Below are 144179 nucleotides of genomic sequence, written 5' to 3'. Positions count from 1 at the left end.
CTGCTATCCTTCAGAAAAATCCTTCAGGTCTCACAAATTCTTTTTGTTTTCCAGCATTTTTGTGTTTTTGAACCCTTTCCAACAATGACTGTATGATTTTGAGATCCATCTTTTCACACTGAGGACAACTGAGGGACTCGTATGCAACTATTACAGAAGGTTCAAACACTCACTGATGCTCCAGAAGGAAAAACCATGCATTAAGCGCCGGGGGTGAAAACTTTTGAACAGAATGAAGATGTGTACATTTGTCTTATTTTGCCTAAATATCATATTTTTTTAATTTATTACTGCCCTTCAGAAGTTACAGAAGATACTTACATGTTTCCCAGAAGACAAAATAAGTTAAATTTACCCTGATCTTCAAATTCAAAAAGTTTTCACCCCCAGACTCTTAATGCATCAACTATTAATTTATTTATATTCTGAGAATAGCACTAACTGACATTAACTGATTTTCTTTGCTGTCACATCTTTCACTTGCATCATGGGAACAAGCAAGCATGTTCAAAGTTCCTCATTCTTGTTAATTGGGAAATAACCTTTTGTTGATCTAAGTTCACTTTCAAGTCAGATTTGACAAGGAAATACAAAAAAAAAAAAAAAAAGAGAGGGGGATAAATGTATTAACATTTTGATAACACTTTACAATAACAATTTAATTTGTTAACATAACTTCGAGCATTACCATGAACCAACAATGAACACAATATATTTGCAGCATTTAAGTCAAAAATTTACATACACCTTGCAGAATCTACAAAATGTTAATTATTTTACCAAAATAAGATCGATCATACAAAATGCATGTTATTGTTTATTTAGTACAGACCTGAATAAGATATTTCACATAAAAGATGTTTACATATAGTCCACAAGAGAAAAAAATAAGCAATGTTTCTTTCAAGTGTGGTGATGTGTCATTATCAGAGCTGTCAAAACTAAAATAGTGCAAATAGCATCCTGCATAATGCTTAGCATTCTTTAAAGGTGATTTTCCTTATCTAATACACTGTTAACAGCTTCATGGCATGCATAGTTTTAATTTCACAAACAAGGATGGCTCTTGAATGATTTAGTTACAGCTTGCTATGCATTCCGGTCCTGATAGCCCAAAGGGCACATACTTTATCTGTTAGCTAACTTTCAGCATACTAGCACAAGCAGGTAATACAATGAGGTGTGATGGGGACTGAACCTGAACCTTTGTGCTCTGTGCTTTGTGGTAGTGATTTTAATGTAAGACATAAGCCTACCCACAATTCCACAAAACCTCTGTTTTGTCTCACTGCAATCTCTGGTAAGAGGTGAAAGAAAATAACAAAAGGCCAGGAGCTATGAACTACCTAGCAGACATTTTCAGCACCTCTGGCTTCTAAACTTCAAAGCTGGCCGGTAGATCTGTATAAAGCTCCAGATTCAGAGCAGGTCATTACATTTAGGAAACTCTAGAATGTTTTTACTGCACCACAAGGGCACCGTAGAAGGGTACAAGACATTAAAGTTGTTGGGATTAGTGTATGTGCGAGTGTGTATGTGTCTGTGTTTTATGAGGCCATTTTGGATCTTATTAGAGCCTCGGTCTTGTGTTTCTTCCCATGAGAACAAGGTCTTTCCCTTAAACACTAATATGTTGCTGTGTAAACTGTGGCGTTGTCAGTGTGGATGAATGCCGAGCATTCCCCTGCACTCTTTATTAAAACATACTAATGCCTTGAATTAGAGCTAACTCACTGAAACATTTGCTACTAGTCTGGCTATCAACATGCACACACACTTTCTTTCTTGACATTTACTGCTAACTTGGCTTCTCACCTTTCCTTTTATTGACTAAAACCAGGCGTGCATATCAAACCTGAGTGTGTGTGTGTGTGTGTGTGTGTGTGTGTGTTGTTGTTGAAAAGGGTGCAGATCAAGAGCAGATAGGATGTGTGTTTGTTAGCCAGTGCATGACCTTCAAACTCTTCTCGCTCCGTGTACCTGTTAATTAGGTTTTGTACAAGAAAACAGATTAAAACACACAACACACTAATGAGAAGACACACCTCCTGCCCCAGGAATGCAAGTGTGTGTGTGTGTGTGTAGCAGAGAGCTTAGATTGTTTTGGGATAAATCAAGAATTCTTGTACTGCTGATTTTATATTTCCAAAACCTAATATGTATATCCAACTGTATTTCTTTTTTCTAAGTTAATCAGAATACATACAGGTATGCATTAAAAATTAATACAGTTGCTGACCTAGCAACATGCTCATCTTAAAAAAAAAAAAAAAAAAAAACACATCCCTATTCTCTCATCCTTACAGTGTACACTTCCTAGCATGGCGAATGAGGCAAAAATATTCCAATTAATTAATTATTGAAATATTTTAGAATAAATTTAGTGATTAATACATCATTTAAAACATTATCTGATGCAAACAAACGAAAGTGTTACAGAAAACACAAACATGTAAAAGCATTTGTTGTTGTTCTGGTATCAACACACATATACATATACAGAGGTGACTTGACATTTTAATTTGTGGCTATTACTCCTGTAATAATATCAGCAATGACAGATTTGTGTAAGGTAGTGTTGGGCCTGTCAGTCTTATTATTAATAATAGAAAATGTGCTGACAGGATAGTCTCTGCAGTAACCAGTGCGTTTGCAGGTGCTTTAATAAAGGCCAGGGCAGCGCTTGACCTCAAATAGTATTACGTTTAGATCTTTAAGCAGATTGGAATCGTATAAAATAATCAACGTTTATTAATTTTTGTATCTGTGCGCACTAAGCTCACAATGTAGTGTGAAGAGAGAAAAACTGTCATTGATTGTAGACATGATTTTTGTTTAGGCGTACATAAAGAAAGTTCAGTGTTGAGAGGAAGCGAGTAGTTGTTTGTTTTCTGAAATCATGAGGTTTCTTTATTTTTCTAGAAGGGAAAATAGGCTTTACTTATCAGATTTGTCCCTCCCTGATTTCATCAGAAGGTGTTTATTACAGGAAGAGTAATCTTTGCTTCCGTGTGATTTTCACTGGAGTTTGTAAAGCACCGCAGAGGTACCAGCTTAAAAATGAAGGACAGAACAAAGCTGGAGCAAAGATACATATACACACACACACACACACACACATATATATATATGATGACTGAAATCATATAAGCAGAAGTAAAGTGGTAATCCCTTTAACAGAATGGCAAGATCTTAAAATAGGACAAGAAAAAAAGCAGTGATAAGGTTCACACTAAGACACACATACATATGTAGCTGCTAAAAGTCAAGGTTGACTAAGGACAGAGAGACAGAAAGCTATCTGATTTTACGCTGATGTGTCTTGTCTTTTGATACGGTTCTTCTGAAATGTTTGTAAACGCGAGCGAATGGAGAGGTGCGATAAAGTGTAAATGAAAAGCAGAAACAGTCCTGGCAAATAAACCAGATTAATCTTGAAATCAGAGGCTCATATGTCCCAGCTGACTCATCCTCTGAAAATGTCTCTCTGTCTCATACCACTCATGTTCACACACACACACACACACATACAAAACACTCACCCTCGTACACTCAAAAAGAATACTAAATGCCCTCCAATGCTAACATGTAAACATGATTATATTCGGCAAAAAGGACAACTGAGTAAGTTTCATATACCTATATGTACGATGTAGACAACAGGACAGTGATATTTAGGTGTGAGATGAAGAGCAGCTGTGACAATGTGATCTCATAAAGAGTGAATTTATGATTTTATCTCTCAGACCAGACAGGGCTAAAGGGGTGAGCTTACAGCCTCTTGGTTAGATTGACTTGATATACGGTAGAGTCCAAAAGACTGGAAATCAGGGATTCAAAATCTAATTAAAAAAAATAAATAAATAAAAACTTCTAAAAATGACAAAAACAAAACAAACAAACAAACAAAAAAATGTTGACGTAAAATGAAGAAGAAAGATGTCATATTTAAAAAAGAAACATTTTCCTTTCAAACTATTATGCTGGTACTGTAATTTCATTTATAATAATAACAAAATCAGGAAATGCAAAATAGATCAAATCCAAATAGACAGGTGACAGTAAAGACATTTCTAATGTCTGACAAAAGATTTATATTCCAAATAAATGCTCTTATATTGAATTTCTATTCAACAAAGAATCCTGAAATTATTTCCACAAAAATATTAAGCCGCACAACTGTTTCTAACATCAGCAGAATGATTTCTGAATGAGTATTTAACTAACTTTACCATCGCAAGAATGAATCACAATTTAAACTATATTCAAATTTTCATATTGTATTCTTACTGCCTTGGAGAGCATAAGAGACTTCTTTCAACAACATACCACAAACTTTTGAATCGTAGTTTGTGTATATATTTAATAATGTAAAGAGTAACCATTGCAGTTGTTAGACCCAATAATATTTGTTATTACACATGCCTAAAGACACGCAGTTTAGTCCTAGTAAAATGTATGGCACTTATAGATCAAAAACAAACAAATCTAATGTAAAAACTTCCTGCTCATCTCATAAAACATTCAAATATTAAATTCAGTGTTAGAAACAGGCAGGCTCTTCATAATAATACCTTAATGAATGTTGATACATTATGAACAAGATTTGCTGGCCGATTGGTAAAAACATAAAGACAGTCCCACTGCTTTCTGTATTCTCCCCACATTTGACTGCAGGCGAAACTTCCATTGAGAATCATCAAACAAAAGCGCAAATATGCAGCTTTGTGTGATGCAGATGAGAATGCTGTTTGAAATAAGCTCAAACACAAAAGAGAAGGTAAGGAAACCTCAGAGGAAGAGAAAGAGACAACACCCTCCCTGACTAATGGAACAGTCACTGGAGCATGAAGGTAAAGGCAAAGCACATTTTGTATAAGACTGATAGAATTATCCTGCCACAACAAAACACTATGTGAGAATGAACTCGAAAATACACGACTGGCGGAGGAAACAGACAGATGTTAAAAATAAGAAAAGGTCAGGTTTTTCCCTCAGCGAGAAAGAGACGGAGAGAATAAAAATGGAGCGGAAACATCTCGTGTGTGTTAGCACATGATGTTTCACAGGGTCATGAACAGGTATTTCTGGTGAGATATAATGTAGCAGACGTCTTTTTCTTTGGCATGTGAAACAGTTATATAATCAAGTGGTCAAGGTTTATGACTGCAAAAAGAATATTTCTCCATTGATGGCCGTCAAAAATTAGCTGTGTATTATTTTGCAAGCAACATACAGTAGGCTTATATCATTCTACTTAAAAAACATGAAATATTCTGAAACCCTTCACTAGCAACTCACAAACTGTGATGTGAAATGTGAAAGATATAAAATATATCATCTTACTCTGGAAATAAACACATTTTACAATTTCTGATGTAAAATGAAAAAGAAATATTGGTACCACGCAGATTACTAGCATGTTGGCTGTTTATTAGCACTTATAAAGCACATATTAATGGCTTATTCTGGGATATTTTAGATCCCTTAATCCTACCCCATACCCATAGATTTTTGGACCTCGCTGTATACATTTTTAATTCTAAATGATCTTTTGAAATAAATAAATATGTTTATTCCCCAAGAACACATTAGATTGATTAAAAGTGGCAATGTCTAATATTACAAAAGATTTCTTGTCTAAATGAATGCACGTTGCCATCATGCATTGTCAGCTTCAAAGAGATTAGTCAAGTCTTTTACAGCACATGTTCAAAAGTCAAGCAAAGATGAATCCTCAATCTTGTATTTCTAGTAGTTTCTGAGCCAGCATGACACTTTTTATGAACCTTTTTGAGCTATAAAAATTTCAACCCACTGAAATTGAAAACTTGATTTTAATTGCTGCCTTAAATTTTCAAATAAAACCAGTTACATCCTGCAGTGAAAGTTCATTGCAGTTTTATGACCACTTTGAATTTAATTACTGATTAATAAAATCAAGCTGAAACTGAAAAACTCCTGACAAGTTAAATAGCCTCAGACCAGAGCTAAAAGTTATTATTTATTTAATTCTACATAAATTTTACAAGAGGAGTAAAATAAAATTATAATAATGTGTGTGTGTGTATATATATATATATATATATATATATGTGTGTGTGTGTATGTATATGTATATATATATTAAAAACAGTTCAGTGCAGCTCTTTCTTGCCCTTAAATTTTGGAAAGATTTCGACAACAAGTGTGTTTATATGTGTGTTTATCATATAATTACCTTCACCCCACAAAAACCATCAGTAACTCCATGCAAAAATGTTTCATAACTGCATGAATTGTCAGCACTAATGTAGTGTGATGCTATCGGCTGATATCAGCTGTTGTTCTCGCTGTTGAAATAAGCCACAGCATGGAGAGCTGCCAAACACACAGCACAAATATTGCGTTCTAATCTCAGGTGTACTTTACCGTTGCAATCGACACACACCATCCATTACCAGTCACAGCAAGTGCGTCCACCTAAATCCAACCTTCAGAGTCCTCGCTTTGTGCTGGGACTCATAATTGTCCCCATCCCGTTTGTGTGTGTATGTGTGTGTGTGTGTGATTGACAGTCCTCTGACTAAACGGCCCTGTGCCACCCTGTGCTCCCCGCGGGCTGCGATTCACTCATTAAGCGCGTGTGTGTGACAGGCTGGCGGTGATCTACTGCTCTGGGCTGCCTGGCCCATGGCGCCTGGAGATTTATAGAGTCATAAAAGGACCCTCCGCTCCCCCCGCTACCTGAGGAGAGAAATGGAGGAGACAGAGAGAGAAATGAGGGATGTCAATGACAAGAAGTTCTAGAAAGGAAGTTAGGGAAACCTTAAAAAGGAACAAATCAGTGCTCAAATTTATAGTTTATTTTCAAGTGCATATGACACATCAAGCTGACAGAGTACTGAACTCAAAACGCCCTCAGAAAACAACACACGAGTGCTCCTTCATTAGCGCTGTTGTGTGAGAGTGAGTGCAGTGGTGGAGGTGACCGTGAGGCTGCCACGGGCCCCTCTAATTGCACAGGACACTTTCTCCTTCTCTCATCTTTTCTTCATGAAAGCTAAGGTCCAAATAGACAGGTGTGATGCTGCATGCCGTGATTGATGGACAAAGGAACATCGTTATAGCAAGAGAGGAGGAGAGGTGATCAGACACGCAAACGCATGCATGCTCTTTTCACCCATGAGCCATAATGATGAAACAAAGGAAGTACAACAGACAGAGAGTAGTCATTTTCTACACTGGGTTTCAGCTGTCACCACTTAGTGAAATTGTTTGCATGTTCACTCAACCATGGAATTACACCATTGATGGTTGTCGGGTCACTGAGGTAATAATTCATAACAATCCTGTTTTAGAGGAGTCATGTTACATGACTTTGATTTGGCGAAAAAAGGTTTTTCAAAAATTAGTGAAGCAGTTTTGTTAAATGTATTTATTCCGAAAATGAACAATGAAGGATCATGGCAAACTGTTTTCTATAATTATTTGGAGCTGATATCCTTGCGAGCAGATCTCTGATACGTTTATATTTATGCATATAGCAGATGCTTTCATCCAAAGCGAATTACAAAAGAGGAACAGAGCGATTCATCAAAGAGCCAACAATATTTGTAAAACAAAATGCCATGTTTATTAGTCTACTAGATTTGGAAGCAAGCAATAGAAGAGGAGATACGCAGAAAGGATTTTTCTATTCATTTAATATTTTTTGGGAGAATAAGTGTATTGGTTTAAAGGTTTGAGGTGGTTAAGTACATACGGAAGAGGTTTTTCTTCAGCTGCCTTTTGAAAGATGTTCAGGTGGAGTTGGCAGCTCATTCCACCGGAGAGGAACAGAGAGGGTAAAGGTTTTGGAGAGTGACTTTTGCCTCGTTGTGAAGGAACAACAACGCGTCATTTATTCCATGGCCTAAGCTGGTGGGATGGACTGTAAACTTCTAGGAGTGAATTGGGGTAGGGAGGCACTTCTTCAGTAGCAGTCCTGAAACCAGCATCAAAACCTCAAATTTGATTCTGGCCACAACTGGGAGCCAGTGTAGTGAGATCAGAAGGGGTGTGACACAGGTTCTCTTTGGCTGATTGAAGAGCAGATGTGCTGCTGCGTTCTGGATCATCTGCAAAGGCTTAGTCGAGCTGGTTCAAAGGCCCACCAGTAGAGCGTTGCAATAGTCCAATCTTTAAATTACACATTGCATGGCTGCGGTTCAGCCGACCTGAGTTGGAGTCCTGATTTGTTGTCCTTTCCAATTCTGTCCATCTCTCCTTCCACTTCATTTCCTTTTATTTTTTATTGTATGCACCCATCATGTCCTTCAAATACTAATACGCATCAGAAAATCCAACATGTTAGTGACCAACAAGTCAATAAAACAATCATAGCAGTATTTTTCATTAGCAATTGATTTGAATCACAAACAGATTCTGAATAAACACACCAATTGAAACCCCTGAGCTAAATGCTACACGTGGCTTATCATGATGTAAAATCAACAGCATTCATTGTCAGCATTTCCTACTAGAATTTTAATGATCAGTAACACCAGACGTATTGCCAAATGATTCGGCACCACGCTGGTGGAAAACTCCCTAGTAGCCAAGTGTGTGCAGCAAACCCTCAAGAACAAAGATAAAAGTCAGTATAGCAGATAAAAGTGTGTCGAGTGAGTGTTTTCCAAAGTTTCCCTCTTAAAGTGTTTTTGTTTCACAAGCAATGACTCATGCAATAAAATAATGTTATTGAGCCTCCAACACCTCTGAGCTCTTTCCACAGTAAAACACACACACACATACATGACAGATGGCAGGCACTTGACAAAGACTTCTGTTTTGTAGCCACTTGCTTTAATTAATACTTGCACTAGACTCTGAACGTTGGCATTAGGGTTTAGAATTTGACGGATGTTAACAAAGTGTCGTGTTATCATGTTGACATTTCACATTTTTCCTTTTCTTTGTCCTCTGAAGGAGGCTGTTAATAATCCTCTCCTTTTCTAAAGATGAAAAACGTCAAATTCATTTTTTTAGTCCTCCCTCATTTTGTTCCTTAAAGAGCTGATATTTCCATATTAAAAATGGCCCTAAGCATTTTTAATTCAGCCTTGCTCAAGGGTCTCACCTCAGTTGTGGTATTGAGGGTGGAGAGAGCACTGGTTATTCACTCCCCCCACCTACAATCCCTGCTGGACCTGAGATTCGAACCTGCAACCTTTGTGTTACAAGTCCAACTCCCTATCCAGTAGACCAAAGTTTTTTAGACCATGAGTTTGTTTCTTCATTGGAACAGAACTAAATTTAGCATTAAATAATTTGCTCCTATAGTACTATTCCGTTAATAACGAGTGCTGTGATGCTTATTACGTAACCTTAAACTTTCAGGTCTTTGTTTATTTAAAGTTTACAACACTAACATTGACCAGATGCTGTATTTGAATCACTGTGACTGAGTTTTCAGATTTTCTGATGCTTTTACATGAATGTATGAAGGTATTTGTGAGAGTTGTGATGTTTATGTAACTTTAAATTAAACACACTTTAAGCAGGGTGACATTAAAGTATGATATTTATACATTCAAGGACAGGCCTTTATTTATTTAAAGCTTACACTACTAACATTGACCAGATGCTGTATTTGGATCACTGTGTTTATTTTCAGTTGATGCTGCACCAGTTCCGTCTATCATTCCTCCAGCGTTGTACATTCTGGCTGTTTGTGATCACTCTGTGTGACTCCTCAGGGATGTATTAGAAGTAACTCACTTATCTCAGCAGTTTACCCAAATGTACAACTTCAGAATGCTAGCGGGGAAGCCCGAGGCTACACTTCTTAGAAATGTATTTCTCTGTATTGCATTATATGTATATGTATGTATGTATGTGTGTGTGTGTGTGTGTGTGTGTGTGAGTGTGTAAGTAAGTATGCATGTATGTATGTATCTACTGTGCCCTCTGCTAATATTGGCACCCTTTATAAATATGAGCAAAGGCGGCTGTGAAAATAAATCTGCATTGTTTATCCTTTTGATCTTTCACTCAAAAAATTCTGTCTATATCGTGTCTATATCGTCCTAATGCACAGTGAGAAGGAGAGTTTGAGTGGCTAAAGCCTCTCCAAGGACCACAGCTGGAGAATTGCAGAAAATAGTTGAGTCTCGGGGTCAGAAAACCTTAAAAAAAATCATCAAACAGCACCTACATCACCACATGTTGTTCGGGAGGGTTTCAAGAAAAATTCTCCTTGCTCATCCAAAACCAAACTCCAGCATATTCAGTTATCAGACACGACTGGAACTTCAAATGGGACTGGCTTCTATGGTCAGATGAAACTAAAAAATGAGCTTTTTAGTAGCAAACACTCAAGATTGGTTTGGTGCACACAGGGATAAAAAGTGCCCAATGAAATATACTGCTGTATTTTTTATGTTGTGGGCCTATATTTCTGCTGGACGTCCTTGGGCCCGTTTCAGTAAGGAGGTTCAACCAACTCGGAGTTTAAACTTGAACTCTGAGCTGACTTACTCTGAGATGGGAAACTCTGAGTTTTCAGAACAGCTGAACTGAGTTAGTTCAATCAACTCTAAGTAGGTTGACCAAGTGCGTGCACCACGACTATGAAAAGTCAAGATCAGCGGAGCACCGAAATTACGATTCACCATGGCAACAGCTCCCGCCAAAAAGACGTCCGCACGCATACTTCCGTCAATGCCTAACTTTAATTCTTAATAACTGTCAATAACTTAATAACTGTTATAATATCAGAGGTGAAAACTGTAAATTATTGAACTAATATTAATTTTAATGGTATACCATGGCCAAAAAAGAAAAAAGAAAAAATACAGAAAAAAGAAACAAGAACGTGGCAGCAGCTAAAAATGAAGTATAAAAACACAATTCAATCAAGGTAAATCTTTAAGCATGAAAGGTTCATGGGTGTGGGCTAAATGACTTTACAAACATTTGACATTAAATATTATCCAGTGTCTATTTCAATGCGCTGCAGCTTTATCCACATAGTCTAAAACACTCTTTTCACATAGGCTAATTAAATATTCTCTAATCCAACCATTCTTAATTAGAGTAATGAAATTAACTACTGACTTGTACTCAGTAGACAGCAAGAAGGCAGAGGCTCCCAAAATGGGAGGAGAACCTGCACCAGCACCACTGACAGATGAAGAGGAGATGGTCAAGTATTGGAAGAATTTTAAAATCCAAAAGGAAAAATAGTAACTGTTGCTTTTGTATTTGTACAGACACTCTCAGAAATAAAGGTACAAAAGCTGTCACTGGGGCAGTACCTTTTCAAAAGGTACATTTTTGTACCTATTAGGTTCAAATATGTACACTTTAAGTAATATGTACCTCTAAGGTAACAAAATGGACCCTTTAGGTACAAACATGTACCTTTTGAAAAGGTACCGCCCCAGTAACAAATTGTGTACCTTTATTTCTGAGAGTGTAGGGAATAAAGATGACCAAATAAATTGTGAATAATTTGTGTTTATTTAACAGCTGTGGTGGTGGTTACGGCATATATCTCGTACTACCCTTGCATCTGGCATCCTTCCATTCCATGCAGTAGGCTAATCTGATTCATTTTCAGAAGGTGTGATGATGGGAATATGTGTGTCATCAATGCATCCAACCACACTGGAAATCCTGAAGGAAATTCTAATTATTGGGTTACTTTCAGAGGTTGCAGCAAGATGTTATCAAATGAACGTCATTTATCAGATTAGCCTCATTTAAACCGATTTTTACACCACTGATTTACAGTCCTGTGAAACTCCTCTTTGACGGATTTGTGCCCAGGAAAAAAATTCCCAGAATGAGTGTGAGAGGAATGCACACTTTCCTTAAAATCTGCATACAGCGGACTCATAATGTGTTCTTCATCTCTGATGTTTTAAAGTGCATTTTTCTTATTTTGCAAATTATCTGCCAATGGGGTAAGAAATTAAAAATATTCTTGTTTCCGTTTGCATTAAGATTATTTTTCTTACCCTATGGAGGACAATTTTACTTGTTTTACGAAAAATGCACTTAAAAGGAAAATCCCCCAGGAAACAAGACTAAATATAGACCTTTTTCATCTATAAAATGCATATTAAGAATTTTTAGATATTTGTACTTGAAATAAGACAAAAATAGTAAGTAAAGCAATTTTGCAGCGTGAATGAATGAATAAGGTATTTAAATTTCGCTAACACTATAAGAAGGGGGAGGAGACCGAAAGAAACTCTGGGTTTACCGAAGAAAACCTGCTCCCGATCAGGTTAGGTTCACAGAGTAAGCAGAGGTGGGTAGAGTACCCAAAAACTGTACTCAAGTAAAAGTAAAAGTACTTGAAGAAATATTTACTCAAGTAAAAGTAAAAGTAATAGTCTGAATAGACAATAGAGTAAAAAAGTATCGGATAAAAAAACTACTCAAGTAGTTAGTTACTAGTTACTTTGGATCATATACTGAATATAATCTATTTTTATTTAGATATATAGATATTTAGATACATTTTTATACACACGCACACACACACACACACACACACACACACACTGCCGTTCAAAATACCTTTAATTTTTTTTTAATGTAATTTATTTCAGTGATGCAAATCAGAATTTTTATCAGCCTGATTTATTATCAATGCTGTTCTTTTTTAGCTTTCTAATCATAAAAGAATCCTGAACAAACTGTCACAGGTTCCAAAAAATATTAAGCAGCAAAACTGTTTCCTGTTGAAAAAAACAGCATATGCTGGTTAGGTATGTTTTGAAGCATGGGATGCTGGTTTGAACTGATTTAAGCTGGTCCAACCAGCTCAAGACCAGCACATGACCAGCACAAACCAGCATCCCAGCTTCAAAACATACCTAACCAGCATATGCTGTTTTTTTGTTTTTGTTTTTTTTCAACAACACTGGTAATAAAACAATATATTTGAATGATTTCTGAAGGATCATATTACACCGAAAACTGGAGTAACGTTAACAGCTGATACAAATTCTGATTTGCATCACTGAGTTAAATTAAATTATATTTTAAAGTTTAATTATGTATTATAAATGTATATAACCTCTGACACGGAGAAGAGTAAAATCTCCTCACATGACCGCTACAGAACATCTGAACATAACGAAACAAATGCACATTGACGGATCTTCTTCCGTCTGTTCCGCAAAATGTAAACAAATGTAGCCTTTATTTCTGCAAGCGTAAATATTGTGAAAATTTCCATATTAATTGTGTCTAGGCAAGGCATTCCTCCTGGAACTAACGCGGGTTTGGCGGGTGTTTATTTCATACTCCGTCACAGCTTATTTAATGAATCAAATATACATTGTATTTAATGTGTAAGGTACATGTACAACAAACTGTAATGTCATAGTGGTATCGTGAACTGTAATCGAATCTATACCTGTGGAACCGTCAGCACACGCGGTGTTCTTCTAATAAAGATCTTCATAGCTAGTAAACCATAGCCTTTGCAGATTTGCTTTCAACTGACTGTTGATCCAGAGCCACGTCTTCAGCGCTCTTGATGTTACAACTCTGAGTGAGAACCGCCTCAGACGACTCAGCGCGCGCGGCAGGGAACTGAACGAATCATTCAAACTGATTCGCGAACCGATTCATTGGTCTGCCAACTGGTTTGATCAAGCCTTCGAATAGAATTGACTCAAAAGAATGAATCATTCGCGAACGGGCAACGCTCATTGCCCAGAAAAAAAAGTAGATGGCGCGCTTGGAATAAACTGAAGGATTTTTAACTTGTACTGCATTAAGATAAAGTAACGAGAGGAGCGTCGCCCACAGTAACGAAGTAAAAGTAGCGTTTTTTCACTAAAAATGTACTTGAGTAAGAGTAAAAGTACCCATTTTTAAATATACTCTAAAAGTATTAGTTACCCAAAAAATGTACTCAAGTAAATGTAACGAAGTAAATGTAACTCGTTACTACCCACCTCTGAGAGTAAGTAAAAAACAACACAAAAATGGGTCACTGAGCACAAAACCAAGCTTCTGCTATGGCCATTCCAGTCTTCTGACGTGAACCCTGTAGAAAATGAGTGGGGTGAACTGAGGAGAAGAAGCACCAACATGGAGCTGTGAATCTGACGGATCTGGAGGGATTCTGTATGAAGAAAATGGTCTCTGATCTCTTATCAGGTGTTCTCCAAACTCTTCAGGCATTACAGTAGAAAACTCAGAGCTGTTATCCTGGAAAAAGGACATTGCAATAATTGGGTGCCAATAATTGTGGCCAACCTGAACTAGAGAAAGCGTGTATTTCACAATGAGATTTCCTTTCAATTGTTTTACTTCAATGATAGGTTGGAATTTAGTGATTTTTTTTTTAAATGAAAGATTAAAAGGATAAACAATGCAGATTTATTTTCACAGCCACCTTTGCTCATATTTACCAAGGGTGCCAATATTAGTGGAGAGCACTGTATATAGATAGTGTTGTTGCCAGTTACGAACAAAGAGGGTGGTATTTGGGTTCAACTTCTGTTTGAGTTACGATATAGAATTACTGCATTCTCCTTCTTCAAATGAAGATAAATCCTTTGCAGTTTGAACTATGTTACTGGGCCTTGGGTTGTTGTAAAGAAATCAATGAAATTACTATTCTGCATCTTTTGCTTGCATTCTCCTCACCTACTTATGTGTGTGGGAGAAAAAGACAGACTTCAGTAGATATTGCTGAACCGGCTACTGCATTGGCAATACAAATGTACCATCTTTTTCCATGCCAATAATTCATGCTGAATGTGAAAATAAGAGGAAGAGAAATGGATGTATTATAACATATTGATTTGCGTAGCTGATTAATGGTACCTCATGGGTTGTTCATTAGTCAAGGCTAGATGGGAATTAATGTGAATTATGTTACATGCCCTTCATGCATTTATTTGATATTAATCTATAAGCTTTAGAATACAGATGATGCAATACAAACTGTTTGTGAGTGCATATGTGTGCACATATATAGTGTGCGCTCTTTTGCCATTTTAAAATTTAAATTTATGTGAAGACTGTTACCACTTGCAAAAACATCAAAAACATCACATCAACAACAACGTTTCAGCATGCAAATTGTTTTGTATGCATGTAATCTTAGGTCACAGTGCTTGTGTATGTGTTCAGTGTCTTACAAGCAGACTTAATTTACCACTTTCCATTAAGAAGCCTCCAGACCTGCTGTGCTCAGCATGATCTTGAAACAAGCCTGGCCTGCATATCTGATCATGCTGAGTTAGTTATCTAAAGTACTCCAAACCACCTTATAGTGGTTTGTCCAGGACTGTACCAGCCTTGACCAACAGTGGGCTTGAATTTAGAGCACTGGAATAGTGTTTAAGCTGGCATGTGAAAGACCAGAACTTGTCCAATTTAAACAGATTCTGTTACGCCCTCATAACCACCAAAGGAGGAACAAAGGGTCTGTATTTGTTTTTTGCACATATTTTGCAGAGTGAAGGCCTATTCACAAAATGTTTGGCACAAAAACATGCATACGATTTAAAAAGTGAAAAAAGGCATCTCTGAAGTCTCACTCTGAAAAGATTTGCCTTTTTTTTCATTTAACTAATGCCAATTGAGAGAAAAAAAATTTTTTTCAGAGTATACAAAATGTTTAATGATGCACCAACACACCTACAATATATATTTTGCATATCAAAACACATTTAAGTGAACACACATCTAAAACACATATACAGTAAGTGAACATGTAAGCTATATCGCAAAATTGTTCTGAAAATCAGATGATATTTTGACCAACAGCATCATTGCGATGTCCATTGATTGTTGCATAAAAAGCAAAAGTTCAATACACAAGACTCTTTACATACAATAGATTTGTGAGTTACTTTAAAACTATTGCTTTAACTATTTTCATTGGTGGAGCAAAACAAAGTAAAAGCAGAATCAAATGTCTCCAAGCAACACACAGTAGGGATGAATAAATCAGTATTTTTGGCCAAATCAGTTGACTGAATGATTTACAGTAATGACTCGCTCACAGACAGCCACTTGTTTTGTTCCTGAATAAATCAGTGGTTTGAATGAATCATTTGAGTGAATGATTTAATACCTCACTCATTAAGACAGTTGTACTTATTTCACTCCTGAATGAATCAATATCTTAGAATAAATCGTTTGAATGAATGATTTAATGACTTGCTTATAAAGACTGTCACTTGTCGCCACCTACTGGCGTAATAATGTAACCTGCAGAAAGAGTCACTGAAAGATCCCCACCAATAACGCACAGCCATCTTTAACAAACACAGACAAGTAGAACTATTTAAATAGAGGAAAGTCTGAGTCCTGTGTGTACTGTAAGCACTCATTGTAACAGCATTCAGCCAATCAGATTGGAGGTTCAGAATTGTTGTATAAAATATAATTATATTAAATGTAATTGTAAGATTAATCTCTTTTAATGATTTAATCAGCAAGTATCAGTATGTAAAATGTATATAAAATTGAAAATGTCACTGTCAGCAGCAATTACCTTGTCATCATTATGCAGTCTCATCATCCAGAGAATTTATTAACAGCCAGCTGCAGTTCCTGGATTACACACGGCTGTGATGTGGTATGTGGGTTAGCTGGGGAGCTGTTATGTTTTATTACAGCTGCAATCTTTGTGGATCGCTGAGTTCATGAGAGATATTAAGCATTTGCTTGGAGGTCACACACAGCGGGGTGTTAACGACTGATACTTAGTTTAAAAGCTGCTAGTCCTTCTGATTCCTGACAATAATGACAGATTGTGTGTATCCACAAAGTCACTTTCTAAAGTGATGAGTTGGTTTAGCTAAATTATATATAATCACATACTCTGCACTGTTTTGGCCCTTTCTTTGGTTGGTAGTTGTAGTTGTTTTTAATTCTTGACGCGCATAGCAATAGTTTTTCTACACAATGAGAGGTCTGTGTGTGCTTTTTGTTCATGCTATGCAGCTGTGGTCATCCTCTGATGAGTTATGAGGAGTTAATGGTTCAAGAATCAAAACGAGACACTTTTATGCAACAGAAATATTAGTTAAGTGTCCACTTCTGTATGTTAATGCTTAATGATTTTTGGGGGGATATTTCTGCTCTTTAGTTGCACACACATACAGTTAGACATTCGTTACAATGCCCACAATCTAATCCAATCATAATACAATAAATAAAATTACCATTATACATATGTGACCCTGGACCACAAAACCAGTCATAAGTAGTACATATTTGGATCAAAATTATCGATTTTTCTTTTATACTAAAAATCATTAGGATATTAAGTAAAGATCATGTTCCATGAAGATATTTTGTAAATTTCCTACCATAAATACAGTGCCCTCCAAAAGTATTGGAACAGTAAAGACAAAATTGCTCTGTTGGCTGTGGAGTCAAGACATTTACAAACATGATTAAAAGATGAATATGAGACAAAACTACAGAATGTCACATTTTATTATTGGGTGATTCAACACATAGATGTTTTACCAGCTAAGAAGTTCAGCACTTTTAGAGTTTCATCCCCCTATCTGATGTGAGCATAAGTATTGGAACAGTTGCCTCACAGGTCTTTCTAAGTAATCAGCTGTGTCCTGTTGCATTAATTCTTCAGATATTAAAAGCAGGGAATGTGTCGTATCAGTTATATCCATTACTTCTTCATTCTGAATCTTGCATTTGATGATGACACACACAAACCAGGATGAAGATGAGGGAGCTGACTTTGAGAGAAAAGCAAGCAATTTGGATGCTAAAAGAAAAGAGGAAGTCAATATGTAGAGCTCTAGCAAAAACAAAGGGCATTAAGAAATCAAGAGTTTGGAAAGCACCAGTGACACCAGCAACCAACAACTACCTGATCGGCTGAGAAAACAACAGTAGTTGACAGACAAATCATAAAAGCTGTGAAAATTAACCCTAAAAGGACATGTCTGTAAAATCACCAACAACTTCCAGAAAGCTGGGGTGATGCTCTGACAATCTGCTGTCCTCAGGAGACTTTGACACAGAATTACAGATGCTACACAGCAAGATACAAACCTCTGACCAGCTCCAAAAACAGAAAGGCAAGATTAGATTTTGCAAAAAAGCACAAAGGTGAGCCAGAAGAGTTTTGGAACTGTGTTTATGGACCGATGAGACAAAGATGAACCTTTATCGAAGTGATGGGAAAGCAAAAATGTGGAGAAAAAAAGGGAACTGCAATGATCCCAAGCATACAGCCTCATCTGTAAAGCATAGTGGAGGTGGTGTCATGGCATGGGCATGCATGGCTGCCTCTGGAACAGGCCCTCTCAACTTTACTGATGACTTCATGTATGATGACAGTAGCAGAATGAATTTGGAAGGGTACAAAACCATCTTGCCTACCAATATTCAAGAAAATGCCACCAGATTCATTGGGAAGTGCTTCATATTGCATCAGGAAAACGACCCAAAACACCCTGCCAGTTCAGTCAAGGAGTTTATAAGGGCAAATAAATGGAAAGTCTTAGATTGCCCAAGTAAATCTCCAGATTTAAATCCGATTGACCATGAATTTCACCAGCTGAAGAGGAGAGTAAAGGCAGAAACTCCCCAAAACAAGCAACAATTGGAACTGGCTGCATTAAAGGCTGGGGAAAGTATTTCAAAGAATGAGACCAAGAGTCTGGTGATGTCTATGGGTCACAGATTCACAAATAGTTGTATCTCAGCCAAATATTGTCCTATCCTAACAAACCATACATAAATGGAAAGCTTATTTATCCGGCTTTCAAAAAAACTTGACCCTTATGACTGGTTTTGTGGTCCACGGTCATATAGTGTCATATTTATGTAGTGTCCTAGTCCTAGTTTTTTTTTACTGGGGGAAAATAAAAATAAAGCATACACCATTCATAATTTTTGAAAAAGTCTCTTATGCTCTCCAAGGCTGCAGTGATTTAATCAAAAATACATGAATGGTAGTATATATTTGTGAAGATGAAAACTAAATCTTGTTGGATGTTTACTGGGTATTCCTACTCTAATCGTGGTTGTTTGTCTGCAGTTGTAGTACACTCCAAAAAGCATGCTAGATAGATTCAGGCATACTTGGGATTATAAAACGTTTCATTGTTTTTTTGTTTTTGTTTTTTCAGAAAAGTCTCTGACTGAGCCAAAAGAAGACTAGTGCATACACTGCAGAGTGAGGACACGGTGGTAAAGTATGAAATGTGGCATCATTACTACTTTGGATGTATGGGGATATCTTTATGAGGACACAGGGCCGAGAGGGGCGCTGGTCCTAATGAAGACAGATGGAGATGTGTACTTTCTAATAAGCTGGGATGGGTTCTGATGACAGGCCAATAAGGACAGCTATTAGATGCTGCCCTTGTGACTGTCTGAATAAAATAAGAACCTTTCATTATAAGACAAAGCACAAGCCACATGCACATTCTTACGAGACACTCTTTCACAATAGACGTGATATAGGATGGGTGTCAACACGCAGAGACACACAGAGGGGTAATTTCAGGGAACAAAGCCGCCTCCAGAAGCTCACCGCTGAGAGAGCAGGTGGGTCGACTGGGATGGTAATAACTGTAGTCAGCTGAACTGCAGAATGAACCTTCATTTTCTATCACGCAGACTTCATAATACTGCCCTGCTGCTCCATGCACACACACGCACACACACACACATACATTATTAAAACATCCTTTCAACAAGGCTCTCTCTAACACACACAAACACATCTACCCCTACCCCTACAGGCAGACTTTGTGAAGGACCCACCACCCACACAGACACATTCTCAACTCCACACTTTACTGAGGTCGCACTGCTCCTGTAGATTAACACACACATGCACTCATACAGAGCCGATATAACTCCTCTGTGCTTTTATCTCCCTTGGGAACAGCTGAGTCTGGCTGTACTGAGCCATTGAAAAAGCATCATTAGTAACACACAAAGTGACGACAGGTGTGCGTGTGTTTGTTATTGTCCAGAGTGGTGACATGTTGAAAGGTTGAATATGTGTGTGTGTGTATTCACCCACACAAGCCACAAAGGCCAAACGATATCAATTACAGACACTGTGTGTGGAGCACGTCTTGTGAAGGGCAGAATTAAAACTGCCGTATGACCTCACAAATCTATCTATCTATCTATCTATCTATCTATCTATCTATCTATCTATCCATCTATCTATCTGTCTGTCTATCTATTTTTAACTATGTGCATTGTGGTGTGGTGGAAATGACAAAGCCATATTTATTTAGAAATTTGCCAAAATCATTTTTCACAATAAATATGAAAATGGTTATGTATATTTTATTTTTTGTTTAGATTATCAAATTTTAAATGTAAAAATGTATATTATTAATGGATATCCACATTGTAAGATTGAAAGTACAGAAAACAAATCTATAGAGGACAGTTGAAAGGTAGAAAATATAAATCAGGAAGGCACATTGAACTGTTTCCATAACAGTTTTAATGTGACCATTATATAACAAACAGTTCTGTTAGTACAGTATATATATTGTTCAAAAGTTTGGGATCAGTAAGAAATTAATACTTTTATTGAGCAAATATGCATTAAATTGTTCAAAATTGACAGTAAAGGCATATATAATCTTACAAAGGATTTTTTTTGTTTGTTTGTTTAAAATGAATATTAAAATGAAAAATATTAAGCAAGACAACTTTTTTTTTTTTTGCATCGATAATATAAAAAAAAAAAAAGATTCTTGAGCACCAAATTAGAATATTAGAATGATTTCTGAAGGATCATGTGACAGACTGGAGTAATGGCTGCTGAAAATTCAGCTTTTCCATCACAGGAATAAACTACATTTTAAAATATATCCAAATGTTTATTTTAAATCATAATATTTCACACTATTACTGTTTTTCTGTATTTTTTTGATCAAAGAGACTTTTTTTTTTTTTTTTTTAAACATTTAAAAAGTCTACCAACCCCAAACTTTTGAACTGTAGTGTATCTTTCCATCCATCTCATACACACTGGCACACTGTAAACCCTTCCTACTACTGAGTCAAATAAACCCTCCTCACCTAGATTATGTTTTTAAATTACATTTATTGTTCCTGTACCTGTTTTCCATTTGTACGGTAAATGTTCTGCTGATCTATTAAAGCAACATTCTGGGAGAATCCCTTTGTTAAGCTGGCAGAGAAAGACTGTAATTCAGAGACGCTTCAAAGTGCTGCACACACCCTGCAACACTAAAGACTCATTTAAAAGTTCTTATCTGACAGGTACACAGCCCCATTTCTCTCTTTCTTTCTCTCCCTCTAATCTCTTTCTGACATTCCCTGGTATTTCTTTGACTGACATCCCATCAAAACGATATTAATACATGGAATGTTTTTGAAGAAAAGTACATGCACTTCAGTTTGTGTGTGTGTGTGTGTGTGTGTGTGTGTGTATTTGTGCTGACAGCTCTAGAATAGAGGCTTCTCTTTGACTAAAGGCTGTGTGTATTTGTGGACCGTCACTGTTACAGTTTTGATGGATACAGGCCTTCAGATTGATACAGTGAATAAGTGTCTTGTTGACTCAGAGGCTTTAGGGATTGGAGGATTTAACGTGAGTGACACTCTTTTGAGATATCTACTTCAGCGTGTCGTACTTCAGATGAAGATCTGCGTTTGTGCATAAGTGCTCCGCTGACCCATGGCAAAACCCACTCCCTAAGCACCTTTCACAGCGTCACTGTACTAGCCTACTGTACAAAACACCATTCACACGCCACTACAAAGACATAATGACGTGTTTTGACACCAGAAGCAGAATTACTGAGACTTTTCATGGTTCACATGGGACAAAAGACTTTGAATGTTGCTCTATCAGCCACACGCAGACTAACGTAACTGGCCTTCAGTCAAACCTGAATCCACTAATTACCAGAGCTCATGAGGCGATAACATATGTGCTTGTGTATGTGTGTGTGTTCGTAAGGGCTTAAAGAAGGACAAATTGGGAAGTACTTGTCTTATTCTGTCAGGTGATGAAAGACAGCATTGGCGCTCCCTGAGGAAGAGGGAATGGAGAAACGGAGGGATTAGTAAGAAATGAAAGAGTGCGAGAGCACTAAACACTTGATTGTGCATGATGGCGGCGGGCCTCTGCTCGGCATCAAAGCTCAGTAATGTGCCTATGTAATTACTGTGTGTTTAGTAAACAGGGATGCAGCTTTCCTTTGTAGCTGAAGGGAGTGGTGTGTGCTGATGTGTGTTAGTGTGTGATTCATTGATGCCCATGCAGGTTACCAGAAGTTACAAGACAAAAAAAATGTATACATATCTATTTCTCCAACCCTTTCTGAACCCACCACAAAGATTTGATGAGAAAACACACTAGAAAAGGACACCCACAAAGAATAAATCTTTTTTTTTTTTTTTTCTCAATTGAGCAATATTTCACAAGCAATACTTTTTGATTATCTATCTGTGTACTGGTATTCACAGCCATATTGGTATTACTGTTGTATAAAAGCAATATCAAACCTGCAATCGTGATGGCTGCACAATTGCAAGTGTGATATTGCTTTTATACAATAACTCAACAAGTTTGTATTGAGCAACTCGCATTATTTTAGACACATTAATGTTGCCAGATAGTCAGGTACGTCATGCTTTCAAGCCAGAAACAAACAATAAAAATAATTATATTTTGAACAATAAACCCAAATAACAACATCTGAATATTCAGTTCTGTCACTTATTTATACATGGTCACACCTAAAAATATTTTGCTACATAAAGCAAACCATGAAAGTTGAGTTTTTACTTTACGTAATTTGCTAATAAATTGCTTTCCCCTCACTGATCTCTATATTATAAACTATAGATATATTATGTGTTATTTATATTATAGGTCAGTGTTTCAGCCATGTTTCAAAGCGACGTCGCAACTCATGTAACTTCTAGAATTCAGTTCCCCACATGTAAATACAATTTTGCTAGTTCACCAATTATGATATTTATCACTCCACTTGAAGGGCACACAATAAACACACCAGCGGAGGGACACAAGCAGTGAAAAGTCCCAGTGCTCTTAAATATCAGCGCTTGGAACACCACAGTCAAATTCAAGGGCCATTTAAAAAAGATGCATTTTTAAGTTAACATAGTGTCCTAAAAACACAGCGCTCATGCACAAGACACCACAATCAATGGGAAAAAAAACAAACAAAAAAACACCGAAACATTCAATGAAATATTTACATAGAAAAACAAAGCATCACAAAAAATGAGTGCAGTAAAATGTGGGGGTGAGGACTTGATGGGGTTTAAGGGAATAAAGAGAAAGCATGCTGTATTTTGAAGAGACTTTAATTTTCTGTAATTTACAGATTTCAATTTTATTTTAATACAATATTAATGGATAAAACGTGTAAAATATATATATTTTTAAATGATTTGGGGCCCCTTATGCCTGTCATACCCTGTCCTCCCATAACGACCTAGTAGCCATTTTTTATGTTGATTACTTTTGTGTCCCCTTGTGTCTCAAGATTAACACACTCGTCAAAGTAATATGTAGAATATGCACAGGAAAGGGGTTACTTCTTTAAAAGTGCCATAGGTGGGATACTAGTTAATGACTGTTATTTATTTGCTGGGATGACAGGTTTACAGTGGAAGTCATTACGGTGCCACGGGGAGGTGTTTTGTACTGTTGGTTACTGTCCCCACCCACTGATGCATTACTCAGCAGTGCTATATATATTGACTTTGTTAGCTGCTAAATGTGTGTGCAAATAACTTTTAGAGGTCCCTAAATAACAGGGGAAAGGATAAAGAGAAATGGAGCTTTTGCTGAATATGTATCAGAGATTTTACCAGAATAATAATGTATACAGTGGTATCTGCAGTAAGGCTTTCCCCCTGTTATCTACAGACAATACGTCTGCTTTAAAAAGTTAGCTTTTTTAGCTGAGAATGTTGAAATTTACAAAGGTAAAAACAAACACATTTGCATAGCTTTTCTGAAAAGCAACATGCTTTTCTTGTACCGATAACTATTTTACAGACTACTGAAAGACTGTACTATGTAGAGTATTAATTAATTAGTTCTTAAGTTTTGAATCAGCAAAATGATCATACTATTCACACTACTCGTGCAGCTTACTCGTTAGCACCTGTACAGTTCTGTAATTCATTTGTTACATTTGTATGACAGAAGCTGTCACTGTGTAAAGGGTAACTTGACTAAGACTAAATCTCCAATTGAATTATCAACATGAAATCAAAATTGCCTGCAATCAAAATGCATAGATACCAAATGTACAGATAAAGATTTTAAAGCTGTCTAGCAGTTATGTACATAAGCATATAAATTGTAAATATTAAATATCATAATGCTAATATAATGGATGAAAACAAGAAGAAAAAAACCACAAAAGCTGATGTATGAACATTTACTACATATATACCTTATACACCTGTCTACATACAACAATTATACAAAACATGCTCTATGTACATAAAATGATTCCTTATAAAATAAATAAGGTTTATGCATTGGAAGAAACAAAACACAAAGTATAGTAAGTGTTCTCAAGCGCAGTGAAACGTGTTTTTCAATAGAATGATAAGCCATTAAAAAAGCAAATACACACTGAATTCTTGTCACTTTAACTCAAGTACAAACAGTATTCACACCTAGTACTGGTGTACAGTCAACAATTATGGCTTGAATTTTAATTGGGACTTTTTTGTTTGTGAATAAAATAACAGCAAGCCTGAATTTATGCTCATTTATGTTACTGACAATATGCAAAATGCATGAACAAAGCCTTTAGGCTGATACGGCAACATAACGACCTAAAAGTATCAAGAAATATATTTGAATGCCAGTTTGTATACCCAATGCTGATGAGACTCTTTTTAGACAAGTGCTGTCAAACGATTAATCGCATCCAAAATAGAAGTTTTTATTTACATAATATATCTGTGTGTACTGTGTATATTTATTATTTATATATAAATACACACACATACAGTATATATTTTGAAAATATTTACATGTATTTATTTATATTCATATAGTTTATATTATATATATATATATATATATATATATATATATATATATATATATATATATAAAACTATATTTAATATATAAACATAACATATTTCTTAAATATATACATGCATGGGTGTGTATTTATATATACACATAATAAATAAACACAGTACACACACATATACTATGCAAACAAAAACTTTTATTTTGGATGTGATTAATCGCTATTAATTGTTTGACAGCACTATTCTAGACGTTTGCTGCACATGTAGCATTATAGGCAATGGCTCGTGAGCACCAATGAGTAAAACATGACACATATTACACATTCTCCTCCATATGGACATGTGACTCCAGTTTCCAAATGTGAGAGATTGAATCTGAAAGGTGACAATTTGATTCCTTACTCTAACATGCACACATACATGCACACATAACCCTGACTCATATAGTAGGCGGTGAATGCTTTTATAAACCAAGTTATCGTTCATCTCCTGAAAGAAAGGGTCAGTATTTTTGTGTCCTGATGTAAACTGACATGGACAGTTGGAGAAAAATACATTGTGCGGCAATGTGGGTGGGGGACTTTTGTGTGTGTGACTGAACGTGTGCTGAAACTGCCTAACCTGATTCTGTCATTGCAGGCTTCAGGCTATAAAGTAAAATACAGCCACTCAGACAAACCCCATCTCACACACGGACCACAGTAAGTGCTACAGAGTCTGGAGAATGTCACAGAAGGCCGAAAGTTTGCTGAGATTAAAGGAAGAATCAAAAAACACAAAATAAGGTGTGGGGTCAGATCCTGGTCCAAATCTCAAATTGCAAATCCAAGCCCAAATGTTTTGTTTCAACGCCAACCGATTGTTTGTTCGTTTCAGAGATACACAATATTCTCCTCTCCATCAGTATCTCTGTTCTCTGTCTCCATGGTAACAAAGGGCTGGTTGACGAGCAGGATGTCGGCTTGATGAAGCCCCGCCCCTGTTACGCCAGCTGACCAAGATTCTTGGACATGGCCGAGCTGACCCACATCTGTGAAGACAAGATCGGATGTTACTATTCATCATTGTCCTCAATAGTCACCATAGTTACATTATTCATGATTTTCTTCATGTTGATCCATCATTTTCCTTCTTCAGTGAAACACAAAAGAGATCTGAAGCAGAATGTTTTCCATACAACTGTGGATTTTGGACGGTGAATGATATTTTATGATACAAAGCTCCACAAAAGGACAAAAACATACCATAAAAGCCTCACACAAGTGGCTTTGTATGCAATATTCCATATATTCCTAACTTTTTAAAATTTAAGTTACTCACTGATAATCTTCCTAATGTATGTGTGAGGAACAGACGCAATTTTGAGACCATCTATGTTCATTGTATGAAGAGCAGAAGCTCCTTTTGTGTTTGACCAAAGAAAATAATATGGAATCAACATTTTTTATTTTTAAGATATTATGTTCATGCTCATGTTACTACATTACGGTGGCCCAGTAATGCACAACACAACGAAATTAGCACAACACAACGGAAACAAACCGCAACACAACAAAATTAGCAAAACACAATGGAAAAATTCCACAACACAATGAAATTAGCACAGCACAACAAAATTAGTCCTATGCATTGTGTTGTGGTGATTTCGTTGTATCACAACACAACGGAAACAAGCCACAACACAACAGTAACACAACACAACGCAATGGAAACAAGCCACAACAAAGCGAAATTAGCACAATACAACGGAAACGCAACACACAACACAACGGAAACAAGCCGTAACACGACGAAATTAGCACAACACAAATACATTAGTCCTATGCGTTGTGTTGTGGCGATTTCATAGTATTGTGGAGATTTCGTTGTGTTGTGCACTACTGTAAAAGGAAAAAAAAAACATCTAGGCCTAACCCACACAAGGGGTTCAGCTCAAGCGCTATCACGTCTTTATCATTCATGTGATGTTGTGAATGAAACTGATGAATCCCTCTCATTTAATTACCCATTTCTCAACAGGGTCTATGACCCAATTTCATTACCTCCATTTCGAATGTTTGTGTATGTGAGGTAATGTTGTAAGCTGAGCACTGTGTGCATAGTGAAGGTCAAACATTAACTATTGTGAGGCCATGGTCTTGACCTCTGAATAAACAGTGAAACAAAGCAGTGTTATATGTGTGTGGATTTAACCAGCACTTCAATCAAGGCCTTTATAGGACAGGTAACATTCATATTTACTCACTTCAATTAAAAAAAACGAACAGGTACAGTAGACTGTAAGGATATATTTTGGTTTGCTGAGTGAATCATGACCATTGTGGACATACAAACATTTAATTATGGCCTTCACCAGTGTTTAGCTCTACTGAAGCTCTCCTTTGTTCAGCTATTGGTTTAAGCATGTTCATGTCTCATCAGCATAATTTTTTTGGGCCTTAGATGTTTAGGATTCAATTAAATTAAGTCAATAACAGGGTCATCTGTTTCAGAGCTTTAGCTCAATTCTATCTCATTCTTTCGCCCCAACAAAACCCCAGATTATGTGGGGCTTTTACAACCAAAGATTTTATTAATGTTTTTGAAAAAAAGTCTCTTATGCTCACCAGGGTTGCATTTATTTGGTCAAAAAGAGTTTAAAATATGATTAAAAACATTATTATTGTCATACATCATATTGTCATTATTATACATCATTATTATGCACTGTGGGTATTTATGTTAAATAAGACCCTATAGTAGCTGATGAGATTAGCTAGGAAGTGGGACCCTAATCTAGCTAAACATGCACCCTGTGCATGCTCTGTCAATAACGAGAGAGGGTTAATTAGGTGGTCAATACACACACAGTATACAACCTTTTAAAGCAAGTAAATAAGATGGTATGTACTGTACTGTAATATTCACCTGTGAAAACTTGAATTTCACTTCTGTGTTCAACAAGTACCAACAGTACAGAGATGAAGCGTATGAGTGTGTTTGTGTGTGAGAGAGGGACAATTCATAATGTTAAACAGACAACTCAGACAGCTCATGTGTGAAAAACGATGAATAAGTTTCTGTCCCTCTCCCCTCCTCTCCCTTGTAAGATGACAGGTCACTCTGTAATGAGTTTGGTAAAGATTTTTTAGATCAATGTTCCAATCAGTCTCCCGTAGCTGGGAGGCCCTTGATTCACACGCCACTGTCAACCCGACAGTCAATAGACAGAATGCGTAATTGATCGCAAAGACAGATGTGTATCTGTGTGTGTTTGTACCTGTGTGTGATAGAGTGAGGATGAATCTTTGTTATTAAACACAGATTAACAACACAAAGAGAGCAAATCGACCTTCACTGCTGCAACACAAGTTTTAGTAACAATTCGCAAGTTGATGCGATGAAATCAAATCTTTCTTTTGCTGCTATGGCATAGTTAAGGGCCAAACAAGTCCAGCTTGACTTTCTGCAATGTTGTTACCTATGGGCAGCTATATAATGGCAAAAATGTGCCAATCATTAGATATTCTGCAATACCTTTTAAATTGCGGTATATCCGTGACAAGATTTTGAGTCAACTATAGCACATACTCCAAAGTGTGTTGCAGATGGACGCTTCTTGTGTGAAGAGTTTGGGTGATTATAATGAGAGTGATTTGTTTGGATGCGTCACACCATCACACTTTTTTCTGGTGCAGTTATGATATAACCGTTTACAGTTGCCAATTAATGTCACAACAGGTATTTTAACCGCCTCATCAAGTCATTTGTAATTAATTACTTTTTTGAGTCTTGTTTTTAAAGGGGTCATATGATGCGATTTCAAGTTTTCCTTTCTCTGTGGAGTGTTACAAGCTGTTTTGTGCATAGATAAGACCCCTGAAGTTGCAAAGACTAAAGTCTCAAAACCAAAGAGATATTCTTTATAAAGTTAAGATTCGACCACGCCCCCCTAAAACGGCTCATTCAAACACACCCCCACATGTCTACGTCATGGTGTAGGAAGATTTGCAAAACACTGCCCAAATGTATACGCAATGAAAGAAGGCGGAAGAACTGTTATTCTCGCTGTAGTATTGTTGCTGCCGCCGACGCCATGTCCTGGAGACGCTGTGTTTCATTGTGAAAGCGAAACTGCTTTGTTTGGGCTTCCAAAAGAGGACACAACTAGAAATCCATGGTTAAGTTGTATTTACAGCACTGTTCCAGAACAGTTCAACCCAAATGAGTGTGCAGCGCATTTTACGGAGGACTATTTCCTGAACCTGGGAGTAGCCTGCCAGCTTTGCACAAAGGCTGTTTCTATAAAGAGGGGCAATTCCAACTTTGCAAGGACAGTCTGGCGCTTCTGATTCACAGCTTGTAAGTATGTTGTCATATTTAAAGAATTTGCCACTGACTATTCAAATGCGAGTTTTGAGCTGTGTAGAGTAGTGCTTGTTGTTTGTTGTTTCTCCGATCACAAATGCAGACATGGTAATGTTTACGTGGTGCGATGCAATGCGACGCGTAAAAAGACAGTATTAGTCATTATAATCAGTAATTATGTCTCCACTGAATGCAACAAATGCCTCGTTTGTAATGGGTTTTATTGTTTTTGTGTCGTCGCGCCGGGACACGGCATCACAATACGGTAAGGGGCGTAACATTTCCGTCTCACACTTGAGGTATTCGGCCAATCACAACTCACTGGATAGCTGGCCAATCAGAGCACGCCTCGCTTCTCAGAACGATGAGCTTTGTAAAAAACGGCACATTTCAGAAAGGCGGGGCATAGAGGAGCAACAATAATGTACAGTATGTGGAAAATAATGTGTTTTTTGAACCTTAAACCGCATAAACACATTGCATTACACCAAATACACAAAATAATGTTCTATTTAGCAACGTCATATGACCCCTTTAACTCAAGTGTTACGTAATGTGAAGCTATTTTCACATTGTGCCAGACTTCATCAGTTATAATCTTACCCTTTGGTTTGAGACTTAATATATTAGAAAATATTATTGAAAATCTTGGTAACACTTTACTTAAAGCCTTTATGTATAATGCTTTAAAAAAATAGTTTTAATGCATTAATTTTGCCTTGTAACGCACTTTAAAATGCATTGTACCATCTCATGAATAATTGTAACCACAGTTCGTTATAACACTTATCAATTCATTGTTACACTATGCATTTTAAATTTGGTTACAATTATTTACTACAAGATATAATGTATTACATCGCACTTTATGATAATTATAATGCATTATACCCTTTAATAACCTTTTATAATGCATTATACATAGGCTTTAAGTAAAGTGTTACCAAAATATATTATGGTTTACACAAAATATTAAGCAACACAACTGTTTTCAACATTGTTAATATTAAAAAATGTTTCTTGAGCAGATCAGCATATTAGAATGATTTCTGAAGGAACATGTGACACTGAAGACTTTGCCATCACAGGAATAAATTACATTTTAAAACATATTCAAATAGAAACAGTTATCTTAAATCAGTGTTTCTCAACCCTGGTCCTGGGCGCCCCCCAACACTGCACATTTTGTGTGTCTCTCTAATCAAACACACCTGATTTAACTCATGAGCTCATTAGAAGAAACTCCAGGACCTGAAATGGGTGTGTCAGATAAGGGAGACATACAAAAATGTGCAGTGTTGGGGGGCGCCCAGGACCAGGGTTGAGAAACACTGTCTTAAATGGTAAATATTTCACAGTATTACGATTTCCTACTTTTTGATTAAACACAAATGCATATAATCCATTATTTTAGGGGGTGGGGAATGTGCACCAAAAAAACAACAACAAAAAACAAAACAAAACGCACAACTAAGTAACTAGTGATTGCAGTAAAAACATTACCATTGTTTGGGATCTCTGTTAGACTTCTCCGAGGGGTCGAGTACATTGTTCCTCCAGTCCAGCTCTCATGCCCTGCAGGAGCATCGGATACTCCAGCAGAGCTCTGTCTGTGGTTGGATCGTGCCAGGAGTGAATTGAGACTGTTCTGAGAACTGGGAGAATCCGAGTATCCTGAGTGCAGGTGGACAGTCTGATGATGATGGTGTGGATGATGTTGAAGGTGGATGTGCCTGTTGTTCAGAGTGGGAGACATAAATGCTGCCTCGTTCACAAAAATGGATCCATGATCATCCTGACCACTCAGGCGATGGTGACCAGCGTCCTGAAAGACAGACATGTGCATCACTCACATATTACTACAATATACAAATACAACTTATCTATAAACAATGCAATTACGGTACATACTCCTGCACCTCATTCAAATTATATAATGCCCAGATGGACGACTTCTGGCATAGGTGTGTTTAGCAGCTTCAGATTATGTGTTATGACACACAACTTTGCCACACCTTTTAAAGTCATGATATAGAACATATAGAAGTAGTAAACTTACATAAACGGTTTAATCCTAAGAGTTAGTTTGGAAAATAATAACATATAATGACTAAGAGAATAAATATTTTTGAAAATTTTAGGGGAAAAATAGCAAAATTGAATGCATCTAAAATTAAATTATAATGTAATAAGGGAACATTAAAGTAAAAAAAAAAAAAAAATAAACTCAGAAACAACCTCAATTTTAGTCAGCCATTATATTGAATTAAGTTTTCATTTCCAGCTTACCTCTATTAGGACCAACTGTATTATTTTTAATTACCTCCACATGACATCATCTGGTCATTCAAAGGCCTTTCCTTTTTTTCCCCATAGTTTTCTTTTGTCTGTACTTCATTTTCTCACATTTAGAAACAGCTGTTTCACTTTAGAAAACAGACAGCAGAGCCTGCAGTATGATGCTGTTTTTCCAACAGACATGATATCCACCTCTTCACTCATTTTCCTGAGATTTCTTCATTCATTCAGTTGGTTGGTTACATATGTGAATTAAAGGCCAGACTGAATCATTGACCCACAAGCTCAAAATCTCCGTTCTGTGCTAATCAGCCCCCACAAACAATACCATAAATAAAACTTGGGCCTGAGGCGGTTCATGTGTGTGGGAGCGTTAAAGACAGACACAGAAATATATTCCCCAAAAGGTCAAAGCTTAGATGGTGGAAACACACTCACAAGCTATTTAAAGTCATGGTTTCATGAAAGCCATTCTGAGGGGGAATCCACGCAATAGCAATAACAATAAGAGGCTTTAGAAAGGATTTTACCTCTCTGTATTTATAAAATATCTAAATGGAGAGTGTTGCAACAACCAGACTCCAAACAGCACTGTAAATTAAAGCATCCTGATACAAATGGTATCTCTATTTGAATATATTTTATATTGTTATTTATTCCTGCGATGACAAAACTGAATTTTCGGTTGTCATTACACCAGTCTTCAGTTCAGAAAACATTCTAAATTGCTGATGTGGTGCAGATTTGGTGCTTTAAAAAAAATATTACTAATCTATGTTGAAAGCAGTTGTGCTGCTTAATTTTAAAAGAACATCATTAATTTGAACTTGTTGAAAATAAAATAAATAGCTTGCCACAGTAAAAACTGCACTGTTTTGAAAAGATGCTGTCACACCAGTGAACAATGTAGTCAAATAGTTACCCAACGCTGTTTTTGCATCTAGTGAAGACACGCCAGAGAAGTTAGCCATCAGATGGACGCTATTGCCCTACCTCTCGCCCTTGCACTCGCCCTCTTTCTGATCTTTCCAATCAAACTTCACAAACAAATGAAATATCACTTCCCTGACCTGCAGAACGAAGCACACAGAGTTGTTTTTAATTTTGCCTTGGTAGGGGCTTTTCAATTATCATTAATCATTAGCTTGTTTATTAGCACACAGACAAGAGGATGAAGCTAAGACCGCCTCACACGGCCTAAGACCGATGAGCCATGAATTGTTCTCATTATCCCAGGTAATGAATCAGAGGCTTAGCTGTGTGTGAAAAACAGACGCTTGACCGCAACTGAATCCTCCCTGTGTACAAGAAGTCAAAAGGAAAGAAATGTTTTCTTCCTCAGTGGGCTGCCACACCTGATCTGACTCTGCCTGAAAAAACAACGACATTGGCTTTGGACCTTATAAATTCTGTTGTGTTTGGGTTTTCTGCCATTGTCTTATTTATTTGTCAAGGCGTGTTTGTAAGGAATGGTCACTAAATTTAATCCAATAATACAAAACACTGTTCACCCAAACACAAGAAGAGAGAAAGAGAGAGACATGCACTCTTGGGAACAATAAGAACAACCTGAAGACACAGGAATGCTCATTACCACACATTTTGACTTTGATTTTTTTTTTTTTTTTTAAAGAAATGATTAACTTCATTCAACAAGGATGCATTAAACTGATCAAACATGAAGGTAAAAATTTATAATGTTACAAAAGGTTTCTATGTCAAAATGATTTCTACTCAAAGAATCCTAACAAATATATACATATCAAAGTTTCCACAAAAATATTAAGCAGCACAACTGTTTTTAAACATTGATAATAATAATTGAGCAGCAACAATTTAGCAGCAAATCAGAATATTGGAATGATTTCTGAAAGGCCATGTGACACTGAAGACTGGAGTAATGGCTGCTAAAAATTCAGCTTTGTCATCATAGGAACATATTAAATTAGAAAACAAGGTCACACTTTATATTAGGTGGCCTTAACTACTATGTACTTATATCAAAAAAATAAGTGCAATGTACTTCTTGTGTTCATATTGTATTGCAAATCACTTTTGCTGCTTTGAGGTGGGATATGGGTAAGGTTAGGGGCAGGTTTGGTGGTATGGGTTGGTATAAGGGTGGGTTAAGGTGTAAGGGTAATTACAGAAATTAATCACAGATGTAACTACATATAGGTATTTTAAAAAATATAAGTACAATGTAAAAACATGTATGTACACAATAAGTGCATTGTACCAAATAATGAATTACATAGTACATAGTAGTTAAGGCCACCCAATATAAAGTGGGACCAAAAACAATTTAAAATTGTAATGATATGTTTTTTACTGTATTGGGTTGATGAAATAAATGCAGCCTTGGTGAGGAAAACAAAAACATTTTAATAAATCTTATTTTTGAATGGTAGTTTTTTACTTTCGAAGAGAGACAAAAGAGTGAGAAAGATAGAAAGAGAGAGAAGAATGCAAAACAGCTGAAATATGTAAGGAACAGAAATAAAAAGAAGAACAAAATGAGACAGAAGGGGATTACAAGACAAAAAAAGCAAATGGGATAAAAAAAAAAAAACAGAAAATATATAGCTTCTCTTCCTTGAATTCATAACTGACAGTTTTGTTCCATCTTCAAAGTCAGATGTGAACGGATTTGGGAGAGCTTTCCTCTGACATCACTACCTGGGTGTTTTGGCAACAGAGTAAAGGAGGGATGAGGAAAGAGCAGAAGAGCAAAGAAATATTTTAGAATTCAGAAGACAGCTGTGTCTCCTGACTCACACTGTGTATAAAGGCTTTCATGACATACTTACAGCTCACAGCTATAGCTTTTAGGAATATTTCAAACATACACAAACAGCTACGGAGAATATACACGCATATGAACAAACAGGAAGATACTACAAAGTCCCAAAAGCAAAACAAAAGCACCCTTAGTGCCACTAGTGGCAGTCAATCACAGGAGGCAAGACAGCCTCAGATTCCTCAAATATTACTCTAAACAAACTAATTAAAACTACTTTAATCAATCTCTCACTAATGTATACAACTCAAATGCATAAATATGTATTTTTAAATAGGGTTAACGTACCCATTAAGCACACTTCCATTTTAGAGATCAGATTATAAAAAGAAAAAATAATTTATTATCCTACTTGATGTCTTAACCAACTGATTAGAGCCCTTTTTTACGTCCCTAGGGCCGGGCTTCGGGCCAATTTTCACGTCATAGTTCAGACGAGGGCCGGGCCTCGGGCATGATTTAGTTTTCTCCTTATTTTTATATTTTAGACATCCATCAATTAGTGATGAAAAAAAATTGCCGCGCTGGTGGAAACAACACGAGACCGTGCCGCGACTGAGTGGCTCGACGGTGTTTAGTGTCCCGCAGCAGCAGAGCGCGCCGTCAGCAGCAAAGCTTGCCGTAAAGCCCCAGCAAAAGTAATTACCATGAATGTGTCCGGGGGAAATAGTAAGGAGATATTTGAATTACTTACTAATAAACTGTTTTCTGTGTCAGTGTTGCATCAGTGTGGATTCATCTCCTCATTAGACGCGACTTTAGAGAGAAGTGCATCTTCACGGATTATGATTATAATGAATGAGGTTTTGTTTTCGATTTGATTTATTTCGTTAAATAGTAATTTAAAGCTTTCTTTAGATATATTTATCATGTCTGTGAGGCATGTATTCGCTGACTTTCGGTTCATTTTGTGAAGCGCTCCTGTTCAAGATGAGACGGCAGAAAGCGTATCGTTTTCTTAAAAGCACGTTTTGTTGATATTGTGAGTGCACACAAATAAGAGTAGACCCTTTACAGTTCCGAATGATGTATTACTCTTACCTTTATGAGCAAAAATTACGGCCTATTTTAAGTTGTTTCCATTGAAAAAAAATGCAATTGATTGTGCTGGTGCCTCCATGTCTTGTGCTTTAGCTTCCACTCTCCGCACAAACTATTGAATGCAGCGCACGTTTATCTAGGTTTAACCTTTAAACATTGTTATATGCTTGAACTGCTTTAGTATATCTATAGATTTTATTTTAGGCAAGTCGTGATGATTTGAGAAGGCTAAATTGATCAAACGTGCTATGATCAGCCTGCCAGTCTTTACTTTAAGAAAGAAATAACTTGTTTAACGAACAAAAATGCTCCAAACGTTTTTCAAAATTAACTTAATAAAAAATTTAAAACGAAATATAATCACTTTGCCATTACATACAAAACTGAACTATTTTAATAGCTAAAACATGAGCCGTTTTGGGAGAAGGGCTCGGGTCCGACTCGGGCCGGCTGTCGGACATGGGCCGGGCTAGGCCTGAGCCTAAATTTGAGGCCCGTGCAGGGCTCTACAACTGATATGTTTGTTACTATATACCTCCTATAATTTCAAGTCAATCAGATAATTGCACTCTGAGATATGAGTCTCCATGTGTTCACACTGTCCAGCGGCCATTTTGAAAGCTGTCTACAAACTTTCACCAAAAGAGGAGTTTTTTTTTTTTTTTTTTTTAGATGTTTAAGCCTTTATTTTGTGTAAGTTTCACTACTTATTGTAAAATTAAGAGATTAATGTTCAGACTTTTGCATATTATAACCTGGAACTTGGATGTGGGAAATAATTACATTAGATTCAAAATAGTTTTAGCAAAATAGCGCAGATGCTACAGAACACAGTTAGCTGACTAGCTGTATAAGATTGTGTGCTACGCTATTATATTACTTCACAGGCATTACTGGCTAGTACTTTTACATCCATAATATTATAAATTGACAGTTTATTGCTGGTCTGTGGTTTTACAGTGCTGTAATTTGTAAATATTTCATATTATTTTAAGTTAAGCTTAAAGGGTGCACTACTATGAAAATCACACAGCTTCAGTGTGACATCAATAAGAAAAAGTATAATGTCATAGATATTGTTAATAATAGTTGTTCATATTAAAATATGTATGAACTTAATACATGACCTAGACTATTTATTTAGCAAAATCCTGTAATTTTAATAAATATTACATGAAATTTATAAAAAATTGTTGCTGCTCCAATTAAGCTCAGTGTGCTCTCTTTAAGCTCTTCCACATTGAACGTCTATGTAAATACTTCATAAACAGACTTTAAATATTAACTGATGGCTGTCACTTTAAGTCAAGTTAATCGATTTTCTATGGAATCTGTCAAATCAAATCTGCAGACTGGCTCTGATCTTTGCAAACTAGCATCAACTTCTCCAAACTATAAATCTGTGGAAAATCGGGGCAAAAATCATGTAGTGTATTCCAGCCATAAGAGACTACAGATAAGTTGACATCCATTTAAAAAGAGGTTTCATAATGAGGCTAGTTTCTGTGTTCATCCACATGAATTAAATGTTTTATTGGTTTGTTTTATTTGATTTTTGAATGTGTTACTTAGCTGAACGTGGACTAGTCTAGATGTTGCAATGTGCTTAGTTGACACTTCATTATGAATATATAACTGATCGACTTGAATGCCTTGTTGCTCGATTTTAGTGTTCTGTTTTTTTGTGATTGACTTTGTACCTTCAAAAAAAATTTATTTTTAAAATTATTCTTTAAAAAGTTTCTTTAAAATATTTTTTTAATAAAACATGATGTGAGCTTAATGGGAACAGGGAAATGCTTAAAGGGTACAAAATTTACCCATTAAGCACAGCCGGACTTTTTGAATTTGATGATGTATATCTTAATTGAAATGCTTTTGTCATTTAAAATAAAATTAAATATTTTTGTGTGAGAGATTCATATTTTATTTTAACATAACTTTTTGTACTGAAACCAATATCTTATCTTGCGCACTAAAAATGTCTCAATGTAGATTTTGGTGAGCTTAATAGGTACGTTTACCCTAGATGTTGTAGTCGAAGCAAGTTCAAATCATTGTAAAAGAGCCAGAGAAGGCTGACAGCCAAAAGTCTTCTCTGATGTATAAACTGACCAATCAGAAAATGAATACGCAAATGATGACAATTTTCTTTCAAAAACGTGACTGAAAAGGCAAAAGGAGAACTAAAAAGGAGAACTGACTCCGTACAGATAAATGAGCAATCTTAACTAATGCATTCATTAGAGGTTGTTTCTAAAAACCATAGATTGCACTGCATGATTTGATCCATTAATTTTCCGTTAAGTGGTTGGCTGGTGTTCATTGTTCATTGATCATTGTTAAAGCTACAGTACACTACAAAGGAAATTTTGTTGTTCCAGTTTTAGTTCAAATTAACAAAATACTACTATTCAGCCAGTAAATACAAAAATCTGTTCAAAATCACATTCTTGTTCCACCCAAAGTCATTACAGCCTTCAAAAATAATTGATTTTCAGAGCTGTCTGTTTGAATTTAATGGAAAATTTCAAGTTTCTTTCATTCCGCATTTACAGATGTCACAGGTAAACACAAGTAAACCTCAAACCATCAGATTCATCTGCTCATAAGAGAAGTACCAAAGCACAAGGAAGTAACGTCATTTTATCAACAAAAATGAAACCTACAACAATCTTTCATTGTTACTATGTAAGATGAGCAGTTTTGAGCAATATTAAAGTCAGGATGAAATGGAAATTGCAATCGTTTTTTCTTCCCTACTGTGAGAAAAAAAAAATGTAGGGCAAGATTTGATTTTGTCTATCAGTAATTGATTGGATTGTTGTTTGCTAATCTGCTTAAGTTTGACATCACACACAGACATTTCCAGATTCAAATGCTCTATGTGATCCAACAAAAGTGAAAAGCGAACAACAAACAGTACTAACAAACAAATATGGTGTGTATCATGACCCTAACCTTAATCTTAAGAGCTAAATCTCACTTGACCAGGTGTCAGAGTATTTAAAAGGTTAGCTTAAAGGTGTGCTATAAATAAATAGTGCTCATAAATAGCTGTTGAGATTCTCAACAGTCACCTCAACAGTCTCAATTGAAACAAAGTGGAGACTTGGACCCGCAGTGCTCAACGTCACGACTTGACAAGCTTTGCTTTGATTGTTTCATGTGAGTGACATATTGCAGGAGGGGAGGGGTTGAAATTTGTCTGGTCATTAGACACCCCTTTTTAAAAAAAAGATAAATACTGATAAATTATTTATAATAGACACGGCAATATTCCATACACTGTAAGAATTGCCAGTTTAGATTTCATGATAACTTTAATTTCCACATCACACCACTGGCACTGAATTCTACGCATTCACATCCAATCACTGATCTTCACCTGTGTCTCCTGTCCATCCAGTGGTATGACCATAGCTGGCAGGTTCTGCTGGTAGCCTTGCCTCAAACTCTCTAGCAGCCTCGCTGAGCATCCAGCTGCTCCTTCTCCTTTTCCACACTCCTCTGGCCTTCTCGGAGCCTCTCCAGGCTTTGCTGGTACTCCTGCAGCTGCTCTTGGAGCTCCTGTCGCTCGCTCTGCAGCCTCCGCTCCTCTAGGTGGCACACCTGCTCCCTCTGCTCCAGTGACGCCTCCAGCTCAGACCGTTGAAGCTGCCGCACCTGGCACTCCCGTTCCCACTGCTGCCGCTCTCGTACCAGCGTGCCCCGGAGACGGGCCACATCCGCCAGCTCCTCTCGCCGGCGCTCCACCTCCCGCTGGCGCTCCTGCTCCTGCAGGGTCTGGTTGCTGCGAGTGATGGGCAGTGGGCGGGAGTGTGGGTGAGGAGAGGGGCTTGATAACAGGAGGAGGAGGAGCCTCTGGACTTCATACCAACTGTCTTGGATGGTGACTGCGGCCTATTTACAAAAAGCAAGGGTGTTTAAAGAATTAGTTCACTTCCAGAAAAATTTCCTGATAATTTACGCACCCCCATTTCATCCAAGATGATCATGTCTTTCTTTCTTCAGGTGAGAATAAATTAAGGTTTTTGATGGTTTTTTTTGTTTTGTTTTTTTGCACTAGCTCTTCACGCAGCTTCACGCATTGCGTAATCAAGTTGGAAAGATCACGCATGGTTAGTTCTTTGTCTGTGTACTTCGGTTCAAAAATCAAATTTTCTCCTCCAACTTCAAAATCATCCGGCATCGTTGTTTTAACTTTTTTTGTAATAGGTGTTTGACTTTTCATGTTCGCTTTGTAAACACTGGGTCGGTACTTCCGCCTACGTGACCTTTTCAATGTGATTACACAATACATACACAATTACATAGTGCAAGATGAGCATTTGTGGTTCAAAGTATACAACATTTTATTTTTATTTTTTTAGAAAGTGACTGATTGTTTTGCTAGATAAGACCCTTATTCCTTGGCTGGGGTCGTGTAGAGCCCTTTGAAGCTAAATTGAAACTGCAATTTGGACCTTCAACCCGCTGGCTCCAACTGAAGTCCACTATATGGAGAAAAATCCTGGAATGTTTTCCTCAAAAACTTTAATTTCTTTTCAACTGAAGAAAGAAAGACATGAACATCTTGGATGACATGGGGGTAAGGAAATTTTTATTCTGGAAGTGAGCTAATCCTTTAAAGTAAAGGTGAATAACAAATGGCACGTATTCCCTGAAATAGCTAACACTAGTGAATCTTGACTAAACCATCACTAGGCTACCACCCTCAGTTCATCATCAGCCACAAGTACAGTGCCATTCAACATTTTGGGATTAGTAAGGTTTTAATCATTTGATTCTGCAATTGTTGCAATAAATGAATCAAAATAGACAGTAAATACATTTATAATGCTACAAAAGATTTCTGTTTTGAATAAATGGTGTTTATTGAACTTTTCATTCATCATAAAATTCTGAATCAAAATGATCACAGTTTCCCTGAAAATATTCAGCAGCACAACTGTTTTCAACATTGATAACAAATCAGCTTTGCATCACAGGAATAGATTATATATAAAAAATAAAATAAAAAATTATATATATACAGGTGCTGGTCATATAATTTGAATATCATCAAAAAGTTGATTTATTTCACTAATTCCATTCAAAAAGTGAAACTTGTATATTATATTCATTCATTACACACAGACTGATATATTTCAGATGTTTATTTCTTTTAATTTTGATGATTATAACTGACAACTAAGGAAAATCCCAAATTCAGTATCTCAGAAAATTAGAATATTACTTAAGACCAATACAAAGAAAGGATTTTTAGAACTGAAAAGTATGAACATGAAAAGTATGAGCATGTACAGAACTCAATACTTAGTTGGGGCTCCTTTTGCCTGAATTACTGCAGTAATTACTGCAGTCTGTGGCACTGCTCAGGTGCATCTTCCTCTTCACAATACCCCATAGATTTTCTATGGGGTTAAGGTCAGGCGAGTTTGCTGGCCAATTAAGAACAGGGATACCATGGTCCTTAAACCAGATACTGGTTGCTTTGGCACTGTGTACCGGTGCCAAGTCCTGTTGGAAAATGAAATCTGCATCTCCATAAAGTTGGTCAGCAGCAGGAAGCATGAAGTGCTCTAAAACTTCCTGGTATACGGCTGCATTGACCTTGGACCTCAGAAAACACAGTGGACCAACACCAGCAGATGACATAGTACCCCAAACCATCACTGACTGTGGAAACTTTACACTGGACCTCAAGCAACGTGGATTGTGTGCCTCTCCTCTCTTCCTCCAGACTTTGGGACCCTGATTTCCAAAGGAAATGCAAAATTTACTTTCATCAGAGAACATAACTTTGGACCACTCAGCAGAAGTCCAGTCCTTTTTGTCTTTAGCCCAGGCGAGACGCTTCTGACGCTGTCTGTTGTTCAAGAGTGGCTTGACACAAGGAATGCGACAGCTGAAACCCATGTCTTGCATACGTCTGTGTGTAGTGGTTCTTGAAGCACTGACTCCAGCTGCAGTCCACTCTTTGTGAATCTCCCCCACATTTTTGAATGGGTTTTGTTTCACAATCCTCTCCAGGGTGCGGTTATCCCTATTGCTTGTACACTTTTTTCTACCACATGTTTTCCTTCCCTTCGCCTCTCTATTAATGTGCTTGGACACAGAGCTCTGTGAACAGCCAGCCTCTTTTGCAATGACCTTTTGTGTCTTGCCCTCCTTGTGCAACGTGTCAATGGTCGTCTTTTGGACAACTGTCAAGTCAGCAGTCTTCCCCACGATTGTGTAGCCTACAGAACTAGACTGAAAGACCATTTAAAGGCCGGTTTTTTGCAGGTGTTTTGAATTAAACAGCTGATTAGAGTGTGGCACCAGGTGTCTTCAATATTGAACCGTTTCACAATATTCTAATTTTCTGAGATACTGAATTTGGGATTTTCCTTAGTTGTCAGTTATAATCATCAAAATTAAAAGAAATAAACATTTGAAATATATCAGTCTGTGTGTAATGAATGAATATAATACACAAGTTTCACTTTTTGAATGGAATTATTGAAATAAATCAACTTTTTGATGATATTCTAATTATATGACCAGCACCTGTATATATATATATCTTAAAATAGAAAACAGCTATTTTAAATTGTTATGATATTTCACAATATTACTCTTTTTTTACTGTATTTTTCATCAAATAAATGGAGCATAAGGGACTTACTTTTTAAAAACATTAAAATAATCATACCAAGCCCAAACTTTTAAATGGTCGTGTACAGTATACTGTATGTCTCAACTTGCACAAGTCCTATGGATAAACTGCATCTTCTCATGCAGTCTCTAGTGACTTGTTAAATGGAGCTGTTTTTAGCCCTAAAAACCTGAGGAAAATTTGCATTTTTCATATATGGTTCCCTCTGGTATATCTAATGGGTTTTTATCATAGCAGTTTTTGAATTTGAGTTAACAATACTTGAAGACACTGAAGAATTACATTCACGCTTTGTTATTTAACACAAATAACAGTCATAACTCAAACACATGTTGCTAAAAATGTAAGTTTCTAACAAACTGTTACATAAAGACTACAATGCTGTTCTGCATAGGTAAAAGATCATATAAAAATAGTCTGAGTCTCTTAGACTCAGTTTGGCTCAACTACGGTTTGGGTTCAGATTTATGCTCAGAGAAAGCTGACTGTGAAAACTGTGATCATATCAAAAAACTTTTTTATCAATTTAATTAATCTTTTATAAAAGCCTGACCCCAAACATTTGAACAGTAGTGTACATTCTTGTAGTAGCTGCAGTCCTTGTGTAGCCATTTTTAATCAATCAACTGTTTTTAAAGCACAAATTCACATTTGATGTACTGTAAATTGCTACAGAACAAAATGTCAAAGTTTTATTTTACTCATAAATCAAAAACGGCTATTCTAAAAACCCATTACACATTCCATAGGGAACCGGTAGCAAATTAGCCTTCCAGGTTGGCCTACAAATTGACATCATGACTGAACAGCTCTATTATGCTTCCCTGCTCACAAACAAACAATAAAAATACATTCAAATTTATCCCTCTGACAAAGACATCTAAAAGTAGAGAGTTTTATAGATGGCATGGACAGAGCTATAAGAAGTGCGTCATGTCGTGTGTTTATGTGTGTCTGACGTAAGGCCTGTCCACTATAATTATTCTTTCAGTTGGTATGTGGTTATGTGACATGAGCTCACCTGTAGACTGTATAGCAGCTGAGTCAAGCTCTGCACACTCTGACTCACCTGCATTAACACAACAAACAAAAAAACTATGAGTAACAGAAAGTAAAGAACTCTAAATCAAAACTACGAGTCTACTCCAACTAATGTCTGTTCTTCCTGCAAAGAGAACAGAATACCTGTGTGCATTATAGCAATTTGTTCTGTTCTACTGCAAACAACAGATATTTCATTTACATTTTTTTGACAGACATCTGCTTCCTAGAGCACATTTGACAAAACTGCAAACGCTGTTTACACTTCAGCAGGTTCCTAGGGAGGATTCAAAAATTTCAGCATCTGTTGACTCAAACAACATTTGGTTCTTTATCTACAAAGTCAACAGACACCACAGGAGACAGACGGCGGTGACCTGAGTTAAAGGAAACAGCCTTCCAGCCAAGTAGGTTTATAAATGAGCAAGGCAAAGTGTTCACTCGAGGATGCTTGAGTAATGTGGGGGGACACATTAAGACACCAGTATAATAACTTCCCATGTGCGAGGATAAAAAAAAAAGCCTGTTAATGGTTGTAATACGCCTACATTCACCTTATCTTGAGTTGGATAGTTTACTATGTTAATTAAATGCTGTGTTGGACTGAACATTACTTTTATATAAGAGAGAATCAATAATATTACTGCATATTAGTTCAGTCTGGATGTTTGTGGACTGTAGTGTAGAAGTCTAAATGGGAAGAGAGTTGCAATTAATAAACTCTTTTGTATTGAAATCAACACAAAACAAGTCTGCCCTCATAATATTACTGCACATTAGTTCAGTCTGGATGTTAATGGACTGTAGTGTAGAAGTCTAAATGGGAAGAGAGTTGCAATTAATAAACTCTTTCGTATTGAAATCAACACAAAACAAGTCTGCCCCCTTAAGGCAAGATTTTGTCCCGTCTATATGAACATTAAGTTTACAGCACCACCTAGTGGACACACAACTATGTCTGTTATTGCTTATCTAGAACAGGACAATTTTGCTAAAATCTGTAACTAAACAGAAAACAAATGTAACCTAATATCAAAGGCAATCTAATGCTTAAAACCCAAAATAAATGTGGAAAAGAAATACAATATATTTAACATCCAGTAGAACAAGAATCCTTTGTTTTGTAGAAATAAAATGTAAATAAGCTTTTAAATATTGATAATCTCCTTTAATGACCTTGTGCTCATGTCAGCAGCACAAAAAACCTTATTAGCATGACGTACTGTGAAGTGCACCGCAAGACGGCATCGACAGCAGAAAAGAGATCCAAGAAAATGAAAGCCTAATTCTTCGCTTTTATATTTAATGAAACGGGACCCTTGGGGCAGTGAAATGGACTCCTCTTATTTCAAGCTCATTAATACTTAGTAACATAAAGAATGAGATGTGATAGTGGAAGAAGAATGTGAATTATTCATGCAGGGCGACTGTACCTCTCATGCTGAACACAGCCTTTTTGGTAAGGCTACAATTTAAAATCACTAATAACGGAAAATATTAAATATTTCTTACCCATATTAGTATATTTCTATTAGTAATCATGCTGTGACATTATACTACCACGATTCATCTTCTAGTAGTAATCCCTTGTGCAAATAATGGCTATTTAAGTGCTGCTTACGAGAACACATTTACCTTTAGGTGTATATTGTGATCAGCGTCTGAGCTGTGATTAAAGGCTTGTGTTTCTAAGCCTTCCTCTCCTCTCCACTCTTCCTCATCCCTCTGGAGGGTGTCCATCAGTGGACTCTGGTTCTCAGGGGGCAGAGGGGAGGAGGGAGAGCAAGGCTCGGGTTGGGTCTGCTCTTCTGGACAAGACGGGGCAGCAACAGTAGAAGCACTGTGAGAAGAGAGGGCTGCTTTCAGATTCTCCGCTAATAAGGAGAGAGAAAGCAGGATTACTATGCATGCAGTTATGTGTATTGCGGTACACAAAAACTGGTAGTATTGTTAAAGTACTGTCAAAAGTGCCTCTTGAAGCATGTTGTGTCTATAAATATGTGAGTGTGACTATATCCATGTGCATGCATGCACACGTACACTACCGTTCAAAAGTTTGGGGTCAGTAAAATATTTGTTATGTTTAAAAGTCCCTTATGCTCACCAAGGATGCATTTATTTGATCAAAAATACAGCAAAAACTAATAGTGAAATATTACTACTTTAAAGTAACGGTTTTCTGGTTTAATATATTTTAAATGTAAAATTAATCCTATGATGGCAAAGCTGAATTTTTAGCAGCCATTACTCAAGTTTTCAGTGTCCATGATCCTAAAGAAATTATTCAAATAAGATGATTTCGTGGGTAATAAACATTTATTATTATACAACAACTATTATTATCAGTGGCCACTCACCCTCTTTAAGAGCAGCACTGAGCAGTACTCCGGCCTGAGGGATGTCTTCAGTGCTGGGCCGTACCAGCAGTCTGGGCTCTGGTCCAGTCTCGCGTCGTCCTGCCATGACTGACAGCTCTGCATAGATGTGTAGCTTCTCCTCCAGATTGGCACAGATGAGGTGATCGTGGCCACACAAAGACTCTGTGAAAGAAGGAGGTTAGTTGTCATGTTCAAAAAAATATATAATTCTTTAGCTGACACAAATGTGCACAAATAGTTTAGGAAACTACACCACTCATTGACCACTGTTAATAAAAGCAACATACAAATCTTGTGTATTTCATTACATTCTTAGATATTTTTCCAGTAATTGATTATACTGTCAGTGTATGCATTGACAAGTCCACTTCATGCTATAAGACCTCTCCAAATATATTTTAGTAAAGGTTAGGAAGTGTGTGCATTCTTGAGGTGTCATTAGCCAATCACTATATCAATGTAATTTTCTTGCATATCCACAGTAATGGCCTGATGAACAGGGGTGCAAGTGGATAGATATCTCTAGGTATTATAAATTATATATAAATTTCAGCTATTATGAACTATTATCCTTCGGTTCAGCATATCTGGTTGGTTGTACCTTGTAGCCTGTGGATCTTTTGGACCTTTGCTTCCGTGACTCTCCTTTCCTCTTCTGACTCACTTGTAGTTTCATCCTCCTCTTCAGGGCAACTAAGTAAAACAAATGCAATTATAAAAATGTACATTCACACACACACACACACACACACACACACAGACACACAGACACACAGACACACAGACACACACATTTGTTTTTGTGAAATGTGGGGACATCCCATAGGCGTAATGGTTTTTATACTGTACAAACTTTGTGCTATTGCCCTACACCAACCCTACACCTAAACCTACACCTTACAGGAAACTTTGTGCTATTTCAGATTTTCAATACACTCCATTCTGTGTGATTTATAAGCGTTTTGAAAAGTGGGGACATGGGGTAATGTCCTGAAAAGTCACCTTCTCCTTGTCATTATACAAATTTATGTCCTCATTTGTCACAAAACACGCACACACACACACACACACACGCGCGCGCGCTTTCATCTCCGCTGCCCTTGTAGATAAGAATCAAGTATGACATGTTCCATTCCTCGTCACTACACACCTCTCCACAGCCTCTCTGATGAGTCTCATCCAGGCATTGCGTTCATCTTTAGAAGCAGCGTGCACCTCATACATCTCAGGCCCAGCTGAAGACGCACTGATCAGAAACATGCCTCTCTCCTCATTGGCCACCTCACGCACGATCAGTTTCTGGAGAGAGATCACTGGAGGCTTCTGGTCCTGAGAAAGTAAGACAACAATTAATTGCACAAATACAAACTATTATTCACACAACACTTATTTAAAAAAAAAAAACTGAAAATCAAATGTAGGCTATTCCTAGCATACGAATGATTACACTATTTCTCAAAAGTTTGGGGTCATTAAGTTAAGTTATAATGCCTTTAAAATCTTTTGAATCCTGAAAAAAATAAATTATAATGGTTTTTGCAGCACAACTGATTTCAACAAAGATAATACTAAGAAATGGTTCTTGAGTAAATAAGGCTATTAGAAAGATTTCTGAAGGACCATGTGACACTGAAGACTGGAGTACTGGATATTACAATAGAACACCATTATTTTAAATCAAATAAATACAGCCTTGACGAGTATATAAGACTTCTCACAAAAACATTTAAAAAATCTTATTAACCCAAACTTTTGAACTGTGATGTATGCTTTATGAAGATAAAAATGCATAGTAATCTCAAAAACCAACCACAGCAGCAAAGATGTATTTCTGATCTTTCTCCTGAAGGAACACCAATGAATCAGACAGCAAAAACGCCAGAACATCTGTGGATGACCAGAACAATCAAATAATGTAACCAGACCTTTCATCTACCGAGCCAGATAAGAATTAAGCACAAATGGCTGTTCATATGTACTTTCTATTGACTACTGTGTAATATACTGTGAATATAATATATTAATATATAAAGTAATATAAAGTTTAACCCAATTAATTTTCTCACCTTTCAGTCTTCCTGTGGCTGTCTTCCAGAGCAGCGGCCCCTGGTGCAGCAGAGCCCTGCCACTGGTGATGTCCTGCTTGCGGAAGGTGTAACCGCTCTTGAGTTTAGTCGAGCACTTGTTCTCCATGCGGCCCAGGACCTCACTCAGCTTCTGGTTCTGCTCGAACTGACTCACGCGCTGGTCCACAGCGGAGATCAGCTCTCGGATCAGGACTAGTGCACGAGACAGGTCAGCATGCTCTTCTGTGCCCTCTGAAACAAAGAACAAGAGAAACTGAGTCTAAACGAATGTGTACGCACAGTATATGTTTGGATTTGGATGTGATTTTGTGTGTATGTACACTAAGTACTGTGGGTGAGAAGAAATACCCTCTGTATAATGCAGTATTCTCTCCAGGAGGACGGGATACTTTGTAATTCGCTGTGTCACTAACAAAATGCATTCTGGGATTTCTCGCCTCTTTACCAACGAGTTGCTACTCTGTTGCTGTGGAACCAAAAAGATCAGATTAGCTGAAATTCAGTGCTGCTGAAAGCAGCCATAATACATTAAAACGTGACTGATACAGTCATTGAGTAATTTGGCTCTCACTTTGATAAAGAGCTGAAATCTCTTATTCTGCTGCTGAAGCTCTTTGAAGTAGCTGACTGCTTCTGTGTGACGACTGCAAAACTCGCCATACACCTGCTTCATCTTCTCTGCATTCTCCTGGGAGAACTACGATGAACACAGACAAACACCTATGATGTACTGTACATGTACATAATACCAATACCAATAACAGGTGTGGCTGGAGCTACAGCTCTTGAGTTTCATGTTAGTGTGACATGCTAGTTAATTTCTTCAATGATGCTTCACACTCTGATAATTAAGTAGTCAGTTACGTCGTTGTATTGGAAATGCTATCCAGACCTGTTTTGTGAACTGGCTCAACTGATTCATTGAAAAATAGTTAACTTAAAAAATGATTCATTCATGAAATGGGCATTGTAGCTTTTCTCATGAACCTTCCAAATGGGCCAAATGGATGAACTGCTTAGTCATGGTTATGACATAACAGCTACTTAAATGGTAACACCTTGCAATTAGGTTTCACATGTTAAGATTAGTTAACTACATTAGTTAATATAAACTAACAATAAAAAATTCTAAAGTATTAAATGTTCATTTCAGCACCAAAGTTACATTAACAAACATTAAAAAAGATGAACAAATATTGTAGGAACTGTATTGCTCATTGCTAATAAGTGCATTAACTAAAATGAACAAATGCAAACTGATCAATTTAATTGTAACACTTTACAATAAGTTATAACTTATATAAATTGATCAGGACACCGAATTTGAATTGTGTACTCATACAGACATATACAAAACTACTATTATTGTGTACCTGTTGCAGAAAAATGTCACCAACACGGTGGATGAGGTAGTTCTTGCTGCTGTTGGGCTGAACGCAGCTTTGCCGCAGTTCCCTCATCGCTGACAGGAAGTCACGGTGGAGAAGAAGCAGCTCATCTAAGCAAGGGAAAATCCGACCAATAGTGTCCACATCCAGGCCGACTTCCTCACGCATTCCCCGCCTGAAGACCTCCGCCATTATCATGAGTGTCTGTACGTGGTGGAGCTCAGTCTGCATGAACTCTGAGAAAGACCAAGAGAACAAAACACTATCAAATGATGTACAGAACTGGTTCGAACAAAACATTTTTAGTGAGTTTTAGCTGACCGTAAATGACATCCTGTCTCTTGATGGTGTGTTTTTCTTGCATCTTACAGAACTGGGGCTCCACTGCTAGGCTCCATGACTCTGCCTCCAAATCCACAGCATTCATTACCAGCTCATTCTGTAGGGGGGAATCTACAGAGTCTATGGAAATGTGGGACAAAAAAATGTATTAAATTTAAACACTATTGTGTTTTATATGTTGAGTTGGAGTAGGAAAACCAGTTATTTCACTGGTAATTTCCTTCATCAAAAGTCCAGCTGTTTTACCTTCAATAAGGGAGGAATCGGTGGATGTTGAGGACTCCATGGTTTGGAGGAGCTCCTCTGGTTGGATGTGGTTCCGCCACAAGGGGGCGTCACTATCTGCTTCTGGGCTACCACTAAGCCTGAAAAAATGTCATAAAATGTTAATTAGAACACCAAAGAACCATAAACACTCAACAAATACTCTGATTATCCAAACAGTTAAAGTCAAGAAGTAGCAATTATTCACCATTTACAGAGGAAATAAAATCATTAAAAAAAAAAGTATAATATTTTTTGTTGAACATTACAACACAGTAAGAGTTTCGGACCTTTCTGTGACAGCAGGCACACTTCTAGACAGAGGGCAAGGAAGGGGAGTAGAGTCTCGTGGCGTCATCACAGGAAGAGAGGCAGAGGTGGGGATCTGAGAGGACGAGGAGGAACTTTCACGCACTATAAAATCTAAAGGTGACAGACAAAAAGGTGAGAGCAAAACCAAGACAAAAGTGTAACTGCCTAAAAACACCTCTGTTAGGGAGTTCAGTGAGATGACAGCGGGAATTATATCGATTTTCCTTCACATGTTTTTTAAAGCTGGTAAAACTCACTCTGAGGGAGGGAGGCTGTCCTGCTTTTTACTGTCATAGAATATTTGTCTTGAGGTTTCTGTAAAAGAGAGTATTAATGAATTAATTTTTTTAACTTAACATTACTTCCTCATTTGTTACACTGATTACCAGTGTTCCATTTTGTAACATCACAGAGCCTCAGTACATTGTGTCTAACCAAACATGGGCAAACATCTAGGTTTAAATATTAAACTTAGGCAATCTATCAGACTTAGATGCAGTTAAAAAAAATAAATAAATAAACACAAAAGCAAGCACAGTCCACCTTCAGGCATGGCGTAGATGAGTCCTTACAGCCCTTATGGACACTCACTGCACAGTCTAGGAGTCAAGAGAAACATAAACAAATCGGAAGAAACAACATAAATATATAATAAAGAAAAACACCTATCACATTACACCTGGCAGACTTCCAAGACCTTCCAAATAACAAAAATAGATCAAAATTAAATGACTCATTACATACCTCCGTGTTCTTTTAAAGTTAAAACTATGATAGTTTTATTATTTAAAATATTTGTTTCCAATTAAACGAACTCACATGTGCAGTGGATGACCTCTTTTCCCGAAGCTGGCTTGCCGCAGATCTCACAAAGTGTCGACCCCAGGACAGATCCTGCTGTGAACTGGTGTCCATTGACCTGCTTGTCTTTGGTCTCTCTCTCTTTTCCTTTCCCCTTGAAGAACCAGGGGAAAGCCATCAGATCACTGACAGTCCACATCACCATCTGCCATGACTACACATTAAACTCAACATTTTGATCACTACATGTTTTCTGCTTTGTTAAGTTAGTCTAAGTCTGACATGCTTGTGTGGCAAAAAACAAAACAAAAAAAAAGGCCATGGGAGCGTTTGCTGCTGGTAAAACAGTTACAGCCAAAAGAAGGTTTAATGATTAAAAGAGACACCTCCGGTTGTTTTTGGGTCTAACAATCAGTCTTTACCCCAATCACTTTTTCATCCACATTTTTCCTGGCAAGTAACATTTCTTATTATTACCAATGCTGAAAACTGTTTTGCTGTTTAATATTTTTGTAAACACTGTGATACACTCGTTTTATTTCAGGATTCTTTAATGAACGCTATTTTTCTGCTCAAAAAACGTTTCTAGAAAGTTAAAAATAACAGCATTTATTTGAAATGGAAATCTTTGTAACATTATAAATAGCTTTACTGTCACTTTAGATCAATTTAATGTATCCTTGCTGAATAAAAGTATTATATTCCTCACCCCAAATGTTTTGAAAACCAGTGTATAAATATAAATACAGCATACATAACATGTATGTTTACCTTGTTCTTGTTGCGAGTGCTATACATTCGGCTCTTTATAAAGCTGAATGTGCGGCTGACTTTGTATTTTTCTGACTCTGTTTTGGAAGGGATGATATATTTGTCCCATTCCTCTTCCTCAATCCTGAAACACAAAAGCCCACTTATATTAATCACCTGGTGTGCATTAGAAACACATGCCTATCCAGTGAGTGTTTAATGATAACACAGCTTTTACTTTCAGACCATGATGCAGTGGCTGGGCAGTTCCATTAATGCATTTGTTTCAGGCCAAGTCATGCATTCTTTTCCAGGCAACAGGAAAATTAATAATTAGTCATCAGCCTCTGTGTAATAACTAGGACATACCACCTGAGCAGTGTGGACATTCTCTGCATTTCACACATACCTGATTAGAAATCTTTGCTTGGTGGGAGGTGAGTTGTGAGACAAGGACCACAGTTAGGTTCACAAACAGTGTTATTAGATATTTTAGTGTCAACACAGTGAAGTGAAAGCATCATTTGGAGCTATCTCACAAACGTTAAGAAGCATTAGACGTGATTTCATGCCCGTGCGTGACAGTGCATTCTGGTTAGGTTAAGACGATCATGCCAAGGGTGTTGTTGGTGTTTTAGGGCTACTGGGGTTTTGTATTGACATACTCTTTGAGGAATTCGGACAGCGTGAGGTGTTGGAGGGAGTTGGCCAGCTCTGCGCTGGTCTCATCGTCAGCCGACTGAGCGCGTCTACGAAACCTTAACTCCCTATAGAGGTACAGTACAGCACTCTGAGTGTTCATACACACGACAGATACATACATTTACATTGTATGTATTGTATCCACACACAGACTGTCTCTGGAGGGCGCTATTGTGCTTTGCTGTAAAAAAAAAACATTAAGAAAAAACATACTGCAGGGAAATAAGTTGACAGATATGGATGATGATGATGATGATGATGATGATATATGACACTATGTCAGTCACCAACTACTGCATGTGTGTCCATTTACATTAGTATTTTTGCTCATTAAACAAAAACAACACTATCCAATAGAATTCACTTCGGAAAAGGCACCATGTCCTTCAAATCAACAGAAAGCATCTTGTCACCTGGCATCCATCTAGAATTGTTCTCAACATAGATTTATTCTCTGGTTAATACCTAATACTGGGATCAGTGGAGATGACAAGTTGTTAGAGGTCTGCATTACCTTTTTTCTTGAGACTGCTCTGATGTGCTGCAGGCACGATGTTCTGTGGAGAAGATAATTTTTTCATTTAGACTGCTTCTGTCAAGAACACTTTTTTTTAATGGCTTTTGAAACACTCATAAAGAAAAAGAGATCTTTGATAATTTACAATAGGTTTCCCTATAAACATATTCATCTACAGACTGATGACACCATCCTTCCTTTCCAGAAACATCTTATCAAATAATGATGAAACCCCTTGAGGGTGAAGGCAGACGCACAGCAATTAGGCTTCCACAACCAGCAAGCAAAGCCATGGAGATTTGCAACCTCACACATACTGTACACACACCAGACCATTGTTGTTACCGTTAACAAAAACTGAAACTGTTAAAAACATTTTTTTTTAGATAATTTAAACAAAAAACTGACATAAAATAAAATATAAATATTAGATGAAAAATGTACACTTAAACTTGTTTAGTTGAAGTACCAAAATTACTAAAATAAAAAAAAAATTATAGGAGGACAGCAAAAATCACAAAAACTAAAAGTATAAAAACAAAAGGCAATTCAAAAATCAATAAATAAATAAATACTGAAATGTTATAAATAATAATAAAATAACACACTATACACACACAAAAACCCATACATTTTCAGAAATCACTTTCTCCCACATAAACAAAGAGTGCTTTCAGCAGCAGAAGCGTTGCACTATGTTGTTAGTAGCGTGCGGCGTAAGAGGCGGGTGAGCAGACGAGGCCGTACTTACTAACAGGGTTGAGCAGAGACAGAGATTTAGACAGAGACAGTGCCTGTAGTAGAGACCTGCTGCCACTGCTGCTGGAGAGGGCGCCATCTACAGGACACAGCGGACATGACACTCACTACAGCCCGGCACTACTCTAGACACACATACTGTGCTGGTTTTGAATGGAAGGATTTGTATAAATTATGAAATGTTATAGCAGAAAGAGCCAAAAACAGGTGATTTGATGATTGGATCCTCTATTAATGATGTCTGGATCCTCATTTTGGCTGTGTCTCAAAACCAAACATTCAAACATGCCTGTCCCTGCTAGAAAATCTAACTTAAGCATGCAGGTGTGTTTTGGAACATGGTAGGTGGTTAGCTGGTCGTTAGCTGTTCTAAGCTCATCGTCGCCTGGACTACCAGCTGCAATCAACCAGCTTGACCATATGAAGCTGGTTAGACGATGTAGAAGATGGATTGCTGATTCATGATGGTTTACAAGCTTCAGAACAGTTTAGACCAGCTACCATGTACTAAAAACCTCAATTACAATCTTGAATTGGTGTTTCCAGCAGGGACGACGCCCAAAAAAAACAGTCTACATTGGCAAGCTACTTGGTTTTTAGGATATTTGTTAGTAGTGTGTCTGTTCACTACAGTTTTGTTAGTAATCAAGTGTAAAGTGCAACCCATGATCAAGTGTAAAGGCTATTATGTTCAGCTATTATGTTGGTGTCCATAAATTATTTTACAGACATTAGAACCAGAAAGGAACATCATCAGAATTTTCCTATAAACATAAATAATCTACTAAACAGCGAGAATGACGTGACCCTTCGGCGGCAATGCACGCATAGTCCTTCGCTCTGCTCACTTTGTCAGAAATTGTATATATCCTGTCAGTCAATTTTGAACCACTCTTTATTTAGCTCACTATGAGTACCCCAGCAGTCAAGGACAGCCGGAAAAGAGAGAGTGAACAATCCCCAATAAAGAAAAAATTCAAAGATTCCACCATCTCCAGAGAGGATCTCGACGCTGCTATAGCTAACGGTATCAAGCTAGCGCTTAAAGAGCAACAAAGTACTCTCGATTCAGTAGTGGCTTCGACTGTAAGAGAAGCGATAGACTCTGTATTAACCCCAGCACTCCATGATCTACATTTGGATATACAAACGACCAACGATTCTGTAAAAGAGCTAAAAGCAGAAGTTGAAAAGCTAGCCATCACGGTGAAACAGACACGTGACCGGGTCGATTCCGTTCAAGCAGCTGCAGGTGAGGATAGGAGGACAGTCACAAACTTAAGAAATCAGCTGGAGCAACTCACCAAAAAAATGACGGACATTGAAGATAGGAGCAGGAGAAATAACGTACGACTGGTGGGGTTGCCGGAGGGGGCGGAAGGCTCCGATGCAGCTGGCTTCCTCAGAGCTAATCTTTCCAAGTGGATCCCTTCACTGAAAGGCCCATCGCGTGTATGACGGAAGGAAAAACTCCAATCGGCCGCGCACTCTCATCTTCCGTGTACTAAGATGGCATGACAGATCGGCAATCCTGAAAGGCTCGGCAGGTATATCCGGTGAAATATATGCAGTATAATGTCACGCTACTATTTTTTCACGACTTTGGTCCAGCCACAACTACGAAGAGAAAGAGCTTTAATCCAGTCTTGAAGAAGATGACAGCACTTGGTCTCCAGCCCTTCCTCACCTATCCAGCGGTAATTATACTACGGCACAAAGGTGAGCAGATGATGTTCGACTCTCCTCAAAAGGTGGAGGATTTTGTTACTTCACTGTCACTGAAGACGTATTCTGCAGTGCTACAAAGCAGCGGGAAGGCAATGGCTACCGTCTCCATCCTCTCAGCTCAACAAGAGAAAATTAACGATGAGGTCTGTGGTGATCCTAACTGCCCTGAAGAGGACAATAACAAGGTGGCCATGGACACTTGTTAATTTCTTTTTGGAATCTTGCCCTTGCCCTGTACATTCACCCGATGATTGGTAAATAATAATGATTTATTTTTATTTATTATTATTATTATTATTCTTCGGGCTGATGGAGAGAAGGTTCAATCACTACACTTTTGGCTCAGTGGGCCTTTTGGGGACATGTCTTGCATTGAAGTGGACTGGTCACGCATCAACATTTGTTTCTGTTGTTTATGCAGACCTATACTCTCTGTAATGTGCAGTCTGTTTTGGTTTTTATACACAGTTGTTTGTCGTTCCTTGTTTTTGCTTTTTTCTATGCCCTTCAATAGGCATCAGTACTTTTATTTATTCTGCTTTTCTTTTAAAAGGACTATGCATCTAGGTGGATTGGTATCTAGGATACATACGAAGGTTTACATGTCACTGGCAGTATGGCATTGCTTTTGTTTCTCTTCACTTAGACAGAATCTTGGCATTGCAAGCACACAATGCATGTTCTGAATATCTTATCATTCAATGTGGCCTAAATTCTCCCATTAAGCGTACCCGGATATTAGAATATTTGCACCGTAAATCGATTTCCTGTGCCCTGATACAAGAGTCTCATTTTAAACAATGCGATGTGGCACGTTTTCAAAACAAGTATTACAAACTGGCAGTCTTCTCTTGTGCTCCTAATAAAACTAAGGGGTTGCTTATCTTAGTCGATAGGAAGTTACATTTAACTATTGAACATACCGGGAATGATGATGAAGGTAGATTTGTTTTTATACGCAGTAAAATACATAATGACAGGTTAGCACTGGTCTCCATTTACTGCCCGAATGAGGCAAAAAGTGAATTTTTCACAAATATTTCCAATATATTACTTGAGCAGATTGATTGTCCTTTAGTGATGGGTGGTGATTTTAATGCCGTTTTAAATCCTGCACTGGATAAATCTCACCCTGATACTACAGCTAACATATCCTCTAAGTTATTGAATACATTTATCACTGAACTTAATGTAATCTATTTTAGGAGAATCCAGAATACTACATCTAAGGACTTCACTTTTTCTTCTAAAAAGGGTGGACCGTCTGATGGGAGGACCTTTCAAATTTTGTAACAACAAACCCTTATGGCACAACTTTAATTTTTTATGTTGAAATCGGCCATTTGTCCAGCCCTCTTGGTCTACATTGGGCAGAAACATATGCGGTGACTTATATGATAACTAGGGATTCAGCTCACTTCAAGAACTAAGAACTAAGTTTTGTTTACCAGCATCATCATATTTTGTCTTTTTTCAGTTACGTTCCGCTCTCGAGGCCTATGGAGTTCCCTGGGCATCCCCTGTTTCCTCTCATCCTATATGGGATTGGATCGCACCACCCTCTGGTCGGCCATCTGTTTCTTTAATATATAGTAAACTTAATGATCACACTGCAAAGTCTCTTTCTATTAAATCTATATGGAATTGTGAATTAACAGATTTTGATTTATCGGTCGACTGGGAGAGGGTGTGGTCTAATCTAATCTTAACTTCTAAAAACTTGGCTCATCGTCTTATCCATTTCAAAGTCATCCATTGAGCACACATACCTACTTGCAAGAGGTTTAAAATGAAACTGCAATCGACCTATAACTGTCATATCTGTAACACTGTATCAGCAGGTACTTTTCTCCACATGTTTTGGGAATGTCCAATTGTTGTCAATCTATGGACTCGTGTGAATTCTGTTTTGTCCTTTTTACTACAAATTGAAATTGTTGATGGTGTGCCTGTTGTTCCCCTCTCCCTGTTGTTTGTTTGAGTGGATGTTTTGTTGATTTGAAAAAATAAAAAGTTGATCACAAAAAAATTATAATAATCCTTGGATGAATGGAATGGAACAGGCTTGACGATGCTGCCAAATGACATTCAGCACCATTAACAGCCACAGAAACGGGCAGTTATTGGGAGATACTCTGACTCACTGGATGTTAATGAATGTAGATCATCCGAGGGCATTACAAATAAGGTACATTTTGTAGTTACACCCTTTTTAAAGAGATAAAACAACTGATAAAAAAGGAGATCATGAGCTAAATACTGTCAATTGTAGCTTAATATCCATGACACAGTAAGAAATTAGACCCGTTTCACACTGCATATGCAAGCAGTGCACAATCAAGGCAGAATCGTGACTATAACAGCCCTGTGTTCTGCTTTTACACTGACAGCTCTAAAAACAAAAGAAAAAATCTGGGTCGCCACATTGGATATTACATTTAGGAAACTTATAAATCATTATTGGGAGTGTTTGTAATTGGGAGTGTATGTGAACTTGATCATCATTAAATATAATATTTACTTGATTCACATCCAAATGGAAATTAATCTACACAGAACAGAACACAAACCCTACAACAATAAACTACAAATGATCTGGATTTTGATTTACTTCACAATGCACTATGAAAGCTTTAACCGGTAGGGGCTGACTTAAATATGCTCTGCTTACACTTACAGTGTCAAACAGGTCATATGTAAATAAATGTTCTGATCTTGCTATAAAAAACAAAAACAAAACCAAAATAAAATATTCAGTTTTCAGTGAGTAACAAATCCTGTCATCCCTTAAAAGCTCATCATGCTTAAAACAGACTAGACAGGAAATACAGGAGATGTTATGACTATGCTCAGTCACTCTCAGCCATGAGAAAAAAACAGTTTTCAGAAACTTGATATGTGATCTCAGACTAACTGGACTTTCGTTTATGCCCTGTGATTATTGATTATCTAGTATTATTATAACCTGTATGTAAAAAAAAAAAAAAAAAAGATAATCTACCCATCCATCCTGATTGTTTTTTTCCATATTTGACTTCATGTCATCTGTCCCTGCAAAATGCTAACTTTGGCAAAAGCACACAACATTTGGGACATAATGCAAGTAAAGTGAGAGGTGGACGGTGAAAGGTAAGAGGATCTGACCCTGGTTGAGGTCGGTGGGTGGAGGGTGGGCATCCCTACTGAATCGTGGAGGCAGCAGGCTGATTTTAGGGGAGGTGTAGGAATACGAACGAAGACGGATGCCCTGCTCAATATCCTGAAAAAAGAAATAATGAACATTTTCACTCATCTCACAGTGCTCAAAAATGAAGTAATGATCATCATGTGAAGTATCTGTAGTAGTGCAGTTCGTGTGCATGCCCTGTTGAAAAAACAGCATATGCTGGTTAGGTAGGTTTTGAAGCATGGCAGCTGGTTTGAGCTGGTTTAAGCTGGTCCTGAGCAGGAGCTAGTTGCTTAAGGCCCAGCACATAACCAGCTTAAACCAGCTCAAATCAGCTGCCATGCTTCAAAACATACCTAGCCAGCATATGCTGTGTTTTTTTCCTCACTGTTGGGAAGAGGGAAAATAAGTGTGGTACCTTTGCAGGGGTGGGGTTACAGGCAGAGGAGGCGGAGTGAGAACGTGTGCAGGTAAGATCAGGGGCAGGCCTAAACATAATCCGATCATCTGCGCTGTTTTTGAGCTCAGGCTGTGGCTGGGGGAGGGGCTTCTTCATTAAAATGTCATCATCATCATCCTCCTCGCTGTCCATTTCCAAGGCCACCAGACTCGGGCTTAGAGAGAGGAGTGGACTTCTAAAAATTCTCAACAACCACTGTGAGTAAGACGAGCATCACTTGCGCTTTGTAAATAATTCATACATTTTGTGCGTGCCACAAACGCTTCTCCAACTATGCTGAAATCCCACAAAAAGGCAAATGTTTTAAATCATGGAAACATTTTTTATGCAGAACAACTGCATTCCTGCTTTACAAGGCAAATGCATCCAGCAAAGGGTCAGGTAGCTTGTCAGTTTGCCCTGGGTTTGTTTTTTGTTTGTGTGTCTGGTTTCACAGTTCTTCCACTGCAGAAGTTTTTGCTTCAGAAAGAAAGTGCTGCCCAATACAGTACAAATTTGTTATTGTACCCAAGTAAACAAAATGTCCTTAAAATGTTTTCCAAACAGTAAAATTCATCAGACTGATGCGTCCATGCTCTAGGCAGCCAAGAATTCATAGCGCAAAAGCACATGTGGTCAACACAAAGAAACCATGTTTATTCTACATGTAAATGAACCTGCATTTAATAATGTATGAATTATTTTTTCATGTCATGCAACCTATCCATGTTGGCATGTGCTTGATGTGGCTACTTCAAGTATAAACCACTATTCAAAAGTTTGGGGTTGGTAATTTTTTTTGGAAAGAAATGCATTTAACTTTTATAAATTACAATGCTACAAAAGATTTACATTTAAAATTAATGCTGTTCTTTTGAACTTTCAAAAAATAATAAAATACTTAAACAGCACAACTGTTTTCAATATTGCTAATAATAAAAAATGTTTCTTGAACACCAAATCATCATTTTAGAATGATTTCTGAAGGATCATGGTGACATTGAAGACTGGGGTAATGGCTGCTGAAAATTAAGCAAATTAAATATATTCTGAAGAGTAATGCTTTTTTCTGTATTTCTGATCAAATACATGCAGCCTTGGTTAAGCATAATAGACTTTTTTCAAAAACATAACAAAGATGTAAAAAATCTCACCGACACCAAACTTTTGAATGATAGTGTACTGTGTGAAAATTAACTGACTTTCACAACAAAACATCAATGTTTGCATGCTTACCTTAGGTCACATGGCTCTGTAGGTGAGCTTGAGCTGTTATATGTCAATTCAGCAGGTCGTGTGGCACGCATGAGTCTATCCAGCATCAGTCCCGCAGGAGAGGTGGGAGAGAAAGAATGAGAAGCGTGCTGCCGTCCTCTCTGCCCTTCATCATCTTTAACAGCTGGAGGCATATCTACAGTCCCTGGTGACAAGACCCCCGTATCTGACATTTGCCACACACCACTATCTGTTCCAGAGCTGTCCTCTGTGACACCTGAAACAGCGTACTTCATATTGAGGTCATTGTCCTACATCAGAAGAGAACACAAAGAAATATCTGTACACATGCAATACTTGTTCATATACATATACAAATAAGTAGAAGTATTAAGTAACAAGAAGTAACAGAGATTTAACAGGGTTAGTTCACCCTCATGGCATTGATAAAACCTGTATTACTTACTTTCTTTGAAAAAATGTTTAAGCATTTTTGTCCATACAGTGAAAGTCAATAGGGTCCTATACATTAGTGGTCCCCACTGACTTTCATTGCACATTTTTCAAAATATTTTCTTCTGTGTTAAATGGAAGAAATAAAATCATACAGGTTTGGAAGAACACGAGGGCAAGTAAATGATTACAATTTTAATTTTTGGGTGAACTATCCCTTTAATATAGTCAGACTCAATTTAAATTGTTCTTTTGCCACAGGGTTCTAAGAATTTACACACAAAGCCTGACGTCTCATTAAAAAAAGCGGCAAGTCTTTAATAATGTCAAACTAAAGGCTTTTGTGGCAGAAGAGTTGTGGTTTAAGATTCAGGCTACAACGTTCCAAGATCAAATAAAGACTTTCAGAGAGATCAATCACTGGATAAAGGCAGTAAATGAAGGGTGGAATTGGGATTTGGATGAAAAACATTACAGCTGAGTGTCTGCAGATCTGGAATACTGAGGGAGCCAATTTGTAGGAGCAGCGATATGTGTGGTGTCTGACCTTAGCGGAGCCTCTAAGCATGGCTGTGAGCTTGACGGCAGCAGCGTCTGAGGAATGAAGGTGAAATGGAGTGCAGGAGCCAGGAGAGGAACACAGCTTCTCTGTCAAAACAAAACACGCTGTCAAATTGACATGTGTGACAATACAACTGGATGGAAACGCAGTGCCAGTGATATTTAAAAGTTAGCTAATGAAAACAATAATGTAAATATCAGCTGTCACTTTACAGGCTGCTGCCTTTGTTCCGTTTGGAAAATTTTGTGTACGTGTGTGTGTGCAAGTGTTTTGACAATCTCTGAATGCCAAGATGGCAGAAGAAACCAGTAAAACAGAAAATAGCACAACAGCATGGTCTCTTTATGGCCGTTAAATTTTCTGTTTCATTTTTTTAGGAAGGCTTTTGCTTTCCTTTTGCACAGTTAACTCTATATGTCTCTGCATTTATTTTGCAATGAGATCCAACAAATAATTTTTGGAGAAAATTATTTTTAATTTGTTATTTAACAGGGACAATAGACTGTCAACTGCCCCAGAATTAGCAACAAAGCAAAATTTCATCTGCTGTCCCTATTCAGCAAGGACACATTAAATTTATCAAACGTGAGAGTAAAGAAATGTATAACATTATAAAAGATTTATATTTCAAATAAAGGCTGTTCATTTGAATTTTTCTGAAATGTTTCTTGAGCACCAAATCAGCATATTAGAATGATTTCAGAAGTATATTGTGACACTGAAGACTGGAGTAATGATGCTGAAAATTTATTTCTAAAATAGAAAACAGTGATTTTATAAATATTTCACAATAACATAAATAACAGAGAACTCCATTAATACATCCTAAACAATGAAGAAGAAACCACTGAATAATAAATTATCTTCTGGGCACACACACAACATTTGTGGTCCCAATGCAGTCAAAGTGGTGCAGTGTGTAAAGAAAATAGAAGAAACAGACATTCAGCCTCTCTCACTCACACTTGTAACGACCTTTACAGCTCTGTGCAGAAACACAAACATACACATGTACCTATCCATTCACATGACAAAAACTTCCACCGACATTGTCAAACAAACACAAACACAAACACAAACACACCAAGTCTACATTTTCAAGGGAAATATCTGTATATGTTGGCACATAATTAGTTGCGTGGGTCTTGGTAAAGATGATGTGTATGTTTAAGTGAAAGTGAGATTCCGATAACTTGCCGGGGCACCCTGTAATGAAGGATGCATGTGAAGGCCTTCCAAAAATAATGGAAAAACCAGATACTGACGTCAAATTCACGCACACACACACTTTATTCATCCAGATACTTGGTGAATCACACATCTGCAGTAACCCAAAGACAGGGATCGTGTGTGCTGAATCCCCATCAACTAAAAACTAAACGCATTTGTAATACTAACACAATAACTTTCAAATGATTAATGTTGACTCACTTAATTTGACCTGTGACAGGCAGTTTTATCCTTCCTATGACTACAGCATTTTCGGTCAGGATGACCATACACATTTTTGAGGTGAGAATTGAAAAAACCAATACCAGCAGAATAACCACTGTAATGTCCTATCAAAAACATCTCACTGCAAGCCCGGCTTGAAAGTCCCATTGTACAGAACCAGAACCAGCTATTTGAGCTCTGACTCATTGCTGAATTAAGCCTGTAAAGCTGCCCTGCACCACAGACCAGAAACAATGGACAAAAACACACAAACTAAAGTCATGCTTTAATCAAAGACTTTTAGGATGTGTATCTGTGATTTCTTCATGCGTTGTATTTGTGTGTCTTTGTTGCATGCATCATTCGTACAGACTATCTCTAGTTACCTGCTTTTGATGTCCGTCTCCGGATTCTCATCTTTGGGAAGGATGGCCATGAGTAGTTAAACGGAGAGTCTGAGTCAGAGTCCATGTTTTTAATTTTCCTCAACTGCTCCGTTTTGTGAAACACATAACAGTAAAATCACCAAGGAGTTAGGCAGGAGTTTGAGAACACCTTTCTAAAAAATGCAGATTCCTCAGATAAGCGTTGAGGAGACGAGTCTGCGAGTGTTTGCGAGTGTATCGGAGAAGGTGGGCTCAAGTCTCGACACTCTATACTCCCACTTTTTTGTTGCAGGCAGAGCCAGGACTCAAACTGGACCTGGGAGAGCACGACAGAGGGATTTTCAAATGAAGGTGTCTGTAGGAATCTGAAAGGTCAGCCAAGGTTTAGGAATCATTAACCATACACGCTAATAAAACCCCATGAGGTCCTGGGATGCCTCTTACTCTTTATAAACAAATAATACAAAAAACAGCAATTTCACTGTGGAACAAATTAGCATAATTATTTTTTCATAAATTCATGATGCAAAGCAACTTAATTTGTAATGCAAATCCTTCTCACAGGCAGGAATGAGTCATGCATCGCCTCAAAAACTGTAAAAGGGTGGGCCAAACTGATTTGCAACACACATTCATTAATTTTAATAACAATCCCAAACCAATCCCAGATTGGTGGCCCACAACATAATCTAGAACATGATCTAAAATGTATAAACAGCTGTACAAATCAAAGACTTGATTCTGGGTTCATGTCAGAATTTTCCATCTGACATTTTGCTAGGAAATCTGTCCTGCATGTCCTCTACTTAAAACATAACGTTACTGAAAAATCAAAACTAGTCATGCTGAGCTGATAGCTAAAGATATATCAGTAATAGTATTGTAACTGTATATAATAAAATATTAATTTATATTAACATAACATTGAAATTAAACTGTGATCTGCAACAAAGTAACAAACTGACACCAAACCAACCTCAAATCCCATAAAGTCAATCCTACAAAATCCAACTATACATAAAAAAATACCCTACTTAAAATCAACAGCACAAACCAAATCTGACACAGACTCAATTCACAAAATCAAACCCGCTAAAATGCAACAACACACATTACATCTAAAAAGCCAAGTCACCACCAGCCAGGAACTTTTAAAAAGCAGTATTACAGCCAGGTGTGTGTGTGTGTGTGTGTGTGTGTGTGTGTGTGTGTGTGTGTCTGAGACGAGATGGATTACTCTCTGCATGTGGTGGACATTCAGTCTCTGCTAGAGAACCACTCAGTGTGTGTATGTATCCATCCTTCAGCGGGAACATGTGCTCCAGTAATCCAAACAGCAGACTCATTCAGTTCACCAAAGGTCTCAAAACCCAACAAAAGTCTTTTATTTCACAGGTTAGGATTTTTTAAATGGTACCATGAGTGTGCTGCAACTCAATTATATATTTCTGGGTGCGGCTCCTTAGAAAATCCTCCTTATGAAGACAGATCTCCTGATAGGTGAAGATGAGCAAACAAAAACCTCAGATTTAGTTCCTTTTTTCTTATATCCTTTTGTACGTGTCCTAATTCCTTTATTTCTATGACAGCGGAATTGTCCATTCAGTTTAAATAGAGACCTCCAAAAGGTTTGCTTCCAGTCGGCCTGCTCTTTTCTGTGGACTGTGACTGTTTCAGTCTCTCATGAAATCTGGGCTCCAACCCCAGCTCTCTCCTCCCTTCAGAGTTGTTAGTGGCTAACCGTCTGTGTGTGGGAGACTGAATTTGTGTTTTAAAATGAGAAATAAGGGAATGATAGTTCAGTATAGCTCAAATGATGAGAATGGGTTGCATACTGTAAGTGAGTGTGAATTAAATAAATGTCTAAATATTGTCATAATCATTAAAAATATATTTCTAGAATCATTATCAAGGGTAAGTACTACTACTTTTCAAAAGTTATGGGCAAAAAGAAAAAAAATCAAGATATTTGCATATCTTGAGTGGTGCAATTTGTTCAGTTTTAATCAAATTTTGATCCAATTTAATTTAATTAATTTAAACTGACAATATTCAGGCATAATACTTTCCAACGTCTTCTTTCTTTAAAAACCAAAATGTAAAAAAAAAAAATCATGAGATTACTCCCAATTAAAACCTAAAGTAGTCTTTTTTTCTAGGTTTAACCAAAAAAAATCCAAATCTTTCCAAAGACCCCAATAACCATAGACCTGTTTGGGAATCATTTTGCTTCATGAACAAGGTAACCGGGAGAAATTGATGAAAGCATCTGTATTAGGATGAGGAACACGTTCTGTGGGATGGGCTAAATTTTAAAGCATCATCCTAAATGTCAGCTTTTGTGCAAGTTCAAAAATCTAAGCTTGTTAACATTCCTGCCTCCACTTTACAGTTGAAACTGTGAATGTGCATGTCTGTGTGAAAGGGTGGTTGGGTTAAAGGGGCCAAAGCCATTGCAAAAGAAATGAGTTCCACTTTTGAGTCCTCCTTGCTGAGCTACAAATCTCCCTATAAATAAATAAAATATATTTAATAAATAAATTGTAGTTTTTGAACCAAGGACAGCAGATCCTTAAGAGCAATAGCAGCGCCTGCAATCCAGAAGGCACTTTTTTCCCTTGAGCTACAATGAACACTGAACAGAAGGTCTGCACAATTTCATTTAGATGGTGAAGTTCCATTGCCAGTGCCTGCTACTTTGTAATTGTACTTGTAATACACAGAGTATGTTTAAAAACACAAGACGTCTGTTTTGAATGAACACGATTCTGCTCTAACCTCAAAGAATCCTTTTAAATTAAAGTGAAAAACGGATGCAACTGCACTTAAGTATATGAAGTTCATTTCGGCCCAATTCATGATTTTTCCATATTCAATAAGCCCCTCATGCATGCAACACAAAGCAACAGCAGTCAACATCAAAATTCCTTGTTGATGTTTACATATAAGAAGGCAGAGGTGGGTAACGAAGTATATTTACTTGAGTAAATATTTTTGAGTCAAGGATAGATTTAAAGGTGGGTACTTTTACTTTATTATAAAACTGTACTTTTACTTTGCTACACTGGATGATGTTCCTCTCGTTACTTAATTTTAATGCAATACATGTTAAGAAACACGTAGTTCATTTTAAGTGCACTCTCTTTTTTCTGGGGCATGCCCTATTCGTGAATAAATCTCTTTAGAGACGATTCTGTTCAAGGCCTTGATGAAAACAAAAATGATTTCTAATTACTTGTGCTTGAGTACATTTTTTAAATACTTTGCCCACCTCTGTTTATAGGCCATTAAAAATTTCTCTCCAGTCCGAACAGAATGTCTATTGAAACAAAGCAAAATATGGCTTGTACCGTACCGACATCAGAATTACAACATGACCTTTCCATACTCATTTCCAGCATCTTAAATGGTCTTTTTAAAACCTACATTAAGCAACTTATTTATGCTGCCTACTATAATCACTTCTTTTGCATTAGTCAGCATTCTAATGAACCATAATGCACTGCAACAAGCTCAATGAAAAGATTTCAAGATGGCACTACAAAGAAATGTTGATTATTAAAAAAGAAAAGCACATTAAAATTAGTTATTTTACCCAATATATTCGTGTATGCTATATACTTTTATCCTTATTGGAGTGTCATGTTGTTAGCTTAGCAACATGCTAATTTCAAACTCCACCGACTAACATTACAACTACACTACTGTTCAAAAGTTCAGGGTTGGTAAGATTTTTTACTCTTTTTGAAAGAAGGCTGCATTTGTTTGTTCAAAAATACAGTAAAACAGCAATATTGTGAATTTGATTAAAAATAACTGATCTTTTTTTAATATATTTTAAAATATAATTTATTCCTGAATTTTCGGCATCATTACTCCAGTCTTCAAGCGTCACATGATCCTTCAGAAATCATTCTAATATGCTGATTTGCTGTTCAAACATTTCTTATTATTATCAATGTTTAGAACAATTGTGGTGTTTAATATGTTTGTGGAAAATAAAATTATTCCCTGGATGCATGCATGCAAACCTGAGTTAAATGTGTTTAGATCTTCATCCTCTTCATCCAGACAGAGAACAAGCTGTTCTTCAAAGACCTGATAAACAAGACGAGAAAAACACACTCACACACCACAATTCAGTCGTTTTCAAGAACAAAAACAGACCAAAATAAGAACACGGGAATGAACATCTGTCCATTAGCAAACAGAAAAACGCTACAAGAGCACATATGGCAGGTCTAAAGAAGACTAAGTGATCCATTATTGTGTTTCTGATTCCAGGAATTGACTGAGACACACTCACACAAAAAAATAACTCCACTCACACTATCCACCAAGGCTTCATCCTCGATTCTCAGTTGGCTGTTCAGATCTGAGGAGCAGAAACAACAAGTAACACAAAAATTGATTTCCATTAGTACACAATTGCCAACTTGAGCACAAACAAGCCTTTCTGCTGGAAAATCGAGACACCTATTACCATGGTGAGCTGTGACAGGAAGTGTCTGCACATTAAGTTCACAGGGTCACAGAGGCTAAACCTGCTGAGGCTCCTGCTGTCAACACAACGAACTGGCAATCTCCCTGTGTTTCTTAATGGCATTTACATCACACCGTTTTTTTTTTCTAGATCTGTCGAACTGTAGGCAGATTATTTCTTTCATTTTGTCCTCTTTTACCCCTCCCAAACATATAGTGTCTCTGTCTCTCGGCCCACCCAGGAGGAATGTGTCTCTTCATACTGGACATGTTTGGGAAACCAGCCGGAGGTCCCTCACAAAGAGTGCTCTGTGTATGTGTGTGTATTAGTGTATGTGTACTCCTCATCCCACATTCTACCACAATGTCCTCCTGACTGAGCCAAATTCACCCAATGTACTCTAACAACCCTGCCAGACCTAACTCACAGTGACAGACAGAGAGAGAGTGTGAGAGAGAGAGTGAGAGCGAGAAAGAGAGAGAGTCGGGTGTGGGGAGAGCTGGGGTCAAGAAGAGGGAAAGGAACAAGAGACAAATGGAATAACAGAAGGAGGATTGAGGTTAAGTGAGAGCCAGAAGAGAAGAAAATTTATCACATCAGCAGGATGAAACGTGATAAGACCTTGGTGAGAGCAAAATATAGAAACTAGTCATAAAATAAACCCAAGACAGGAGGACTAAAATAAAGTGAAAAATAATAATATGAACATTATGGCCAGAACTGATCTTGTGGAGTTTGAATTCTCACCACACGGCTTATATCTAACTTCCAGAAACCCACAAATATCAGTTGAAATCCCAGACTGCTGCTGAAAATTTTAGTTTAATAGTTCAAATTCAGTTTATTATTGCTAACAAGGGTAAAAAAAAACTATATTAAAAAAAAACTGACAGACATTTTAGTCTGTGTATTGGGGTAAAATGCATAGAAATGAGCTCTGTCTTACCTGTGTCACATACATCAGATCTGTGTATGCTCTCTTCTAAAGGCTCACTCAGTCGCCCCACCTGTAACGTGTTAAATTGTCAAGTCTGATACAGAATCACATTTGCATTTGAGATCAGTGAAATAACTGTTTGGAATGTAGTGGATTCCTGATCAACCTTTTTAGTTTGTGAATGATTCACATAATGGCTGTAATTAATCTGATCTGACTATACATTGACGCTTTCCCATGGAATTATACACATGTTATGGAAATACACAAGGTCAACAAAGCATTTTAAAATCTTATTTTAAATGGACATATACTACTTTCAAAAGTTTGGGGTCAGAAAGACTTTAAGAAATTAATATTTTTATTCAGCAAGGATGCAATAGATCAAAAGTGACAGAAATAAATTACATTTTAAAATATATTAAAATAGAAAAATGTAAGGATTGTTAAAAAATATTTTTTTCACAATATTACTTTTTTTTGATCAAATAAATGCAGTCTTGATGAGCATAAGAGACTTCTTTCAAAAGCATATAAAAGCCATGTAAAATTACTTATAAAAACAGTTTAGAGAACCATCACAGGTACATGATTTACAGCACTTGTAACCTATCTAGTGATCTTGTTCTGTCTGCCAACAGTTGTTATATGAGAAATACCAGTCTGCTGCTCAAAGCAATACCTGTAAACGATACTGTAAACTGCAATAAAAGTTTCCAAAGTTATGACTTTAGTCATTTATAGACTCATAAAACTCTGTTTCACACATCATTCTCCTGTAACTTGCTCTTAGGGGTTTATGATGAAAAATGAAGAGATGGGTGGACAGCTGAGAGGTGTATTTCAAATTAGAGATTATTTCACCTGGAGTGTTAAAATACATTCTCTTCCATAACATATGGTAAGCACATAAAATATTAACATAATAAAATCAATATTAGCCATATATTTACTGAGAATACACAAATCATTTTGAATTTTTTTGAATAACTGTCAATAGAGAGATGATTTTGGGGTCCAGATGATGTAGTAACAGCATTTACCTGCAGAGGCTAACAAGTCTGTGCTAACCAGCTGAACCTTGAACCTTTGATCTGAATCACCAGCAAACTGGGGGAGTGTTTGAAATTTGTATTCGAAAGCTGTCTAAAAACAGTCATCAGTCTTTCAATTATGTTCTGTAATGGCATAGAAATAATCTTTAGTTTACTTTTAACTGGTAAAACTTTATAAGAGCAAAAAGCAGAAAATAATCAGAAAAGCTTATTGTTAAGCTTAGTCAATAATCTTTTTTCTGTTCCTTATACACAAAGTCCAAGATTTTCAGAGAGTCACTAACAGTGAAAATCTAAAATTTAAAACAAGACTGTTTAGGCTCATCTTAGTATTTATTTTCTTCTGTCTTTGTTGCTATAAATAACCGCTACATACATAAGTAAAAATAGTAATTTGATCCTCTCTGTTGTGTTTGTTGTCTGTCTTTTCCCAGTCCTTCCTTTTGCAAACAATAACCATGAGATTTCCACATTCTTTCAATAGCTCTACAATAGACAGGAAACAAAGAAAAAGTTTCCTTGAAATTTGTGTTCAATGCAGACTCACCCTTGCAAGTGCATCTGGCCCTCTGCTCTTCTCTCTGTACAGCTGGATACTGTGCTGTGCATCTATATGTGTGCTGTTTTTCACAGTCAGACTAATAGATTCGGTGACAGGGCAGATACGAAGCTGCTGAGAGCCGTCGGTCCATATCGGACACATCCACACTGGCCTCCACGCACTGCAACTCGAGGAACTGATCATAACACAGTCATAAGACACATGAAACTCAGCTCCTACTGTACACTGGATCAATGACTGAGGTGACACATCAGTGATTAATGGATCTTTTTCACATGTAATCTAATTATAGTGTATTGTGTCAGGCTGGATGGAGTGACTCACTCTGTTAGAGCGCTGATGAGCGTCGGGTCTCCGTGCTTCTGAGCCAGCGTGAGAGGACTATGGCCTTCCTTGTCGACTATGGGAACCGTCCTCTGACCTTCAGACTCCAAGAGGAGGAAGTGACTGAGGTGGGGGAACCCCATATGTATGGCCACATGTGGAGGCGTTTCCCTGGAAAGGAGATCTAAAAGAGACAGAGAACAATAAATAATAAGATTTGGGAAACTGTTGTCATGATAGGAGTAATTTTATTTCACGGTAATAACATATAATCACAATATATTTATTTTTGCTTTAAATAAGGGCTTTATAATATCAACATTTCTGATACCATAGAAATTTCATAATTCTTGTCACCAGTGTCAACATCACAAAAATAAAAATAATACTAGCCTAAAAAAAAAAAAAAAAACTCAAGCTCACTGAAGGATGATTAAATAAGAATAAACTAATTACAAGCAATAGAACAAAAAAACCCACAAAAAAACAACTACAGTAGAACAAATAAATAAGACATGCTACATACATTGTACAAAGCGATAAAATGTATAAAAACACTGCATATTCACTGTGCAAACTAAATATATTTCTTCCTATTAAAGTTACAAAAGTGATTTACTCAAGAGCAGTAAGAGATCTTGTCTCTTTTTGTTTTTGTTTGATTAACATAATGAATGACAGACAGCAGGAATATAAGACTGCTGTCACTTTAAGAGCTGACCGGATCCAATATACTGTTACACATGTGTTTTCTTTTTCGGTTAATAGTGTCTTGCGGTATATCGCCCACCCCTATGTGTAGTGTAGGCATGATACTGTAATTTGAAGAGAGTGTGTGTCATGCTTTTCAGTGATGCATGGCAAAGTTCTCTTTAATTCCACTCCCATATTTAGTCTATTGCATAAATAATTTCTTTTTCTGAAATCATTAATCTTTTAATAAATATTGTTCTTATTGAAAAATATACAGTAAACCACACACAAATTTCAATTACTTTTAAGTCAAGTCAAGTCACCTTTATTTATATAGCGCTTTTAACAATACAGATTGTGTCAAAGCACTTAACAGTATCAAATTGGAGGATAGAGTGTCAGTAATGTATAATGATAAGATTAAACACTCAATTTTCAGTTAAAGGCATTTCATTATTGAATTCAGAGATGTCATTGTCTAGCTCAGTTTAGTTTAAATAGTATCTGTGCAATCAAATCGGCGATAATCGCTAGAAATTAAGTGTCCCCAACTGAGCAAGCCAGAGGTGACAGCGGCAAGGAACCAAAACTCCCTCTGTGACAGAATGGAGAAACCAGGCTCAGTCGGGGGGCCAGTTCTCCTCTGACCAGACGAAACCCACAGTTCAAAAGTTTATATTTCTATTTTAATTTTGTTGCAAGTTCTAACAATAGTAGTATTATGTAGTTAGGTATTTTATTATATTTTAGTTATTTTGTTATATTTTTTAGTTTTAATGTATGTAATGTATGTGGCACTTTTAGTACATTTTAATTAGCTCTAAAAGAAAGCATTTTCCATGCCCCCATAGCAAGATTCTGTCAAATAATAATAATAAAATCTCCACAATTATAAGAAATCAGGAGCCAATTTGGCATATTAATGTAAAAGATGTTGTTTTATTATTTGCATGCAAGCCCATCTGTGCTTTGTGCTCTGTGCAAACAAGCAGCAGTCTGATAACAGGTATAATACTGTCTAAAAAAAAACGAATACACTTTTGGACATCCACATCGATGGCTTAGAGTTCAAACAGACAGCTTAATCTCTGTGTGATACACATCTGGTCATAAACATGTGGTAGGGTGACAAACACCTATGGCAAGCACTTTGCACATGGTCTCTATAAGGTGTATAATGAAGGGGTGTCAAAGACAGGGCCCAAGGGTTGAACACGGTCCATGGAGAAGTCCAGTCAGCCTTTTGGATGATTTGAGAAAAAATAAAAATAAAAAAAAATTCTAATTCAATCCAGCCTTTAAACTACAATGAATGTGGCACCCTTTCTGTTTTCCTCTTTATTGTGTTAGCGTTTCCCATTAGTGTGTGTGGGCCACAGATATTTAATGTGTAGAACTGAGTCAAAACCTGCTCATCAGGTTATCACGATACTCAGCAAATGCAAATTCAAAATGATTTCCATCAAGTAGACTAATCATAAACAATAAGTTCATCTTCATTTGAATGAAATACAGGAGGTTCAGGATATAACGAATCAAGTGGATAAAGCCTTGAATAGGTGTGGGATTATTTTCTTTGTCCTGGTTCAGTTGAACTGAGGACAAGTTACTGTGTGTTGACAGACAAACTAAAGAGGGGACTCTAAACCAGACTGGTGGGTTTGTAAAACACAGCACGCACGCACACACACCTTAATTGATTGAACAGATGTCTACGACTCTTTGCTCATGTTGATAGTGGTAGTCGAACTGCTGTTTTGATTTAAAAGAGAAGTGTCAGCGAAGTAAGGCAACATTTCCATATCAAAATCAAACTGCTCTGTTTTCTGCAAGCACGTCACTTATATATTTTGCAAGAAGTTGCAGAAACCGAACCAGTCATTTGTTTGAGAGATAAAGGATTGCTGTTGCTTGATTTTTGTTGGTGAAATTTCTAAAGTGCAGCACGCTAAAGCTGTTTTTCTCAGCAAACTGCCAACAACAATAGTTGTCAGTGGAATGCAACTAATTTAAAAGGATTAGATAAACATATTCATATCCAATAAGTGAATGTCCAGGTTGTTTTGATACACTTCAAACAAGCAGTACACTTGTGAGATAAATTACTGTTACTTTCCCTGAGACTAACAAGAATGTTGCTAAAGAGTGCTGTCATTAATTAAAGCTGACACGCCGTTCTTCAGACAAAGCAATGAAATGAACGCTAATTCAGCTGTGCAATTTACCGCAAACAATCGCTAGTGTTATGTAAGGGGCCCCGTGTGCACTAGAGACATTCTTTAAATCTCTTTCCATTCTCACCGTTCAAGAAATTAGTTAATGATCCATGATGGAATGGGCACTGTATCCATTCTCACTTAGACAGAACTACAGACCATAACAACTACTACACTGCACTGTATTTCACACACACACACACACACACGTTTGTTTTTGTGAATTGTGGGGACATTCCATAGGTGTAATGGTTTTTATTCTGTACAAACTTTATGTGCTATTGCCCTACACCAACCCTACACCTAAACCTACCCCTTACAGTAAACTTTATTTTTACTTTCTCAAAAAAACTCACTCAGTATGATTTAGTAGTGTTTTGAAAAATGGAGACATGGGGTAATGTCCTCATAAGTCACCTTCTCCTTGTAATACCTATGTCATACCCATGTCATTATACATATTATAGCATATTAAAATATTGCTATACTCAAGAGAAGATTGAACATTTTTATTTTATCATATTGATTTTGTGTAAGATTTCCTAATTCTACTGTAATTAAATGAAGCCAAACATAAGGAAAAAAAGTAAATATACACAAATATATTTAAATGCAGTATTTCAATATATAATTCACTTTTAAAGAAACATAGATCATGTATGTGAGAAAAAAATATTCCATGAACAATATTGTAGGAGTTAAACGGCTACGCTGAAACTGTGCTCTGGCAAACAAGACTAGTCAAATTATTGTGCTCTATTTTTGTCTACATCACTGTCTGTTTACATTGGCTGTCTGTCACTTGAGAAGCATGTTCCTAACACTCATCCTGATAACCTGCTCTGACGCAACAGTGTTTCCTCAAATTGGAAATCCCCAATGCACAAAAAAAAAAAAAAAAGCTAAGATGTGGATAAACCTTTTTTTTTTTTTTTTTTTTGTCAAAACACATAAATATATACATATTATATATATATATATATATATATATATATATACATTTCAATTTGAGGAAACACTGTTGCGTCAGAGCAGGTTATCAGGATTATCAGGTTATCAAAAAAATTAATTATATATATATATATATATAATTAATTTTTTTGCACAGATTCATTGGCCCAGGACCTTAAAACCATTCACTTTAATGAGTCTAGCTTCTAAGTGAACACAAAACACTATTACTTAGAGTTACTCAATTGTAACTAAAGTGCTGTTGAATTTAATCCTGTGTTCCACTAACGAGCCATAACAAACATGGTGCAGAGCTCCATACATCTAAACCTGTCCAAAACAAAAGTTAGTTATACTCCCACACGGATAATGCAATCAGAATGTAATTCATACAGTCCATTCAAGCAGTATCTTAAATGGCAATGGCACATCTGTAAAGATCACAAGAGGCTCTAAATGTTTCAGAAAGGTGATCTGTGTTTCCAAAACATAAATCACATGAATATAATGGCAGTCTGGGCTATGGTGCTTTGAAGTGCACTTTTTTCTGAGAACTAATTTGTTTGAAGACTTTGCCCAATCTATTTGTACATAATGGTCAGAATCTAGTGTAGTAGACAAGAATGAAATAAAGGTTAACAGTAACAACAAAGTGAAACTGACTGACCTCGCTTCTCCTGTCCAGCTTGGCTGTCCCATCCCAGAAAGTGCAAGTTAGCCAGGGCCCGTGTGATTTTTTCATCAACCGCACTGTGTTGTCCCACTGTGCATCTGTGCTCTGGATTAAACTCTGATGCTCCTGAGGCTTCTCTCTGGCTGAAATTCCCCTCTTCACAAATATTGAGCCCCTGTTCTGCTAGGCTTTCCAATTGAAATAATTCCTTTGGATCACAAACCCCATCTGTCCCATGCCGGCCAGTCTGGTCTAAATAGTTAGTCTCAGTTGAAAACATTTTCTCTGGGCAGAATTTCCTTAGGATATCCTGATAGCTGCTGGATGTCAAGTTCACGAGCTGCTCCGCCACCTCTTGTGCCTCATCCCGTATGTACTCCAGTGAGAGCGGTTCTGAATTGCAGAGGAGACTGGTGGGACTCCTGCTGTCCCTCGGACAGCAGTAGACCTCCACAGATACTTTCTCTGGAACATCGTGGCCTTGATGGAGAAAAGGTGAGAAAGGTTCAAATATGCTAAATGATACCTCTTCTATCTGCTCATCATGAACTATATTTTGATCATGTTTACCTTGTTGTCTAACCGCACTATATTTGCTTTATTTTGTTTGTTTCCCTCAATGTTCCCAGACAGATGCTCGGTCTACTTTTTTATATTTTGTCGTTTGTTTTTGTTTAGCTTTGTATTACAGCATCTTAAACTAAAGGCTGCTGAAGAAAGGACAAGTCCTTCAATATGTCTGAAACACTAAAACTAGGGTAATATTTGTACATCACAGCGTTGTCTTGTGTTACGATCTTGATTCAGGCCACATGGCAAAACACAAAAACAGGATGTTATGAACACTGGAACTTTATATTATAGGAAGAAATCAGGCACTGGCTCATTTTTGCTTTCACTGACACTTAAAACCATCAGGTAACATAAGCTCATATCTCTATTTCATTATGTTTTAGGACTGAACTGTTTCTTTCAGGTATCTGTTGCCTTCTAACCATTTGTTTCCATAGAAACACTTATTCATTACACCTCAACATCCAGCACTACTATTTTACAGCACTATACTTTTCCATGTCAATAGGAAATCCCCTTACAGTCCTGTTCACACCAAGGATGGTGAACAGTGTTAAGTTACTTTTAAAAGTAATGCATTACAATTTTGCGTTACTCCCTAAAAAAGTAACTAATTACATTACTTCGTAACTTTTTATGGAAAGTAATGTGTTACGTTACTTTTGCCTTACTTTTTAAATATGAGCAGGGCTTGATTGTTTGTTTTTAATATAAGAATTTCTATTTATAGCAAATGTAAAAGTCCTTTCACACCAAAAAGCGTTATGAATAAACCTCAGGCTGAAGGAAAAGTAAATTCACATCTGTACTGTAGAACGCAGGAGAAGATACAACACTCTTCAGCAATAAAAAAAAAAACAATGGAGCACAACTGTTAGTTTATCTAAAGTAATTTTTGCTTATTAGTATGGTTGATCATAGGTCAGCAATAAACACATTGGTTAATAAAATGGTTTTAGATACATTTGTGTTATTTAACATATTTCATTATTGCAGGTTTGTGTCATATTCTGAGTTTGCATTTCACTGTTTTAATTCATTTTGATGAATACTAAATCTGCTTTTTTGCGAGTGGGATGAATTAATGGACATTCACATTTAGTCTAGAACTACAGTAACATCATGTACACACAGCACACACAACGCCTCTGTACTTCCGATTTCTCTCAACATGGGGACAGTAGACTTTAACAGTCAATAAATGGGAAAACAAAGTAACTGGCGTTCCTTTTTGGAAAAAGTAACTCAGATATTTTCTTGTAAATTAAAAAGTAATGCGTTACTTTACTAGTTAAAGTAATCTGATTACGTAACTCGCGTTACTTGTAATGTGGTATCCCCAACACTGATGGTGAACATAAAGATAACCATAAAAACTATAAAGTTTTAATAATCATTCTAATTCTATGAAAATAGGTAAGACCACAAATATAACGATAACGACACAGAGCAACAATAGCATTGGAATCATTTTCCAGCCAATATAGTTATCATTATAGTTATCAATCTTGCAGGCCTTTACACATACAAAGAAAATCATTGCTATATATACACATCTATTACACACTGTGATTTGTTCAGTGTCTCACCAGGCACAGTGAATTTAATTGAGCCTTGATCCTCGGCCCTGTGAGCTGTGGTTACATGGTGAAGTGACGAGCCCACAAGGACCACATAGTAGTCAGCTTCTTCCTGAACACTCGGTGACACCTGCAGCTTCACACAGACCTCCATCTGACCCTGAGAGAAAGACAATTACATCCACATTATGATTTGTGTTACACACAGTATGCCATAATGAATGTCAAAAAATTTATTTTTAAAGGCAAGACAAATCTTTAGAAATGGAGCTTATTATTTAGGCAAATAAAGTTTAATGAAATGTCATGGTAGTGAACAGAAAGAAATAATGACAGGGAAAAGGTTGAGAGAGAAGAACGAGAGATTCTTGTTGTTTTTGTTAATATTAGCTTGTTAATGCTGTTAATATAATGTCTGGTGCTGCAGTAGTAAAGTAAGCTGAAGATTGAGACCATATGAAACTTGAGTTGGGCAATCTGGACCGCCAACGCCTTTGATTTGACAGTGTTAGATGAAAAAGGAGGACATGAAATGTTCTCTATTATCTCCAGTCATTTTCATTTGATCACTGAATGCTGGGCTCCTCCTGTACATACTTGTTTGCAAAGAAATTTGGTTACACCACCACAGCAAAGGACATATCTAAATCATGATGTAAATTTAAAGCCAAAAAAGCACACCCACCCACAAATCAGCCCAGTTCATAAGGCCTTAGACTGAACCATGATTGTAACAAAGAGGGAAAAAATAACATTTAACAGAAGCTGTCCTAAACTCTCAAACTCATGTAGGTAGTGCTACTGTTTAACGCTATTGCAATTTTTGTTATTTAAACTATATTACCTATAACCTATAAAAAAAGTGTACCTACTTAACCATATATTGGGGACAAATTTGTACCCAGAAGTGAACTAAATCTGACCAAATCTCCCAAAACCTTTTTTTTTAATTGTAAAAATGCAGAAAGTTTTCTGTTTAGGTTACTACTAGGGTGTGGGTCAGGGTTAGAGTATAGCAGCTGTATATAAAAACAAAAGAAGTCTATGCAATGACCCCATCTAGACAGCAAATGAGTGTTTGTGTGTGTGTGTGTGTGAGAGAGAGAGAGAGAGAGAGAGACAAAATCAATGACAAACGAACAGATTATTTCAGTCAAACGAAAGGAGTCCGTCAAGGCTGCAGCCTCAGCCCGACTCTATTTAATATCTATATTAATGAACTGGCATCAGCACTTGATAAGTCCTCTTGTCCTGGTCTGACCCTCGAGGGCAGAGAAATTAAATGCCTCCTGTATGCAGACGATCTTCTGCTCTTGTCGCCTCATGAAGAGGGGCTGCACCAAAGTCTCTCCATTCTAGAAAAGTACAGTAACGATTGGGCCTTACCGATAAACATGGAGAAGTCAAAAATCATGATCTTTCAGAAAAAGCTTCGTCTTGCTGACAAAAAATATGAGTTCACAATTGGTGGAACAATTCTTAATCATGTCACCTGTTATAATTATTTGGGTCTGACGATCTCAGCCTCTGGACAGCTCAATACTGCAATAAAAGATCCGACAGATAAGGCATGCAGGGCTTTTTACAGTATAAGACGACCCCTGTTCAAATTCAACCCACCCATTAAACTGTGGCTGAAAATCTTCGATAGCATCATCAAACCCATTCTTCTCTATGCCTGTGAAATCTGGGGCCCCAAATTTAAACTAAACTATGAATCATGGGACAAAAACCCTGTTGAAATTTTCCACCTTGAATTCTGCAAAAACATCTTGGGAATTCACAGAAACGCCCCAAATCTCGGCTGCAGAGCAGAACTGGGCAGATTCCCTCTGCTCTCTGAAATCCAGAAGAGAGCAGTGAAGTTCTGGTTCCATCTTTCAGACACGCCGACAGATAGCTACCATCACAGTGCTTTCACTTATCGGCAAAAACACCCAGAGAGTGACCCCTTTCACTATTTAGTGGAAAAACATCAACTCAATTCCACAATTCAGTTAAATTATTCAAAAATTAAAGAAACAGAAAAAAATAACCCAGGAAGAATACATTCATGATTGGCAGCAAAAAGTAACTCAAGTAAAGAAATTAACTTACTTCCACAGTATAAAATCTGATTATAAATTAGCGCCATACCTGAGCAGTATTAAAGACTATGGTCAGAGAAAGCTGCTGACGAAGTATCGTCTGAGTGAGCACAGTCTGTGTGTGGAGAAGGGCCGACACAAGCAGAGCTGGAGAGCCAGAGAGCTCCGACTGTGTTCTCACTGCACAGAGGGACTCATAGAGGACGAGCTGCACTTCCTCACAGAGTGCAGCAAATATAAACACATCAGAGATGCCTATTTCAAACAAATAGCTCTAGTTTCACCTGAATTTAAGCATACAAGCAACTTAGACAAACGCTGTTATATTCTGGGAGAAAAGGAAAAGTGTATCCACCTGGCAGCGCAGTATGTGTCCTCCTGCCATCAAATGAGGGACAAAGGCTGATCCCTCCTTTCCATTTATAACTGCTCTCTGTATTAATTTAATTATTTTTTTATTTTTTTTTACCTACATGTATAATATGGACATGTATATCTGTTTCCCCTAGATTGTATTTATCTGTATAATATATGTATTGCTTTGGCAACATTGTGATGTTACACAGTCATGCCAATAAAGCTAATTTGAATTGAATTGAATTTAATTTAATTTAATTGGGGAGAGAGAGAGAGAGAGAGAGAGAGAAAAGAGCAGTAATTCTTAATTTAAAGTGTATCTGATGTCTACGCCAAGGCTGTATGTTTATGTAAATGATGTCTTTCTGGTCTCAGATGCAGCTGTTGCAGATCAACAGTACCGTCAGACTGACACTATGAGAGACAAATGAAAATGAACTGATTGTGCTTGTATTGAACCGGATTATAAAACAATTACTTTACTCTGAAATAAGATTCTAAAGGAAGTGTAAACAAAGTTAAAGTACCAATGAAGTTCAAATATGGGAAATTAATAAAATGTTGTTTGTTTATTTCACATTGGGAGTCTTAACTGCTGATTATTAGATCGTTCAAACAAAGTAATTAGGGTGATTAATCAGAGGCTGGACTCATTATCAAAAGTATGAGGTCATGCATTTTGATTAGTACTGTGCTCAGCTCTATTGTTTCATAAAATATCTACTATGATTAGTTTATTTTTTCTCCTCCAATCAAAATGTACAACATGTTTTGACTGATCTGATGGAAGAAAAATATATCAATTATTTTAACTTTCATTAGTTACTGAGAAACATTATAGTCCTGGTGTTAAATCAGTTTATATGTGTATTAAGTTTACAAATACTGTTCATGATTATATGAATGTACATGACATAATAAATGTTGTAAATGCTATTAAATGAACCATATAGTGAAGTGTTACCATCTTTACATTCATGTACAACACTGTAATGTACCACAGAATGGTATGAACACTACAATGAACAAAGAACAAGTGTGCTAAATACATGAGAAGGATTAAAGAGCCACAAAATCTCAAACAAAATACATCCAGAAGCATGGAAAATTATCCTAAAAGAACACAGAGCCACTGTGTATATGAACACAAGCAGACAAAAAATAACAAATCCATAAGCACAATCATTCATCATCAATGCAAGCATTCATACGCACTTACCAAAACACACACGGCCCATAGACATTTACCCATAATTCCAAGCCTGATTTCATTAAACAGACCCTGGATCAAAGAAACACCCCGTGAAAAAGGGAGGTGAACAGTAAATTCAGTCTCGCCGGAGGCATGTGTGTGACAAGCCACTTTTCTGTTTCTCCCTCCATTCAACATAAAGCCCTCGTTTGATTGTTTGCCTTCCTTCACCAGACGTCTCCCTCACTTCCTGTCATTTAAGAGGCCCTGCAGAAATAGTGATGGAGGGAGAGAGGAGGGATACAGAGCAGGTTTGGTGTGGAAATGAGGGAAAGGTAAGGTCTCTCCTATTTTCTCAGGCTCTGTATGCTACACATAGGGATGAATGATGAGCATGGGATTCTCTCTGCTCCTCCTCTCTTTTCTTTCTTCACTCTGTCTCTCAGTCTTGCAGATTGACAGCGTTCCTCTCTCTTCCCACACAGTCCTGCTGTCGTTTCATAGCAGTAAATCTGAATCTAAAATCCTTAATCTAACAGATCCAGCTTTAGTTCTGCTTGCAAACATTATGGGTATTGTGGCCAAATTCTTACATCCCATTATGAGTCATGTTTAAAAATGGTTTCTATTTTAATCATCATGTGGTACTTTCCATTTTTAGATAATCCAGTAAAGTAAATATTAAAAACAAGAAAGGTAATTGATTATTTTCTTGTTTTATTTGGAAACTGGACAAAACCAAAATATAAGATTATTCATAAGAAATTAATGATTTCGAGCATGGCACTGCGTCATTACGTCACGCCTGTAAACATAAAGAAGTTGTCCTGGCTACTACCAGGCTATCGCATGTGAGGATCCTGCAGGTGTTGGATCGTTTATAGCCTTTTCTCACAGCAGCTAGAATAATTAAATGTATCATTTTTATGGTGGATTGTAATCCAGAAAGGATTATGTGTTTATGAAACACATGTGAATGAAATTAAATTATATTCCACTTTTAAATGCTTCTGATTACAGACAGCCTGGGATTACACAAGATTTTAAAGAAAACCAGTTCGAAGGGAGCATAGTTTGCTTTTTGGGTTAAATGGTATGACAATTAGATATTAGACTGTACAGAAATTGATATCTACACGCTAATACACACCATACAGTCACGCAATGCTGATGTTGTTAACATTAATAATTTAACAATAATAATACTTTGCACGGTTTGATGTGATGTGAGCTAACCAATCTTTAGATTAAATCGCCATTGGTAGCACGATTTATTGTAATGCTTTTTTCCTCAGTTGGGCAGAACAAACGTGGCTGACCTGTTATTTACTTGTTCAGATGGCAATATACGGTGAAAATCACATATTGCAAGACATAGGTTAGAATCTGTGATTGCGAAATACAGTAAATATCCACTCCAGAACAGTGACTGACTGCCACACATACTCCTCAAAACATTAGATTAATCCGCGCTGGAGCAGTGCCAACGAACAACCCACGCAAGTGAGAATTCCACACACAGCTGCAATTCCAGGTTTTCAAACAGAGATGGCGACAAAGAGGTAAAACTTAAATCTAGTTTTAAACTGCGAGAAAAAAAAAAAAGAGAAAATGTTGACAATAAACAATAAATGTTGAGAAAAAAAGTCATAAAATTTTGAGAAAAAAAGTCATTAAATTTCGAGAGAAAAAGTCGAGAATAAACACACTTAACAGCGTTATTCAGTGTCTGCAGTAGGGCGGGTTGGAGAGTAATGCACAGGGGAGTAGCGTATGATCGATTAGGTTCGAATCTGTCTTTTGCCAAACTCGCTTTTCTTCATTTTCTCATCACATCGGAAATCAATTGCTTAACGAGTGTTTAATAATAATGTATTAATTAGGGGTAGGCAGGCTTTAGGGCTTTGTTGTCCCAATAAGGCAGCAATATTTAGCCTAATAATTTAAATAAATAAAATCATTGTTATTAACATCAATGTTATTGAATCCTGTTAATGTACAACAATACTGAGGTGCAAATAGTATCTGCCACTATTTATAAGTATAAATAGCAATTAATTAGCTACTTTTTACAATTATTGCAAAGATCTGCTATTACGTAAATAGAATGGCTATTTTCACTTAACGTTAGTGTAAACAGCACATATCTTGGTATTGAAAAAGGTCAACATGTGACCGAAATGTTTGCCTTGTTTTTATCCAGTAAATTGCTCTACATGCTTTCATCTCGCTTGTGATTCTTTTGATGTTTGAGAGTGTACGGACCTTCTTTAAGCTCTTACTCCTGGGAAACTTTTTGGTCTACGCACCTCAGTTGGACTATTTTGAAGGCGCGGTGAGTCTCTGGCTGCTTTTAATAGCACATATCTAAAATGCTGCTGTTGTCACTACATTTTGTCACTAGTACATTGAACTATTTCCACTGTAAATAGCATCTATGACAGGAGTGTCCAAAGTCCGGCAGCGGGCCAGATACGGTCCCTGGATGAATTTCAAACGGCCCGCAACTTGTCTATTGAAATGTAGGCTATTATGTGGCCCGCCAATCATAATTTACGAACCATGTAGTTTCACAATGTCAACACAAGGTGAGGTGACCGCACAAAATTTTAGGACAGATGTATCAGTAAAACGTGAGTGACAACAATTTAATAACTCATATGCACTGTCATTTCTTTAGCACACCGAACGTGGAAGAGCGCTACTCGTGTGAAGCTCACTGCACGGATCATTATTAGCTCTGCCTAAAGACAGCACAGCGCGAGCTCAGAACAAATGCGTTTACTCGCAGGTCTCAATCAGGCGACCACTAAACAGCGCTATGAGAAGCGTTTGACTGCAGAGCTCTCCTATACAAACCTACTCAGGCTACTCCCCAGTGCATTACTCCCCAACCAACCCCACTGCAGACGCTGAATAACAGTGTCCAACGAGATGAAATTAACATGACACGAGTGTTTGTTTATTCTTGACTTTTTTCTCGTAATTTAACGACTTTTTTCTCATAATTTTATGACTTTATTCTTACCATTTTATCTCGACTTCCCCCCCCCCTCGCAATTTAACGACTGTAGGCAAGACTACACAAAAGGATGATATTTTTATAAACAAGCCAAAAAATACTGATCTAGAAAATGATGTGATTTAGTCACATAAACAATATTTACTTAACCTCATGATTATATTTTATGCAACAGATGGAACAGAGCAGTTAGCAAGGGTATATTTGCTCCTATGTTTAGTCTTGTTGTCTTGCTGGCTTATAAATGAAGAAAAGAACAGAAGCTGAATTACTGCAGCTACTTTTTGGATCAATGAAGGGATGTTATTGTCTCCAGCACCTGGTTACAGACTAATTCCTGGAAGAAAAACACCTCACTAATATACTGGTCCCGATGGACAGCCTGTGTGTGTTTCCTTACCTATGACATAATCACTGCCACCTGAGAAGGGTGTGTATGGGTTCTCATGTTCAAACAGGATTCATGTCCAAATGCATGTTTAGGTTAGCATTGCTATTCAGTAGTGGTTGTGTCTTTCTACCGTCTTTTCAGATGTCTGTGCATCTCACCGTTTACATCATCTAGTCTGATACACAACATTTAAATGTAATAAAATAAAGCAAATTTTAAAGACTTAGAATAAAACCATTTTAGTCAAGGCATTCAGAAATAGGTGCAACACAAAGTGATAAAAGTCTGAGCAATTTTGTTTTAATTATTCCTTTTTCTAACCAGTAGAGTTAGATTCAGAGCAATGTGCCAAAGCTTTAAAACCATAAACATTAATTTTCACGTATTTACTAGAGGTTCAGTCAATTACATGACTCATCAAGGACGGATAAAACCATTATTATACACCATAGCAAACCTACAATTAAACATGACATTTTACAGTCATCATTTTAACATTTAAAAGTTATTTTTGTTAAATCGTACGTATTTTATGAGTTGCCAATTCGTATGAACTTGTACAAATGACCTACACCTAACCTTGCCCCTAAGCCTACCCGTCACTGGGGTTTAAACAAATCATACAAATTCGTACGAATTAGCAACCTCGTAAAATACATACAAATTGGTCGTTAGATAGTGTTGGCATTTATATGCGTGTTAAAATTGCAGATAGGAAAATTGTTTCTTTGCTACTCTACTATATGCTATTGCAGTTTGTTTTTTCACTAGAGGTTTGTGATGGATGGCCATTCATTTTCATTCATATTAAGCCATTAATATTCAGATAATTAAATAATACATCAAATACAGATTTAATTGACATTAACCACCCAATATGTATAGATGTATTTGACTTTCAAAAGACAAGCCACCTGACCAATCAGCTCAAGCTGACTAGGTATGAAATATGAAGACTGTGCAAGGCATAATCTTCTTAGTGAGCTGAAATAGTATTTCTTGAAATATCCTCTTTATTACAGATAATGACCTGTTGGACTTTCTTTGATCATGGTGTTCCTGTCCCAACAGAACAGGGAAGGAATGTCAAAGAATATAATATCTTAGAATATCTTTGTGGGAGTGAGTATGACCTGGACTAATGGCTCCAAATGAGGGTAAAAATAGTAAAAAAGGATTTTCACCTATTTAATAATATGAAATTACATAATCTAATAAGGTAAACCCAAAGAATGCTGGAAAAATGTGTTTGATATGCTTTAAAGAGATAAACAGGATAAATAAAGATAAAAGACAAAGCATAATACCAAGTCTTAGTGGACATCACATTCAATTTATTTAGTCAAATATTAGGGAATTAAAGCTTGGCACTAGCACACATAGACGATTGATAAGAGTCATTTGATCAGCTAGCAACTGCTGGATACTGATAATATCTGATCATATATGGGTCATACAAAAATAGTCAGGTTTATTTAGGCCAACATCAGCACAAAATCATTTTCCTTTAATCTGAGATGTTCTGCTCAATGCATCTGCATGATGTTTGACGTTCTGTAGGTAAATGATTAACCAGAACAGAGCATCATGTGTTCGTTGAGGAAATGCCTTCCATGCGATTCCAACTGATATCCAAAGCAGTACACAGAAATAGGAAGAACACAGTGCACAGGAATCTTTCCATGCTCATAGTCTCACATGAGAGGATTGTCCAAATAGTCCCCTATGGACTCAACATGACTCACAACATTCCAACTTTCCAAAAGACATCCAAGACCGCATGCTTAATGACATAATTCCTGAAGAAGTCATGCCAGCAGCCAGCACAGTCATGACTAGGGATGTGCCCGAAGCCAAATACCTTATTCGGAAAAGCACGGATAATGGCTTCAAAAAGAATAACGAATTTATCCGAATAACAGAAAAATATTCGGCAGACACAATCACATGTTTGCTGGAACAGCACTACATCAGTGAGGTCTGCGGTTATTAAGATTTGTGCAATAATAATGGCTAGTACTGCTTTGATAGCGTTTGACAGTTTCGTACAGATAATATCATGGTGATCATTGTGTTTGTCTAACGAATGTGGTCTCCTCAGCAATGAACTAACAGCGCTCCTTTTTTGATTGCTGCCTGTCAGTGCCGGCGAAGCAGTGTTGCCAGATATTGCTACATAAAAACAAACACAACCAATCCCCTGAAAAATGCACCAAAATAAGTTTAAATCTTGTATTTTGTAAATAGGATACATAACCTCTAACCTCAACCTACATCTTCCCAGTTTATTAATGCCCTAATTACTTTATTAACTCTGTTACATTAAGTATCAAAACAAGTCCAGCGACGCTTATAATAAATAGATCTGGCAACATGGTGGAACGGAGTGGAGGCTGCACTTGCGCCAAGCTCCTTCACTCCTGTGTTTTGCAGCTGCTGCGAGTCAGCCACATGAATTTATTCAGCGACATGATTTTAAATAATTTTTCATATGTTTTCAAATTTTATTTTTGAACATAAAACATTAACGGAGGTCTGGACCTCATAGCTGGCTATAGGCCTAGATGTGTAAAGTGGATGAGTGTAGGGCTGCACGATATTGCATGCGATTGTCATGTGCATCTAGTCAGTAAAGCCGGTTCCATGATTAGCGCTAAATCTCCATCACCTGTTTTCAAATGGAGCGGCATTTAATACACAGAGCCGTAGTTCACTGACAAACTATGCAATTCGCGCTCAGAATTGCAGATGAATCGCCTGCGATATTGAACGTGATATTGCGTAGCTTGTCAATGAACTACGGCTCTGTATATTAAATGCTGCTCCATTTGAAAACAGGTGATGGAGATTTAGCGCTAATCACGGAACCGGCTTTACTGACTAGATGCGCATGACTATCGCATGCAATAAATCATGCAGCCCTAGATGAGTGTAAACTAGCCTATATGAATGAAATGAGCGCAAATCAATAGCCGTGTTGGGGTCTATGCGCGTCTCTCAGAAATCAGAGCTTTGTCTGGAGTTATAATCAACTAACTTGACAAAAATGTCCTAAAAACGGTCCTAACTTCAAACCTTTTCGAAATCCAACTGTAAAAACGCATTACATTAGCCCTTTTCGTGAATGGCATTACATTTAATTATATAAGACTTCCGGATCCAGCCGAATACAGATACAGATACAAATAATTTTGAGATTGTCACAGATACAGATACAAATAATGGCTCCGCTACACACCCCTAGTCATGACCCACATCACATAACACTCAGAATCCACCCAATGTAGAGGCTGGACATTAAGACCAGACAACCAACTGCTAGCTTAATCAGTATTTTCCAGTGCACAGACATAGTAATTTTCTTTCCACTATACCATTCAAAAGTATGGGGTCCATAATATTTTCTTCATGTTTTTGAAAGAATTCTCTAATCACACCTAGGTACATTTATTTACTCAAAATAAAGTAAATACAGTAAGAGAGTTGTGAAATATGTGAAATATTAAAATACCCGTTTTCTATAGAGTGGCGGAAGTATGACATCACTTTGTAGGCGGTTCCACTTTGAAACTGGTTCCTCGACAAAAAGCCAATAGGATTTTTCCATAGGCTTTTGGATTACCGCAAAAAATAAGCTCTGTGTTCAATCATAATTCATGAAACTTACACGTTTTGTCCATCAAGATAATCTTCACAAAATAATATAACGTTGATGAATTTTGAAGCCTAAATAAAAGCGCCAGAACTGAAAAGCTAAACTTAGGCTATAAACGAACTACAGCACCACGGTCGCTTGTCTTCAGCGTCACCACCACCGCGCTCCCGACAACTGTTTCAAACTTATTTTTAACATGTTCAGTGAAGGATTTACTCTGTATATGAATTTTAATCCACACTACATGAACCTTTTCATATAAACTGGAAAAAATACAAAACTAGAGCCAAACTAAAACTGAAATGAGACATTAGTAATAAATAGTATAGTGAATAAATGAAATAATCTTAACTAAAGGACATTTAATTAAAGCACGTATTTCTGTACATTTCGAAATAAGGTGCATTAAAAGTCAATAAATCCTCGATTAATATGAATATTTTAATTAAAATGTATCCCAGCGTATTTAATATTTTAAATAACAGTGAGCGAGTCTTTGGATATGGTAAGATTAAACTTATTTTAGTGAACAAAGTACCATATTTCAGCTCTCATTTTGTTAGGGTGGATACACAAAATGTTATTTTATCCTTGTTTCTACAATCTCTTTCTAACAACATGTGGCCGCACACATTTTTTTTTAACGTGGCTTTAAGCACTATGCATCATTAAAGTTTCACTTTCACCACGTAAAAGCTGGTAAATGTGGTGCTTACATCATAATATCATAATGTGAGTTTACCTCATGGTACGAACCCAGAGTCTGTATCAGTAGGAAAGCGATAAAACGTGCTTCTTCCCTCCGACGACATGTGTTGCATTTCGGGGCAAAGCAAAAAAACATTGTCGAACAACAATATAAAATGCTGTAAACTATTAATTGGTTATCCTAAAATTAATTGTATTATAAATTATACTACAACTGGAAAATACTAAATTGATAAACTGTCCAGTGTGATGACGTTTAATGTCTCCGACAGCGCCTGTAGTCCAATTTAGCAGCTTGTTAGCAACCGTCTTTTTTAAGAAACGTAACAGCTTAAAAAAAAAATCACGAGTGTGGTGTAACTGGTGTGTTTTATGTCGTAGAATAAAACGCGAAAGTATCTTGAGCCTGTGTGAACCACGGACCTTATTTAAGGGATTTAACCAAAATCCCATTCAAAAACCCATTGACTCTGGGACAATGGAACTGGAAGTGCTAAAATGCACTCACTTCCGGGTTTTCGCCTACAAAGTGACATCATAGTTCCCCCACTCTATTTGAATATAATTAAAGTGAGTTAATGCATAGGTGTCATGTACTTATTTGGAAACATTACGATTTTTAATTGTTGTTAAGTCAAGTCTCCCATTTTCACCAAGAGTGCATTTATGTGCTAAAAATACATTAAAACACTAATATTGTGAAATAGTATTATGTATTAAAATACCTGCTTTCTATTGTATCATATTATATATATATATATATATATATATATATATATATATATATATATATATATATATATATATATATATATATATATATATATATATATATATATATATATATATACACACACACACACACACACACAGTGGGTACGGAAAGTATTCAGACCCCTTAAATTTTTCACTCTTTGTTATATTGCAGCCATTTGCTAAAATCATTTAAGTTCATTTTTTCCTCAATGTACACACAGCACCCCATATTGACAGAAAAACACAGAATTGTTGACATTTTGCAGATTTATTAAAAAGAAAAACTGAAATATCACATGGTCCCAAGTATTCAGACCCTTTGCTGTGACACTCATATATTTAACTCAGGTGCTGTCCATTTCTTCTGATCATCCTTGAGATGGTTCTACACCTTCATTTGAGTCCAGCTGTGTTTGATTATACTGATTGGACTTGATTAGGAAAGCCACACACCTGTCTATATAAGACCTTACAGCTCACAGTGCACGTCAGAGCAAATGAGAATCATGAGGTCAAAGGAACTGCCTGAAGAGCTCAGAGACAGAATTGTGGCAAGGCACAGATCTGGTCAAGGTTACTAAAAAATGTCTGCTGCACTTAAAGGTCCCATGGCATGAAAATTTCACTTTATGAGGTTTTTTAACATTAATATGAGTTCCCCTAGCCTGACTATGGTCCTCCAGTGGCTAGAAATGGCGATTAGGTGTAAACCCGAGCTCTGGATATCCTGTTTCGCCTTCGAGAAAATGAAAGCTCAGATGGCCCAATCTGGAATCTTCCCTTTATGTCGTCATACGGGGAAAGGTTACCTCCTCTTTCTCTGCTTTGCCCGCCCATGAGAAAATGAGCTACTACCGTGCGAGGCGAGTGCAATATTTTTTTTCCTCGAGAGACATAATGGCTTACAAACGAGCGAAGCATGGCAGTTGCTCAGTGTTTGGATGTACAAATGAACACCAAAGTATTTTTTTAGTTCCTTCATCCGAGCCTATGGCTAGCATTAGCTACATGAGAATAACTGAAACAGCATACATAAACAAACCAACTAAAGTACCGTATCCAGACACAATATTTTAAACTAACCATTCGGAGACGTCCTGCTGTAGCTGCTGAGTTGCAACTTCTTCATTCGGTGCTTCTCCATCCGGATCAGATTCTGGGTCAAACTGAAAAGCTTGAATGACTGCGTGTCTACGAGCCATTGCGATACATCCACTGTCAACATTAGCGCATGGTAGCACAAGCTGGTTAAGGCCACACTCCCACCCTCCACCTTGCCCCGCCTCTCTCATCCTTAAAGCTACAGACACAGAATGGCAGGTCCTAAGGAAAGCTCATTGTGGGACTGGCTCATAGTGGCTGAAATTCTGCACCAAGGCTGAATTTCGGGAAACAGACCTCAGATACAGTATTAGGGACCACTTAGGCCTATATAAAAGCATCCAAAAAGCAGCATGTCATGGGACCTTTAAGGTTCCTAAGAGCACCGTGGCCTCCATAATCCTTAAATGGAAGACGTTTGGGACGACCAGAACCCTTCCTAGAGCTGGCCGTCCGGCCAAACTGAGCTATCGGGGGAGAAGAGCCTTGGTGAGAGAGGTAAAGAAGAACCCAAAGGTCACTGTGGCTGAGCTCCAGAGATGCAGTCGGGAGATGGGAGAAAGTTGTAGAAAGTCAACCATCACTGCAGCCCTCCACCAGTCGGGGCTTTATGGCAGAGTGGCCCGATGGAAGCCTCTCCTCAGTGCAAGACACATGAAAGCCCGCATGGCGTTTGCTAAAAAACACCTGAATAAGATTCTCTGGTCTGATGAGACCAAGATAGAACTTTTTGGCCTTAATTCTAAGCGGTATGTGTGGAGAAAACCAGGCACTGCTCATCACCTGTCCAATACAGTCCCAACAGTGAAGCATGGTGGTGGCAGCATCATGCTGTGGGGGTGTTTTTCAGCTGCAGGGACAGGACGACTGGTTGCAATCGAGGGAAAGATGAATGCGGCCAAGTACAGGGATATCCTGGACGAAAACCTTCTCCAGAGTGCTCAGGACCTCAGACTGGGCCGAAGGTTTACCTTCCAACAAGACAATGACCCTAAGCACACAGCTAAAATAACGAAGGAGTGGCTTCACAACAACTCCGTGACTGTTCTTGAATGGCCCAGCCAGAGCCCTGACTTAAACCCAATTGAGCATCTCTGGAGAGACCTAAAAATGGCTGTCCACCAACGTTTACCATCCAACCTGACAGAACTGGAGAGGATCTGCAAGGAGGAATGGCAGAGGATCCCCAAATCCAGGTGTGAAAAACTTGTTGCATCTTTCCCAAAAAGACTCATGGCTGTATTAGATCAAAAGGGTGCTTCTAATAAATACTGAGCAGAGGGTCTGAATACTTAGGACCATGTGATATTTCAGTTTTTCTTTTTTAATAAATCTGCAAAAATGTCAACAATTCTGTGTTTTTCTGTCAATATGGGGTGCTGTGTGTACATTAATGAGGAAAAAAAATTAACTTAAATGATTTTAGCAAATGGCTGCAATATAACAAAGAGTGAAAAATTTAAGGGGGTCTGAATACTTTCCGTACCCACTGTGTGTGTTGTGTGTGTGTGTGTATACACACACACACACACACACACACTCACGGAAATGCTTGTTTTGTTTACTGTGTTAAGACTTGCTGAAATCGCGTTTGGTCTCACACTGTATCACATACCTTGTCAGTGTCGTGCGCCTGCTTGGCCAATTTGTTGTGATAAACAGGAAAGTGTGCCCAGCTAAATTCAATTGGTGTTTTGTTAGACGGGTATAAAGCTTAGTTTACCGCAGCAACGGTCACGACAGCCCTCGTGTGAAGACCGAAGAGTTTAAAGACCATCGACTCTACTGTGCGATTCCACCGTGCAGGGACATAAGTATCCTTCAACTTGTTTCACTACGGTTTCAGTTTTTTATAACCAATTCTTATTATATGTTTCCAGATCCCTACTATCACTACCACTCGCAAACCACACTTCACACACTGTAGGCAGCGCAATCCTAACAACCTGCGCACTTTGCCTGTCTACTAATACACTACTTTCTTTTTCTATTGGTCTCTGGAATTGTCAGTCTGCTGTGAACAAAGCTGATTTCATTACTTAAATTATTACTCATTCAAGGCTAAACCTCATGGCCCTGACAGTAGTGTTGTAGTACTCAAGACTGGTCTTGGTCTTGAGACCGGTCTTAAGACCATTTTTTGATGGTCTTGGTCTTGTCTCGGTCTCAACCGCATTTATACTCGGCCTTGTCTTGGTCTCAGACTAAGAGGACTCAGGATTTGGTTTCAAGACCAGTCAAGACCATTAATGTGATTGGATGTAAAACTTCCTGCTTCAAATGCAACCAATAACTAATTAAATAACTAAATAACAAAAATAAATAATTTGATTTATCCCAGCGGATCTCAAAATGTTTGACTTCACATCCCTGGTTGGTTAAGCCCCCTATTGTCCACACATTATTTGAAGGCCCCCCTCCACTCACCCAAAATATTTTAGAGCTTAGCATGACTAGATGATGTATATTCATTATAAAAAAAACTAAGAAATATTAATAAGAAATGTTTTTCATTTTTATCTGTTTTAGTTCATTTTAATGCTTGTTTTGTTTTATTATAAGCAATTTTAAGTCATCTTGAGGCCCCCTTGGAAGTTTGTTGAGGCCCCATAATGGGTCCCGGCCCCTGGCTGAGAACAAATGATTTATACTGTTATGCCAAGTCAGAAATTATTGAGGGACTGTCAAAATGTCACCAAAATTAATACATACAACCACGATATTCAAGATATTGTTGCAAAAAAGTGCTTGAGTGTATAAGTGCTTGAGTGTATGAGATGTGGATTTTTATATTATAATATGATGTAATTAAGCAATAATCACAAGAGCAAGAGAACTGTTTTGAAAAAAAAATTATATTGCTTTTATAAAAATATTCAGTAAACAATTTTTAACATTATTCTCAACATTATTTATACATTTGTAATTGTACCAATTCAGATGCAGCTTCTATGCCACCACTGCAGTGCAAAGATGAATTTTGTTGTTAGAGATTTAATTTGATTGGTAACAGCTCTGTAAGTGTCTTATTATTGTTTTTAATGATTAAAAATAAGGCATTTCTCAGGCAGTAAATGTGGATACTTCAGATGAATTTGAGCAATGTTGGTCTGGTCTTGGTCTTGACTCGGTCTCGACCTGCTTTGGTCTTGTCTTGGTCTCAACACACAATTGTCTTGGTCTCGACTTGGTCTCAGATTAGGTGGTCTTGACTACAACACTACCTGACAGAGACCTGGATCAAACCAGAGGACAACGATACACCTGCAGCACTCTCCAATAATTTCTCCTTTTCCCACACCCCCCGTTTGACTGGAAGAGCTACTGGTACTGGAGGTACTGGTCTGATCATCTCTAATAATTGGAAATTTACTCCTTTACCATCTCTGGGTATCAACAGCTCCTTTGAATCACAATCGGTTACTATTACCTACCCTCTTAAAATCCATTTTGTAGTTGTTTATCGACCTCCACAACCACTAAGTAACTTTGTGGAAGAATTAGATATGTTGATAGAAGTGCTCTCTCTCGTGTAAGCTCCACTTCTTCAGTTCTCATACAGCGTGCGATCAGTTCTCAGTTCTCAGCGCTCAAATACACACATAGCAGTCCTGTGTCTATCGTGTAGAGTCAGAGTATCTCACATAAATACAGTCAGTTATGGCTTAAGTGAGCGTAAACAGGTGGGTGAAAACTGAATGTGTGTCAGTATTACATGCATGCCTTCCGTCTTAAAGGGACAGCATTCCTAATTATCCGTGTCATAAATGTTAACCAACAAAAGATGTTAAATAAATGTATACTTAAGTAAAGCTACTGTATCTGAAAAATGAGTTTAATTTGTATCTCTACCAAAAAATGAAAATGTATTCCAGTTTTTCCAAATTCAATCCTTGATTCAAATTTCTCATAAGCTTAATTGATTTGGTCTAAAGAGAGAAGAATTGATGCCTATTTTTGTTTGAATACTACATATAAAATAGCTACCAAAATAAATGTTGTTAACTGCACTTTGACTAAAAGTAAAGACTAAAAGTTGACAAAAATACAATGACTTTTCGTCGACTAAAACTAGACTAAAACTATGAAATACTCAAATGACTAAAATGTGACTAAGACTATTAAGCATTTTCGTCTCAAGACTAAGACTAAGACTAAATCAAAAATGCCTGCCAAAATTAACACTGCTTCCTACTCACTCTCAACATGATTCCTGCCACAACACATACCCCTCCACATGTCACTTTTCGACGTAACTTACACCCTCCCCGCTATCTGCTATGGTTTCATCTTTGCTTCCTCATTCTAAACAGTTCCCTTTCAGTCGGTCACTCCGAGTCACGTCGGGTGACCGACGAATTGGGATCTCGCTTAGAGAGACCAATCCACTTCGAGTGTAACTAAACGAGCCAATGCACATTGGCATGCGATTATTGCATCCAGCTGCCGCTGATCATAGCGTGAATATAAGTAGGCAGCAGGTGCAGCGCATATTCAGCTTTTCGCTTCGAAGCCGAGCAGTTACATCACTCTGCTCCTGACTTCTGCTGACGAGTGAATTCAACGAGTTGAGCACACTCTTTGGAAGACCCTCGTGCTAGTGGTACGGTGCTACATTGGCGGTGGTTCTTCCCGTGTCGAGTGGATTGCACACATCAGGTTGCACTACCCCTTGTTTGTGTTGCAGGCGACCACCTGCTTCAGCATGCTAAAAGAGCTTTTTCCCTAAAAGAGCATTCACGGGTGCGCCTTTTTAAAGACGACGTTGCATCTGGCAAACTCGATGTTACATCTTTGTAAAGACGAGTTGGGTCTTGCTACAGACAACGTGTCACCTGTGCGTTTCTGGATGCGGTCGTTACCTGGTGCCGGGTGATGGTCACGATCGCTGCCTCACATGCCTGGGCAGTAAGCACGCTGAGGTGGCGTTCGTGGATGAGTCATCTTCTCATTGGGAAGGTGATCATCTCGGAGTTGCGGGCCAGGCTCCGTTACCTTGACAAAGGGGTGGAGCCCTGTTGCCTCTGCCTCGATCTGGTTCTCGTTCTGGCTGCAGACAGGCGAGGACTACTTCAGGCGGTGGCATTGGTGGTCTGAAGATTACAGTGGTGGCAAACCCTCCAGGGAACCAACCCTCGAGGGACCATCGCTCCTCTTGCGCTCCGAAACCAGTGAGCTGCCAATGGAACGTGCTGGGCCCTCTACATGGAGCGCTCCTTCCGACGACCGGATGTCGATCGCTGCATCGGAGGGTGAGCCGGAGCTTCCTGGGGAAGAAGATTCAGTTGCGCTGCTGCTCCGGCGGTGGCAATGCATGAGTCAGACCCGGAATTGACAGCTATGCTTTCCTGGCCGCTGAGAGGGTAGGGCTCGAGTGGAGACCTCCACCGTGTCCCAAGCCCTAGAGGTTGGACGACTGGTTTCTCAGGGTAGCTTGTGCTGGTTCTCAGCACCCTGCCCCGGTGCCTCTCTTTCCGGAGGTGCATGTGGAGCTTACCAGGTCGTGGACGGCAACTTTTACTGCCAGAAACCGACCTGTTAGATCCTCCTCCCTCACCACCCTCGATGGTGGTGCAGCTAGGGGGTATATGGGGGTCCCCCCGATGGAGTGGTCGGTTGCGATGCAGTTCTGTCCTAATACCGCCTCCACCCAGCAGGGCAAACCGTGCCTCCTTTTCCGGGCCTGTAGGTATTCGTCTGGTCTGTCCGGCGATGCTTCTGTGGCCTGTGGAGAAGCTGCCTCCACCTTACGCTACGGTGTTACTGCAGGTTCTTCAGGCTAAAAGCACTGAGGGACATGCAGGAGGGTGGTCACGATCCGGAAGTTCTGAAAGAGCTTTGTACCGCTACTGATCTCACACTACGAGCGATGAAGGTCACTGCGCGGTCTCTGGGTCATGCGATGTCCACACTTGTGGTCCAGGAGCACCACCTCTGGCTGTGTCTGGATGATATAGGGACGCCGATAAAGTTCGGTTCCTCAAAGTCCCTGTGTCCCAGACTGACCTCTTCGGCGACGCAGTCGAGTGCCACTTGTGTGGTTTCTGGGAGCCTGGCTAGCGCTTCCCAGTCCGTCTCGTTGGCTCCGTCAGTCCATCAGACTCAGCTATGCGAATCAGTTTGCCCAGCGTCCTCCCAAGTTCAGGGGCATCCACTTAACTTCAGTGAAGGCGGCAGATGCTCCTGTCTTGCGTGCAGAGATCGCAGTCCTACTGGTGAAGGATGCGATAGAGCCGGTCCCTCCAGCCGATATGAGGACGGGGTTTTACAGCCCTTACCTCATTGTACCCAAGAAAGGTGGTGGGTTGAGACCAATCTTGGATCTGCGCCTCTTGAACAGGGCCCTTCACAAACTTCCGTTCAAGATGCTCATGCAGAAACGCATCTTTGCAGCGATCAACCTGAAGGACGCGTACTTCCATGTCGATCCTTCCGTGCCACAGGCCATTCCTGCGATTTGCGTTCATGGGACAGGCATATCAGTACAAGGTCCTGCCCTTCGGGCTATCCCTGTCACCCCGTGTCTTCACGAAAGTTACAGAGGCAGCCCTTGTTCCCCTGAGAGAACAGGGCGTTCGCATTCTCAACTACCTCGACGACTGGCTCATACTGGCTCAGTCTCAGGACCAGTTGTGCGAACACAGGGACTTGGTGCTCTGGCACCTCAGCCAGTTAGGCCTTCAGGTCAACTGGGAAAAGAGCAAACTCTCCCTGACGCAGAGGATCTCTTTTCTCGGTATGGAGTTGGATTCGGTCGATTAGACAGCACGCCTCATGCAGGAACGTGCTCAGTCGGTGTTGAACTGGTCGAATACGTTCAAAAGCAGGACGGCGGTCCCACTGAAACAATTTCAGAGGCTCCTGGGGCATATGGCAGCTGCAGTCACGCTGCTGGGGCTGCTTCATATGAGACCGCTTCAACACTGGCTCCTTGGCTGAGTCCCAAGGTGGACGTGGCAACGCGGCACTCACCCGGGTCTGAGCCTGCTGCCAAACCTTCACCCCGTGGTCAAACCTCTCGTTCTTCTGGGCAGGAGTGCCCTGGAACAGGTCTCCAGGCATGCTGTGGTTTACACGGATGCCTCCACCACTGGCTGGGGGGGCCACGTTCGACGGGCTTGCAGTATCGGGGGTTTTGACGGGACCCCAACTGCACTGGCGCCCGCCACCTTCTCCTCTGGAGTCAGAAGCATCTGAGGTCGCTTCGTGCCATTCACATTCCGGGCTTGCTCAACCGGGCAGCCGACGAGCTGTCATGAGCTGCCCGGAGAGTGGAGACTCCTTCCCCAGACAGTCCAGCTGTTTTGGAGACATTTTGGACTCGCTCAGGAAGACCTGTTTGCTTCTCTAGGAGACCTGAAGAGAAGAGCTTCTCTTCTCTCTTGTTTTACTCCCTGACCGAGGGAACACTCGGCACGGACGCACTGGCACACAGCTGGCCGCGGGGCCTTCGCAAGTATGCGTTTCCCCCAGTGAGCCTTCTCGCACAGACTCTGTGCAAGATCAGGGAGGACGAGGAGCAGGTCCTGCTCGTGGTGCCGTACTGGCCCACTCGGACTTGTTTCCCGGAACTGATGCTCCTCGTGACAGCCCCTCCTTGGCAGATTCCTCTGAGGAAGGATCTACTGACTCAGAGACGAGGCACCTTATGGCACCCGCATCCAGACCTCTGGAAACTTCATGTCTGGTCCCTGGACGGGACGCGGCGGTAGAGAGGTTCCGATATCCTTTTTCCCTTCCCGATACCGATTCCGATACCTAGGCTCAGGGTATCGGCCAATACCGAGTACTGATCCGATACCTGGGTGTGTATCTGGTAATACAGCTGAATGTACTACTAGACCTGTATGAATTGATACAATTATTTTATGGTGTGCTTCACCATATGCTGCATGTATATATATGCGTTCGCTTGAACTGATTTGCTGAAATCAAACCAGGGACGATAATAGGTGAGCGCCAGCTAATGAGATTGTCCTTTGCGTATTAGCTCCGCCTACTACCGGAGATCCCGGCAGTTCTTAAAAGCTGAAGAATTCCAAAAGGAACTCCGTTATTTTGACAGGAAATTACAACAAAGAATATAGTTTACATACCATGCAGATTTGACGCGCTACATGTAAGACTCTCTCTCGCTCTCTCTCTTTGCGTGTGAGGAAAAAAGCAAAGCGACGGCGAGTCGTGCGCTTCACACTAGAGCTTACGGTACGTCAAATACAGGTGCGCTGTGCATGCATTCAGATGATCTGAAAAATAGCACAGATCGCTTGACGGAGAGTGAAACTCTGAAGCGCTCAGTCAGTGTGTCAGCTCAGAGTGTTCGCAGAGTGACGATATGTCTGTGCTAAACTTATATATAGCCTCCAACTCACACACTGGAGAGTAAAATCTGAGCATTTATTAGCCAGTGGCTAATATTATACACTATTTAGTCGCCCAGGGTGAAGATTTAGTCACATACGCGAGTGATTTACTGGCAATGTGCTAGCACGTTTGTATTTATTCTTCGCTGTTCTAAATAGTGGTTGCTTGTGGCAACACAGCACAACTTCATGTGTTTGCATTCTGAGCAAGGAAGAAGAATTGATTTCCGATTTGCAGCGTTAAGCAAAGCTAGCGCACATAACTATAGGTCTTGTTTAAGAATGGTATCGGATCGGTACATGGGTTCAAGTACTCGCTGATACCGATGCCAGAATTTTCTGTGGTATCGGTGGAATTTCCGATACTAGTATCGGAATCGGAACAACCCTTCGCGGAGGTTCTAGGTGACCTACCCCAGGAGGTAGTCGACACCATCACTTCGGCGAGAGCGCCGTCTACAAGACATGCTTACGCCTTGAAGTGGAACCTGTTCGTCGAACGGTGTTCTTCTCATCAAGAAGACCCCCGGAAGTGCCCGATCAGAGTTGTGCCGTCCTTCTTGCAGCGAAGGCTGTCTCCCTCCACCCTTAAAGTATATGTGGCTGTGATTGCTGCCAACCACGACCCCGTGGAAGGGAAGCCGGTAGGGAAGCATGACTTGGTCATCAGGTTCCTTAGGGGAGCGAGAAGGTTAAATCCCCCACGGCCCCCCTCTATACCCTCTTGGAACCTGTCTCTAGTGCTCAGAGCACTACAGCAGGGCTCATTCGAGCCTTTGAAGACAGTCGAGCTGAAGTTTCTTTCAATGAAAACTCTGCTCCTGCTTGCATTGGCCTCCATCAAGAGGGTAGGGGACCTGCACGCATTTTCGGTCGACGATTTGTGCCTAGAGTTTGGGCCGGCTGACTCCCAGGTAATGCTGAGGCCCCGGCCTGGCTATGTGCCCAAGGTTCCAACTACTCCCTTCAGGGTCCAGGTGGTGAACCTGCAAGCGCTGCCCTCGGAGGAGGCAGACCCAGCCCTAGCTTTGCTTTGTCCCATCCGGGCATTGAGATGCTACGTTGACAGGACGCAAAGCTTCAGAACCTCAGACCAGCTCTTTTTTTGTCACGGAGGCCAGCAGAAGGGGAATGCCTTCTCTAAGCAGAGAATGGCCCACTGGTGTGCCCTGCCTGTTCAGGTTGAGAGCTTACTCTACTAGAAGTGTTGCATCCACCTGGGCGCTGGCTCGTGGCGCCTCGCTGGCAGATATTTGTAGTGCTGCGGGCTGGGCGACCCCTAACACGTTCGCTAGATTCCATAGCCTCCGTGTGGAACCGGTTTCCTCCCATGTTCTCACCCCAAACGGGTAGAAGCACTGAGAGGCTCCGGTTTCGGGTCGGCTTGCTAAAACTGCTCCAGAGAGTCCGTACGGTAGACCCTGTTGAGCTCCTCCATCCCCTCGGTAGCCAGACGTGGCGGAGCGTCTGGCGCCAGGCCCTCACTCGATGAATCCGTGAGAACCGGTAGAGGGCTGGGTTCCATATGTAGAGACCTAATTGGATACCATATATAACGTGTAAGTCCACGGTATAGCCTCAGAGCCCGTGTTTCACCGGCAGACTTCCTGCCATTGCCCAAGAGGCTACAATCACCTCTAATCTTCCATATTTACCTAAACGGTTGTTATATGTGTAAGTGCTTCTGAACCTCCTTCGGGAAGGATGGGCTTCCGCAGCGTTCCTGTTCCAAGTGAAACGGGTACGTTTTCCCAGTGTTATCCAGTCTTACTGAGTGGGTAGTGCCATAGCAACAGTAACTGGTCTTCTTGTGGTGAGCCCTGACCTACGCCAAAAAGTAGGGGCGCAGGAGGCTTCCACAGGACACTGGAAGGGGCAGTATCTGTGGCCCTTTGGTAGGGATCCCAATTCGTCGGTCGTGACTCGGAGTGACCGACTGAAAGGGAACGTCTCGGTTACGTATGTAACCCTCGTTCCCTGAAGGAGGGAACGGAGACGTCACATTCCGTCTCCACGGCTGCTGTACCACCGCTGAGCGGCTGGGTCACCGGCTCGGCTCCTCAGCGAAAACCTGAATATGCGCTGCACCTGCTGCCTACTTATACTCACGCTGTGATCAGCGGCAGCTGGATGCAATAATCGCATGCCAATGTGCATTGGCTCGTTTAGTTACTCTCGAAGTGGATTGGTCTCTCCAAGAGAGATCCCAATTCGTCGGTTACCCGACGTGACATCTCCGTTCCCTCCATCAGGGAACGAGGGTTACATACGTAACCGAGACGTTATCATTTCTTGATGCTAACAGTGCTACTGATACTTTCTGCTCCACTCTGATGTCTTGTTTAGACACTTTCTGCCCCTTATCTTCCAGGCCAGCCCATACCACCCCTTCTGCCCCTTGGCTATCTGATGTTCTCCGCGAACATCGTTCTAAGCTCAGGGCTGTAGAAAGGGTATGGTGCAAATCACAAAATCCTACTGACCTTAATTTATATCAATCACTCCTCTCTGACTTCTGCGCTAATGTCTCCACTGCTAAAAGGACATACTATCATGACATAATTAACAATTCGCCTAACTCTCACATGCTCTTTAAAACATTTTCCTCCCTCCTTTGTCCTCCTCCTCCCCCTCCTTCATCAACTCTAACAGCTGACGACTTTGCCACATTCTTCATTAATAAAATTACAAACCTCACAGCACAATTCTCCATACCACAAACTGTCAAAATACAGACCGGATTCCCTTCTACCTTTCATTGCAAAAACACTTCAACCAAGTCTCTGCCTTTCCCACACAGAACAACCTCCTGGACAGCAACCAATCTGGCTTCAGAAGTGGACACTTGACCGAAACTGCCTTGCTCTCAGTTGTTGAAGCCCTAAGACAAGAAAAAGAGTGGCTTCCAAGTCTTCATTACTTATCTTGCTGGATCTGTCTGCTGCTTTTGATGCGGTCAACCACCAGATCCCCCTGTCAACCCTATTGGGAAAGGGCATCTCAGGAACCGCACTCCAGTGGTTTGAGTCTTACCTCTCAAATAGGTCCTTCAAGGTATCTTGGAGAGGTGAGGTATCCAAGTCACAACATCTAGCTACTGGGGTGCCTCAGGGCTCAGTTCTTGGACCACTTCTCTTCTCTGTCTACATGGCATCACTAGGTTCTGTCATTCAGAAATATGGCTTTTCATATCACTGCTATGCTGATGACACTCAACTCTACCTCCCATTCCATCCTGATGATCCGACGATAGCTGCTCGCATCTCAGCATGTATAACAGACATTTCTTGCTGGATGAAGGACCATCACCTTCAACTCAACCTGGCTAAGACAGAACTGCTTGTAGTTTCAACAAAGCCATCACTTCATCACAATTTCACCTTCCATTAGGCTCATCAACCAAAACTCCTTCAATAACAGCCAGAAACCTTGGAGTTGCAATTGATGATAAGCTGAATTTCTCAGACCACATAGCTAAAACTGCCCGGTCCTGCAGATTTGCTTTATACAACATTAGGAAGATCAGGCCCTTTCTTTCAGAACATGCAACACAACTCCTTGTTCAAGTTCTTGTTCTGTCCAGACTGGACTTTTGCAATGCTCTCTTGGCAGGTCTTCCAGCCAGTTTCTATCAAATCTCTAAAATTAATCCGAAATGCCGCAGCAAGATTAATCTTTAATGAGCTGAAAAGAATGCATGTCACACCTCTGTTCTTCAATTTGCACTGGCTACCAATAGCTGCTGGCATAAAAAAACAAGGCATTAATGTTTGCCTACAAAACTGAGGTGGCTTTGCACCCCTTTACCTCAATTCAGTACTTCAGACCTATGTGCCTTCTAGAAGCTTGCGTTCTGCAAGTGAATGACACATTATTGTACCATCCCAAAGAGGCGCAAAATCACTTTCACTGACTTTTTCATTAACTGTTCCCTCCTGGTGGAATGACCTGCCCAACTCAATCCGAGCAGCTGAGTCCTTAGCCATCTTCAAGAAACGGCTAAAAACACATCTCTTCCATATTTATTTGACCCTCTAACTCTTGCACTCCGTTTTCTATATCTATTTTATCTATCTGTCTTCTTTGTATCTATTAGTCTTCTTTATATCTATCTGACCCTCTAACACTAGCTTTCTTCATTAAAAAAAAAAAAACTTGCTACGTGTACTGCGTTAGGCTAACCGAGACTTGCCATAGCGCTTGCATATTGTTGCTCTTTTGTTGGTATTGATTGCTTCTATTGTCCTCATTTGTAAGTCGCTTTGGATAAAAGTGTCTGCTAAATGTAATGTAATGTAATTTAAAATGTCATTTATTCCTGTGATGGCAAAACTTGAATTTTTAGCATCATTACTCCAGTCTTCAGTGTAACATGATCCTCCAGAAATCCTTATATTTAGGGGTCCTCTTTGACATCAAAAAGTTTGAAAACCACAGCACTAGATATTGTATCATACTCCCAGCACTCTGTGGTTTCCTATCTGGAGTTTATTCAGTGTTATTGGGAAAAATACTTGACACACAAACAGAGAGGCCTTTTCCTCAATACTGGTTGTTGCTGTCAAACATCAACACAGCTCTCCTCACTTCACAAAAGAAACCATACACAGAGCCAGACTTTACTATCTCTGTAATGATGTTTGTAAAACAAAACATGTCAAATATGTCTCCATATCTCTGCTGTGCGCAGCATGAGTACTTCTTATCATTCCTAGCTAGTCAAGAAGACGTTTATATAACCTCTGTGTTTTAAAGCTGCAGTCCGTAACTTTTTTGTGTTCAAAATTTACAAAATTACATAAGCGAGTACATCAAGAATCCATTTTCCAAACCGTGTTTTTGGCTTATCCTGAATAACTACAGTACACCTATAATAAGTTTTTATATTCTGACTATTTCAGAGTGGTACTGGTGGAACCGCTGCGGAGTAGCCCAGTACCTGCATGATTCGTCATAGACAAACAAAATCGAGAGAAGTAGTTCCGGCTACCATGTTCATCTGCAAGATGCACGCAGTTCTGTTTATTAATCGCTAGAGCACCAAAAGTTACGGACTGCAGCTTTAACAGTCTGGACAAACTAACTAAAGAGTGTAAGTGTCCAATGTACTTTACAGATCTAGGGCCGGATTTACTGACATCTTGCACCATGCAGCGCAAACGGTCTTTTGGCATTAAAATAGTACTGTAAGGATTTACTAAAGACACGCAGTGCTTTTCATGCTTTTTGAAGATGAACAAAAGTCTTATGGGTTTGGAATGACATGAGGGTGAGTAATTGACTGCAGAATTCACATTTTTGAGTAAATATGGATATTACAGATCTAGTAACATCATATAAACTCAATAAAAAGTTACTATACTAAGTACTAGATATACTAAAATACTAGAGCTCTAATGTGGTAGGAAAACCATTCTCAGTCGATTTCTTAGTGACATTCAGGGCTTTACCAGGTGATTTGAAACTTGCTCTCCTTGACTGTGACTCATTAAACATTCCTCATGGCTCTGTACACCAGGTGAGACTCGGGTCTGGCCAACAATATACAGACACACCCAGGCACACAGGGCCATGCTAACACACACACACACTGAACCCACTCAGATCTATTGAAGGAGCATACAGTACAGTCAAGATGACTTCAGTTAATAACATCCACACCCATTCACTTCATTTAAAATGTCATGGCAACAGCGAAGCAACTACAGCAGTTTGTTTAGCCCAACCATAAGGACTACAATGTTTGTCTGTTTCCTCAAGTATAAACTTACATCCAAGTTGCTCGTGCCATGAGCCCATGGCTGGAAAATGATAATTCTCTTCCAGGTTTTAGAACTACAGGCTTTGACTACAACGTTCTATTCATCAAAGAACCCTGAAAAAACAATTTCCACAAAAATATTAAGTAGCACAACAGAATTATTTTCTGAAGGATCATGTGACACTGAAGATTAGAGTAAATGGCTGAAAATTCTGATTTTAACTACAGAGGAAAAAATTACACTTTAAAATGCGCAGTTATCTCAGTTATTTTAAATTGTAATATTTCACAATATTACTTTTTTTTTTTTTTTTACTTGTTTTTGATCAAATAAATACAGACTGCAGTGAACAAAAGGGATTTCTTTCAAAAACAACGACAACAAAACTTGCCATTAGAGTAATTTTTGGTGTGAAACAAATATACGCCTTTGGTTCATATATAAACCATTTGTTCAGACTGACCTACTGATCAAGAATCACATCTTTGAAAGTGAAAAACCACACTAGGTACCACTTACCTAGAAACACCTGAAAGCATTTAACACACACACTAATTGCTTTTAGCTCTGAGTGAATGAGACTTTTTGTCTGCAGTGCCGTACTGGGAGTTGAGAGTTGACACTATGCAAGTCTGCTATAAACTCTCAACATATCCCCTTACAATAACACATTATCCCCATCACAGTCACACACACCTTCAAAAGCTTACACAACTAACACATAGTGCCCCTCTTTCATAATGAGGTCACAGAGAAGGATTGTGCGACTCTCTCGTTCACCCCACACACTGTGATTATACAGCTGAGCCAGCAAATGATGAAGAGAGCTTCAGAATTCACAACGGCCTCCTGTCCAGGGATCAACACCTCTCAAACATCTACTCCTGTAGACCTGGGGTTAAAGATTTGGGCTAGTAATAAAAAGGTTGGAAGTTTGAAACTTGCAAGGAGTGACTCAGGTTTCTCCAGCAGAATTGCTTCTGTCAGTTTGTAAAAATGTGTTGGTAAAGTACTATAGAAAAAAGACATGTAGATAAGAAACTGGATTATGTTTTCATGCCCCAAGGTCATGGGTTTGATTCCCCGATCATGCACATATGGTTTTAACTGAATGGCTTGGATATACTGCAATTACTTACTATAAAATAGGCTGCCAAATACATACATATAAATGTAATTTAAGCAATTCCATTAGAAATTCAGGTTGAGGGAGCTGTAAATAATTACAAAAGGTGGAAAATGACTGTTACAGTAGTGTAATGTATTCTTAGTAATGATCTAAGGAAGTAAATGAATGGAAAAAAAAAATTAACAGTCAGTTAAAAAGTTTTTGTGCCATTTCATCACAAATCTTAGGGCTTAGAGATAGTATTTTCTTTTGGTCTCTGTCGCAATGACTAAAAATAATAAATAGCCATGAAGGTTAAACCACTGGAAATTTGAATCAGGTAAAGGTTTGTAATTTAAATGGATAGTCCACCCAAAAAATGTGTTATTCAGGTTTGAAACGACTTGAGGATGAATAAATGATCACAGAACGTTCATGTTTCTCTTTAAGACACAACTGTACCTATTTCCAAACACACAATTTCACAAGACTAAGGTAATGAGCAACTGAAAACACAAACTGCAGTACACCATTTGTATGGCAGTTAGTGTTTTCTATATTATAAACAGAATGTAAACGCAGTTATGAGAGACGCTGTCCACAAAATGCAGAAGCTTGGATGACAAAAATAGTTTAGTTTTCTCTCATGCATAGACATATGTACATGTAAAGCCAGAGAGAAAGAAAGGACAGATCCTGAAGGAACAATGAAAGAATACAATTTCATAAGTTAAACCAAGAGAAACAGGACATCCTAAAAAAAAAAAAAAAAAACAGAGAACAAGAGGATGAGATATAGAAACATGGGGGAAAAAATGAAGATTGTTCTGTCAGACTCACATAAAGTGGCACCTCTACCCTGCTGAGCTCCATTACAGCAGCAGCACCTGAAAGGAGAAAGTACACGTGTATAAAACACAGCAAAGACACACACCCACAAATACACCACCTTAAACCAAACACATCTGTACAAATAACTACATATGAGCAGAACAGACCCTCACATGTGAGTGCTGCACAGTATGTGGAGACCAATTTGCAAAACTCTGAGAGAACAAATGTCTATTCACCACAAAAACAAAACATGACATTTTAACTGAACGCTGGCTCAGAGGGAGAAAGTCAATACACAAGCAACAAAAAGCCACTAGAGAAAGAGCATTTATAAGTCCATTATGGCCAGTCATAAACAAACATGAAAAACATGGGCATCACAATGAAACCTCACTGTCTGTTTGTCCGTCCTTTCATTTCGCTGACTCATAGAGTCACCTGACTTTTCTTTTAATTAGGCCAAATCCTCCGAGAGTGATGGGAACAAAAACCTTGCCTTTTAATTGGGACATGTTCACATGGCTGTGCGGACAACAGAGGGCTTAATCTTTTGATCCTCCAAATGTCAGAACACAGCATCCATCAAAACGCAGCCCTCTCTCTGCCTAACTCGCTCTCGGCCTGAGCACCGCTGCCATGTTCTCTCTTGCAGTCAACAGGTGGGAGAACTGGGCCCGATAGACGACACATGTGCACTGACTTTGGGACGATGGAACCAAAAGTTCAAAAATGCTGACTTGTTTCTTGGTTTTAAGACTTGCTCCTGGGTTTTCATACATAGATGGTTTTCTAAAGAACTACAAAACAAAAAACACGTTCGTGGAAATGGTTCTCTGAAAGCATCAGACTATAAAACTATTCTAGGTTTTAGCTGCAGTCTTACATTTTAAGAGATTATTATGGAAAGTGTTTGGTCAAGGCCACCATGTTATGTGTTTCAGATGTCAGTTCTTTCTACATGTGTACAATTTGGACAGGTGTGAATCACAAAAAGTATTTTAATGCGAGACATTAAAAATAAGGGTCCTGTTTGTTGTTTTCACACAAACGCTAGCAGGGGACTTTTCATGAGACGATGATGTCACCTGTAACTCAATACAGCCTACAGATCCAATAACGCATACACTCACACACAAACACACTGCGAGACAGAAACCATGAATACTGCATAGTTAGACGGCATCCAACACCCCTGGGGAACATATCCCAAATGTATGTTTTATATTTGTTTGTGCAAGATTGAATGCGTAAATAAGGAAAACATGAGGCCAAGAGAGAAACAGATGGTTTCACCAGGAGCTCAGAGACTCATCAGCTCTGATCGACCTTCAGATACAGACTGAGCCACTGTTACACAATCCCAAACAACCAGGCCCCAAACTCTGGGAACGAATATCTTCTCTCCATCTAACCCACCACAGCATTCCAGCAGGAATTCTAGTCTTTCTAGTTACTTGTATGCAGGTTTTTGTTTTTATTGGAAAGAGCAATAACACCGTATTTCCATGATCTCTCTCTCTTGCACACACCAGCAAATTCAGTTTTACCTGGATGGCATTAACGGGGTTTGGAGTGTTATCAGGTCTTTTATGGTGTAATAGCCACTGCCACACCTTGCCGTTTCAAAAACAATTAAATATGACTTACTCTATGATACGAACTAAACTGACAGCTCTTAAAACAAACACACACAAAAGAAATAGATTTCACGAAACTATTTTTAAAAAAAGATAGGCAAACTATATGAACAAGATGGAGCAAAGAAACAGCAGAAAAACAAAACAAACAGAGTGAGTGAACAAAGACAGAGAGAGAGAGAGAGAGAGAGAGAGAGAGATGCCCTGAGTGAACTGTGTCTGCTTCGGTTTCTCTGGGTGAAATCAAGCTGACTTCAGCCAGACACACTCAGATTCCACCTGCAGTCTACTGACACATGCCAGATGTCCTCTGTATCACTCTGTGTAACCTTTGATCCATCACGATTACAACCTTTAACAGGTCAAAATGGTAGCAACAAAAAATGAGGTTTTTGAGCTTGCACTAAAGTCTGGTGATGGGGTGAAACATACACAAGAACTTATAAAAGTTTGGTTTTGGGTATTACTTTGAGAACAAGTTCAAAACAGTGTTGTTATCTTTAACTAAAACTTTTCTTAATTGAAATGAAGCTGAAATATATATATATATATATATATATAGATAAACATTATTACACTTAAAAGTTGAAGTACTTAATTACTGATAATTAAACTGGAATTAAAATAAAGCTATAATAATATATAAATATTACAAAAGCACATTACAAAATTACTAAAACTAAAACTAAATTATAAAAAAGCTATATAAAAAAGCGTACAAATAATACTAAAATAACAATGGTCTATTGCATATTCTTGAAACTTATTAAGTAACAAAACATAAAATATAATAGTATCTATAATTTATATACAACATCATACATAACATCTATAAAATGTATTATTATTTAGTAATAATGTAATATTCCATGGTAAGCACAAATTTGTTCCTTAAAAAAAAATAATAATACAAAAAACTTGGTTTTCAATAAGGCATGTACAATGGAAGTGAACTGGGCCAATAAAAGCCAATAAAATGTATAATTTTAATAATATAGCCATAAGACAGTGTAGCCTGTGTGTAACATGATTTTAGTGAAGAAAAAAATATCCTGTTTTACAGCTTTTAAGAGAGTATAAGCTTTAAAAGAATAATTAATGTAAGTGCTTTTACGATACTGCAATATACCCCACCACATTAACAAAACGATGGATGAAATTATTCATGGTAGTCAACATTAGGCCACAAACATTGCTGATTGAGCTAAACTTATACTCAACTTGGAAAATTCGTGTAAAACAACATTTTCTGTTAGAAAGCCTAAAATGTGACTAGACTAACATTATTCTTGTGGGATATTCGCTAGCTACCCTGTAGGCCTGTGAAGCATTCTTTTGTTGCTTCTGTTTGCTCAGTATTCAACAGAGCAAAGAAGAGAGACAAAGACTGATGAGGAGCGCACTTCAAAGTGCCTTTCATGCCAAACCCTCCTATTTCTCTTTCTCTGAACTGAAAGTGAGGGCTGGGACTCTCTCAGGCCATTCATGCAGGATACAACAGGGGAAGGAGGAAGTCAAAATCACTCCTGATTACCAGGACACAATGCCTTCACCCCCTCTTCTCTCTGCGTCCTCCAGTTTGGCCTCAAGTGTGTATCTAAAATTCTGTAAACATAATCATGGCTGCAACCTCAGCATTGTACAATCAAGTGCTTAAAACACTTTTGATGACAGCTCTGCTAGCTAGATGGCCACAATCCTAATAAAGTTTCAATTACATGGACACAACTAACTTGAGTCTGATTAGTAAGGAGTAACATAGTGCACCATAAAACTGATTGCGTGTAACTGCATAGTCAGGGTAGAAAATTGATGTTAAGGATCTTCTTTCTTGTACATACTAATTCACATTCACACAGGTTACAGTTAAAGATACGAGTAAGGTTTGTGTTAAAGTCAATGCAGGGCTCCAAGTAAATACTGCATGCAAATCTGATGTTTTTCAGAACAACTGCGCCACACAATTTCCCAATTTGTTCTGCTGTTATGAGACACTTCTTTTTAATGTTAGCAAAATGTATGTTTAAAGAAAGAAAGAAAGAAAGAAAGAAAGTAAGAAATGTTGAGTCTCCTTGTTTCCAAATTGTTTTAGCTTAACCTTTCACAAACACCTTTGGACATATTCACAAACTCATATATTCATTTACTGTGGATATTTTTTACGTTATCAAAAATTAATACAGACAGACAGTTGTTGAATATAGATTTCCAAATCAGAATATTGGCTTAATCTGGTTATGGCAATCTAGTTAAAGTATTTACATGACATCAGTAATAATAATATAAATCCTGAATATTCTGTGCATGTAAACACAGTCATTGTTATTGCAACTGCTATTGCAGTAATGTGCAATATGAATAACAATGACACTAAGTGGCCATTAAAAAAACTACACTAAAACAAGTGGTGTCAAAGTTAAAACCTATAATACTAATAAATTAATTAGCCTACATTTTTTCACCGCTTTAAGTCAAATCGAGCACAAATGACAGAAATGATTTAGATATATTAAACTGATGTAAACAAGAATATTGTTATTATTATACTGAAAACATTTTTACCGTGCGCTCAGGTTCCCATAGCCGCGACTGTCAACTGACTACAAACAATGACAGCTTTCACCGGAGCTTCCTTTTTCCCAGCACAACTTCACCGCAACTCCAAAACATTTATAACATTATTCGAAGGCGAAAGGAAGATTCCATTTTAGAAGCCGCGGGGAGATAAAACTACTTCCCAGCACTTTATTAAAAGTGCGTCCGCACCTGTACAAGACATGCGACAACAGAGCCCTTACCTCACTCCATACGAGTGTAATCCCTGCAACTTCCAAATGTAACGCTTTCAAACTGCTTGTACAAAGTATCCTGACTGCCTCACGGACAGGACATCCGTGTGCGTGACTTGTACTTGTACAATGCCGACTGTTTTGAATGGACACACGGACTGTGGATGCGCCACCGGCGCTCACTCTCTTCAGCTCCGTGCGTGATCATAGCCCTGCCCCCCAACTAGCACGTTAACCAATCCTACTACGGTGAAGGTTTGCCTTATGAATATTAAGTAGGCTACTTGACTGAACTCCGCAGAAAAGGTAACCAAGCAACGTCAGTATGACTGAATTAATATTCAAGGGCTAAACCTTCGTCATAGTAGGACTTGTACGTTCAATTAGGAGAGCGAGAGAACTACAACAGCACAGTCACGTGTTTGGGGACCATACACTGTCAGGCTGGTTTACCTAGAGGACTCAACTTAGGCCTGGTTAATCCTTACTTGTATTTATCATGTTCAGACTTGTTTCAAACACATATTGTAAAATTGGTGTGTAGGCTCCGTATTTAGTTATTATTTAAACTTACAGTATAAAGCTGCTAAGAGTAATAATCTTTTGAAAAAGTATACTCCTTATAAACAGGTTTTGGCCAGTTAGATGACAATAAAAAAAATCTCTTTTAAATTATTATTTTCAGAATTGCAGAGGCAATAAGGTGTCATACATAAAATATTACTATGTAAAGAACAGAGAGGCTAATAGGTTCTATTCTTTTACATGCTAGAGAGCACAGCTGAAAGTATCCTCTCTGTTTATGCCAGATATGATCCATGTTAAATAACAAAAACCATGTTAACATACTTGTGAAACAGGATATACAACCATATCACTATTAAATCCTAAATCATCTAACACGTACTGTGCCTGGTCGGTATAGATAAAAAGACAAGTCAAGATGTGTCACTCTTAAAGTCAGAGGATCGGTTTACACAAAGTGTACATGGCAATTGAACAGGAAATGGAGAGGAAGTCAATCAATGTGCCCACCCTTCCTGTCTGTTCTCCAGGGCTGGACCGAGTCCAAAGATCACAGACAGAATTTTACCAGAAAGCCCACCGGAGTCTGTGCTTCAATCATATACAAATAGAGTGCCACCTAGTGGCTGATCAGTGTCAAGCTGGTAGGAGATGTTTAAGGAGCCTGAAAAATACTATGCATGAATCTGTGTGAAAGTCGTGCGATTATTCTTTTGAATCCTTGGCATAATTGAGATAGTAAACAGAAAGCAGAATTCTAATGGGTAATAACATTATTTTGTGTCGTAACATGAATAAATCAAAATACATTGCGGTGCCCCCTAATGTTTATAATGAAGGACTGCATGAATTCATATTTTTGGAGGACAATTGTTTAAAGGCGTCTGTCCGAATTTTGTTGATTTTTCTGCTTCTCTGTGAACCTCTGGTTGATTTCTCTGTCTAAGCTAACCTGAAAGTAAAAAAGACAATAACAAGCGTGATTTAATTCTCACGCAATGCTGTGATTATTTCAAGGCAAACAAAAACACAGAGAGAAATAACAAAAAAAGTAATTAATCATACAACATGTCTGCTTATTTATTGTATTGAAAAAAAAGTTTTGATTTATTACTTTATTAATGCGCCAGTTTTTAAAACCTCCTGTTGTGATTTTCAGTATTATGAGTTTACACTGCCATCTTCTGGACATCACTGCACACTGCATCCGTATCACTGCGTGAAGACGCGGAGACGTGATGAATTCAGAACCGCAAACTAGCGTATACTTTTACTATTTTTACAATTTCTTTTTAAGGCAGAAATAGTAGAGTTGTACGCTACTATGCTGTTCTGAACTAATCAATAGTGACCTTTAGCCCATAACAGGTCACAAAGGGTAAGATTTTGTTTACTGATGAAGCAACACAAATTTGTGTGAGATGTAAATATAAAGGCAGTAAGGGGAACTTTTAGCCTACAACCCTTCAAATGTCTAATTTTTTCATTTATTTACTCAAAGAACTTTCTTTGACAGGATTCTACTACCTTACTGTTTACTACTACAGACAAACATCTCACAAATCTTAGTCAACTAAGCAAGCATAGATAATGGACTGTAGTGAGAAGTTAGGTGGTGACATAAAATGTGACTTTTCAAGTGGTCACAAATGAGAAGAGAGCGAAGGTATGAACAGTTAAGAGAATGTATGAGTAGTTTGACATATAAAATGAAAATAAGCCATATTTTGAATTGGTGATACGATTTTGTCCTCACTTGAAAATTAACAATCAACATTAATGTAACCAGACAGTCACTGCATGAGGTGGAAGGGAAGAAATCTCCCACCGAGCAAACCACCATCCTTCCTGTGGCCTGGTGCTGGGCTGTGACCCAAAAACTGCCTTTAACTCTCTGATCTCGCTCATGAGCAAATGCACAAACAACACCAACAAACAAATAAAAAACAACAGCAACAGTCCCCCAATCACAATCTTTCCGTCTGACTCCCTCACTCTATGAGGGAGGTGGGATCACGCCATGGTCCACATCCTCGCTGTGAAGAACAGCAGGGGAACCCAAAAAAAGACTGGCCACAAAAGCTCAAGCACGAATTCTGAATAAAGGAGAAATCCTATTGACTGGAAGAACATGCAAGGGTGTTCAGAGTCTCACGATATCGGCCTATATTCAACAGGCAATTCTCCCACTGCTGCCCCCTTTGGCTCCTGGTTTAGTTACAGCATCAGCTCCGAATGACAGATCCCCATCAACCTCCTGTTCTCACATCCCAGAGCATACAGAGACGAATAAAGGAAGGGAAATTGAGAAATGGACATTTTGTAAGTCAGTCAGTTCCCAAACAGTACTATCATCTGATTATTTCCGTTTGACAATATAAGACAAAATGACAGTTTACTATGGTAAAAATAAAAACAACAAAATAATAGGCTGCTAATACTCAGGCCAAACTGGCAAGTGCACAGCAAACATTATGTTGTATATCTGCAAAATATAAATCAACAGATTGAATACTGTTGTGTACTGTTGTGTATTCTTTGGATGTTGTTTATTGTAGATGTGTATCTGAAAGTTTAAATACAAGTTTAGACCTAAGTCCAAATTTGACCCAGGTGTCCAAAAACATGATCTCTGGGAACACAAGAGCCTATTAATTCTGTATAACCACAACTGCACTCTCAGTGGCCTTTCAGTCAGGAAACAATCTCTCGCTCTGGCTGGCCTGAGCCCTCCACTGGCACAGCAGTGAACACATTTCACAGCACCTCCTTAAAACTTTTCAGCTACCAGACTCCATCAGAAGTCACTGAACTGCAGAACTGTACAAAGAAGAATTATCTGGATGAGTGAAAATAGGAGATAATTTTCCACTATAACACATAAATATCATATTTTAATGAAACGCTTTGTTTCCCACTTTTGCTTGTTGAAAATGTAACACTTTCACATCACACATTTACTAATGTAATTTTTTTTAATTACTATTTTATTAATGTAAGTTATGTTAGATTATGTGTTAAATGTTAGATTAAGTGATGTCAGAATATGATACTATTTTTGTTGTTCCAAAAAAGTTACAATCAAGATCACACACACACACAAATTAAAATTCGCATTTGTGTTTTAAATTGTAATGTTTTACTTTTGTGTTCATTTATTTCTGTGTAATACTTCTGTCATCATTATGCAACTCGTTGGAAAAACAATGCTGTCTTTTACTTTTTAATGTCAATTATGACTTTTTATGTCAGAAATTCAACTTTATATTTCATAATTATAACCTTGTCAAAATTGTGATTTACAAAAGCTTTTTTTTTTCTTATTTGCTGAACATATTATTGGCTCCCACAGGGCATATGTCATTAAAAACAAAGATTTAAAAATAATAATAAATAACCAAAATTCAAGTGCTCACATGCAGCGCATAAAGATGCTGTCAAGATGTTTTTCCCCATATGCTGATATATAGAATACTTAATGCATATAGGAAACAAAAGTTGAAAAAAAGAAAGAAAAAGAAATACACCAGAAACATAAAAAACTAACTGTCACAGTCAATGGCTATTTATATATAAATTAGGAAATAAAAATTATGTCAGACAAACTAGTGGTATTTTATATTTTTGAGCATATCATTTTTGACCCTAGTCATGAAAATTGCTGCATATTTTCAAAGCATGCCCTCCATTTATATTGTCAGTGCCTATATAGCCTAATTTGTAAACTATTAATCTCCTCTAAGGTTCAACAAAAGTTTTCAACAAATGCTGCATTATGTGTGTTTGTGTTGGAACAGATTATAAAAGTTTTTTCATTTTTTACTTGGATTAATCAAATTCTTCAAATCACTTTCTAATCCTATCCGGCATATAAAACAGAGTTTGATTATTCTGTTAAGTGCTGTAACTCAAACAATGCAAGTTCACCCTTTTGTATTTGTCCAAGATCATAAATACTTTAGATTTTGTAATCCATTGGCTCAATCAGCATTATTATTTTGTTCTTGGTAATTACAGAAACAGGTCAAATTATGCTCTGGAGTTCCTCTATTCAAGCTGTTATAGACAGTATATAGCCTTGGCATTTTCATATATAGGGCAAGTGCATCTTCTTTGGAGTTTTGGTGTTTTGCACATGCAGTAAACAAACAATCGAAATATTCTCCATGCAACTCAACTGAGTGTGGTTCAGCAACAGAAAATAGCCTTAATGAATATCATTGCTAATATCATATCTGGAATATGGTTTAGTAGGGATTGGGATAAAATTTAGTTTTGACTGAAGCAGGCCTTCCAGTGCCAAAAAAAAAGAAATAAATAAAGATTAGTGGAACATAAGCTGGCTAAATCCTAAACAAGAGCTTAAAATGCTGCCTCATCCCGCAAAGTCCATAATCATGCAGTTAAGAAATCTCTACTTTGGAGCTTTAGAGGCATGTGTGTGAATTAGTTTCACAGTCAACTCAAAACAAACAAAGAGTTAAAGCCTGAAACACGAGGGGTCAGAGTCAAGCAAAAACAGCAAGCAGCTGAATTAGATCCTTCAGATCAGCTTCTCGCAGAAAAGCTCTCTGCACATAGCTCAAGCAGGGCCTTTGGAATTGTTTATATTTACATATTCATCTTAAATATTTTATTTTACTATTTTACTTTTTTATTTTATTACTCCCCAACATCGACTGCTCATCCTTGATGTCCGGTTCTGCTTGCAGCACCAACTGCATGTGCAGAGGTCAGAGCATGAGTGAATTAGATGGTGGAAATGGTCTGAACACAAGAACGAATTGGCAACAGCCCTCGATAATCAACCAGTGGAGACTTTTTGGAATGCAATCACCACTCAAATCCATAAAAGGTCCATCAATGTGCTAGGAAAGACGAGGCAAAGAAGGCAATTTATTGACAAGGCGACTTGGTGGTGGACAGAGGAAGTCCAAGTAGCAATCAAGGCTAAGAAGATGGCCTATAAGGCCTGATTTCAAATACGTCTGGTCACCGATTTGCAACAATACAAGAGTCTTAGATCAATGGCGAAGCTGGCAGTAACAAAAGCTAAGGCAAAACACTACAATGACCTGTATGACAAACTGGATACGCAGGAAGGGGTGAACAAGATCTACTGCCTTGCTAGCTTTCGCCACAAGTCCTCCCAAGCCATTGGCCGGATGGTGCATGTTATGGATGCAAACCATCAGCTACTTCGAGACACACCAGCCATCCTACAACGATGATGTGACTATTTTTTGCAGATCTCCAATGAAGAGTTCCCACATCCACCAATTCCCAGCCCTGAGCCTATTTCCGGACCGTCCCGCCAATCAGTGTAGTTGAAGTATTGGCAGCCATCAAAAAAATGAAGAATGGCAGAGCGACGGGACCAGACAATATTCCAGCTGAAGTATGGAAATTAATGGGACGGTGGGGTGCTGAGATCTTGGCATTACTCTATAATAAGATGATTGCAGAAAACAAGCCACCTAAAGCTTGGACAACCAGTGTCACTGTGCCAATTTGGAAGGGAAAGGGTCATGTGAGTGAATGTACCAACTACACTGTAAAAAGTGAAAGTTGACTTAACTTTAAAAAATTGAGGAAACCCATTGCCTTAAATTTATTAAGTACATAATAATTTAAAAAAATAAAAAGTTAAGTGAACTTGACAATTCAGTTAACTTATTTTTTAAATGATCATTTACTTAAAAATTTTAAGGCAACGGGTTTCCTCAATTTTTTTAAGTTAAGTCAACTTATCACTTTTTACAGTGTATAGACCTATCCGTCTTCTATGTCATACAATGAAAATTAATGAAAGGATTCTTGATGGACATCTCCGAAGTATAGCCAGAACCACCCCAAATCAGTGCGGTTTCGCCAAGGGATGCGGAACGATCGATGCTATCCATGCTGCCCGTCTACTTGTGGAGAAATACCGAGAGAAAAACAAAAAGTCCACATGGCGTTCCTGGAGTTGGAGAAGGTGTTTGATCGTGTCCCCCACGATTTGATCTGGAGTGCCCTTTGATCGCATCAGATCCCTGAGGCCTATGTCCGATGGACTCAACTCCTCTACCAGGACACTGTCAGCGTAGTCCGCTGCCCGTTGGGAATCTCGCCAGCTTTCGTGTTAGCTTTGGAGTTCACCAAGGATCAGCCCTTTCGCCCTTTCTATTCATCCTGTGTATGGATACAGCAACAGCAGATATCCAGTCAACACACCCATGGACGCTGCTGTTTGCTGATGATGTTCTACTCGCAAATGAAGAGCGTCAGACTCTCAGTGAGATGCGTATGCTCCGCTTGGGCTGACTCGACTGGATCGGGTCCGGAATGAGGACGTGCGGAAAATACTAGGAGCAGCCCCAATCAGTGAGAAGATGAGGGAAGCACATCTCCGTTGGCACGGCCATGTCGCCTGCAGCAGAGTAGAATCAGTTGCCGGACGAGCATTGCACCTGAGCCCCGATGGACGATGTCCACGAGGTCGACCAAAGAAGAGGTGGATGGACCGGATCAAGCAAGACATGAAACACATCAATGCTGCCCACGAGGACGCCCTAGACCGGAAGAAGTGGAGACCGATGTGCCAAACAGTGGACCAGTGGACACTGCACCAGTGCGGGATAAACGCTAGGAAAGAATGAGATCTTAAATATTTTATTTTCTTGAGGCATGTACTAAGAAAAAGTAGTCCATTATAATGTACAAAACAAATGGCCTGACAACAACTAACACTTCAACAGTTTAGCAGTAATTTTTAAGAACATCAGTATCTGGTTGTGACCATGCTATTCAACCTATTACCAAAGGGGTCGCTGCTCTCTCAAATGTGACCTAAAGTTTTCTTACAATTCTCCTACACAGAAACAGTGAACTTTATTTACATCGAGGATGATAGGAAGACAGACAATAGAAAGGCAATTTATAATTTTTTTGTTGTTTAATTTACTTTTTATAAAGTACTTTGACAACGAACACAGTGATTAATTGAACTCAAAAGCATTTCCATTTGCGGTGTCTATTTAAAGTATTTAAAGGCTGGTAATAGTGTCTGTTTCAATCATTGGCCTAAATTCCTTCATTTACACAGGGGTCTGTACAAACAGTGCACTAGAGAGTTAGTGAGAACACAAAAGTGAATGGAGCTTAGAGGCTGCTAAAGCAGAACTTTAACAGGTTATGTAGAAATATTAAGTATATCCTATATAATCTGATTAGCATTGTGCAACCAGAAGGAAAAGCTAGCAATATAAATGCATGATCGCAGTGCCGATAGCAGAAGAGAAAATCACAGTGGCTATGATGCATGAAAAATACCATAACCTTCAAAAGCACAGGCTTTTGCATCACAAAAATAAAAAATAAAAATGTTTTCCATTCATAATTTTCATGTTGTCTTCATCAAGCATCCCTTAATGCAGCTGTCTGATCAAATTGCACTGAACATTTCAGTTCTACCCAAGTGGAGAATGGAAATGTTATTATTTTCTGGATGTTTTTGCAGTGGTTTGCAGTGGGCCAGACTCTAGTCTACTTTATTTCCTTTTCAGTTGTTTGGACCAGATTTTACATAAATATTTAGGCATTGCTCCACTCGGTTCTGAGAATGGCTTTGATAGAGGATTACATATCCAGTGACCACTAATTCAAAAATTACACAAATATTTTGTAATAAACAAATGACAAGAACTCATGCCCACACATACTCCAAAAAAATATATAAAGAAATCACAGATGTCATGCAAAATTTGCTTCAGACTCCAAACAAACACATCACTCACTCATGTTAGAACTTATGTAATTAAAAAGAAAAGAAGAAAAAAAAATCCTGCAAATGTGAATAGTTGAATAAACACAAGGCAGGTATAGAACCTGTTTTGCCATTGCAGTTTCAAACCATTAGAGTGAATTCAGGACAATTGGGACACTTTTTGTCATTGAGTTGAATGGTAAAAAAAAAAAAAAAATGGCCCAATTATCCTGAATTAAACCTAAGTTTTGGAAGAAGGACCCTTTGGTGTTTTTTGAACTTTTTTTTTTTATTTATTTTTTTGAAGGTCACACTGAAACTTTTAATCCACTCACATGATTTATTTTTGCTTCTTTAAATGCCTTTTATCTTTAGATTACATTACTATAGAGTATTGTTTTACCATTGTCCAAAACCCAGACTTTCATAATGAAGATACTAGAGATCAGAAGCTTAAAATTACTATTATGACCACAAGAAAGTGTCAAATGAAAAAATATTTGAAATATTGACATATTTATTGTGTGGGAAATATTTATAGCCATTTTTATAGTGATATACAGGTGCTGGTCATATAATTAGAATATCATCAAAAAGTTGATTTATTTCACTAATTCCATTCAAAAAGTGAAACTTGTATATTTTATTCATTCATTACACACAGACTGATATATTTCAAATGTTTATTTCTTTTAATTTTGATGATTAGAGCTTACAGCTCATGAAAGTCAAAAATCAGTATCTCAAAATATTAGAATATCACTTAAGACCAATACAAAGAAAGGATTTTTAGAAATCTTGGCCAACTGAAAAGTATGAAAATGAAAAGTATGAGCATGTACAGCACTCAATACTTAGTTGGGGCTCCTTTTGCCTGAATTACTGCAGCAATGCGGCGTGGCATGGAGTCGATCAGTCTGTGGCACTGCTCAGGTGTTATGAGAGCCCAGGTTGCTCTGATAGTGGCCTTCAGCTCTTCTGCATTGTTGGGTCTGGTGTCTCTCATCTTCCTCTTGACAATACCCCATAGATTCTCTATGGGGTTCAGGTCAGGCGAGTTTGCTGGCCAATCAAGCACAGTAACACTATGGTCATTGAACCAGCTTTTGGTACCTTTGGCAGTGTGGGCAGGTGCCAAGTCCTGCTGGAAAATGAAATCAGCATCTCCATAAAGCTTGTCAACAGAAGGAAGCATGAAGTGCTCTAAAATTTCCTGGTAGATGGCTGCGTTGACTGTGGACTTCAGAAAACACAGTGGACCAACACCAGCAGATGACATGGCAGCCCAAATCATCACTGACTGTGGAAACTTCACACTGGACTTCAAGCAACATGGATTCTGTGCCTCTCCACTCTTCCTTCAGACTCTGGGACCTTGATTTCCAAATGAAATGTAAAATTTACTTTCATCTGAAAAGAGGACTTTGGACCACTGAGCAACAGTCCAGTTCTTTTCTCCACAGCCCAGTTAAGATGCTTCTGGCGTTGTCTCTGGTTCAGAAGTGGCTTGGTAGCCCTTTTCCTGAAGGCGTCTGAGCGTGGTGACTCTTGATGCACTGACTCCAGCTTCAGTTCTTTCCTTGTGAAGCTCTCCCAAGTGTTTGAATCGGCTTTGCTTGACTGTATTCTCAAGCTTGCGGTCATCCCTGTTGCTTGTGCACCTTTTCCTACCTAAATTCTTCCTTCCAGTCAACTTTGCATTTAATATGCTTTGATACAGCACTCTGTAAACAGCCACACCTTTCAGTAATGACCTCTGTGACTTACCCTCTTTGTGGAGGGTGTCAATGTTCGTCTTCTGGATCATTGCCAAGTCAGCAGTCTTCCCCATTATTGTGGTTTCAAAGAACAAGAGATACGTCATTGGATGGTCATTTATTCAAACTCAAATGTAAATATTCTAATATTTTGAGATACTGATTTTTGACTTTCATGAGCTGTAAGCTCTAATCATCAAAATTAAAAGAAATTAACATTTGAAATATATCAGTCTGTGTGTAATGAATGAATATAATATACAAGTTTCACTTTTTGAATGGAATTAGTGAAATAAATCAACTTTTTGATGATATTCTAATTATATGACCAGCACCTGTAGTTGCAGAAATACCAGTGACAATCATATCTTATCGTGTAATTACAATGTACAGCATGCATTTACACATCCAAGTGTAGATAAATGAACACATGACTCCACCCTCTCTGCTTTCGAAAAAACTTTATTTATATTCAACCTCATGAACAACCTGTCGTTTCAAAACAAACGATAATAACTCGGTAGGTATGTTGATTTTTCTATTTAAAATAGACGACGGTTTACATTTGTGGTAACATTTTCAATAATATAGGTTTAACAATTAAAAAAATAAAAATAAGACAATAGCCTCAGCCCGTTAATCCTGCTTTAGAAATCAAGCTATGCTCCAAAATGAACTACCGTTAACGTTAGGCTAACCCGGTGCGCTCTCGTATTCTGTGTGTTTTAACTCAGGAAATGCATATGCTGGAATTAAGAAATATATGCACAGCATGGTTTCATTTACTATATATTGTTAATATAGTGCAACCTATAACGGTCGTTAGCTGGTTGGCTAACCTTGTTTCGGTCACGCTGACATTAAGAGCGTTCATTTGTCGGGCATGTGAGATTATGCATTGTTGTGCAGGATTAAAGGGCTTTTTTCAAACGTGCATGATTTAATTTCCAGCACAAAATCTGTTATAATACTAGTAACAGTATTCATGGAGTCGTCATCTATGAGTTTATAGTATTGCTGCTAGTGATGGTTGCGAGGTTATAGAATCAAACTGAGGCGCAAAAGTCAACAAAATGACAGCCTTTCAAATAATTTAACAAACTAACCATACGAGTTACAGTTGTTCATGTGAGTTATGTTGTTTTAAATCAAATGAATCATATTGTTCACATATTTCAACTAATGTAAAATTCTCTATGAATTTACCAGGTACAAAAGCTTCATTCTGCATGGGACCTAAACATCATCCACTTATTGTAAGGGTTTGATTCTATTTAAGGAAAAGGCTGTAGTAGCTTCTTTTGGGATATCACAGATCCTGAGCGGCCAATGGCATCAGAGGAGATGGAGGGTCTGTGCCCATTACCAGAGGTGACGGGCATCAAGGTGGAGCCGTCAGTCAGCATTGGCTCAGCAGAGGATGCCACCTCGCAGAACGCCATGGGCATAAAGTTTATATTACCCAACCGCTTTGACATGAACGTGTGTTCGCGCTTTGTGAAGTCACTGAACGAGGAAGAAAGTAAAAATATCCAGGACCAGGTGAACTCTGATCTGGAGGTGGCCTCTGTGTTATTTAAAGGTAAAGCAAATGATTGGAGCAAAACAACCTTCTTTTGAGTGAATATAATTTCAGAAAATTCTTTAAAATGTTCTGTCTCTGTTTTTTTCTCTCTCTCTCTCTACAGCGGAGTGTAATATTCAAACATCTCCCTCACCTGGTATTCAGGTTAGGCATGTTTACACGCCATCAACCACCAAACACTTCTCTCCAATAAAGCAGTCCACCACGCTCACCAACAAACACCGTGGAAATGAGGTCTCATCCACACCGCTGCTCGTTCACTGTAAGTCTTCTTATTTCTCATTCTCATTTGGCAAGATATTTGCCAACCTAATCTTTAAAACTATAACCATTGTTTATTTTTTCTTTTCTAGCACTGTCTATACATCAGTTGGCGGCACAAGGAGAGATGGTGTTCTTAGCCAGTCGAATAGAACAAGGCTAGTTTGTTTGTAAAATTCATGTGATGTGAAGCAATTTGGTCTTACATACACTTCTGTTCAAATTTGGTGTTGTAAATGTTTTTAAAGTTTCTAATGCTGTTATTTGATCGAACGTACAATAAAACAGTTATACTATGAAATATTATGATTTAAAATGTTTAATATATTTTAAAAGTACTGATAGCTGAATTTTCAGCAGCCACTTCGATGCTGATTAGGTGCTCAAGAAACATTTTTCCTTATTAGCAACATTGAAAACAGTTATGCATCTCAACTGTGTCAGTAATAATTCATTTAAAAAACAAAACTAAAGCACTTGACTGACCCCAGACTTAAACTGTAGTGTAATTTTGAACTATATATATCTATGTCTAAAATTGTGATAAATGAGGACTTGATCTTTACCTTCCTGTTTCACTTTGAATTAGAGTCCGTAATAAACCTGCAGGATGAGGAGGGATTCACCCCACTGATGTGGGCGGCTGCTCATGGACAGATCGCTGTGGTGGAGTTCCTCTTACAGAGTGTGAGCATGTCATACACACTCACTACTTCATTTCTTAACTGTAGTCCAAATATACCTGCACAAAGCTATCAGTTAGCATTCCTCGATTGCTGCCATCTTCATTCCATGAGCTTGCCGTTCTAGATTCTTTATTCTGTCACCTCTCTTTTATTCTTTTGAGAATTTAGCTAAAAGACTTTGAAGAATCACCTGACACACAAAGCAGAAGTCAAATTCCATAGCTGGATCTCCAGATAGTCACAGCTCTTTCCTTTCAGGGTGCAGATCCTCATCTCTTGGCCAAGGGAAGGGAGAGTGCACTGTCACTGGCCTGCAGTAAAGGGTATACAGATATTGTCAGAATGCTCATCGACTGTGGAGTTGATGTCAATGAGTACGATTGGGTAAGCAGTCACATTATTGATTCGATTCCTGAATACATCTAGAGCTATGACCTGTGAATGATAATCTTGTGTTAGCGACTATAGTGACCTTTATCAAAATATGCTGGTAGTTTTATAGCAATGCAAATGGATATGACAGGTTTGTCGAGTAGGAGACATTTCCTAGTATTGTTATATGGTGTGCATATATTTCTCTCTATAACTTGAATCTTGCACTCTGGTGTGTAGTAACCAGAATCAATGTTTTAGAAAAAAAACTGATTTGCACCTACGGCAGTGCTTATGTTTTTCCAGAATGGTGGAGCACCGATACTCTATGCAGTGCATGGTAATCATGTTCGCTGTGTGGAAATCCTCTTAGGTAAAAGGCTTACTTTGAACTAATTTCATTGCATTGCAGTGGGTAAGTATTGTTGTTAATATTACTTCTGATCCCTGGACAGAGAGTGGAGCTGACCCAACCATGGAGTCTGACTCTGGGTTCAATGCCATGGACATGGCTGTGGCGATGGGACACCGAAATGGTAGCTATGATTTCAATCAGCGTTAAATAAATAGTGTCTTCAAACATGACATGACTATTTTATTAAGTTGGAAGTAATGAATCTTAAGACTATTATACCCGTTTTGTGTTGGTCTTAACGGTCATTCTAATTCCTTATATTGTTGCCTCCCAGTCCAACAGGTCTTGGAGGGCCATCTTCTGAAGCTTCTGCAAGGTATCAAAGAATAACCATAGCAACTACAAGAAGAATTAGAGTGAATATTTGAGTGTTGATCGTGATGAATGAAGTGGTTAATACCATTTCGCATGTTTGTTGAACACACTTTGAAGATGCAAATGCACAGATCAAACAAACACATGGCAATTGATGAGATCAGAACTTCAGCGTTTTGAATCTACTGATATGTGTGGTTTTTATTCAATGTACGTGTGTTTTAGGTCACTGATTTTTACCTAGTTGCAAAGTGTACTTGAAGATATTTATTTTGCCATTTAAAGCAAAAAAAAAATAAGCTGTTTCACATTAAACTTGACTGGTATTATGAATGGTTCATAAAACTAAGTAAATCTAAATCTGGGCACTTTAGAATCAATAAAGTGGAAAAGAACGTGGCAGAACAGGTTTACAATGAGAGATGTCCAAGTACTAGTTCAACTCATTTATTGCAATTTTTTCCCAGGTTTTTACACTTTGAATGCCTTTTAAATGTAAGTTTTGTGCTACAACACTGTAAATAAACCTTAATTTATACATCTGATTTATGTCTGAAAAACATCATAACTCATTTAAAAAGAGCTTTGCAAATAGAAATCCACTGCTTTTCTAACTTTTTTTTGTTGTTGTACTAATCACTTAGAAATAATTGGGGTTGAAAATGATTTGTTTCAAGTGAACAGCATGGAGTGATCTCATCCCCAATTAAAACAAAAACACAAAACAGTATGTAATAAGCCTTTTGTCAATAGCAAATGTTTATTTCCAGATGTTGATTCAAATAGGCTCCAATGAGTGAGCCTCAGTAACAGGGAAGGTGGAGGCAAAGATGCCTCTTGGACCGCACAAGCAAACACACATTCGTAAAACTGTGCATGAACTTGTGTGGTACAATCAATCTCTCACTCTCAGCATGGACACATGAGGGTCACAGCAGTGCACAAAAAAAGGTATAGGAGATTCAGGGATGCAATATATTTATAAAAGAAATGGGGGAGGGGGGAAAGTCCCACAAGTCTCCGCTGAGACCAGAGATTTCAAACGTCTTTCCTTCCCGTGACGTTAATTAGCCTCGTTCTTTGAAGCCTCATCGAAATTCTCCACAAGGTCTGCAAAGAGAGAAAACAAGGATTCAGTAAAACAATACCAGGTTCACATGTAGTCACTGGCAATCCAAAGGGATTAAAAACTGAACACTTGTGGAAAACAGGATTTATGAAGAAACACTGGACATCCAATAAATGTGGAGAGTGAAAAACTAAATCTCATTTTTATGAAACAATCTGTAAATGTTTATAGAAACATGATCTGAAAGGCAATTTCTGTGCTTCTCTCTCACTTGTGTGCCCACGTGTGTAAGTAATTTCCATAGAGAACATAAACGAGCACTGGGGGAGTGAAAAGTCCACAGCTGTAAAAATGAAACCACTGAGGATCAAAAGCAGGTTGCCTGTTAGGAGATGAAATCTGATAAATGGAACATCAACTTTTCTGCCTCAGGGCATCAGAATGAAAATCACTAACAGAAGGCTGAACTTTGTTTTCAGAGGGGACAGAAAAGGTTGAATCTCAGTAATGGGCACAATGGCACAAGCTGTTAACCCTTTTTGTCATCGCACGGGTGAGCTAATTTTGCAGTGTCGGAGATGTAATCATACTGTACATGTGCAAGACTTGGGTTAGTAACTGGAGTTTGCTCAGGGAGGAGAGCTGGGGAATTGTAATCGCAACCGTATGTGTTCGACCCCCTCTCTTTAAAAAGAAAAGCAAACCGAGCCTTCAGTGCTCATAAACAATAGAGGAGATTTTAAACACGTGTATATGACGACAATATAAGCCAAGACAACCTGCTGAGACCCTCCTTTTTTGGACATTTCCACACCACAAGCTGAGACGCTGCCCTAACGTAAGCAAGTGTGCTTTGCTTACATTACCACACGCACTGAAACCCATATGGTAATAATTGTGAAGCTCAAGCTTGGAGACACAAAATACACAAGGAATAATAGAAAATGTAAGCAAATAATCTCATGGTTAATGCTATGACTTAAAAGATGAGAGATGATTGTTGAATTGGGGGGAAGTTTGCAGAGCAACATACTGACCTGGAACTTCGTCATCATCTTCCTCTCCACCAGCTACTGGTGCCTTTCCATCACCAGCTGCAAGAAAATGAGAATTTAAAATAATGTACCAAAAAAAAAAACACCATTATTAGCTGCAGATTCTAGAGCATTTACAATCATCAACTACAATGACAACATTGTCAGAAGAGACTACAAAATATAATTTCCATAATGACAGGGCTAAACATGCCTATATTATGGGATTCATCAATTCAGATTAATCATAAGCCCTAAAAGAGCAAGAAATATCACTCCTAATAATTATCTGGATTAAAAAGCCTTCAGAAGTACATTAAACAAAATTAGGGGAAAAAATCCACTGGGTCAAACAAGAAATCATCCACTTTCAATTACAGTACATGTACAGCATGTAAAAAGTAGTTAATGCTTGCTCTGGACCAAGGTTTTGCAAACTGGGGTTTGTAAGTTGAAGAAAAACTAATAATTAAAATAAGTCGAAAAAAAAATCTCTTAATACAAACAATGAACTATTTTGTTTGTATGCATGTGATGTGGCCATTAAATAATAAAGAACTGACAACATGTAAACGTGATGTTTAGTTTTTCTTTAGACAAATATTTCCCAAACGGGTTTGTTAGTTAATAGAAAAACTAATGAAACCATAATGTAAAAATTTACATATTTAAGTACAAAAACACCAAAGACACAACTCTGTATTTACTTGCAATAACTAACATGTGAATGTGACGTTATACCTATTTTTTTAAATACTAAAATTCGCAGGTTATGAATTCCTCCTTTGCACTCTCAATCTATGCCTAAACCACCAAGTAAATGTCTATTTTAAAGCATACTCTCTAGGAACAGACCAGCAGCAATGACACACCCCTCCCCCAGAACATGTGCTTACACCTGTTAGCAACACACACACTGGACTGTCACTTTGTGAGACTAGTTCGTTTATTATGCTACAAAACAATGAAATGTGACACGCTGTCTCAGACTTGTACAATCTGACCCAGTTTTGAGAACTGAACACACCTTGTTTGGGCAGGGCCTCTGCAAGTCTGCGCAGACTGGTCAGGCTGTCGGCGCCCAACTGGTTGAGGATAGAGGGCAGCATCTCTGTCAGCTGCTTGGTCTCTGCGTGGCCTGTGATGGTGAAGGTGTTAGCTGCCAGTGAGGCCTGCACTTTGGGATTGTTGAAGTGGATCACCGTGCCCTGGTTTGTGAACATGTTCACCTGAAAAGCGACAGTTGAAAGATAAGTGTACATAGAAAGAAATGTTCGACATTTGTGATCCTGGACCACAAATCCAGTCTTAAGTAGCACAAGTATATTTGTAGCAATAGTCAACAATACATTGCATGGGTCAAAATTATAGATTTTTCTTTTAAGCCAAAAATCATTAGGATATCAAGTAAAGACCATGTTCCGTGAAGATATTTTGTCAATTTCCTCCCATAAATCTCAAAACTTAATTTTTGATAAGTAGTATGCATTGCTAAGGACTTAATTTGGACAGCTTTAAAGGCGATTTTTCTGCACCCTCAGACTACAGATTTTCAAATAGTTGTATCTCGGCCAAATATTGTCCTATCCTAACAAACCAATAGGAAACTTATTTATTCAGCTTTCAGATGATGTATAAATCGACCCTTATGACTGGTTTTGTCCAGGGTCCCATTTGTAAACGCAGAATGGGTGTATTCAGCCAAAACCAAACCTTACCTCCTCAATGCCAGAGATGTTATTTACTCCCAATTTCTTCAGGGAGAACTGGAGCTTTTTGTCATCGGCAGTGGCCGTTCTGTGGACCACCTTCTTCTTTCTGCGGGCGGTACCCTATCATAACAAAATACCATCAGTGTCTGTGAGAAACTACTCTTCTTAGACATGGCAGTGAAGTAAATACACATGATACATCAAGTTGGGTTTTCACGTTATCTTACCTTTCCACCGATGCGGACTTGAGCCTGCAACTTGGCTAATTTCTCCTGGTTCATTATCGTTTCTTTCATCTGTAAGACAAACAAAAGGATTTAAATGATACGGTGTAGTGCGGAGTGAATTTTAAGCACAAATGAGTTGTAGGGGTGCGGTCTAAATGACACATTCAGCGAACAAACTTTTCTTTCGTCCAAAAAGAAAGAAAACCTCAATACACATGCACAGCCATTACTAAATCGTCCAGCTCACGTCCTTGTTCATTTTCAAACACACTGAACGAGTCAAAAACGGCTTTTATTATCGAAATAGTTGCTAATAAAAAAAAAGAGCAAACTATGGGAGCTGGTTGTCAGGCCTGCCGAGCAAGAGCGACCACTTGACTAAAGTAGTTAAAATCAGTTAAGTTAGTTTTTACACCCGCGACGTAACACTTCCAGGCCGATACTATTATGCAGCCACTCAAAGTTTAAAATACAAAACAATGCGACGGGATTTCTCTGTGGATAAACAGATGCTCGCTCTCGGTCCACTAAGAAAACCGTTAGCCAATTTGAAAACGCTAAAAGTTGACGAAAAAAAGTTACAACATAAATGACAACGATATTAGCATTCGGTTTATGAATGTAAATGGATCGCGTGTGGAGGCTCGGGGAGTTTGTTTGCAGCGAGCTAGCAGCAGTGCTAATCTCACGCGCTCTCAGGCCTGGGTCTCCCCCGGCAGGGCCGAGTCTCACCCGAGCCGGTTCAGGCATCTTTCCACGGGTGATCCCTACAAAACAGCAGCCGCGTTTGGTAAATAAGGTACTTATTTACCTTGAGCCTCGGAACCAGGAGTGGTTGTGCAGGAAATAGAGTATTTTAGAGCTCCTCACTGACCTGCACGCTAGCAGCAAACACACGCGGAGAGCAAGATGGAAGCGAGAGAGGATGACGGAAGTGACGACAGGACTGAAATGCGACGCAGTGGGCTGGATCCAGAAATCATTCCTGCCCGCCCTGCGCAAGTCTGGGCCAAGATTAGTGCTCAGACAGCGCAGTCGGGTTCCTTTTGTGCGGTATTTGTGTAAGGCTACAAGGTACAAGTGAGTTTAACTTACACAGTGTATGCTGACTTTGCTTCAGACCAATATGCAGTCTCAAATCAATAGGCCTGTGCTTTTTATAAGCATTAATAACATCTGTTAGAGGTGCAGCTTCTTTGATGGTAGATTTACTGCTTGGTAGAAAATTAGATCAGTCAATTAAAGTGTATGAATAGCTATAGAACGATATTTACACATTTTGTTCAGTTGCAGGACAATACCGGATAAATGCGGATAAATTCAAGTCTTCAAGAGTAAGAATATCAATTATTTTACTAATATAAATACAGGATTGCATATTAACAACCAGGGATATTTTTCAGGGATAACTGCGTTGACTTTCAGAGGTAAATGTGTGAAATGGAATGCTGAAACGAGATAAACAAGTGTATTTTGCAGCAACAATAACCTCAGTTCAGTTGTTATTGTAGGCTATATTTTTATTTAGTAAATGTATCATAAAGTGCTTAATCTTATATCAGAATGTATGTTCACATTGCATAAAATTATGAAGTCTGGAATTACAGTTGCAGATGTCAGAACACCTCAGAGAATTGAGGAAGAATCGGCGAGCTTTTTCCATGTGGATGCAAATCTAGAAATAATTTGTGTCTGTAACTGTAGAAGTAACGAAACGTTCGGAATTACTGGGGAATAGCCTATTTTAAAATAAATTATTTTTCCACTTACTCGAAAGAATAGAACACGCAACCTATCAGAAAAAGACTGTGAAAGCCTACTGGAGTAGCCTATATTTAAAAGCATTACTCCTATGGGAGAGCAGCTGAATTTTTCAAGCACTTTCGAAATGCACACATAGGTCTACCCATTATAACTTTAAACTGGTTTTATTTCGTGCATGTGAAATTTATTGTAGAGCACGTCCGAATCCCTGCAGTTCACGTTATTTTCATGGGACTTGTCACCCAGAGCAGCCGTGGCAGGGAAGTGCTTTCCTACCCCGTGGCACGGAAAGCGCCTGCTAACCCCTTTGGGACTTTAGAAACACTTTAGATGTGGTTTAACCACACATACAAGCCCTGACCCGGCTCACTGCGCCCCGGTTCTCAAAAACTCTATTTCATTCACTCGCACGCGCAGAATAATTAAACCACAGCCAATATGAACATCACTGCCAGTTATTGTGATGTCGGATTGCGCATACTGTCCTCCTCAATCAATAGGCCTACATACACCCAGCTGATTTATTTTTAAAGACTGATTATATTTAAAAAAAATAATAATAATAATCCAAATCCAATGTATTTAAAAATGTGTTCTGTTCACCTGAGCTCATTTATCTGCATTAGGTAGGCTACTTGTTGAGGGTTAATATAATAATGTCCTGACTTACTGAAAGTTCACTTATAGCTGCACACGCGTTCTGACCTTCTGACTTTCTGACCTCGATCTTCACAATTTATGTATTTATTTATTTTTAATTGTGCCGAAATATGCATAAAATATTTTTTAGTAAAATTTGCATTCTGCATTCGTCTCTATAGCTAATATTTCTGTATCACAGTTAAAATAGTCTCTGCTAACGTGTCCTTTTTCCACTATAATAGCCTATTTAAGCACCTTTTAAACGCCTTTTGACTTAATCCAAATAGGCTAACTAATTTGGCTAACTATTTGAGTTAAACCTATTGTAGCTAAACAACCATGATTTTGGTATAAAAGGCTAGGCTACAATATTAGTACCCTAACATCAGATATTTTTCCCCCTTTTCTACATCCCAAAGGCAAACACTGCAAAAAAATAGAAAGAAAAAAAAAGTAATCGGCCACATTAATTAAAGATTGAATAAAGAAATGTTTAGTTCGAGACGCTTTTATTATGAATGTTTTTAATATTATGCATATAAATGTAATTACAAACATAGGCTACAATAAGTTATCAGTCAGATTATTCTTAAACTAACCACAATAAATTGCATCAACCCATTGCTTGCAAAACAACTGATTTTTTTTTTTTTATATTTGTAAAATAATAATCCGGAACCAAAACACTACAGAATTTAAGCTACATTAACATGTTAAACAGATAAAAGGATTTGAAGTGGCGTCAGTATGAACCGATCTGCCGCGAGATGGCACTCTCACAGCCCTTAATAACTGCTGGATGAAGTAAATATATGTTAAATACACAAGCCTGACCACATGAGTTACCATAAAACGGCCATCAAACCGGACCAGATGTTTTTGTAATCATACAAAAATACCCCTTATACCCACTGCATCCTCCAGAACCAACATGGAACTGTAATAAAAAAGGAAAAGATAATTCATTTTGAGAAGTTCGAAAAGACCTTTATTTTATGTCGGGTACACGAGTTTCTATGGGTCAGCGTTGTGTGTCTTTTGGACAAGTATGTTTTCATCACTCCTACCACAAGTTGTTTTAGTATCCAACTTTATATGCAATTTCTCTATGTTTTTGTTTTTTCTTTTAATTGGCAGAGCGAGATGACTCTTAATTGGCAGAGCTGGCGCTTTGACTGACTATTGTTTTTTAGTTTAGACCCACAAAATATTTGTAAACTAAAGGTTTTATTATTATTATTACTACTACTACTAATACTACAGTTGTTGTTAATAATAATAATAATGCAGTGAAGATATTATGAAATTAATAACTAAGTTTATTTAAACAAATAATAAATTAATTACAACAGCACAAAACAATACGCACTTTAATTGTTTAATGCAATGTTTGTAAATTCCTTGTTAATCTCAACAATTAGGTGTCACACTTGATAGCGTTTCTATTTAATACTATTCAGCTGTTGAGAGTAGCATTCGGCTTTATAGGATCACTTTGCAAAAAAACGTGGGAAAGCAAACAAAAAGAAAAAGACAGACACTCTCCCTAAAAGGAGGAACAAAATGAAACAAACACTGTACAGCCGTATGTTTTTTAACAAACAAACAAATAAAAACTACAAAAGATTTCGATTCCGCGTGTGATAATTGAATTTTAATCCTGTTTCTATTTCATTTTGATGAGATGTGGATACTTTTTGTTGTGTATTTTCAAGCAGCATTAACTTTTTCATGAACTTTTTAATGCTTTAATTGAATGCTTTAATTGTATGTATTGTCATGTAGGCTAGTGGCCCCTTTGTTTTAACTGAGGCCTGTTTGCACGTTGGACGCTTATCATTTTGAAGCTCACTGCGTCAGTTCACTGTTCAGTGATATACACCCTGGCTTTTTTATGTGCAAAATCACGACAGTTTAGAAACGACCAATATTTCAGTATACTCACAAATATGCTACTGTTTATCATTTTAAAAATAACAGGGAGACTGTTGCCCGACCAGATACCAATTGCTAATATTAATTATGAATATGACAATGTTGGCCTCTCGGAATAGGGCAGACGCGCATGTGCCCTGCATGCTTTTTCTCAAGCTAGAATGCTCTTTCGTGATCCGCGTGACTGATGCGAGTCAACAGCTGACTTTTTTCCATTACCAATGGCTCGCGGATGATCTAGTGCACTCCCGTGTCACGCAAACTGCGATGCGTGCTGAGGCAGATAACCGAGTGGATGTTTTGAAGCATTTCTGAAATCACCAACTATTCCATCATGTCCGCATTAAACGCCATGCACCTAAATAGACATATACATTTAAAAAAAAAAAACATTTAGTGATGGGTTTCGTCCTAGGAGAAATATAACAATAGCAGGGAGGGTCCTACCATAAAGACGTGCTTAATTCGCTGAGCTTCTTGCATCTTCGAGTCAATAGGCTTTTAAAGAAGACAGCGGCATTTCACCCAAGAGAGGAAAATTCCCACTAAACCAGCAGAATAAGCAGCGGTGACCGCTTAAAGATACAGATGAACCTCGCAGTTCTTTAGATTATTTTTCAAAGACTGATATTTTTTATCTCTTCAATAGCAGCGGTGACGCTTTGTTGTCATGTGATCAGCGAGCTGGTATAAAGCGCATGGAAAGGTCCGCCCTCTTTGGAATCCTGGTCTGGCCTTTAGGAGGGTCTCCCCAGACAGAATAAGCGCGTGGATGTTGGGATTTGGGCGACCTCTTGATTCCGTGCCGACAGTAATCCATTAAAAGCCTATGGCACTGGTGACACACTGGCACGTCCTCTCCGCCTCTCCCGCATCTGCTCGGCGCGTCTTATGAGTTCTCTCGAATCGAGAGCGCAGGTAACACGCAGGCTCAGCACACACCGTAGCCCATCGGGGACCCGAGAGAGCCATGACTTTGAGCTCCGAGATGTCGGATGCGTCTGTGCTCTCGGAGGAGACCGACATCGACGTGGTCGGAGAGGGAGATGATGGTGACGGCCAGACGCGCTCCTACGTGGACGAGGTGGCTCAGATGCACGACGAGATCATGCTCGGCGGTTCGCCGTCTTGTGTGGATGCCTCCGCCGCACGGGACTCCTACAAGCCAGCAAGTAAAAACACCCTGGTGAAGCCCCCATACTCCTACATCGCACTCATCACCATGGCAATCCTCCAGAGTCCCAAGAAGCGCCTGACGCTCAGCGAGATCTGCGACTTCATCAGTAACAGATTTCCGTACTACCGGGAAAAGTTTCCAGCTTGGCAGAATTCTATCCGGCACAACCTGTCCTTAAACGACTGCTTCGTCAAGATACCGCGGGAGCCCGGGAATCCCGGTAAAGGCAACTACTGGACACTGGACCCAGAGTCCGCCGACATGTTTGATAACGGGAGCTTTCTGCGCCGCCGGAAACGCTTTAAGCGCCAGCAGGCGCCTGAACTTCTCCGCGATCACGGAGGCTTTCTCCCCGCGGCCGCTGCGTACGGCTACGGACCTTACGGTTGTGGATACGGTCTGCAGCTTCAGTCTTATCATGCGCATTCTGCGCTCCTGGCCTTTCAGCAGCAGCAGCAGCAGCAGCCGCCGCCCTCGTCCCGGCATCCTCACACCGGAACTCTCATCCCCGCGCCTTCCCTCATGCCAAACACTACGGAGCTCACCCGTTCCCGCTTCTATCCTCCTCTAAGCCCCGGGCTTTCTTCCCCCATACAGACTGCGACTAAGTCCCCGGTTCACCGTTCACCCTTCTCCATAGACAGCATTATCGGGAGCTCTTTAAGCCCTACGCACTCGCATTGTGCCTCACGGACTTCCCCGGTGGTCCCGGTGCTTCCGCCGACCCTCGCGTCTCAGCACTCCCCAACCCCACTACCGGGAGTGTTACACGGACCGACGTCTTTACACGAAACCTACGCCAACCGGATTGTCAGTGGCACTAGCGGCTGTTAATTTTTTTAACTAAACGTCACATTTTAAAGCGATACACTCCTGTCAGTTTAAGGTAGGATTATTTTTGTATTGTTTTGTTTCACGCAGCTGAATGGTGGACATTAACACGTTCGTGCCTATATTCAAGCTGTGAAATATGAAATATATATTTATGTTAACATTTTAGTTCAATCTAATTTCCGCCCCCACGAACTTTTCGTTGTCGGTGTGATTGTGGTGATCACTGCATAGGGCGTCTCAGGACAACATTTTTTTAACAGGCTATAAAATAAATTGTCAAATGTCTACAATGATATATTTTGTGTGAAAACACAGATGTTTTCTAGTTTGGCAAACTGATTTTATTATTTGTACTTTGTAATGAAAATTCACAAGAGTGAAAATCGAACATTTTTTATACAACGTGTACTTCTCAGTAGCCTAATAAACAATGTACATTCTTTGATATTGTATACTCGGAGTGTGATATTTTTTACACGGTCTGTTTTTCATTAATAATAAATATTGTTTTGCAAAATAAGATGGAGTGGAAATTACCTCATTGATAGTCTCAATAGCTTTAAATGCTACTAGGCAGAGCTGGGTAGTAGCCTAAATGATTGTCATCTGGACACATTTTTAAAAATGAAGTACTTGTTATTAGATTAAATTACTTTTTAAAATACTAGTAATCAGACTACAGTTACTATTTACTATTCACATAATAGCAATAAATTATATTTATAAAATAGCCCACCATGCTATACACTCAGAAAGTCTTCCAGTTGTGTGGACATTCACACAAAGAAATTTAGTCAGGTGGCTACACAGTATTTGACCTCTGGATTTACAAAAATCATTTCAGGTTTAAGAAGTGTTTCAACATTGCATCAACTGATGAATAGGCTACATTGAATTATCAGTCAGTGGGTTTTTTAACCATGTGTTACTATGTCTTTGGAAGGCAAAAGTCTTTCAAACAAATGCACAAATTCACGTTATTCATCTGAACCTTTCATCTACATAAATATTTTAATAGCATAGCATCACATTTGCATGTTCTCTGTTGTCTGACGTTGGTTAATGGTCACATGACATGCAGGTAAACAATATATTGATTTTTTTTTTTTTTTTACACTTAGCAAGTGTTTTATTTTGCTTGATGTTAATTTAAAATGATTTATTTTAATTTTAGCATACATTTTTATGATTTAATTAATTATTAGTTTTCCATTAAACTCACGAATCACCTGCAGTTCCTTTAGGAACCCCAGTTTGAGAAACCTTGAAGCAATGTATTAAGTAGAATTAATGCACTTCGTGTTGTTAATTACAACGAATGGAATATATTTTCTTACTCTTTGTATTTTATATCAAAATGGCACAAGATTAACCTATTTAATGGGGTGAGATAAACGAGTTAGACCAAAAGTAATCTAAAAGTAATCAAAGCGTAGTCTGATTATTAAAATGTGTAATGTAATGGATTACGTTACTTACTACAATTTTTGTCATGCAATTTGGAATCGGTAACGAGTTACATTTTGTAATCTACCCAGCTCTGCAAATAGGATAATATTACTCTTACACTCTGCCTCTGAAACCAGGTGTGCATTTTTTATTGATCCTCTTGTAAGCTATCCTGAATAATAAATACAACAAGCACAGAATTAAAATGCATAAATGTAGCCACTTCCAACCAACAATCAAACTAACAACTAATTACTGCAACAGTGACCTTCAGGATCCATTTAATGCACATATTAAAGAAAACAAAAAACCACGAGAAGGTCAATGACGACAAAATGAAAAGGATAATAAAAGGTAATATAATAATAATAATACTTGTAATATATATACATAGAATTTAAAAAAAAATTTTTTTTTTTTTTACTAATAAAGAAGAGGTTGTGCAGTTCTGTTCGCGGGTCAATGATTGCAGTTTTTGCTGTCGCAGCATTTGACAGCGTCATGCATTGCTTGAGGAAAAATGACTGTGTGAGACACGCACACACACACACACACACAGAGGGAGATAGTGGAGGACCAGTTGAACTCTAATGTAAAAGTTATCATCGGGGGCTGTTTTGAAATGACAAGCAGCATCGAGAGTATTTTGTCTCGGCTATATGACGAGATAAACTTTGTCAGTAAAAGACTTCTACTCTCCAGGATTATTGTTGCGGGATGCATTTGGAAAAGATAGTAGCCCATATACGCCTATGGCTGTCCAGTTCAACTGAGGCCTCTGAGAGAATGACTGGCCACACTTTTCAGAAGAAAAACTGACAGGTTTCGGTGCTCCGACACTTTAACGTATTTATGTTTATATTTATGTAACGATGGAACGCGATTTATTTCCTATAGAGCACAGTAATTGTGAATGAATATTTTTAGGAAATATAAGCCTATAATTTACACAACAGCAATCAGAATAAAAATAGGCTACCTAAAATAAAAAGAAGCCTTATTGTGTGGTTATAAAAAATATTGTAGATTATAGGCCTATTCTGTCATTCAGCCTACACTTTAAGTGTTAAATAAATTAACTGTCTGCATATTTCGCTCGATCAGTGAGATACTTTGAAAGATAGGCATATGTAGGCTACTTTTAAGAGGATAATGTGACTTTTTCTTATCCCGTAATTACAACATTATTGTTAGCCTATATTCACGCCTCTCTAACAGACAACAGAAACGGCGATGTCGTGTTCCCCATCATGGCCTAGGCTACGTATCTCTATATGTTGTTTCCCACATTTATCTCCGTAACTGCTACTCAGCGACAGCACAGTGTCACTGGGGTGAGAAACGCGGTGTTTCCCTGCCCTTGGGTCGGTGATAATCGGCGTGATCTGATCCAGCTGGCCCTGTCCACGGGAGTACACTGCTCTAACGCTTTTTCTTTTTGTCATCTTCTGTCATTTGTAAGGACCAGGATTCAATTTACAGAGTGGGCTAGAGATAAGTAAAAGGAAATCGGTCAGTTTCACAGAGGGCGTGCATGTGTGTAAAGATACCGAGGCCAGTTTGCTGAACTTCACCAAATGCCATTGTCATCATAATTAACTGCTGTTGGGATGCTTATACGGAATAATGGCCTGTAATTATAGATAAACTTCTTCAAAGGGACGACAGTTAAGACCACAATAGAAAATGTTTGAGACCAACCCAGATTAAAAATATTTTTAGGCAATCAAAGTGCACCACGGATGCGGTTCAAAACGAGCCGTGGGTCATCTTGATGAAAAATAAAACCAAATGTCTTATTTCTAAAGTTGTATTTGTGTGATTTTTGTGACCCTAATGGAAATCTGGAGTAGCCTCTCTGGATTGCGCAGAGGAAATGCACAGTAGAGGCATAGTTCAGTAGGCCAATAGAGCAGGAAACGCTCGCACGCTTACGTGCACACAAATAGTGTAGTGCCACTATGATGTAACCATTGGCTGGAGATAAACGTGATGGGGTGAATACTCTTTTCCCCTCCAAACATCCATTTATTTATGCATTTCTTTATTTCTTTATCTATTTATGCAGACAACTTGTGAGAACTCATAGATGAAATACATGACATGAAATGCATTCTCCTAAAACAATATAATTGTCTAATTTGTGCAAATTCCACGGTAAAATAATGAAACAACAGCAAAAGTACATGCCTAAACAGATAGGCCTAATTGTATGAAAAGAATACATACAGCATCACTTAAAATTCTTCCACTTTATTTTTAGACTGCTTCGGAGAGGTCCAGAGTTTATTTTGCGCATCCATTCAGACATTCTTTTAGCTCGTGCAAAGTCAAGGACCGATCGCGTGCTAAACTCTACTATAGTGTTTTCATCTTGCCAGCTTCATAAATTATAGATGGTTACTATGCGAGCGTCCTGGCGTGTAGAGAGAATGCTAGCGGACAAGCTAAAGAAGATGCTATCCTGAGTAGAATTCAAACCCGACCAATTAAAAAATCCAAGCTTCAAGACGCCCATTTAAAATAGTAGCCTATAATTAATACCAAGCGTTATTGAATCATATATATTTGCACACACACACACACACACACACACATCGACAGAGGAGGGCAAGACGGGGAGAGGCACCTCATCCCTTAATTCCACCTGTCCTTATTTCTTCTTGACAAAAAAGAGATAATCAACACACACGAATGCGCGTAAATAACACAAAAAAAGTTTAGGCTACTAAAAATAAATAAATATATATATACAAATATACAAGCAGACATATGACAACAGCTGTTTTTGTGCTTTTTTATTATTTTTTTATTATTATTTGTGCTTGTACGTTTTTGACCACCTACATCAAATACAATAAAGCAAAAAAAAAAAAAAGCACTGACAGTGGATGTGTTCAAATTCAGACACTAATAGATTTCGTAACGTATGCTATTTATCATAGACTGCCTTGAACTAACCCCAAAATCTATATTTCCTTTTTTTAGTAGCCTAATTGTATTAAACCTATAACATCATCAGCACAATTTACAAGTGGGGCATTATGTATAGAATTATCTGAAGAATAGTTTTAAATCTACTTGTGATGTAGCCTATTAACATTTATCATCAGCAACCGTTTTCGTGCATAACAGTGCTGTGCTCACATAATTGCCTTTTTGATTCATATGTTTTCACTACGATTTACTGTGTTACAAAAATATGCTAATCTAATGGTGCCTGAGCTTATCTTTTAAAATTCAAGCAGGCTAGTATTATGGTCGTAATTTAATAATTGCATTGATTTCATCACATTGGCCTTAAGAAAACCACTGCAATTTCTGTGCAATTTAAACAAATCAGTTTGTCTCAGATGCATGCGCTTATAAAATAATTATAAAATAGGAAATGAATTCTGCAATGTTTAAAATTATAATATAGTAGGCCATTTACACATATTTACACAAATGACAGTAATATAACAACAATTATTAAAAAAAAAAAGATACTGCTACTTAAACATAATTCAATTATTATTATTTGTAGTATTAGTATTAGTATTATTAGCAGGAGCAGCAGCAGAAGCTATATTTTGCAGTTCTTTGCTTGCTCATGAAATCATGAAAATAAGTATTTTCTAAACTAACAGAATAATTGCTTCACCATACAGAACTTAAACTACGAATCACAAAAAAGACGCTGCGGTGCAGATACGGAGGGAAACGGCTCGTGCACAACGGCAAAAACATGAAGATAAAGTGTTATATATATATATATATATATATATATATATATATATATATATATATATATATATATATATATATAACAGTATTACTAGTATACCAGTATTATTTTATAATCATCATCATCAATAATAATAATAATAAATTCTAGAAATTCAGCATAAATTCCACTTCATATTATGTTCTTTCGACAAGCTACAAGGAAAAAAAAAGGGGGGGGGGGCAGGAAGTTGAAGATTGAGTGGACTACACAGTGAGTGAATGTCTTTGTGGCCAGCATCAGACCAAAGAACAATACACAAACACTGGTGCTCATAATTTATGTTGTTACATCCACAATTCTAAACCAATTTAAATATAAAGAACAGAAAATTGGGTGAGTAGGACCAGTAAACCACACCAAGAGGCTGGAGTTTACAAAACTTAAACAAACTGCAGTTTACAAAACTGGAAACAATCAAAGTCCTGGAAATGTTCTTCTTTGTTTTCAAGTGTTTAGGATCGTGTGGCAATGCTGAGTTTGACCCAAGATCCCCAGTTAGAAGTTTATCAAGTGAGGTTTAAAGGTCATGAAGATCAGGGCTAGAGCCAAAACAAAGTGTCTGAAAGCTCACTGTCACACACGGTAAAGCACACTCCACAATGACATTACAGCCTATGCTCATCATAACATCTGCAGAGAAAGCAAACTGGTTGTGGTACAGTAACAGAACTTAGACAATTTAATTGCACAATATCAGTTTCACGATGCAAACTAAGACTAATTAAAACTGATTTGATCTTAAAAAAAAAAAACAAGACTTTTGCTGAAACAAATGCAGTTAATTTGATAATATTTTTAATTTAGATGTTACCACACAAAGCACATTCAGGTTGTTTGAAAAAAAAAAAGTTTTTACAGTGAAATCTGTTTTAGTTTAGAAGCACGTTGTAAACCATGGTAAATAATAAAATAGTTAACTGTCAAAAATCAAAGACACTTCATAAAAATTTACTGGACTTTCACATCAAAATACTGCAAAATTAACAAGAAAAGGAGAGGAAAAATGAAGAAAGAAAAAAAAAGTTTTGCAAAGAAGTTTCACAAGTTTGATTCCATATTAAAAGCAGAATTCACCTGGTACACACTTACACACACTATGTACTTTGAGTACATCCTAATGTAACTTTTTAGAAACCATTGTGTGTGCATGTGTGTGAATAAGCAAGAGAGGTATTACGAGGAGAGATGTAATAAGGCAGTGAATGCCCTCCATGGGAGGCGTTGAATCCCTTTCTGATCTATTCACATTGTAGCCCAGCAACACTTATCCTCTGTAGCTGTATAGAGCCGAACAGTGTGTTTGTGTGTATGTGTGTGTGAGTTTTACGCTCCATTAGCAAGTTTGAGAACTAAAGGCAGGTCTGAATACAGCTCCAATTAGAGAGAGTTAGAGAGCCCACTAACACACTAGTCTCTCTGCCACCCAACCTCAGTCAATTACTTCTCTCTTCCTTTCATGCTTTCTCTTTTCTTCTTCTCTTTCTGTCTGTCTTTTGTCAATTCTGCTTTATCTCTTTATCCCTTTTCTTCTTCTATTTTGTTGTCTCCTTTCTCTCTTTTCTGTACTTGCTTTAAACACTGTCCAGTGCTGTATTTTCACCATCCCATCTTCCTATCTGCCCCCGCTGCCGGTGTTGACATTGCATTGAAGTGATTCCTGTGGAGAGGTTATGAAAATAAATCCAGAAGTTTTGCTTAACGCTGTTTTTATGCTCACTTATTTATTTTTTTTATTGACAATGCTTAATATGTATAATGTACATAATATCAAATCACTCTACACATTTGAAATATACATTTCTTATTTCAAGTGTAACCATCTTCTACAGCCATTATGACAGACGCAGCAGATAACTGAAATTTTAGCACATGTACTGCCGGGAAATACCTCGTTTTGTTAAAGATGATGGGTCTAAAGTGTCTGGAAGAGGATCAGTCACTACATGTGCATGTTTAAGCCAGAGAAGCAAAACTGTCCATCACTGTAATATTCCATAAAGTCATCAGCATTGATTTGGCACACCTAATTAGTCCTTATTTACTTTAAATGGGTAAATAATTATATAAGTAAATTACAAAATTGCAATTTTACTTGAAAGAATTATTATGAAACCTCATTTTTAAATGATCATGCTTATTGCATAGAAGGTGCAATAAAACATTCTCACTGAATAGTGGGCCAAATCTATTTCTGTGTTTTTATATGTACATGCTACTATTTGTCTGTTCAAAACTGGCTAATACAGACACACTTAATGTATCCTATAATGACCGACTCAATCGTATTTCCCCAAACAGCCTGATTGTGGACGCCAGTTACACGCAATAACGCCACTGGAGCATAAACATTTTAGCACGCTACGCCGGGCCATTCATCACAGTGACACCCATAGGTAATCTACACCGCACACCGCACTGGATGTTAACCAGAGGCTCACGACTTCTCTCTCTCTCTCTCTCTCTCTCTCTCTCTGGCTTAAGGCTTTGCCCTTTAATAGCCTTTGCTAAACATTGAGTCATAAAGTCCATTTCTATGACAAAGTCACTATAAAAATTGAATATGTGTATCTGTCAGCTTAAGGAGCTGATTCTACCTGATTTGACTCTCAAAAGTGATTTTGTTGGTGTAACCTATATATATATATATATATTAGGTTACACCAACAAAATCATATTTATTTTATTTTATTTTATTTTATTTTATTTTATTTTATTTTATTTTATTTTATTTTATTTTATTTTATTTTATTTTATTTTATTTTATTTTATTTTATTTTATTTTATTTTATTTTATTTTATTTTATTTTATTTTATTGGAAAAAATACAGTTAATTTAGATGCTACCACATTAAGTATATTTTTAGGTTAACTTACCAAACATTTTCACAATCTTTGTTAGCCAAGCTAAAGTTGTCTGTTTCACAGGCCATCCATCTTTCTTTCTTTTTTTTGAAGAAGAAAGAAATCCAACAATCGTATACATTGTTGGTAAAATAAGCATTTTGAGGATGGCTGTCAAAAATGTGTATGTGTGAAAGAAAGCGCACGTGCACGTGTGTGGCCATTGAAAGCAGACATTTAGAGTTCCTGTCTATGCTTTCTCTCTGAACTTCACATTTGCATGACGCCCTTGTCAGTCATTCAACTAAACCAAAGACAACAGAGGGAACCACCCATGAAGACTTGTTCTTTCAGTCTGCCTCTTACTCAATACGTTTCCTCCCTTCTCCACTTCCTTCTTCTGGATCGAGCATGATGCTGTAATTTCATCAGTCACTGACGGTTTTCTCCAGGTGGCAGCGAAAGGTACAGTGGCTCCTGGACTCGCACCACCTGACAGAGCAGCAACTTTGTTCCACTCTGCTATTAAGAAGGGAACAGCACCGAAACATCCCTACAAGCCTTGAAACAGATTGGGCTTTGATAATGTGCAAGATAGTGATCAAAAACTACACAGTGAGTAAAGGCATCACAAGGTTTTAGGTAAAGGCCCGTGCCTCAGTGTCAAAGTGGCTTATGTAGTATGATGGGGGATGAGATAGGAAAGAAGTGTGCAAAGCCTTCTTGAAGCATTTCCAAGGTTATATGGTCTACCGAAACATGTTCAGCATAAGTCAAATGCCAAAGCACACAGTCTTACTGCTGTCCTTGATGGGAAGCTAACTGCATTATTTAGCATACATCATGATACGATCCTTTGTTTGATAAATTCACAATTCTGTATTATTTACTTACCCTTATGCCATTCTAAACCTGTATCACTTACTTCCTTCTGTGGAACATGAAACAAGATGTTTTTGAAGTGTTTTCCTTTGTTCATACAGAATTTGACCTTTTTTTTTTCCTCCATACAATGAAAATCAATGGGGTCCAATGTTGTTTTGGACCCTACTGACTTTCACTGCATGGACAAAAACAGTTCTTTTACATTCTGCAGAAGAAAAGGAGTCATGAAGGTTTGAAATGACATGTACAAGTCTTGCACATTCATTAAGACAACTGAATGGAAAACAGAAGTGGAATCCTGCAAGAGCAGCTCAAAGTAGTAATTTTGTGCATAATGTTTGTAGAGAAAGAGGGGTATCATGTGCTGCTGCATTTCCTTGTGGCAAAAACAAATTCTGCCTGCCTTGCTTGGCTTGTGACTTTGTTGTTCCAAGTTTGCTGAAAGTACCTTCCTTCAGATTCC

General features: G+C 38.1%; 4 protein-coding genes across 7 annotated transcripts; 2 read left to right on the top strand and 2 right to left on the bottom strand.

Annotated features, from left to right (window-relative positions):
• Positions 1 to 25209: 25209 nt before the first annotated feature.
• arhgef28a (Rho guanine nucleotide exchange factor (GEF) 28a) lies at positions 25210 to 110884 on the bottom strand. Its single transcript, XM_058775747.1, is given in 37 exon segments — positions 25210 to 26062; positions 30883 to 31204; positions 38907 to 38989; positions 38992 to 39421; positions 43204 to 43251; positions 44859 to 45097; positions 45581 to 45763; positions 46203 to 46294; positions 46752 to 46930; positions 47412 to 47488; positions 47668 to 47919; positions 48037 to 48154; positions 48260 to 48385; positions 49062 to 49312; positions 49398 to 49538; positions 49665 to 49783; positions 49973 to 50105; positions 50252 to 50309; positions 50538 to 50593; positions 50814 to 50949; positions 51567 to 51690; positions 52211 to 52312; positions 52762 to 52804; positions 53516 to 53602; positions 58396 to 58510; positions 58836 to 59031; positions 60093 to 60382; positions 61072 to 61172; positions 66938 to 67004; positions 67235 to 67281; positions 68336 to 68396; positions 69929 to 70118; positions 70268 to 70451; positions 74795 to 75280; positions 76963 to 77113; positions 106296 to 106342; positions 110725 to 110884. Coding segments are annotated over 36 exon segments (5478 nt in total). The 5' UTR covers positions 106329 to 106342; positions 110725 to 110884; the 3' UTR covers positions 25210 to 25904.
• Positions 110885 to 121199: 10315 nt separating this feature from the next.
• On the top strand, positions 121200 to 124677 carry ankra2 (ankyrin repeat, family A (RFXANK-like), 2). Of its 3 annotated transcripts, none has more exons than XM_058776663.1 (9): positions 121200 to 121264; positions 121954 to 122326; positions 122433 to 122591; positions 122683 to 122748; positions 123180 to 123277; positions 123535 to 123660; positions 123955 to 124021; positions 124104 to 124184; positions 124338 to 124677. In XM_058776663.1, the coding sequence occupies exons 2-9, from the start codon at positions 122074 to 122076 to the stop codon at positions 124391 to 124393; spliced, it is 906 nt and encodes a 301-aa protein (XP_058632646.1). In that variant the 5' UTR covers positions 121200 to 121264; positions 121954 to 122073; the 3' UTR covers positions 124394 to 124677. The 3 variants fall into 3 exon arrangements, with proteins under 3 accessions (XP_058632646.1, XP_058632647.1, XP_058632645.1); XM_058776664.1 differs by having other exon boundaries at positions 121209 to 121268; XM_058776662.1 differs by lacking the exon at positions 121200 to 121264 and adding an exon at positions 121470 to 121872.
• A 431-nt stretch (positions 124678 to 125108) lies between these two features.
• btf3 (basic transcription factor 3) lies at positions 125109 to 129433 on the bottom strand. Of its 2 annotated transcripts, none has more exons than XM_058776665.1 (6): positions 129295 to 129433; positions 128421 to 128489; positions 128200 to 128313; positions 127509 to 127710; positions 126485 to 126541; positions 125109 to 125488 (listed from the first exon to the last, which is right to left on the bottom strand). In XM_058776665.1, exons 2-6 carry the CDS (start codon positions 128487 to 128489, stop codon positions 125442 to 125444), a joined length of 489 nt encoding a protein of 162 aa, XP_058632648.1. In that variant the 5' UTR covers positions 129295 to 129433; the 3' UTR covers positions 125109 to 125441. The 2 variants fall into 2 exon arrangements, with proteins under 2 accessions (XP_058632648.1, XP_058632649.1); XM_058776666.1 differs by having other exon boundaries at positions 129232 to 129360.
• On the top strand, positions 129389 to 135227 carry foxd1 (forkhead box D1). The gene is made up of 2 exons (XM_058776661.1): positions 129389 to 129494; positions 133411 to 135227. The coding sequence occupies exon 2, from the start codon at positions 133732 to 133734 to the stop codon at positions 134770 to 134772; it is 1041 nt and encodes a 346-aa protein (XP_058632644.1). The 5' UTR covers positions 129389 to 129494; positions 133411 to 133731; the 3' UTR covers positions 134773 to 135227.
• Positions 135228 to 144179: the final 8952 nt, after the last annotated feature.

The sequence above is a fragment of the Onychostoma macrolepis genome, chromosome 05 (assembly GCF_012432095.1).
Source record: "Onychostoma macrolepis isolate SWU-2019 chromosome 05, ASM1243209v1, whole genome shotgun sequence".
Taxonomy (NCBI): Eukaryota; Metazoa; Chordata; class Actinopteri; order Cypriniformes; family Cyprinidae; genus Onychostoma; species Onychostoma macrolepis.
Note: the sequence above shows the minus strand (reverse complement) of the source record. Positions and strands in the feature narration are given on the sequence as shown.

Bases quoted from the DNA above. Each gene is read 5' to 3' on its own strand.
- foxd1 (XM_058776661.1), top strand. From the start codon at position 133,732: ATGACTTTGAGCTCCGAGATGTCGGATGCGTCTGTGCTCTCGGAGGAG.
- ankra2 (XM_058776663.1), top strand. From the start codon at position 122,074: ATGGCATCAGAGGAGATGGAGGGTCTGTGCCCATTACCAGAGGTGACG. The intron at 122,592-122,682 runs GTAAGTCTTCTT...TTTCTTTTCTAG, and splicing joins CACACCGCTGCTCGTTCACT to CACTGTCTATACATCAGTTG. The intron at 124,022-124,103 runs GTAAAAGGCTTA...ATCCCTGGACAG, and splicing joins CTGTGTGGAAATCCTCTTAG to AGAGTGGAGCTGACCCAACC.
- btf3 (XM_058776665.1), bottom strand. From the start codon at position 128,489: ATGAAAGAAACGATAATGAACCAGGAGAAATTAGCCAAGTTGCAGGCT. The intron at 128,314-128,420 runs GTAAGATAACGT...TTGTTATGATAG, and splicing joins AAGTCCGCATCGGTGGAAAG to GGTACCGCCCGCAGAAAGAA. The intron at 126,542-127,508 runs GTGTGTTCAGTT...ATTTTCTTGCAG, and splicing joins AGAGGCCCTGCCCAAACAAG to CTGGTGATGGAAAGGCACCA.